The sequence below is a fragment of the Betta splendens genome, chromosome 10, assembly GCF_900634795.4.
Source record: "Betta splendens chromosome 10, fBetSpl5.4, whole genome shotgun sequence".
NCBI lineage: Eukaryota > Metazoa > Chordata > Actinopteri > Anabantiformes > Osphronemidae > Betta > Betta splendens.
The window spans coordinates 3,020,320-3,164,498 of record NC_040890.2 but is presented as its reverse complement, the minus strand read 5'-3'; the positions used below and the strand labels follow the sequence as shown (position 1 = coordinate 3,164,498).

The following is a 144,179-nucleotide window of genomic DNA, read 5'->3' as shown; positions in this document are numbered from 1 at the left end:
CTCTTTGCCAAAACACACCTCTCTGGAACAATCCAGACATCAAATAAAACAAAAATGCAATACACTTTCCAACTTGGCATATCAAAGAGATAACACATCTGAAGCATGTTTTCACAAGAGACAAGTTTACCTCTTTTGAAGAACTAGTGTCCCACTATGAAATCACTAGCGCCAATTTCTTAGAATACCAACAACTAAAGTCAATACTTAATGCAAAAAATAAGAATACTCCCATCCACATGCAACCACCACCAGTAATAGAGCGATTTATTGATATATCAGGGAAAAGGATAGTATAGGATTTATAATAGGATTTCCTTTTTTTTTTTTTTTTGTTCTGTCCAGCAGTTTAGCAAGCAGCATATAATACGCTGAATGCCATATTGTGATGGACAGCTTTGCTTTAACAAGAAGAGTATATATAGAATATATATACTCTTCCTGATTTATGGTTTATTTAATGGTTTATTTAGCTAATCCAAAATGTGTGTGATGTTGCTGTGTTGGTGGACAGGTTAGGTTTCTGCTTTAGGGTGTGTATGCGGGAGGGTGGGTGGGGGTAAGGGGTGCAAGCAGCTGCTGAAACCAAGCAAATCTGTTAAGTAAACAATCGGAGCAAAAAAAAAATAAAAAAAAATAAATAAGAAGCAGGGATGTACCTTAGGCTAACACATTCATAACTAAACAATTTTTGTACTGTGGTTTACCTTGGAGATTAATACTAATACCAATAATAGTGCTAAGGTATTTGCACATACTAATACAAACATATACATACAATATACATACATATGTGCATTATTATACATATCCCATACTACTTAATAAAAGTCATGACATACAACACCACAAATTCCATATTCACACATTATTGATATTGGTAGTGATAAGTATCAGTAATATTTACAGTTGGATTTGGAAAGTGTCCCACTACAAGGTGAGTAAGGCTGTAGCTTAACATTATTCACCCAAAGGGTGAGGCAGACATGGTGGTGCATGAACAATGCCACTTGTGGAAGCCAGGGTGATGTGAGGGGCTCGGCCACTACGCCCATCCAGCAAGTAGAGGAAGGAATCCCAGCAGCCAGGGAGCCCACACACCTTCAGTTCCAGGAGGGCAGGTGTTGCGACCCAAGCCGCCCACACAGAGCCCCCCAGGCAGAGCTGCAGCAGCCACAGAGACAGCACCCGAGGCCAGAGTGGGCCACCGGGGGTCAACGCTGTCCGCCCCATGAGAACCAGGGGCAAACACTCCCCCCGGCGGGAGGGTCGGCCTGAAAGAGTAGAGCCCGAGAACCCACGGTCCGTAGGGAGCCCGCCAGAAGATGCCCCCGCGCCCAGAGTGGGGCCCGCCCGCAGTCCACCACCCCCACACGAGCGGAGCGGGGCCTACCCCATCGGCCCGACCTCATCCCCTGGCGCCACAGCGGCCTGCAGCACAAGGCCAGCAATTGGTGGGGTCAGCAGAAAAGAGACCACCCAGGCAGACGATCATCTTACCCCGGGCGAAAAACCGGACCCCCCACACTTCAACCGCACCACACGCATACCAACTCACACAAACACAGACGCATACACCCACCCACATGTGCAACACACATCATCACATCAACACATACAAACACCATAGACTATCTCACAACAAACTAGTCAATCATACGTGAACCAATGCACTCTCAGATACATTCTCGCAGCCACACCATTCGCTTGATCACATTCGTGGGGAGGGTAGGTCTCCGGCCTGCCGTCCATGTGGCCCCAGGCAGGGACCGCAGCTCCTCCCGAGCCCCGACCAACCCCCCCAACCCGGGGGAGGCAGAGGGCAGCAGAAAAAGGTACCCCAGAACCCTGCAACCCAGCTTGGACGTGAGTGTGTGGAACTAAAGTGCAATGAAGGTGGGTGACACCTCCAGGAGCCAGGTTCCCGACTGGCTCTGCTACCTATCCCACCACCCCCCACAACCCCCAGCCAGGAAGGGAAAGCCGAGACCCAGGGACCGCAGTACTATTGCCCAGGCGCCACACGCAGCACAGCCAGAGCCATCCTCACCCTTCTTGCACACTTACCCATTCTCTCGCTCAAATATGCCCATGCTCGCCCCGTGTAGTGTGACACTCAAACCCACACACATACTCTGCGGTTGTGCATTGAGGGCCAGCCTCCGCCCAGGGCCCAATGAAGGTTCTAGCCTGAGTAGTCCACCAACCCCCCCTGCAACAGGCCCGAGCAGTTACCAGAGGGCGTCGGACCGCTAGGGCAGGCAGCGCCCCACCCGAGCAGGGGCAGCGCCCCAGGGGAGAGACACCCCTCCGGGCACAGGCAGGCACCCCAGAGGGAGTCCCCCGGACGCAGGTCACCCAGGTCTCCACCCCCAGGTCTGCCCCCGCACACCGGCAGGGAGGCCCGCCTCTGGCTCCCCGGAGACAGGCACACGCCAACCCTCAAAATGGTCCCACTCCGGCACAGGGCCGCCGGTCTCAGCAGCCACCACACCCCCGCCGCAAGGGACCCATGCGGCCAGCCCAGAGTCCACCAACCCGTTGTCCTGGTTCCTTAGGCAGGCAGGCACCCCCAACCACTAGTCACCCCACCACCACTGTGCCAGACATGACGCAGTACCCGAGTCCCACGCATCCTTACCTGGAAATGGAATCAATCAGAGTATAGTTTTGGTCATTGATTTGATGAAGCAGACAATGTGTCTAAGGTGGCCAAAATTGCTGCACAGGTGAGCATGACCAGAATGCATGTAGGAATCTATCTGCTGTGTTATCTGTAGAGTGAGGGCAAATATTTGAGTTTGTGAGACCCATTTGGAACATCCGTTGTCCTGTATAGTGAGTTCTATGAAGAATTTTGTATTGTATTAGTTGTAAATTTGTATTTTTTGTCATTCTGAATAAATTAGAACATATGTTATTCCAGAACGTGTAATTAGTGGTGATATTGAGATCAGCTTCCCATTTAGAGATCGGAAGGCTCACTGTCTGGTCTACATTGGAAATTAAGATATAGATTTTGGATACTGTCCTTTTCCCTGATATATCAATAAATCGCTCTATTACTGGTGGTGGTTGCATGTGGATGGCAGTATTCTTACTTTTTGCATTAAGTATTGACTTTAGTTGTTGGTATTCTAAGAAGTTGGCATTAGTGATTTCATAGTGAGACACTAGTTCTTCAAAAGAGGTAAACTTGTCTCTTGTGAAAACGTGTTTCAGATGTGTTATCCCTTTGATATGCCAAGTTGGAAAGTGTATTGCCTTTTTGTTTTGTATGATGTCTGGATTGTTCCAGAGAGGTGTGTTTTGGCAAAGAGTAAGCGAAGACCCATTAATTTTAAGAAACTCCCACCAGGCTTGCAGAGATGCTTTTATGCTAATGTTCTGGTAACAACTATGATGTTTGATTTTGGTGCTGATAAAGGGCAGATCTGCAACTTTAATATTTCCACAAAATGTTTGTTCAATGTCTATCCAAGAGGAGTCTGCTGGCATGGGTTTTATCCATTTGTGGACATGGTTCAGTCTATTGGCAAGAAAATAGTGGTGGAAGTTAGGTAGTTCTAGGCCGCCGCAGCGTCTGGATTTTTGAAGAGTTTTTAAACTAATTCGTGGTGGCTTGGTTTTCCACAAAAACTGTGAGATGTAGGAGTCTAATGTCTTAAACCACGCCTGGGCTGGCTGAGTTGGAATCATTGAGAATATGTAATTCATTTTTGGCAGGATCATAATTTTTATGGTGGCAATTCTTCACATAAGTGAAATGGGTAAGGACTGCCATCTTTTGAGGTTGGCTTCTATTTGTTTTAATAATGGATTGTAGTTTAGATCAATAAGCTCTGATCGCCTAGACGACAATTCAATGCCCAAGTATTTAATGTTCCCTGAATGGAGTGTAGTAGAGGAGATGTTAGTCACCTTAAGGTTAAGTGGTAGCACTATAGATTTGGTCCAGTTGATAGAGTATTCTGAAAGTCCTAAGAATTCATCTATGAGGCTGATAGTTGTAGGAAGAGACGTCTGTGGCTCCAGGAGAAACAGTAACACATCGTCAGCATATAAACTTATTTTATGATTTACTGATTTGGTCGATATTCCAGTAATTCCTTCATGCTGTCTTATTGCTACGGCTAGAGGTTCAATAAATATTGCAAATAGTGATGGGGAAAGTGGGCAGCCCTGTCTTGTCCCTCTATGCAGATTAAACCTTGGTGAGATCTGGTTGTTTGTTCTGACTGCAGCGTTTGCTGAGTTGTATAATATTTGGATCCAGTCTATGAATGTTTCCCCAATGCCGAATTTGTGCAGAGTGGCTAAAAGAAACTTCCAGTTTACTCTATCGAAAGCTTTTTCTGCATCTAAGGAGACAATGGCTGACTCTAGTTTATGGATAGTTTAATTAGTCTGTTCATATTGTTTGTTGACTGTCTACCTTTAATGAAGCCTGTTTGATCAGAGTGAATTATATATGGAGTGATTTTTTCTAATCTTCTAGCAAGTGCTTTACACACTATTTTTAGATCTACATTTATTAGTGAAATTGGTCTATAACTCGATGAGAGTGTAGGGTCTTTTCCTGGTTTTTGGAGCAGCCTTATGAAGGCAGAATTCATATTTGTGGGTAATGAATGTTGTTGTTCAATTTCAGCTACCATTTTGTAAAAGCTGGGTGCCAGCATGGACCAGAACTCTTTATAAAATTCAGTTGGGAATCCATCTGGTCCTGGAGCTTTTTTATTGGGCATCTCCTGCAGAGCTTCATGTAGTTCTGCCAAAGATAACAATGAGTCTAGAGTTGTGGATTGTTCTTCCTTTAGCTTTGGCAGTTCTAGTTTATTCAGAAACGTCTCTATGGCTGAGGTGGATGGATCTATTTGGGACGTATATAACTCTTGGTAAAAGTTTTTAAAGGTATCATTTATTTCATGGGGATCATGAGTAATATTGCCTTTCTTATTAGTTATTGAATGGATGATTTGTTTCCCTTTATTATTTTTTAATTGGTTAGCTAGAAATTTACCACATTTGTTAGCATGGTCAAAGTTCTCCCAGCGTAATTGGTCTATCTGAAACTGAGTTTTGCAATCAATTATATTATTTAATTTCAGCTTTAGATTCTTTAGGTCTTCTAGGACATCATTGGTTGGAGAGGCAGCATATTTAATCTCTAGAGATTTTATTTTTTGCTCTAATTCTAATTCAAGTAACATGTCCTTTTTTTTCTTGTGTGATGAACATGAAATAATTCTACCGCGCATAACTGCCTTCCCAGTCTCCCAAAGAACACAGGGTGAGATTTCCGGCGTATTGTTGATTTCTATAAAGGTTTTCCATTCTCTCCTGACATAACTGATGAAGTCTTGATCATTGAGTAATGATGTATTAAACCTCCAATTCCTGGTTGATGGTGTGGCTGTCTTAATCAACGAAATGGACATTGGTGCATGATCACTGATTGTGATAGAGTGAACATTGGTGTCAGAGACATCTTGTAAGACTGAGTTATTTACTAAAATATAATCTATACGGGAGTGAGAGTGGTGAACTGGTGAGAAAAAGGTATATTCCCTGGATGTAGGATGAAGAGAACGCCATGTGTCACAGAGACCGAAGTCATCCATGTACTGTTTTAAGGTCTGTACTGATTGCCAGTTCCTGTTGCTCACAGCTTTGCTTAGCCTGTCCAACTCTGGGTTAAATACTAAATTAAAGTCCCCTCCTACTATAAGTTTGGAACCAGAGTGAGCAGACAGTGATGTGAAGAAGCTGTGAAAGAAAGAGGGGTCGTCAGCATTAGGGCCATACACATTAGCTATGCAATATTCAATGTTTCCTATCAAGATATTAATGATTATTTATCTCCCTTCTGGATCTACAATGGTATCGTTATGCGTAAAGTTAATCTTTTTATTTATCAGGATGGCGAACCCTCTTTGTTTAGAATTGTAACTGGCTAAGTAAGCATGTGGGAACTCTGCTGATGCCAGAGTGTAATTTATAATTTTGGGAATATGAGTTTCCTGTAGTAAAACAATGTCTGCTTGTAGGGTTTTCAAATGGTTAAATATTTTAAATCGTTTCTCCTTCTTATTGATTCCACGTACATTCCAAGTGACAATCTTCAGTGGTGTCATATCTTACCTGACTGCTGTGGATCACTAGTCTTGTGTGTATGTAGTGTGACAGACTTTAGGTGTGTGGCTAAACTTAAGTACCTTTGTATTCTGAGTTGTGTGTTATCTATGTATGTGCACGTGTTTCCCCTGTGCAGTAGATGTTTGTGTGTGTATCTTAATTTCCAATGTAGACCAGACAGTGAGCCTTCCGATTTCTAAATGGGAAGCTGATCTCAATATCACCACTAATTACATGTTCTGGAATAATATATGTTCTAATTTATTAAGAATGACAGAAAATACAAATTTACAACTGATACAATACAAAATTCTTCATAGAACTCACTATACAGGACAAAGGATGTTCCAAATGGGTCTCACAAACTCAAATATTTGCCCTCACTGTACAGATAACACAGCAGATAGATTCCTACATGCATTCTGGTTATGTTCACCTGTGCAGCAATTTTGAGTATGTGAACACCTGTCAACCCAGTTAAGCTGTCCAATCCCAGCGGCCCCTGCACTTTGTCTTCTAGGAGATCTAAGTGGGCTTGATCTAGAGACAAACTCATCACACACACTTCTTTCTGCCCTCTGTGTCGCAAAGAAAATCATCCTTATGAACTGGAAAACTAAAAAAAATTAAGCATTACTCAGTACCTGACCTGCTTGATAGATTATACCACCTTAGACACATCGTCTGCTTATCAAATCAATGACGAAAACTATACTCCTGATTGATTCCATTTCCAGGTAAGGATGCGTGGGGCTCGGGTACTGCGTCATGTCTGGCACAGTGGGGGGGGTGACTGGTGGTTGGGGGTGCCTGCCTACCTAAGGAACCAGGACAATGGGACTGGTGGACTCTGGGCTGGCCGCATGGGTCCCCTGCGGCGGGGGTGTGGTGGCTGCTAAGACTGGCGGTCCTGTGCCGGAGTAGGGCCATTTTGAGGGTAGGCGTGTGCCTGTCTCCGGGGAGCGGAGGCAGGCCTCCCTGCCGGTGTGCGGGGGGCGGACCTGGGGGTGGAGACCTGGGTGACCTGCGTCCGGGGAACTCCCTCCGGGGGTGCCTGCCTGTGCCCGGAGGGGTGTCTCTCCCCTGGGGCGCTGCCCCTGCTCTGGTGGGGCGCTGCCTGCCCTAGCGGTCCGACGCCCTCTGGTGACTGCTCGGGCCTATTGCAGGGGGGTTGGCGGACTACTCAGGCTACAACCTTCATTGGGCCCTGGGCAGAGGTTGGCCCTCAATGCACAACCGAAGAGTATGTGTGTAGGTTTGAGTGTAGCACTACACGGGTCGAGCATGGGCATACTTGAGCGAGAGAATGGGTAAGTGTGAAAGAAGGGTGAGGATGGCTCTGGCTATGCTGCGTGTGGCGCCTGGGCAGTAGTACTGCGGTCCCTGGGTCTCGGCTTTCCCTTCCTGGCTGGGGGTTGTGGGGGGCGGTGGGGAAGGGGAGCAGAGCCAGTCAGGAACCTGGCTCTGCGGACTCTGGTGCTCTGCTTCCCAACTACATTTTTCCACATTCATCCACTTAGGTCTGCAAGGGTGTCCTGCTGATGGAGGGACTGGTACTACCGGGAAGTGGTTCTGTCCCTCCCAAGTGGGATGCTCTGCAGTTTTAATTGCATTAGCCATACACACTTGTCCAGGAATCTGGGGGCTCCTTCCGGGGGGCCAGTAGACGGAGCCTTCCCGTTGATGGCTCTGCCTGCTGGACCCCTCGGAGAATTGTCAATCTCCCAAAGTTCCTCATACTTAGCCACATACACATACATTTAGGGCCGGGGGTGGGCTCTTTCACTGGGGCCTGGGGCTGAGGCCAGTTGTGGCCTCGCCCAGTGGCCCTGGTGGAGAGATCACCACCCAGTTTTAACTGCAAAAAGACATTTAGGGTGAGGGGGTGCACTGTCCGGGGGACACATCGTCAGCCAGCGGTCGTGCTCCTGGAGGTGTCACCCACTTTCAGTGCACGTTAGTTCCACACACTCATGTCCAAGCTGGGTTGCAGGGTTCTGGGGTACCTTTTCTGCTGCCCTCTGCCTCCCCCGGGTTGGGGGGGTTGGGCGGGGCTTGGGAGGAGCTGCGGTCCCTGCCTGGGGCCACATGGACGGCAGGCCGGAGACCTACCCTCCCCACGAATGATCAAGCGAATGGTGTGGGTGCGAGAATGTATCTGAGAGTGCATTGGTTCACGTATGATTGACTAGTTTGTTGTGAGACAGTTTATGGTGTGTGTGTGTTGATGTGATGATGTGTGTGGCACATGTGGGTGGGTGTATGCGTCTGTGTTTGTGTGGGTTGGTATGCATGTGGTGCGGTTGGAGTGTGGGGGGTCTGTTTTTCCGCCCGGGGTACGATGATCGTCTGCCTGGGTGGTCTCTTTTCTGCTGACCCCACCAATTGCTGGCCTTGTGCTGCAGGCCAGTGTGGTGCCAGGGGATGAGGTCGGACCGATGGGGTTGGCCCCGCTCCGCTCGTGTAGGGGTGGTAGACTAGGGGCAGGCCCCACTCTGGGCGCGGGGGCATCTTCTGGCGAGCTCCCTACGGACCGTGGGTCCTCGGGGTCTACTCTTTCAGGCCGACCCTCCCGCCGGGGGGAGTGTTTGCCCCTGGTTCTCATGGGGCGAACAGCGTTGACCCACGGTGGCCCACTCTGACCTCGGGTGCTGTCTCTGTGGCTGCTGCAGCTCTGCCTGGGGGGCTCTGTGTGGGCGGCTTGGGTCGCAACACCTGCCCTCCTGGAACTGAAGGTGTGTGGGCTCCCTGGCTGCTAGGATTCTTTCCTCTGCTTGCTGGATGGGCGTAGTGGCCGAGCCCCTCACATCACCCTGGCTTCCACAAGTGGCATTGTTCATGCACCAATGTCTGCCTCACCCTTTAGGTGAATAATATCAAGCTACAGCCTTACTAACCTTGTAGTGGGACACTTTCTAAATCCAACTGTAAGTATTACTGATACTTATCACTACCAATATCAATAATGTGTGAATATGGAAATTGTGTTGTTGTATGTCATGACTTTGATTAATTTGTATGGGAAATGTATAACAATGCACATATGTATGTATATGATATGTATATGTTTGTATTAGTATGTGCACACACCTTAACACTATTATTGGTATTAGTATTAATCTCCAAGGTAAACCAGAGTACAACAGTTGTTTAGTTATGAATGTGTTAGCCTAAGGTACATCCCTGCTTCTTATTTATTTTGCTCCAATTGTTTACTTAACAGATATGCTTGGTTTCAGCAGCTGGTTGCTCCCCTTACCCCCCCAACCCCCCACCCTCCCGCATACACACCCTAAAGCAGAAACTTAACCTGTCCACCAACACAACAACATCACATATTTGGGATTAGCTAAATAAACCACGCCAACCACGCCGATTACGCCAATCGGAAGTCACTAAAACTAACATTGAGTCGGTGTGTTCGTTCGCCAAAACAATGTCGGACTCCGTAGTTTTCACTGGACCCCTCCCCAATGTGACCAGCGATGACATGTATAGCCGGCTGTCATCGCTCCACCGCTGGTTGTCTAGGTGGTGTCCTGCAAACGATGTGGGCTTTGTGGCTAATTGGAGCACTTTTTGGGGAAAACCTGGGCTGATTAGAAGAGACGGTGTCCATCCCACGTTGAATGGAGCCTCTCTGCTCTCTAGTAACATGGCCATGTTGCTTAGCCTCCCCACTCTGTGACAACTCAGAGCGGAGCCCAGGGCACAGAGTCGCAGTCTTACACGCCTCTCTGCACGTTCTCTACAGCCGCCACCCACTCTTAGTCTTAGTTATCGCATAGAGACTGTGTCTGCTTCTCGACCACCTAAACTATACAAGTCACACACAAATCAAAGAGGAGTGACTTACCAGAATTTAATAAACATCAAAACAGTTCTTCTTACAGAACAAAGTAACAGTAAGCTAATAAAGTGTGGTTTATTAAATATCAGATCTCTCTCAGCTAAATCCTTGTTAACAAATGACTTGATAAGTGACCATCACATAGATCTGTTCTGTCTCACTGAAACCTGGCTGTAGCAGGATGAATATTTTACTTTAAATGAGTCGACTCCAATGAGTCACATCAACTATCATGTTCCAAGATGTACAGGTAGAGGTGGAGGAGTAGCAGCAGTTTATAAATCAGATTTATTAATTACTCCTAAACCTAAACATAGTTATAACTCATTTGAGAGCCTCACTCTGAGCCTTTCTCACCCAGACTCTAAAACTCAGAAGCCATTTGTGTTTTGTATTGTTTACCGTCCTCCTGCTCCATATTCGGAGTTCTTAACTGAATTCTCTGAATTCTTATCTGACTTAGTTCTTAGAACAGATAAAGTCATTGTAGTGGGAGACTTTAACATTCATGTAGATGTTGACAGCAACTTTCTCAGCACTGCTTTTAACTCCTTAATAGACACTATTGGTTTTACACAGCAGGTAAATGAACCCACTCATCGTTTTAACCACACCCTAGATCTACTCCTGACATATGGGGTTGAAATTGATAATTTAATAGTTCTTCCCCAAAACCCTCTGTTATCTGACCATTTCTTATTAACTTTTGAATTTAGCACAACTGACCCTATAACAGCTGTAAAGAAATGTTACTATAGCAGATGTTTATCTGACAACGCTGTTGCCAGATTCAAGCAGATGACTCCATCATCTTTTGCCTCAATGTCTTGTAGATACACAGAGAACAGTCACCTTAATCCTTATGAACAGGTTGACTGTCTTGTAGATGATGCTGCAGCTTCTCTACGTACAATGTTAGACACAGTGGCTCCTCTGAAGAAGAAGACAGTAAATCAGAGGAGGTTAGCTCCGTGGTATAACTCAGACATCCGCAGCCTAAAGCAAAGGACTAGACAACTAGAAAGACAGTGGCGTTCCAACAAAATAAATGTAAACTGCATTGCATGGAAGGACAGTCTAATAAAATATAAAAAAGCACTTTGTGCTGCTAGAAAAACATATTATTCCTCCCTAATTGAGGAAAACAAAAACAACCCCAGGTTTCTTTTCAGCACTGTAGCCAGGCTGACAAAGAGTCATAGCTGTATTGAGTCTACTATCCCCTTAAATCTCAGCAGCAATGACTTTATGAACTACTTTACTAATAAAATTATCATCATTAGAAAAAACATTCAGCAGCGACTTCTTCCAAATGACAGAAAGCACTGTCTAGATCCATCAACTTTAAATATACCAAATCCTCTGTCTTACCTGGACAGCTTCCTCCCCATAACTCATATGGAGTTAACCTCAATAATTAACTCTTCCAAGTTGTCCACTTGTCTTTTAGATCCAATCCCAACCAGATTACTCAAAGAAGTTCTACCTTTAATCAGCTCATCCATATTAAATCAAATCAACCAATCTTTACAACTAGGCTATGTACCACAGGCTTTTAAGGTGGCTGTGGTCAAACCTCTATTGAAAAAATCAACCCTTGACCCTGGACAACTAGCCAACTATAGGCCCATTTCAAATTTACCCTTTATTTCCAAGATTCTGGAAAAAATCGTGGCTAAACAATTATCTGACCACCTTAGTGGGAATAACCTCTATGAAGATTTTCAGTCAGGATTTAGAAAACATCATAGCACAGAAACAGCTCTGGTTAGAGTCACTAATGATCTTCTATTAGCTTCGGACAATGGTCTAGTTTCTGTCCTTGTCCTGTTAGATCTTAGTGCTGCATTTGATACAATTGATCATAACATTCTATTACAGACACTAGAACATAGAATCGGGATTAATGGAACAGCATTGGGATGGTTTAAATCCTATTTGTTGAACAGATTCCAGTTTGTTCATGTTAATGATAAATTCTCCACACGCACAAGGATTAGCTATGGAGTTCCACAGGGTTCTGTGCTGGGTCCAATTCTGTTTAGCTTATACATGTCTCCTCTAGGTGAGATTATTAGAAAGCATTCTATTAATTTTCATTTTTACGCAGATGATACTCAGCTATACATGTCCTTGGAACCAAATGAAACAGATCAACTAGTCAAAATTCAGGGTTGTTTAAAAGACATCAAATCCTGGATGTCCCAAAACTTCCTTCAACTAAACTCAGATAAAACCGAGATTCTTATTGTTGGGCCTAAAAATCTGAGAGAGACGCTATTGAGTCAGATAGCCACCCTGGATGGCATAACATTAGCTTCAGATTCTACTGTGAGGAACCTTGGTGTCATGTTTGACCAGGATCTCTCTTTTACATCATACATTAAACAAATCTCCAGAACCGCCTACTTCCACCTTAGAAATATAGTTAAAATCAGAAGCATCCTCTCTCAGAGCGATGCAGAGAAACTGATCCATGCATTTGTTACCTCTAGGCTGGACTACTGTAACTCCTTACTCATAGGATGTCCTAACAGCTCCTTAAAAAGCCTACAGCTCATTCAAAATGCTGCAGCCAGAGTTCTGACAGGACTTAGAAAGAGAGATCACATTTCTCCTACATTAGCTTCTCTGCACTGGCTGCCTGTAAAATTTAGGATAGAATTTAAAATTCTCCTACTCACATACAAAGTACTCAATGATAAAGCTCCTTCTTATCTTAAAGACCTTATAGTTCCTTATGCTCCCAGCAGAACACTCAGAGCGCTGGGCTACTTGTGGTTCCTAGAGTGTTTAAATGTAGAACAGGAGGCAGAGCTTTTAGCTACCAAGCTCCTCTCCTCTGGAACCAGCTCCCTCTTCAGGTTTAAAGCTTATAGTTAGAGATGGTTCAGGTCACTGGCAATTATTGTTAGTCACAGGAACCATCTCTTAGTTAAGCTGCAATAGACATAGACTGCTGGGGGACTTAATTTATACACTGAGCTCCTCTGTTTCCTTCTACCTCCTCTGTCCCATAACCTCCCATCATTGTCCCATGTTTAACTAACCTTGTCTCTTTCTGTCCAGTAGTTGTGCTTCTCTCCTCTCTCCCCCCCCACCCCCACTCTTTCTCCCTCTCTGTCCTCACCTACAGGTATCATTGGACTCAAAGTTTGGTGTCTGTGATAGGCAGCTGCGGATCCAACCAATCCTGCCTGCATCCAGTCCCTGGTCCTACCATCCTGCCTGTGCTCTGTTGTTGCTTGTTGTTGCTTGTTGCTGTTGCTGTGCTTTTCTATCTCTCTATCCTCTCACCCCAACCGGTCGAGGCAGATGGCCGCCCACATCCAGTCTGGTTCTGCTGGAGGTTTCTTCCTCGTTAGAGAGGGAGTTTTTCCTCTCCACTGTTGCTGTCAAATTAAATGCTTGCTGTATGTGGGATTTGTTGGGTTTAGTTGTGTGAGGTTTTAAACCTTACTTTGTAAAGTGCCTTGAAATAACTTTGTTGTGATTTGGCGCTATATAAATAAAATTGAATTGAATTGAATTGAATTAAACCATCAAATAAACCATAAATCAAGAAGAGTATATATATTATACATATACTCCTCTTGTTAAAGCAAAGCTGTCCATCACAATATGGCATTCAGCATAAGATGTGCGGCTTGCTAAACTGCTGGACAGAACAAAAAAAAATGGCTTTCTCTGCCGCAGCCACTGCTCGGAGGGATCGTGGGAGCCCCGCAGCGACTGGGTCAAGCTTAGCAGAGAAATAGGCTACAGGGCGTGGACACCCTCCGTGATCCTGTATGGATCACGGAGGGTGTCGAGGCATCTGTTGTTTAATTCAGAAGTCATACAACCTGATATTTCATCCACTGTCTGGGTGAAGGGTCGCGTAGGGTCAGGCAGACCCAAAGTAGGAGCCGACTGAACAGCAAGTTTGAGGTCGGTGAACGCCTGTTCAGCCTCAGATGTCCACATGAGGCGGGCGGTGGATTCAGAAGATTTCTGCATCAGAGCTCTAAGCGGAGCCTTCAAGACGGCACAGTTAGAAATGAAATTCCTGCAATAAGAGCACATGCCTAAAAAGGACAAAAGCTGTTTGTATGTGCACGGTTTAGGCAGATTCTGAATAGCCTCAGCTCTTTGGATTTCCCTTCAGCGGTAATGACGTGACCTAGGAGGTAACCTCAGTCTGAACAAACTGTAATTTAGACAGACTTGCTTTGTGGCCTGCAGCCTGCAGGTGTTTCGTGTCTGCTGTGCAAGTTTCCTGATCCTCACTGCAGATCATCAGGTCATCAACGTACTGCAGTAGGGCGGTGCCGGGGACAAGACAACATCATCCAGGCTGTCTTTCTGATTTTCTTAACCGGGAAGAGTGGAGTCCTCACTGGAGAGTGGTCAGATGGGACGATGACTCCTGCTTTGAAAAAGACAGTTAAACACCGATGTTATTCCTTCAATAGCTTCTCTCTTTAGAGGGTATTGCTGCTTGCATGGTCTGTAGTCAGATTTCGGCGTGATGACCACTGGGTCACACCCTTTGATCGAACCTACATCATATTTGTGTGTGGCCCACAGGGAAGCCGGAACTTCCTGTAAGGCTGGATACTGCGTCAGAGCGTCCTCTGACGCGATGATGGTGTGGAGTGTGTGGAATGTTGAGGTACCAAGTGCACTGTGAAAAAGTTTCTTGTAAGCATGCAAGGTAGGTGAATACATAACATTCGGGTCGGAAGTCGTTTGCCAGTCTCCTCCCCGTTGACATCAGTCCACGAAAGGACCCAAGTCCTGCCATCTGTCTCCGTCATGCTTTGACAGAAGGACATGTGGATCTGTACATTAAGCATCAGCAAATCTCTTGTTCGTTAGTTAGAGAAATCGAAAGCGCAGACCTACTGTATGTTCATCCCAAAATAGAGAGGTTGAGGTCATTTTGTCAGCATGTGTGCGTAACCATGATTTTTCAAACTTCTCATCAGGACCAGTGGACACATGTGCTGTACAATACAGGTCAGATGCATCTCTAAAGGTCATATTTTGTGGGTAAACAATCTGTCAAGCCTGTGTGAGGGCCTCAGTTACAGCCCCTCCCTTCAGCAGTCACCGATAAGAGTAGAGCAGCGGCTCTGAGCTGAAATTAACACCAACAAAGGAAAAATTATTTACATTGTCTGTGGTTGTAACCTGCACTCCCTCCGGAGTGGAAATCAGTGAAATAACTAAACTACACGAGATCTCTTCCTAATAGATTAAATGCATAAGTTTGAAAGCAGAAATGAATGTTTGATTGTCTTGCCATCTGATGTTGTGCAAGACAGAGGAACAGTATGTTTTTCTTTCATTGTCTGGCCAGACGAACCTATAGTGTGCACAAATTGTCCATTCATTTTAGGTGGATTGGAAAACATGGAAAAATTTATTACCAAATTTGTTGCTCCTGAATCTACTAAAAATACCATACGTTCACCTTGAACCTTCAGAGCAAACTCAGGAAATTGTTTGAACCCATTTGACTGTAAAGTCATGCAGCAGTTGTCATTTAGCTTTCTGTTATTCTTTTCAAAATCACTCTGGGGGATGTTTTGAGCAGAAAGCAAGTCTTCATTGCAAGCAGGCAAGCATGAATTTGAATCAATTGAGTATGTATCAAGTGTGAGCGTGTGTGTGTGTGTGTCTGTGCGGTACCGTCTACGTCATCATGTGAACGGAAACCTTCGCTGGGCTCCTCCTCTAGTCAGTCTGAAGAGAGTGCCTGGGAGGGTGGAACCTGACGTAGCCGGGGGCAGTGCCTCTTCCAGTGCCCCATCTCGCTGCAGATGTGGCAAACGTTTCCTGGATCTCCAGATGCGTCTCCTGCGTCTCTGTTGGGCCAATTCCATCTGAAGTCTCTTCCTCTTCCTCGCCCGCGAAACCTGCCCGCTCCTGTGTTGTTGTTATGGCTTGCAGAGAACATCTCCAAGGATGGCAGATACAATTCGCTCTGTTGTTTTGCCTTCTTTGCCATCTTCTTCTGCTGGAGAGTCACAAGCATGGCGTGCATGTCTTGTGAGATCAGGCAGACACACTTCTTCTTTCCATCCCACGTATGACTACTTCACGGCGTCAAAACTTCAGGGAGTAAGCCTTTCGTCACCAGCTCACACAGGTGACTCTCGTATGTTGAACAGATGAGTCCCCCCACTCCTTCAGGGGGAGGGGGAGGTCCTTCGTGTGTCTTGTACACGGTGGTGAGGCGTTGAACAAAGTCATCAACTAAATCTTCTGGTTGTTGTTTGCATGTGGTGACTTTAATCATACAGACTTTATCAGGGAACGCAGTTTCGAGGTGGGCGACAGGCGTACTCACTGCACCAACAAATCCATAATTTAAGTTGTTTGTCCAATCTTTGTGTTTGAGAGTGAGTGTCACATCAGGCAATTGTCCAGTCAGCTTTTGATATTTACAAGGTGAAAGTCGCTTGGCCAGGATGCGACAAATCTGCAACTACCAGTGTATCTGTACTCCTGGCAGAAGGCCAGAGGGTTGGCACTGAATGTCTTTCCTGATACAGTGATGTCCAGAAGAGTGTGGGCAATGTCAGTACTAGTTCATGGCCTGTGCACTAACATGCTTCCTTTAGGGCCGGCAACTTCCACCATGGGCAAGCTGATTTCTGGAGCTACTGGTGTGTTGCTCCTCAGGGTACAAACACTGGTAGTTGCAGAGGCAGCATCGTAGTGGCGGTTGGTGCAGGGTCAGAGCTTGTGGCAGTGGATGATTTAGGGATGAAGCCAAAAGGTGAGTTGGCCCAGAACGCGTCTGCATCCATTCCAGGAGTTGCGCTGTTCTCCACATACTCTGACTGCTCTGATCCCGATGTTGCAGCTCCTCCAGGCTGTTGCTGTGGGGCAGGTTGTTGCTGTGGGGCAGGTTGTTGCTGTTGGTCAGGCAGTTGCTGTGGGGCAGGCGCTTGTTGTTGGTCAGGCGCTCCACCCTGCTCTGCCCTCCTGATGACGTAGAAGGAGTCCAGGTCAGGATCACCTTAATCGCGCTCAGCTCTGCAAAAGGATACAAAGCAGAAACAGTGGGAGCGCTCTGTTTCTCATTGTGTTGTGTGTGTGCATGTGTGTATGGTGGCGGTGTGCAAGCTTCCACAGAGTTGTTATCTTTTCTGCCAGCTACGTCACAACACCCATCCTTTCTCCCTCCTAACTCTTTTTGGCATTTCAGTCTTTCCCTGCGTTTTGATTCTTTAACCCAAATCTCGAGGCATCTGTTGTTTAATTCAATTTCCTCTAAGGATTTAACTTTGATTGTTTTACTTTTACGGAGCTGTTTCTCCTTTTCTTCTAATTTTTCTTTTAAAGCGCGTATGTCCTTCACACTGAGTGATCCACCTTCTTGAAACATACTGTTTTGTCCAGTCGTGAAGACATGACACGCACTCATCACCGTATTTATGTCTCATTAATTTTGTAATGCTGCTGTCCGGTGGTGGAGACTTAGATTGCCCCAAACCCATCTTTCAGAGTCCGGCGGTTTACATGCATTAGATTTTTTGTGTGTTCCAGCCGGAACCTTTCCAAATTTCTTTCTACGGACGTCTCAGTAAAAAAGGAATCGCTCAAATCTAGTGAGTTTTCATGGAAGTAATCCCTCACCGTCAGGCCCCTCGTATCTCGGGAAAACTTCCCTCTGCAACCGCGCTCCGTCTTTCAGAAGTGTGGTGGAAATTTTGCAATAAAGGCAGAGGAGAGAGAGTTGTCCTTTTGTGCGATTTATTGAAATAATAAAGAAAATAACAAGTAATGAGGAAAGCAAATAAAAAGCCAGCTGGGGAGATCAGAACATACACCACGGAGGTATAATGCAAAGATCACCCCGTTCTGAGGTTGTCTCTGCCTTTTAACCTCTCTCCCGGGACCTGGTGGAATCTTCCTATCACACTGTGGGTGAAGATGTTTACATTACACAGGGAATACACAAGGTCTACAGCCTTGGGTCTGGTGGGGCATCAGATAGAAAGGAGCCAGAGACCAGGGGTAAAAGGCAGACACAAGCCATAAACAATCGGTCAGTCAAACACAACATTAGATGTCAGCACTTAATGTGCGACAGAACCTTGAGAGGAAGATAGATTGTTTGTCTAATAATGTTCAGTTCTGGGTCTAATCAACAAGTACAGAATGCATGGTTATTATACAGAGTCAGAAATGAACACAAGAGCATTAAAGTACATTTTTTCCATTACAGAAGCCGTCTTTTTTTCCTTGCCCACTCCCGGTGTGGACTGCACTCAGATCTGCACACTGGTCTGTATCCTCAGTACAGACAAAGCCTTGGTTCCACAAGCCAACCCTTAGCAACCGTCGCCTCACCAGCCAGAGCAGACTTTGCCCTAATTCATTTTATCCGAATGGTACATTTTTTAAATTTAAATTTTTGTTCCTAATTATTATATTTTGGATGTTTCAGCCAAATAGATGGTTTAGACATATTATTATCTTTTGTCCTAATTATATTTTCTTTTTTTGTTTTTAGTCTAGTAGGGGATGTTTTAGAATTAATTGTTATTTACCTCATTTTCCCTAAACCAAATGATCAGAGCCAAGTAAACCCGAATACCTGAAACTAATTTCAAACCCGTTTTTCTTTTCCCCTTTTCAACAAGTCGCAACAAAATGGAATCTCTCTCACCAAGCTGAGTAGAGGTTGGATTTTGAGTTTATTGGATCTCTTCAGAGGCGATCCAGACGGGTGAGCAGTCCTCCCACTCAGAACAGCTGTAGAGGTTTAGAGGCTGAGCGAATCTATTCCTCAAAACCGCTGTCCCTGATCACACCATCCAGACGACCTGTCGCGGGATCCTGTTCGTGACGCCAATTTCTGTGGTGGAAATTTTGGAATAAAGGCAGATGAGAGAGTTGTCCTTTTGTGTGATTTATTGAAATAATGAAGAATATGACAAATAATGAGGAAAGCAAATGAAAAAGCTAGGTGGGGAGATCAGAACATACACCACGATATAATGCAAAGATCACACAATCCTTAATTTGCTTCTGCCTTTTAACCTCTCTGTCCGACTAGCGTGGAATGTCTGTCTAACCCAATGAAATTACATGCACCATCTCCTCCCTGTAGCCGTATGTGTGAAGATGTTTACATTTTCACACCTGCATCGCTGACGTCCAACTTTAGAGAGAAAGGAGCACCAAGTCTCAACAGACAAAGAGACACAACTCCCCGGGCTTGGGTTTGGGGGCTAGAGTTGAGAGTCTATCAGGCAGAGGCAACCATTGAACAATCTAGGTAAAATGTCACCAATGTTACCAATGTGAAATGGCACCAAGTCTCAACAGACAGAGAGACACAACTCCCCGGGCTTGGGTTTGGGGACTAGAGTTGAGAGTATATCAGGCAGAGGCAACCATTGAACAATCTAGGTGAAATGTCAAATACATACAGTAAGACAAACACAAGATATTAAATGCAAATCATAAGTCATAAATCATTTAATAACTGCATAGAAATAAGGAAGAAACTTTTTTTCCCATAACAGACTCCTTAGCAACAATGAAGATATTAAGGGAGGCACAGAGAGAGAGAGAGATTTCAGAACTACACTCTCGCAGGGCAACTGCACTTTTTCCTGTTTACTTCTCTTTTTGCAAGAATAAACCAACAGCAAGATAAGTTTGATTGACTCTTATTAATTTATCAGTTCCCAACATTTTTTGCCTCTACATACTACTTCGCAGACCTCGGTTCTCTCGCATGAAATTGATGTTGGCTCTCACACCCGAATTAAGCAGCATGCATATAGAGTGAATCCCACTAAATGTGGAGTCTTCTGACAGGAGGTTGCTTATCTATTGAATAATGGTTTGGCTGTTCCTAGTTTCAGTGCATGGAGTTCCCCCTGTCCCTGTACCGATTTCAGGAAGGTTAATGCGGTAGAAGGTAGACTCATATCTTCTACCTTGGATGGAGGACTGTGTCAACCGAGTTGGTTCAGCCAAGTTCGTGACCAAGCTTGACTTGCTGAAGGGTTACTGGCAGGTCCCCTTAACACCACGGGCTTCTGAAATCTTGGCTTTCGTCACACCCCACAGTTTCCTGCAGTACACGGTTATGCCATTTGGGTTGAGAAATGCTCCGGTCACCTTTAGGTGCCTGATGAATATTGTTCTTACTAATGTCCAGCACTGTGAAGTTTATTTAGATGACATTGTGGTTTATTCAGACACCTGGCCAGAACATATGGCAACCTTAGCGGTCATTTTTGAAAGACTGAGAGGGGCTTCGCCCATGCTAAATCTGGCCAAGTGTGATTTTGGTAGAGCCACGATAACCTACTTGGGAAGGAAGGTTGGACAGGGACAGGTGCGAGTGCTGTCAGCAAAAATCCAGGCCATACTGGATTATCCAGTGCCAATCTGCAGACGAGAACTGCGTCGTTTTCTTAAAATGGCCAGTTATTATTGGGGTTTCTGCAGAAATCTTGCAGATGTAGTGGCCCCCTTACCAGCCTCACCAGCATTATCAAACTTTTTCTCTGGACACAGTCATGCCAAACAGCATTTGATTTAGCTAAGGCTCTCCTCTGTAGCACACCGGTCCTGTCAGCCCCCGATTTCAGCCACCCTTTCAAGCTTGAGGTAGACGCGAGAGAGTAAGGTGGCGGTGCGGTGTTGTTGCAGGAGGATGCGCAGGGCGTAGATCACCCCATCTGTTACTTCTTGAAGAAGTTCAATAAGCATCAGACCCAATACAGCACTATAGAGAAGGAGGCTCTTGCCTTGCTTTCTGCCTTACACTACTTTGAGGTTTATCTCGGTTCCAGATCCCCCCCTGGATCGCTACAATAGGTACCGGACAGAACATCACAGTATACACTGATCCTCAATATGCATTCAACGTATGTCATAATTTCTATGCTCTGTAGAGAAATCTTGGTTTTCTCACTTCTACAGGGAAGCCCATTGCGCATAGAATGCTCATTATTAATCTGCAGAATGCACTACTGCTTCCCGCTTCTGTAGCAGTATGTAAATGCCAGGCATTTACCTAATGATCTAGTATCACGAGGTAATGCAGCCTCAGCAAAATCAGGTGCTATGTCTCCTGTCTCCCCTATTCTGCAAATGCCCTTTTTCCCTTAATAATGTCTCTGTGTTGCAAACCGGAGCTGATAGTGGGGAACAAACATTCTGGAAGAAAAAAGGTTGTGCTAAATTACCCTCAGGGGTCTGTGTGAACCAAGAAGGTTTTCCAGTACTACCAAAGTCAATTTTCCCGTTTTTGGCTAAATTGATTCATGGTCCTAACCATGTATCAAAAGGGGGATGTTAGATATTGTAAATTGATTATGGTATGCACCAGGCTTCTCAGCCTATGCTGAAGTTTTTTGTAAAAAATGTGTTATTTGTGCTACTGATAATGTTGGCAGAACTACAGAAATGGCAAGTTCAGCACACCCAAAACCTGACGGCCCATTTGAACATTTAATGATGGATTTTATTGAGTTGACTCCATGTACTGGTTACAAATATTGTCTAGTCACAATAGACATGTTTTCAATGTGGATTGACTGCTTCCCATGCAAAAACGCTTCTGCTGTCTCAGTAGCGAAGTCACTATTATGAGAAGTGATACCAAGGTGGGGGTTGCCTTAAAAGTTAAGCAGCGATATTCAGTCACATTTTGTAAATAATGTCATTCAGAGCTTGTCAGAGAGCCTCCAGATCAACCTGAAGGCACATTGTGCATACCATCCAGCTAGTGGTGGCGCAGTGGAGAGAGCAAATCAGAAGGGTTCAAGTTTTACCTTTAGCCTTAATGTTTATGAGGGGTCGCCCACATAGGACAACTGGACTCTCTCCTTATGAAATCCTCACTGGACGACCCATGCAAATGACCAATACACCTTTTCCTCAAAACAAGCTAACCTTCACAGGAGTAGATGATGAAATGATGAAATACTGTTATGGCCTTAACCAGACTCTCAAGCTCATTTTCCCTAAGGTTAAGGCAGCCCTCGCTGAGCCTGCAGTTGGTCAGGTACACAACATCCAGCCTGGGGATTGGATCGTGGTGAAGGACTTCAGACGGAAAAACACTGGCACCAGCTGCAGTGGAAGGGACCATGCCAAGTATTGCTGACCACCCCAACTGCAGTCTGGGTTGCTGAGAGACACACATGGATCCATGCATCCCACTGCAAAACCTTCCCCCATGATGCCTCAAACAAGACACCAACAGGGAGCTGAGAGGGTCGGCACCATTAGTGACCAGAATCAAGGAGACAGAGGGAGGACATGACCAACCCAGGTCACCCACGCAGGGTCAAGAGACCCCGGAAGAAGATGACCCTACAACTTCTTATACGGAGAAGTAATTAAGGCGAAAGAGACAACTGTACGAACAATCAAATTGGAAATCATGGGAATTTGACATAGATTCACTGTTATCTGATAATACCATATTTCAAACAGTTGGTACTCATACATTCAGTGGCATAAGACCAGATTGTATGGCTCTCACTCTAAAGGAGCTTTACAAGGACCACCTGCTAACTGGCATTCCATTTTTCAACTTGAAACAAGACACTGTCCCTGTTTAGATCCCCTCATTAGTCTAGTACAAGCCTTTGCCAAATATACGGCCATGAACAAGGACAAGAGACAATATTGCAAATATTCTCATCGCGTATGGTATGAGACACAGTCACATATATATGGACATTCTCAGGATCGAAGGGACACTTATTTATGCTGTGTGAATTGGTTTTGTTACAATATGCAACCTGCACAACTGCCTCTCAATGCTATTCAAGCTGACCCAGTTGAATCTCCAATCAAGGATACAAACATAACACACACTTTGTGTTTATGCTCAAATGGCACAGGATAATGATTTGTCAAAATGTGCAAACCCTGTAGCTGGACTTGCAAGCAGAACGATCAGAACTGCTTATGGAATGAAACATCAACCAAGATTGGGCCCAGTAAACATTACTTTTAAAGATGGACAAACACTATTAGTAAATGACTCTTCAGGCCCCTGCATATAAAGGAAAACCACCAATTGAAAACTTTTACTGGCTTTGTGGAACTCAGGGATACCTATTCTTGCCATCAGACTGGTTTGGTTATTTTGTAAACCTTACCATTGTTAATTTAGCTTTAATTCCAATAAAGTCCATTAACCACAATATCAACTATATTCAAAAAAGGGAAATGGCAAAACTTTTAAATCTTGAATCATATCATTGACACATTTTCCTGGGTGAAAAATGAGGTATTGGGCTTTTCCCGTTTTACGGTGTAACATTTTTAGCTGACCATATTGATAACATCACATATTCTGTGTCTGCATTTGCGAACGAAACAATCAAGCATTTTCATTTGTTAGCAGCTAATGATAAATGTCAAAAGATTAACATTACTCAAACATGAAATGGCCCTTGACTACCTTCAAGCTAAGTCTGGAGGTGTGTGTGTAACATTAAATTTAACTGGAGATGCTTGTGTAACTCTTATTCCAGATAATTCTGACAATATCACTAACATAATCACAGCATTAGAAAAAATTAAAGATGCTTTTGGCCCCACTGAATCAGCAGGGTTCAGTTTTCACAAATGGCTGGTAGATTATTTCGGTCCATGGGGTACAGGTATTGTGCAAATTCTACTTCCTGTTTTTGTGGTTTTTGGAATCCTACTCTGTTTTTGTACATGTGTGCGTACCATTTTGCATAAATGGATAGATGGAATTATTGGAAGAGAATACACCTCACTATATGTTAAAATACCAACCAATTTGGTAGAACCTGCTGAGAATTTCATATCTGACTGGGCACCAGGAAACCCTTAGAGTGAAAGTGATTTAAACATATAGATCACATTACTGAACATGATAATTGTGTTTTTAGATTTTTCATTATTCTTCAAATTTTTTTATTTATGTTTAATTTTCATTTCATTTTCATTTCATTTTTTTATTTTACAAATACTTCCAAGCTTTACTACTAGAAACTTAATCATGTTGACACTTTGTGTAAAAAAAAAAAGGGGGGGGGGGTGGAAATTTTCCATAAAGAAGCAGATGAGAGAGAGTTGTCCTTTTGTGCGATTTATTGAAATAATAAAGAAAATAAAAATAATGGGGAAAGCAAATAAAAAGCATGGATGTTGATCGTGCACATCAACAAACCAAAAACCAGCTGGGGAGATCAGTGCACACACCACGAAGGTGTGATGCAAAGAGCCCACGATCCTAAAGTTGCTTCTGCCTTTTAGCTTCTCTGTCCGACTAGGGTGGAATGTCTTTCTAACCCAATCAAATTACATGCACCATCTCCTCCCTGTCGCAGTGTGTGTGAAGATTTTTACTTTCTCACACCTGCATTGATGACGTCCAACTATCTGTGAGAAAGGAGCACCAAGTCTCAACAGACAGAGACACAACTCCCCGACCTTGGGTTTGGGAGCTAGAGTTGAGAGTCTATTAGGCAGAGACAACCATTGAACAATGTAGGTGAAATGTCAAATGCATACAGTATAACAAAACATAAGATATTAATTGCAGAACATAAGTCATAAATCATATATTAACTGCATAGAAGTAAGGAAGACACATAGAAATAAGGAAGAGACATTTTTTGCCATAACACTCCCCCCTTTTGATTACACATTAATCAAACCATAAATGAATAAAAATTGTCAACATCACATTCTGTAATAATAAAAGGCAAATGAAACAATAAGGGTATTAACTCATCAAGATTCAAAATACACCTTCACATAAAACGCAAGTAACTTAGGGACAAAAGGTTGGGAGCTGTTTTTGGTGGGTAGTTATACAAGAATAACCTCTGTATGAGCATGTGAAGAAAATAAGTCCATAATCATATTTGTATCAGATTATATTTTGTGATCAGATAGCCTAAGACCATTGTCAAAGTCATTACGTGAATTAGAGTTGGGGTTTTTGAACATAGTGCATTGTGTCATTTGATACAAGAGTGTTGCTGAGGTTGCATGCATGATGAGACCTCTAACCAGTGGGATAACTTTCGGATCTTTAATTGTAGATTTGGGTCTAGAATGAATAAGAGATTGAGGGATTTAACCAGAATGATGATGCGTTTTGTCTCATAACCTCTGTCATCTGTAAATGAAGGATACAAAGTAATTGTAGCAGTGACTAAAGTGATTGTGAGCAAATTAAACACCAAATCAACTTTAGGATATTTAAACTCAGTGTTGTTGTTGTTGTGAATTTTCTCATTCAAAAATAGTGTGTAAAAATACATAAAACATCATATGATCAAGGCAATAATATATGTAACATAAAATTAAGTTTAACAAAGCATGGTTACAATTGATGTCTGTAACAATCTGCTTCGTCCTGTTGAACAGTAGCGTTAGATTGTTTCCAACCTGTGTGTTGATGTATTGACAGTTCGTTGGGGTTCTTCAGGTTGTGATCAGCTGATCACAGAGACACTTGGGATTCGTTATCACCGCCAGGTTTCCTCCCAATGCCGTCTGAGTCACTGTCACTCCCGTGATGTGAAGAGTCTACACGTCGTCCAGCGTCGGCAACTCAAGGCTTTTCGTGTGTGTGTTTTCTCAGGAGCGTGTGTGTAGATGTATGGTCTGATAGTGTGATTCATCGGCGCAGCTTCCGGCGGCGCTTGGCTCACACCTTTAGCTGAATGGTCAACGCGGCCTCGCCTCAGTGCGTGTGTGAGCACAGCGAGGGTCGTCCTTCTCAATTCTTTATGTCAGTGGTGGTTTTCTCCGTGGGATGTGGATGGAGGGTCGTCTGTTGGATCCGGGACCTTCCTGGATAGAGTGGATCCAAGTCGCTCTTTCTGCGATCTTTACAGCTGTGTGGGTCGTCAGAAGGACCTGGAAGGGGCCTCGCCATCGTTTGGAGTCCCAGTGCTTCCTCCTGAACTCCTTAACGATCGCCCAGTCCCCTGGTTGGATGGTGTAGTGGTCCTGTCGCCTGTTTTCACCTGTTGGGAAATCTGAATTGTGGGGAAAAAGTGTTTGGGCGGCACGGCTGCCATCAGGCCCAAACCAGACTCCATGGCTACAGGTGGAACCATTCGTCACCCAGAGTCTGCGTTCCTGTGAGGTACAAAATGTTTAAAACACAGGGAGAGAGGAAGGAAAGGATAGAGAGAGTTGGAGAGAGAAATGAGGATCAGGAGAGGGAGGGGTTAATGGGCAGTGACCTTCGCAGCAGCGTCTGCAGCTGCATGTCGGCAGAAACAAAGTTGTCAATGATGTTGTGAGTGGGACAGTTCCAAACAGCATTAGCTGTAGGCAGCAAGACAGCGTCCAGCAAAGCAGAACCTAATCATGATGTGAAATAGGTTTGCAATCAGACTTCAAAAGCTTCCTATGCTTCCACAGAGAACCAACGTGTGACAAGCATCTGTAGTGGAGTCTGTAGATGGTAAAAGACTCTCCTTCTGCTGGTTTACTAGCTTCAGTCAATGTGATCAACTCTGCAGCCTGAGCAGAGTAGTGTCTTAGCAAAGCACTAGACTTCAAGACGGACTCTTGATAGTAATGTTCAGCATGTTGAGTAAGGTGATGTTGCATCTAAGCCATCGGGCTGTAGAAAGATGTAATCTATTCCAAAAGAATCAAAGTCACAGTATGAGGACAAAAGAACTGAAGTCGTACAACCTGATTTCTCATCCACTGTTTGAGTGAAAGGTCGCATAGGGTCAGATCAGGAAGACCCAAAGTAGGAGCCGACTGAAGAGCAAGCATGAGGTCAGTGAACGTTGTTCAGCCTCAGACGTCCACATGAGACAAGAAGTGGACGATGAAGACGTCTGCATCAGAACCCTGATGCAGGGGCCTCAGAGAAGGTAAAGTTAGGACTGAAGGTCCTACAATAAGAACAAAGACCTAGAAAAGATAAGCTGTTTATACGTGCACGGTTTAGGCAGGTCTCAAATTTCTTTAACTCTGTTGGGTGAGATGGATTTGCCATCAGCTGTAATTACAATGACCCAGAAAAATAAATTTTGTCTGAACAAACTGTAATTTAGACAGGCTCTCTTTTGTGGCCTGTAGCATCCAATGTTTCAGTATCTTAGTGGTGTCTGCAGTAACGACCATCTATGGCTTCCTTTAAGAGGGTGTTGTTGTTTACATGGTCTGTGGTCAGTCAACATTTACATGTGGGGGTTTGTAACAGGGTAAAAATACAGGTTTTGTGTCCTCAGTCCTTCAGTGGATACTTTGTACATGCTGTAGTAAGATGTGCCTTACATCTTAGAGGTACTGTGATTGTGATCCACTCTGTGTCGACATGGGAGTGAACTTTGAGATAGTTCATCACACTGACATTGTCCTGTAGATTTCTTAAAAACAAAGATTGCCACGACACTATGTCTATTGCCGCCTAACTAAGAGATGGTTCCTGTGACCAACAATCATTGCCAGTCCCCTAAACTATCTCTAACTATAAGCTTTACCAAAAAGGAAGATTTTAAGCCTGATCCTAAGAGTGGAGTATGTGTCAGCTTCTTGAAACTGCACAGGGAGCTCTGCCTCTCATTCTACATTTAAAGCTACCTGATCATACAGCTTTTCACTCTAAAGAATTTGGGACTTCCAGAAATGCTTCTGACCTGTCCTGTACAGCACATGTGTCTTCTGGTCCTGATGATAAATTTGAAGAATTATGATTTCACACACACACTGACAAACAGACCTTAACTTCCCTCTATCCTTGGGATAAACACAGGTCTGCGCTTGCGATTTCTTTTACTAACGAACAAAAAGCTTTTTGATGTTTATTCTACAGTTCCACACGTCTCTTGGTGAAACCATAATGGAGACAGATAGCAGGATGTGGGTCCTTTCATGGATAGATGTCAACGGGCTAGGCACAGTTTGGCCATAATAAACACCATGTTCTGGTGCTCATGGCACCAGGACACCCTATGGGGTGCCGAATGTAAAAGGAGCACCTACAGTATAACTTTTTTCTCACATTTAACTAAATGACACAACATGTTTTCTCACATTTAGTTAAATGTGCAAAAGTCTAAATGTAAATGTTAAATATAAATGTAAATGTTAAATGTTAAATGTAAATGTAAATGTAAATGTTAAATGTTAAATGTAAATGTTAAATGTAAATCTAAATGTTAAATGTTAAATCTAAATGTTAAATGATCGAACTGAATATTTAAGTGACTTGTTGGGTCAGTGAGCCGCCAAGCGTATTTGGTGAAATCAGATGACACTTATAATTTAAGTGTGGATTGATAACATGTGAGGTGTCATGCCAAAAATACACCAAAATATGTATTTTAAGTTCAATACACTATATCCAATATTCATTAAACTCAAAATCATTACTAACATCTACTCATCTGCTAGACTCTTTCATTTAAAACTTTACATTCAGTGCAATAATTATCTAATTGATTTAACCAAAAAACATGTTAATTATTTAACTGTATGAGCTAAATATCTCATTCACATAACGATTCCCATCAAAGAGTAAAGGACTTTTATTTTGTTCGTAAAATAAGCACAGCAGTACTAGCTCAGCCAAGGTAACTACTAGCTAACATGCGGAACTTAATTAGTTACGTATGCATACATATAAACCATTGTGGGAAATGTCCATGAACCATTCCGCATGGCAATCAAAATAACTATTGACCATCAACGGATCGTCCATCCACCGTCGCCATGAAGGCAGACCCGAAAATTAACGGTCTTAATAATACTGACTACAAGACAACAACAAGGAACAGGAAGTGACCTCACCACAGACAAAACCAAACTGAACAGAATCCAATGGCTGTTACATCCGTAACCAAGTTGCTTTCTTAGTTTTAAATGACAGATTAATTGTCCTATGTATTTAAACTTTTGAAGTCATTTAAAGTATACTATATACATATATATAAGATTAAACACCACAATAATACCTATTTACTGTAGTATATTGTATTGAAATTAAATCTCAGTATGTGCTGTCACATAATTGATTGTATTTCTACAAATTTGATTCCCCGAAATATTCTCACACGTGTGATTGTAGTCCTGCACCTATGATATCAGACATCATCTATGGTTAGGGTAAGACACGCTAGTGAGGTGCTCAGGGACAAACGCAAGCCAGTTTCAAACCCTATCTAGATCCAACAGTAAACAAGTCCTACTGTAAATAACTCATCCACACTCATACCTTATTTTCTGTTCTTTCTGTCTTGCTCCTCATTTTTCTCTTCCACACACCCTCGGTCCCCTGTCCAAACACAGCTAATTTGTACTGACATTTTATCGCTCACCAAATAATTTAACCTTTCAGACAGAGACAGAAAGGGTGGGGGGGAAGTAAAATGACACACATCATACGCACTAAAGGCGGTAACAGCGACTGACATTCACAAAAAACATCATGGTGCTGCCAACATACAGAGTGTGAGGTGACATGACCCAGTTTTGAGCCTCCGGTCAAACTCAAAACTCTAAACTCTCACTAGTCAGAGCCACCAGTGAAGGACTGTGAATATGTGTTCATCTGAAAGAATTACTGGGATACACAGTGATGAAATAAATTGATGGACATAATAGCTACCAACAGGAAGAAGTGTCATGAATTTGGACTTTTAGTCATTGTTTTGGCATTTCCGGCTTTATTTTATTAGTTTGTTATTTTGTTGCTAGTCCATTCCTGTTTAATTATACTGTCATGTGATTCCATCAGCTGCAATCACTTATAGTAGTAATTTTCTTGGTATATATACTCTAGTACTCACCCTTATTCCTTGCCAGATTGTTGCCTGTTCTGTACCTGATTCTACCAGTCAGTGAGCTTTCCAGCACTCAGCCAGTAAGTTATTGTTCGGGCCTGTTTCCCGACCTTGTTTTTGCCTTGCCCCTGCCTGTACCGTTGCTGATGTCTGGTTAGGACCATTTCCTGTCTTACTACATTTCTGCCTGCCGATTTGGCCTGGTCACTATTAAAGTTCATTTTCACTCAAGCCCTGTCTTTACAGCTGTGCATTTGTGTCCTTAACGTTGCTCATTTCTGACAAGAAGTCTAATCAGAAATTGTGTAAGGTCTAAAGTCTTTAAGGTCTATTTGAGTCCAGTTCACTTTTCTTAGGTCTCTGGTGTAGGACGAGTGGAATTTTATCGAATCAGTCTTTGTCAGTTAGATAGGTAATTAATCAGTGTGCATATATTGTTTCTGTTGGTGTTGGGGTGCAGGTACCAGTGTCAAATTTGAAAACAAAGCTTTTTAGGTTTACAAAAAAGGATTAAACTGATAAACACACACATACACACACACCTAACCTGGTTGTGATACACTCCAGCTTTTGTTTGAGGATTTCAACTTCTAGATCTGTCTTTTCAATCTGGCGATCCAAGTATAATATTTCCATGAGATTTAGTTTATACATCTCTTTAGAGCTAACTTTAGAGTTACGTGACATAGTTCCTCATTACTCTTACAGAATTGAACTCTTGCATTTACTGAACATCACTGAACTGTGTGCATCTGTGCAGCAGAATGTGACGAACCCTCCTCCTGCTGTTCTTCCACACTCTGGGGCAGAGGGGAGATAATAAAGTCAGTATACTTGGAGATCAAGTTACATCCTTTAGGCTACGTAACACAAACATCAGAAATCATGTTATGTGTATAAGCTGTATTAATATTACACTTTATAATATTACTTATCATAATTTAAGCTTTATTTAGTATGATACTTACAACATCCTGGGCCTCTGTTGTGACAGGAGGATCCATATATTACCATCAGAATCTGTTAAGACCAACAAAGAACCCAACCCACACTCTAAGAAATGGATATATAAAAAGTAGCCTATATCGCTGAAACAATCCCTCAACCCCCTCAACCCCTATCCTTCTCCAGCACCCAGGTGAGAACTGAGCTCAGGAAGATCAAGGCCAGGAAAGCAGCTGGACCAGACGGCATCAGCTCCAGACTCCTAAAGTCCTGCGCAGGCGAACTGTGTGGAGTTATGGAGCATGTCTTCAACCTGAGCCTCAAGCTGAGGGTGGTACCACAGCTCTGGAAGACCTCCTGCGTGGTACCAGTGCCCAAGACACCGCACGCCAAAGACCCCAGCAGCTTCAGACCAGTGGCTCTGACATCACACCTGATGAAGACACTGGAGAGACTGGTCCTGGGTCACCTCCGCACTGCGGTGGGAACCTACCTGGGCCCACTGCAGTTCACCTACCGACACGGCATAGGAGTAGACGACGTCGTCATCTTCCTCCTACATCGAGCTCTTTCCCACCTAGAGAAGCCCGGCAGCACTGTGATCCTCACTGTTCTTTGACTTCTCCAGTGCCTTCAACACCATCCAGCGGGTGCTTCTGAAACACAAACTGGAGGAGGCTGGTGTTGACCTTCATCTGACGGAGTGGATTATGGACTATCTCACAAACAGTCCTCAGCGATCATTGGACTGATCACCGATGATGACGATGCAGAGTACAGAGGACTCACTCAGGACTTTGTGGACTGGTGCCAGCGGAACCACCTCCTGATCAATACAGGGAAACGAAGGAGATGGTGGTGGATTTCCGCAGACAGCAGCCTGCTGTCTTCCCACCGATGCACATCCAGGGAAGGGACATTGAGAGAGTGGACTCTTACAAATACCCGGATATGCATCTGAACAGTAAACTGATTTTGACCCATAACACGGATGCACTGTACAGGAAGGGTCAAAGCAGTCTCTACCTCATGAGGGTACTGGAGACTTTTGGAGTGAGGGGGCCACTCCTGAAGACCTTCTATGACTCTGTGGTGGCATCAGCCATCCTGTACGGTGTGGTCTGCTGGAGCAGCAGCATCACATTGAGGGACAGGAAGAGACTGGACAGGATCATCAAGAAGTCCAGCTCTGTCCTGGGCTGCACTCTGGACATGGTGCAGGAGGTGGGTGAGAGAAGGGTCCTGACTAAACTGACATCCATCATGGACCAGGACTCTCACCCACTGGAGGATTCACTGTGTGCTCTGGAGAGCAGCTTCAGTAGCAGACTGATCCACCCTCGCTGTGTGAAGGAGAGATATCATAGATCCTTCCTACCTGCTGCTGTCAGACTGTATAATCAGAACTGAACCTGCTCTGCACAATATTTGTGCAAAATCTGTGAACAATCATGTATATTGTTACCTGTACAAATCTTATACCCATTACTGTGCAATAACCCTGCAATGACCTCATACTCACTCTAACTGTACTGTACTGCTTTGTACTGTGCCAACACAAACTGTTCTGTACCTGTATTCTAGCTTATCTGTACTGCTGTTGTGAGAAGTAATTTGCCTCACTGCGGGACTATTAAAGGTTTTCTTATTCTTATTCTTATAAAAAATCAAATATATAGGTAGGCCTCTTACATTTTACAGATGCACTTGTATCCTGGGGAGTGACTGGTTCTAAAGAACTCCCTCCAGGAATTCCTTCAGCCACTGGTTTTCCAGTGTTCATGCTGAGGGCCAGCTCCTGTGCATGCGTCAGTGGTGCAGGTCCTCCACCAGTTGTTCTAGCCTCTGCCTTCTTTCTGTTGGCTGAGTAGAAGTCAAATGATTTAACTGTGTGAAAACATTACAGCCATGTTGAAAATGCTGCTGCACTGCTATACTCTGCATGCTATTTAGTTATTTAATATGTATAATGTTGTAAAGTCAGGTAGTCTACACCCATGATATGATCATGCCTTATCTGTTTGAATTATGTTTTTATGTTTCGTTTTTAGTCACGTTCTTTTTATGCCTGTAGGATTGCACCTACATAGAAATTGAAATTCAATATGTTATATTATTACATGAGTTTTGGCTAACTTTTAAAAACCTAATTAGATTAATGTAATAATTGCTCTCCATAAAACGTATTGGATTATTTAATTATGATTACTTTACAAATCCCACATCAACCAAAACAGAGATTTTAAAAAAGGAAAGACATAACACTACACTTTTAATTCATACAAAAATCTGTATTTTATGCAATTACTGAAGTAACTCCTTAGATGAGTGAAAAATTACTTTAAAAGTCCTCACTTTACAAGTGAAATATAACAACAATACTAATATTATTTAGTAATTAGTTACACCGAACACGGTATGCTTAAAATGTAAACTTACGCATTAACTCGAGCAGCTACTTTCTTCTAAGCTAATTCTTTCTCTTTCGCTGCTGCAGCCGTGTTGCTTTTTCCACGGAATATAGGCTATTGATCAGGGCTTTGTATTGTCGCGGTGCATGTGCTTGATTCTGAGTCAATCAACTCAGAGTTGCTTAAACCGATTCTTATGAGCTGTTCTGAACCCGAAAACTCCAGGTTTGCAAACTCAGTGTAAGTCAACTCAGTTCAGTTTAAACTCAGAGTTTGTTAAACCTCCTTCTTGAAACGGGCCCCTGGACTGACCTAAAAAATACACACGCACAAACACTGATTAAAAACTATCTTGCCAGGAACTGCTCTTGTTGGAGAAAATATATTTTCATCTATTATTAATCTCATTTATCTTTGTTGTTTGTTGTTTAATCTCATTTATCTTTGTTGTTTATTGTGTATCATTTAACCCATATAATCATTTATTCATTTCATTTATATTCATCCATCCATCCATTTTCTGAACCGCTTATTCCCTAATGCAGGGTCACGGGGGTGCTGGAGCCTAACCCAGCTGGCTACGGGCGAGAGGCAGGGTACACCCTGGACGGGTCACCAGTCCATCGCAGGGCAACACAGAGACAGACAACTATTCACACACACACACTCACACCTACGGGCAATGGAGAGAAGCCGATCAACCTAATGCACGTCTTTGGATGGTGGGAGGAAGCCAGAGAACCCGGAGAGAACCCACACAAACACGGGAAGAACGTGCAAACTCCACACAGAAAGGCACCAGGGAATCGAACCCAGAACCTTCTTGCTGCGAGGCGACAGTGCTACCCACCGCACCACCGTGCCGCCCTTTTATATTCCTTTCATTTATATTTATTTATCTTTTTATGTATCATTTAACCTTTTTTACATTTTCCATTTATGGTTTGCATTTGCTGTGCCTTATAACCCCATTGACAGGTGCACAGACTTCTAACCACAGGTTTTCAAGTATTGTCATATACGAAGAACAATTTTGTCACATTTGCCATTTGCTCTGTGCTCCTACGCAGGCGTAGGGGTTCAAAACCACAAGAGGGGTTGGAGGAGTACTGCTATGCCTAATGTGTGTGTTTCTGCATGTTCAGCAATGATGTGATGATGTGATGATGTGATGATGAAGGCGTGTAGAAGCTTCAATAAAATGTTGTGCTTTGGGGCAGTTCGTTGGAGTTGGTTGGTCTCTGAGTGAAGCTCTTACAACGATAAGAGCTCAGGCGAGCTCCCCTTGGACAAGTAAAATCTCTGGTTGGCTCTCAGTGTGCTATATTGTTCTCGTCTCTGTGTGTATCAGTGCTGTTGTGGTATTTTCAGACCCAACAGCTCTTTTGCACATCCATCCATCCATCCATCCATCCATCCATCCATCCATCCATCCATCCATCCATCCATCCATCCATCCATCCATCCATCCATCAGTTCATCCATCCATCCATTTTCATCCGCATTATCTGAGGCTGGGTCGCGGGGGCAGCAGTCTGAGTAGAAAGTTCCAGACTTCCTTCTCCCTGGACACTTCCTCCAGCTCTTCCGGTCGGACCCCAAGGCGTTTCCAGGCCAGCCGAGAGACATAGTCTCTCCAGCGTGTCCTGGGTCTTCCTCGGGGCCTCCTACCATTGGGACATGCCCGGACCACCTCCCTAGGAAGGCGTCCAGGTGGCATCCGAATCAGATGCCCGAGCCACCTCAACTGGCTTCTCTTGATGTGGAGGAGCAGCAGCTCTACTCCGAGCTCCTCCTGGGTGACAGAGCTCCTCACCTTAGCTCTAAGGGAGCACCCAGCCACCCTACGGAGGAAGCTCATTTCAGCCGCTTGTATCCGTGACCTTGCCCTTTTGGTCATGACCCAAAGCTCATGACCATAGGTGAGGGTAGGAATGTAGATTAACCGGTAAATTGAGAGCTTTGTCTTTCGGCTCAGCTCACCACGATGAACCAATACACCGACGGCATTACTGCAGCTGCCGCACCGATCCATCTGTCAATCTCACGCTCCTTCTTTCCCTCACTCGTGAACAAGACCCCAAGTTACTTGAACTCCTTCACTATGGGCAGGAACTCTCCTCCAACCTGGAGAGAACAAACCACCTTTTTCCGGTCGAGAACCATGGCCTCAGATTTGGAGAAACTGATTCTGATCCCAGCAGCTTCACACTCTCCGATGAAGACAACAGGACAACATAATCTGCAAAAAGCAGAGATGCTGTCCTGTGGTCCCCAAACCAGATCCCCTCCAGCCCCTGGCTGTGCCTAGAAATTCTGTCCATAAAAATAATGAACAGAACCGGTGACAAAGGGCAGCCCTGCCAAAGTCCAACATGCACAGGGAACAGGTCTGACTTACTGCTGCTACAAAGTCTATCATCGACCTCCGACCTAGGTTGTCCTGGTGCTCATCAACAAATCTCTTCTGTTCGTTAGTGAAAGAAATCGCAAGCACAGACCTATGTTCATCCCAAAATAGAGAGGTTGAGGTCAGTTTGTCCGCATGTGTGCGTAACCATGATTTTTCAAACTTCTCATAAGGACCAGTGGACACATGTGCTGTACAAGACAGGTCAGATGCATCTCTAAAGTTTGTATTTTGTGGGGAAACAAGCTGTTGAGCAGCTTGTATGAGGGCCTCAGTTACAGCCCCTCCCTTCAGCAGCCACTGATAAGAGTAGAGCAGCGGCTCTGAGCTGAAATTAACACCAACAAAGGAAAAAATATTTACATTGTCTGTGGTTGTAACCTGCACTCCCTCTGGAGTGGAAATCAGTGAAATACCTAAACTACACATGAGATCTCTTCCTAATAGATTAACTGGGCATGAGTTTGAAAGCAACAATGAATGTTTGAGTTGTGCAAGACAGAGGAACAGTAAGTTTTTCTTTTATTGTCTGTTACGTACAGTAATTATTATTACTTCTCTCTAATAGTCGTCTTCCCTTTAATAGTCATTAATAGTCTGTTTCAGTCGGTTTCAGTCTGTTTCAGTCTTCCTATAGGCTGGTTTTGTTTTTCTACAGTCTGGTTTTGAATTTCTACAGTCTGGTTTTGTTTTTCTACAGTCTGGCCAGACAAACCTATAGTGTGCACAAATCTTTTTTAGAAACATGGAGGATTTTATTACTGAATTAGTTGCAAATTGAAATTGTTTAAACCCATCAGACTGCAAACTCATGCAGCAGTTGTCATTAAGCGGTTTGTCATCATTTTAAAATCACTCTGTGGGATTTTTTTGAGCAAAAAGCGATTCTTCATTGCAATAAGCAGATAAGCATGAACATGAATTTGAGCGTGTATCAGCTGTAAGCATGTTTCTTCATTGCATGCTTGGTAATGTGTGTGTGTGTTTGCGGTACTGTCTTCCACGTCACGTGAAAAGGAACCGTCACCTTCCTCCTTCCCCAACTATCAGTCTGATGTGAGCGCCAGTGGGTGAAGCCTGATGTAGATGGGACAGTTGTTTCTCGATGACAGACCTTTCCTGTATCTTTGGATGCAGGTCTTTTGGGCCAATCACGTCTGAAGCCTCTCCTCTTGTTTCAACCAGTGTCTGTGTCAGAGCACGTCTTCTCACATGGAGCTCACTCTGCTGTTTTTCTGTCCTTGTTTTCCTTTGCTGATTGTCATAAGCAGGTGTCTGTGTCAGACACACACGCTTGTAGGACAGTTTTACAGCCTCTGAAGCTTCAGAGACAGTCCTTTCATGCTGATGCAGGGCTTGTAGTAGCTGGTTCATCTGATGAGCCCAGAACGTGATGGCTGCAGACGTTGTGTGAGTCGATGAGGCCTCCATGTTGTGGTCTGTGTCCTCCAGATGCTGTGGTATCAGAGATTCCACCTCGGCTTCTGGTTGTTGGTCAGGCGTTTCTTCTCTTTCGGTTCTTCTGCTGATGGTGGGAAAGGAGTCCAGATCTCGATTTACCTTCATCGCGCTCAGTTCTGCATTAGGATAGAGAGCAGAAACAATGGGAGCATTTGCTCTTGACATGATATGTGTGTGTGTGGTGTGTGGTGTGCAAGCTTCCACAGAGTTGTTATTTTTTCTGCCAGCTACGTCACCACTCTCATCCTTTCTCCCTCCTTACTCTTTTTTGGCATTTCAGTCTTTCCCTGCATTCTGATTCTTTAACCCAAATCTCAAGGCATCTGTTGTTCAATTCAATTTCCTCTGAAGTTTTAACTTTGATCATTTTACTTTTACGGAGCTGTTTCTCCTTTTTTTCAAATTTTTTTTAAAAACGCGTATGTCCTTCACACTGAGTGAACCACCTTCTTGAAACCCATAATGTTTTGTCCAGTCGTGAAGACATGACACGCACTTATCACCATATTTACTGTACGTCTCATTACTTTTGTAGTGCTGCTGTCTGGTGGTGGAGACTTAGATTGCCCCGAACCCATCTTTCAGAGTCCCGGCGGTTTCCTGCCTTAGATTTTTATGTGTACCAGCCGGAACCTTTTCGAAAATTACTCTTCTACGGACGTCTCCGTAGAAAGGGAACCGCTCAGATCAGCGAAAGTGATCCCTCACCGCCAGGTCCTTCTAAGACCCGGGTCCCTCGTATCTCGAGAAAACTTCCCCCTGCAAATGCGCTCCGTCTTTCAGAAGCCGTCTTTTTTCTTGTCCACTCCCGTTGTGGACTCAGATCTGCACACTGGTCTTTATCCTTGGTACAGACAAAAAGCTCGATTCCACGAGCCAACCCTTAGCAACCACCGTCTCAGCCACCAGGGCAGACTTTGACCTAAATAATTTTACCCAAATATTGAATTTTATCATTTTAATTCTATCAGAAGGGAAGGGACACAGAGAATGCACAAGGGTTACGGCCTTGGGTCTGGTGAGGCATCAGATAGAAAGGAGCCAGAGACCAGGGGTGAAAGGAAGACACAGACCATAAACAATCGGTCAGACACAAACACAACATTAGATGTCAGCACCTAATGTGTGACAAAACCTTGAGAGGGAGATAGATTGTTTGTCTAAGAATGTTCAGTTCTAAGTCTAATCAAAAAGTACAGAATGCATGGTTGCTATAAAGAGTCAGAAATTAACACAAGAAGCATAAAAGTACAATTTTTCCATTACAGCGACCCTCTGTTTCACCGGGGAAAACTCCAACACAAGGGGGCTAAGCTGGGGAGCTATGAGCAAGCCCACACCAGCCCTACGCCTCTCACCGCAGGCAACTCTGGAGTAGAAGAGGGTCCAGCCCCTCTCAAGGAGTTGGGTTCCAGAGCCCAGGCTATGTGTGGAGGTGAGCCTGACTATTTCTAGCCAGTACCGCTCGACCTCCTGCTCAAGCTCAGGCTCCTTCCCCCCCAGTGACGTGACATACCATGTCCCTGTAGCCAGATTGGTTATCCAGGGATTCCAGGGCTCCCGCCTTCGACTGCTGCCCAATCCACTTTGCACCGGCCCCCTACGGTTCCTCCTGCGAATGTTGGGTCCACCTGAGGACGTTCCCACGTCCCTCCTTTGGGCTGTGTCTGGCCCGGGCCACCAGGCGCTCGCATAGGTGCCCCAACCCCGGGCCTGGCTCCAGGGTGGGGCACCGGCTGCGCCATACTGGGCGACGCCTCGGTCCTTGTTCATCTGCTTTTCATAGAGGGTTTGTGAACCGCTCTTAGTCTGGCCCGTCGCCCAGGACCTGTTTGCCTTGGGAGACCCTACCAGGGGCATTTAGCCCCCGACACACAAACTCCTCCACCACAATAAGGCGGCGGTTCAAGGAGCTTTTGCACATTATTTTACAATTTGTTATTGCACAAGAATGTCTTATTGCTGCTGCTGTTTATTGTTTCTACCCCCAGTACCTCAACTCACTACCTCATTGCTAGAGATTGGACGTTTGATTCTTTTAACTGACTCGGCTCTTAACTCTCAATTCAATTCAATTCAATTTTATTTATATAGCGCCAAATCACAACAAAGTTGTCTCAAGGCACTTTACAAAGTAAGGTTTAAGACCTCACACAACTAAACCCAACAAATTCCACATACAGCAAGCATTTAGTTTGAAAGCAACAGTGAAGAGCAAAAACTCCCTCTCTAACGAGGAAGAAACCTCCAGCAGAACCAGGCTGTGGGCGGCCATCTGCCTCGACTGGTTGGGGTGTGGGGATAGAGAGAGAGAAAAGCACAGCAAAAACAACAAGCAACAACAAGCAACAACAGAGCACAGGTAGGACGGTTGGACCAAGGACTGGATACAGGCAGGATGGTTGGATCCGCAGCTGCCCATCACAGACACCAAACTTTGAGTCCAATGATACCTGTAGGTGAGGACAGAGTGGAGGAGAGAGAGAGAGAGAGAGAGAGAGAGAGAGAGAGAGAGAGAGACAGAGAGAGACAGAGAGAGAGAGAGAGAGAGAGAGAGAGAGAGAGAGAGAAGCACAACTACTGGAGAGAAAGAGACAAGGTTAGTTGAACATAGAACAATGATGGGAGGTTATTGGACAGAAGAGGTAGAAGGAAACAGAGGAGCTTAGTGTATAAAGTAAGTCCCCCAGCAGTCTATGTCTTTTGCAGCTTAACTAAGAGATGGTTCCTGTGACTAACAATCATTGCCAGTGACCTGAACCATCTCTAACTATAAGCTTTATCAAAAAGGAAGGTTTTAAGCCTAATCTTAAAGGTGGAGAGTGTGTCAGCTTCTCGAACCTGAAGAGGGAGCTGGTTCCAGAGGAGAGGAGCTTGGTAGCTAAATGCTCTGCCTCCCGTTCTGTATTTAAAGACTCTAGGAACCACAGGAAGCCCAGCCCTCTGAGAACGAAGCGTTCTGCTAGGAGCATAAGGAACTATGAGGTCTTTAAGATAAGAAGGAGCTTTATCATTGAGTACTTTGTAGGTGAGTAGGAGAATTTTAAATTCTATTCTACATTTTACAGGCAGCCAGTGCAGAGAAGCTAATGTAGGAGAAATGTGATCTCTCCTTCTAAGTCCTGTCAGAACTCTGGCTGCAGCATTTTGAATAAGCTGTAGGATTTTTAAGGAGCTGTTAGGACATCCTATGAGTAAGGAGTTACAGTAGTCCAGCCTAGAGGTAAGAAATGCATGAATCCGTTTCTCTGCATCGCTCTAAAAGAGGATGCTTCTGATTTTAGCTATATTTCTAAGATGGAAATAGGCGGTTCTGAAGGTTTGTTTAATGTATGATGTAAAAGAGAGATCCTGGTCAAAGATGACACCAAGGTTCCTCACAGTAGAATCTGAAGCTAATGTTATGCCATTCAGGGTGGCTATCTGACTCAATAGTGTCTCTCTCAGATTAGAGACTTAGATTGCCCCGAACCCATCTTTCAGAGTCCCGGCGGTTTCCTGCCTTAGATTTTTATGTGTACCAGCCGGAACCTTTTCGAAAATTACTCTTCTACGGACGTCTCCGTAGAAAGGGAACCGCTCAGATCAGCGAAAGTGATCCCTCACCGCCAGGTCCTTCTAAGACCCGGGTCCCTCGTATCTCGAGAAAACTTCCCCCTGCAAATGCGCTCCGTCTTTCAGAAGCCGTCTTTTTTCTTGTCCACTCCCGTTGTGGACTCAGATCTGCACACTGGTCTTTATCCTTGGTACAGACAAAAAGCTCGATTCCACGAGCCAACCCTTAGCAACCACCGTCTCGGCCACCAGGGCAGACTTTGACCTAAATAATTTTACCCAAATATTGAATTTTATCATTTTAATTCTATCAGAAGGGAAGGGACACAGAGAATGCACAAGGGTTACAGCCTTGGGTCTGGTGAGGCATCAGATAGAAAGGAGCCAGAGACCAGGGGTGAAAGGAAGACACAGACCATAAACAATCGGTCAGACACAAACACAACATTAGATGTCAGCACCTAATGTGTGACAAAACCTTGAGAGGGAGATAGATTGTTTGTCTAAGAATGTTCAGTTCTAAGTCTAATCAAAAAGTACAGAATGCATGGTTGCTATAAAGAGTCAGAAATTAACACAAGAAGCATAAAAGTACAATTTTTCCATTACAGCGACCCTCTGTTTCACCGGGGAAAACTCCAACACAAGGGGGCTAAGCTGGGGAGCTATGAGCAAGCCCACACCAGCCCTACGCCTCTCACCGCAGGCAACTCTGGAGTAGAAGAGGGTCCAGCCCCTCTCAAGGAGTTGGGTTCCAGAGCCCAGGCTATGTGTGGAGGTGAGCCTGACTATTTCTAGCCAGTACTGCTCGACCTCCTGCTCAAGCTCAGGCTCCTTCCCCCCCAGTGACGTGACATACCATGTCCCTGTAGCCAGATTGGTTATCCAGGGATTCCAGGGCTCCCGCCTTCGACTGCTGCCCAATCCACTTTGCACCGGCCCCCTACGGTTCCTCCTGCGAATGTTGGGTCCACCTGAGGACGTTCCCACGTCCCTCCTTTGGGCTGTGTCTGGCCCGGGCCACCAGGCGCTCGCATAGGTGCCCCAACCCCGGGCCTGGCTCCAGGGTGGGGCACCGGCTGCGCCATACTGGGCGACGCCTCGGTCCTTGTTCATCTGCTTTTCATAGAGGGTTTGTGAACCGCTCTTAGTCTGGCCCGTCGCCCAGGACCTGTTTGCCTTGGGAGACCCTACCAGGGGCATTTAGCCCCCGACACACAAACTCCTCCACCACAATAAGGCGGCGGTTCAAGGAGCTTTTGCACATTATTTTACAATTTGTTATTGCACAAGAATGTCTTATTGCTGCTGCTGTTTATTGTTTCTACCCCCAGTACCTCAACTCACTACCTCATTGCTAGAGATTGGACGTTTGATTCTTTTAACTGACTCGGCTCTTAACTCTCAATTCAATTCAATTCAATTTTATTTATATAGCGCCAAATCACAACAAAGTTGTCTCAAGGCACTTTACAAAGTAAGGTTTAAGACCTCACACAACTAAACCCAACAAATTCCACATACAGCAAGCATTTAGTTTGAAAGCAACAGTGAAGAGCAAAAACTCCCTCTCTAACGAGGAAGAAACCTCCAGCAGAACCAGGCTGTGGGCGGCCATCTGCCTCGACTGGTTGGGGTGTGGGGATAGAGAGAGAGAAAAGCACAGCAAAAACAACAAGCAACAACAAGCAACAACAGAGCACAGGTAGGACGGTTGGACCAAGGACTGGATACAGGCAGGATGGTTGGATCCGCAGCTGCCCATCACAGACACCAAACTTTGAGTCCAATGATACCTGTAGGTGAGGACAGAGTGGAGGAGAGAGAGAGAGAGAGAGAGAGAGAGAGAGAGAGACAGAGAGAGACAGAGAGAGAGAGAGAGAGAGAGAGAGAGAGAGAGAGAGAGAGAGAGAAGCACAACTACTGGAGAGAAAGAGACAAGGTTAGTTGAACATAGAACAATGATGGGAGGTTATTGGACAGAAGAGGTAGAAGGAAACAGAGGAGCTTAGTGTATAAAGTAAGTCCCCCAGCAGTCTATGTCTTTTGCAGCTTAACTAAGAGATGGTTCCTGTGACTAACAATCATTGCCAGTGACCTGAACCATCTCTAACTATAAGCTTTATCAAAAAGGAAGGTTTTAAGCCTAATCTTAAAGGTGGAGAGTGTGTCAGCTTCTCGAACCTGAAGAGGGAGCTGGTTCCAGAGGAGAGGAGCTTGGTAGCTAAATGCTCTGCCTCCCGTTCTGTATTTAAAGACTCTAGGAACCACAGGAAGCCCAGCCCTCTGAGAACGAAGCGTTCTGCTAGGAGCATAAGGAACTATGAGGTCTTTAAGATAAGAAGGAGCTTTATCATTGAGTACTTTGTAGGTGAGTAGGAGAATTTTAAATTCTATTCTACATTTTACAGGCAGCCAGTGCAGAGAAGCTAATGTAGGAGAAATGTGATCTCTCCTTCTAAGTCCTGTCAGAACTCTGGCTGCAGCATTTTGAATAAGCTGTAGGATTTTTAAGGAGCTGTTAGGACATCCTATGAGTAAGGAGTTACAGTAGTCCAGCCTAGAGGTAAGAAATGCATGAATCCGTTTCTCTGCATCGCTCTAAAAGAGGATGCTTCTGATTTTAGCTATATTTCTAAGATGGAAATAGGCGGTTCTGAAGGTTTGTTTAATGTATGATGTAAAAGAGAGATCCTGGTCAAAGATGACACCAAGGTTCCTCACAGTAGAATCTGAAGCTAATGTTATGCCATTCAGGGTGGCTATCTGACTCAATAGTGTCTCTCTCAGATTTTAAGGCCCAACAATAAGAACTTCAGTTTCATCGGAAACTGAAGGAATTTAGGTTAAGGAAGTTTTGGGACATCCAGGATTTGATGTCTTTTAAACAAGTCTGAATTTTGACTAGTTGATCTGTTTCCTTTTGTTCCAAGGACAGGAATTAATAGAATGCTTTCTAATAATCTCACCTAGAGGAGACATGCATAGGCTAAACAAAATTGGACCAAGCACAGAACCCTGTGGTACTCCATAGCTAATCTTTGTGCATGTGGAGAATAATCAGTAAGGTGAACGAATCATTTCGAGTCATTCAATAATTTCGTTCATCACAGCAGGCAGCGCTGTGGGCGTTGTAATAATAATTGCTTTTCTCAAACACTATATACTGAAGACGACATGGTTTGCTTCAGCGGACAAATTATAATCACAAAATTACACAAACAATTCAAGTCATGTGAAAACCTCGCTACAGAGCCTACGTGGCGTGACAAATGAACGATCCAAATGAACGAGTCCCAAAAGAACTGTAGTACTTAGTGCTCGCCACAGAGCCTGAGCTGTAAACGATGAACAATGAATGAGAACGATGACCTAAACCGTGCAGCCCAAGCTGCGGTGACGGCTGGTAGTGAACTAGTAAAAGGAAAACTTATTTTGACAATTAGTGAGACTTTTAAAGCAAAAATGAACACTATATTAAAATACTAAAATAAATAATTATATAAAATAAAATATTTACCTGGTGCATTACTGCGTTTATCTTGTCCAAAATGTGACATTATTATTATTATTATTATTCTATACAGAACCACAAATTCAACAAGTTAATATATTGTTCGAAAGTATTGATTTACTGTACAAACACACTACATTATATACACAATAAAACGACACACATCTACAACAATCAAAGACCACTAATTAATTATGATTCCATGAGTTTTTTAAGTTAAACCCTTTTTAAGATGAGAGGTATTCGAAACTCAGTCAGTTACTATGGCAATTTACTCTGTGAACCTAACCTGGTTGGAAGCAGGATTTGTTTGGGAAACCCAGAGTTTCTTTTGGTCCCCGCCCCTTTTTAAAAAGAACAGTGTTTAAATAGGCCTACCTCGTTTAATCTTTCAGTACTGTCATGTATTTAATGTTCCGACCTTGCTAGAGATTTCACAGGGACTCAACTTTGAAGTTTAAATCAACAGCATATGAATTTATGTACATGAATGAAATAGTACAATCATAGGATAATCATAAGAGAGGTGGTGGCCGAATTCACTCACTGGTTCTTCTGCAGAAAGAACTGAGAGGTCGAGAAAGGTCAGCTGGGTGTCTGCAGCAGACACTTTGCATAGCACTCTAAAAACCCATCTCCCAAGGCCCACTTTTAAAGCTCAATGTTCACGCAGCCAGTAAGAGCCTACGTATCCATCGAAAGTCCATGTTTTCTCAGCGCCAGCAGTTTATTTGTTTTTGTGAGCAACCTGACACTGACCGTGGAGTCAGGTCAACTTGACATTAGTTGCAACTCAAAACAAACCTAATTTCCCCCAGTCACTAAGGACAGACATAACCTCATAACAGGATCAAAATTTACTACAGTATATTCATAGATTGCACCTGTTTCCTTCATACCAAAATGGCATGTTCATTTTCAGAGGATCCTGTAGATCGGGAGGCTATATTAATTCGCAGGGCATTGAATTGCAGGTATGTGGTATTTAATTCATTTCAGTAAGGCTAATCTGAAAAATTATGATCAGTTAATAACATATTGCTGTGACCTCTGGAATTAAATGTGCAGGTACACTCACTACTCTTTAAATGATCAAAGACTACATCACCATACTGTAACTGACAGGTATCATTTCTTGCACCACAAAGATCATACAGTATGTGATGCTGCACGTGGAGGCCAAGTGGCCCAGCTCTGTTTATGACTCATGAATATATCGTGCGTCAACCCTAAGTAACAGGCTGCACTGTGGTAAGTCCATGTATGCCCTATACAATTATTTCAATGCATGCACTACACACTCGCAGGAGCACTTCTATGCAGCACTAAAGTAACTTTCTTGTAGGAGAGATTGATGGCTTTCTGCTGGGAGATAGGGGTTACCCATGCCAGCCCACACTACACTGACCCCTTACCCAGAACCTGAAGCCCAGGGACCCCAGCAACGCTTTAAAAGGTTCATGCACATGCTTTTTTCATCCTACACAATGCTAAAGAATTGGACCTTGATGTCTCAGTAAGGTGTCTGTAACCTTTCATGCCAAAAACCTCTGTAGATCGCCCACACGACCTGTCTGAAAATAAGTGTTTTAAGCTCTCGTCTACAACGCTCTGTTTTAGGGGTGTGTCGCTGTGGTGGAAATTTTCCATAAAGAAGTAGATGAGAGAGAGTTGTCCTTTTGTGCGATTTATTGAAATAATAAAGAAAATAAAAATAATGGGGAAAGCAAAAAAAAAGCATGGATGTTGATCGTGCACATCAACAAACCAAAAACCAGCTGGGGAGATCAGTGCACACACCACGAAGGTGTGATGCAAAGAGCCCACGCTCCTCAACTTGCTTCTGCCTTTTAACCCCTTTCTCTGGCTCTGGTGGAATGTCTCTCTGCAACAATGGAATTGTTTGTGCCACTTTATCTCGCTGTGAGTGAGAATGTTTGCTTTCTCACTTCTGCATCGTCATGTCTTGTTATCCAAAGGAAGGAACACCGAGCTTCCAAGACAAGATGCATTCGCTTTAACAGCCTTGGGTCTGGTGGGAAGTCAGATAGGATGGAGCCAGAGTCCGGGTGTAAAAGACAAACATATATCATAAATTATTAGTCAGTCAAATGGAACATCAGATGTTTAGACTTGATGTACGTCAGGGCACAAGAGATTAGTTGTTTGTGTAAGAATGTTCAGTATTGAACCTAACCAGCACATGACGAGTGTGTTGGATAAGAAACAGCACTAAGGTAAAATTTTTCCATTACAGTCGCAAGCGAAGTTGATCGCCACACCCCTTTGAGCATGCGCATAGCCGTGATCCGCCGCGGGAATCAAAAGTCACAGTCACTGAGTCCACTGTAACAGCGAAACTGGCTACCTCCTCGTAGTAGAGTTCAAAAATACGTTAGATTCAAAATCTGACTCTGAAGTCGATTGTGAGGCTGTTGAAGTGGTTACACTTCGACTGGTACGTCTAACTGGCAATTTCACATTTAATTTAATTTATTGATTTATATAATGCGCAACTTGATTAGCTGCTAACGCTAATACTAATGGTTGCAAATAAGCAGCCTGAACAGCGGAGGAAAACACAGAAGCCACCATTAAAAACTTTCTCAAACAACAGATGAAGCTTCCAGCTGATGTGGTGGACAACATGGCGTTTCATCGTGCTCATCGGCTTGAAGGAAGACGACCGGACGGCCAGCGCCCACGACCCATCGTTGCCAAGTTTCATGACTTTAAGCAGAAGGAACTGGTTAAGAGACAGCTGAAGGGAACCGACTACAGCGTCAACGATCAGTTTCCCAAGGAGATCCTCGACCGCTGCCGCCTACTGTTTCCCATCCGTAAAAAGTTCATGGCGGAAAGCTGCAGGGCTGTCATCAGCGTCAACAAAATGTACGTCAACAGCTCTACCGGGACCGGAAGGCAACTCCGTGGCTGTACTAGCAGGTGGTATGTAACAAAAATGGTTTAATATAAAAGGTTTGTTAAAAGAAAATAATAGATGCAAAGGTAACTGTGAAAAAAAGTTTTCGAGTTTGAATATTGGATGTAAAGTTATAACACTTTACATCCAATATTCAAACTCGTTCTCTCTTGCAGATGTTTCAGTTAAATGATAATTGTACATAATATTGTAATTGACATTTTAATGTTGATCACTCCACAGATTGTAAAGTGTTCATCAAGCTTATCACTTTCCTTCCACTTTCCTTTACTCTTTTTCCATCACCTACTTTTACTCCACACTGTGTACATACTTCTCTTCTCTATTCTTCTCTCACGTAGTCAGCCAGCTATGTAGCCCTCCAGCAGCCACACACAAACATCTACTGCACAGGCAAAACATACTAAAAGAAACTCATATTCCCAAAACTAGAGATTACACTTTGGCATCAACAGAGTTCCCACATGCTTATTTAGCCAGTTAGGGCTCTTTGTTAGGGCTAGTCAAAGAGGGGTCGCCATCCTGATAAATAAAAAGATTAACTTTATTCATTATAATACTATTGTAGATCCAGAAGGAAGATATATAATTATTGATATCCTAATAGGAAACATTGAATATTGCATAGCTAGTGTGTATGGTCCTTATAGAAGGAGGGGACTTTAGTATTTAACCCAGAATTGGACAGGCAAAGGAAAGCTGTGAGCAACAGGAACTGCAATCAGTACAGACCTCAAAACAGTACATGGATGATTTTGGTCTCTGTGACACATGGCGTTCTCTTCATCCTAGAGATGACTGTATCTACAAGATGTCTCTAACACCAATATTCACTCTATCACGATGGTGATCATGCACCATCGTCCATGCCCATTTCTTTGATTAAGACAGTTACACCATCAACCAGGAATTGGAGGTTTAATACATCATTACTCAATGATCAAGACTTCATCAGCTATATGAGGAAAGAATGAGCAAACTTTATAGAAACAATACACCAGGAACCTCACCTTGTGTTTTCTAGGAGATGTGGTGGAAATTTTCCATAAAGAAGCAGATGAGAGAGTTGTCCTTTTGTGCGATTTATTAAAATAATAAAGAAAATAAAAATAATGGGGAAAGCAAATAAAAAGCAAGGATGTTGATTGTGCACATCAACAAACCAAAAACCAGCTGGGGAGATCAGTGCACACATCACGAAGGTGTGATGCAAAGAGCCCACGATCCTCAAGTTGCTTCTGCCTTTTATCTTCTCTGTCCGACTAGGGTGGGATGTCTTTCTAACCCAATCAAATTACATGCACCATCTCCTCCCTGTCTCACACCTGCATTGCTGACGTCCAACTATCTGTGAGAAAGGAGCACCAAGTCTCAACAGACAGAGACACAAATCCCTGACCTTGGGTTTGGGAGCTAGAGTTGAGAGTCTATCAGGCAGAGACAACCATTGAACAATCTAGGTGAAATGTCAAATGCATACAGTAAGACAAAACAGAACATAAGTCATAAATCATATAATAACTGCATAGAAATAAGCAAGAAACTATATTTACCATAACACTCCCCCCTTTTGATTACACATTAATCAAACACTAAAAGAATAAAAATTGTCAACATCACATTCTGTAATAATAAAAGACCCTTGCAAATGAAACAATAAGGGTATTAACTCATCAAGATTCAAAATACACCTTCACATAAAATGCAAGTAACTTAGGGAAAAAAGGTTGGGAGCTGTTTTTGGTAGGTAGTTATACAAGAATAACCTCTGTATTGGCATGTGAAGAAAATAAGCCCATAATCATATTTGTATCAGATTATATTTTGTGATCAGATAGCCTAAGACCATCGTCAAAGTCATTACGTGAATTAGAGTTGGGGTTTCTGAACGTAGTGCATTGTGTCATTTCATACGAGAGTGTTGCTGAGGTCGCACGCATGATGAGACCTCTAACCAGTGGGATAACGCAAAAACCGTGGAAAAGGCCGTGGAACGCATTTGCCACTGTACCATTAGAATCAGTGTTATTCAGGATGTAAGTACAACATGCGTCTCCAAACATAACACAAACGCCTCTTTTCTCTGCTAACAACGTGTCTATGGCCATTCAATTGTAATGTAATAAAGACAATTAATGTATGATAGCCATAGGTTTCCGATGGTGTTCTGTTTCATTTAATTTTAAGATAGATTTCATGCTTTTGGATCTTTAATTGTACATTTGCGTCTAGAGCGAATAGGAGATTCAGGGATTTAACCAGAATGACGATGCATTTGCTGCTTGTGTTGTCTTATAACCTCTATCATCTGTCGATGAAGGATAAAAGTTAATTGTAGCAGTAAATAAAGTGATTGTGAGCAAATTAAACACCAAATCAACTTTAGGATATTAAACTCTGAATTATGTGAAATTTTCTGTTTCAAAAGTAGTGTGTAAAGTTACATAGAAACATCATATGATAAAGGCAATAATCCAAGTCACTTAAAATTAAGTTTAACACAACAAGGTTACAATTGATGTTTTGTAACAATCTGCTTCTTCCTGTTGAACAGTAGCGTTAGATTGTTTCCAACCTTTGTGTTGATGTATTGACAGTTCGTTGGGGTTCTTCAGGTTGTGATCAGCTGATCACAGAGACACTTGGGATTTGTTATCACCGCAAGGTTTCCTCCCAATGTCGTCTGAGTCACTGTCACTCCCGTGATGTGAAGAGTCTACACGTCGTCCAGCGTCGGCAACTCAAGGCTGCTCGTGTGTGTGTTTTCTCAGGAGCGTGTGTGTAGATGTATGGTCTGATAGTGTGATTCACCGGCGCAGCTTCAGGCGGCGCTTGGCTCACACCTTTAGCTGAATGGTCAACGCAGCCTCGCCTCAGTGTGTGTGTGAGCACAGCGAGGGTCGTCCTTCTCAGTTCTTTTCGTTAGTGGTGGTTTTCTCCGTGTAGATGTAGATGGAGGGTCGTCTGTCGGATCCGGGACCTTCCTGCAGTGGCTGGAGTGGATCCAAGTCACTCTTTCTGTGATCTTCACAGCCGTGTGGGTCGTCAGAAGGACCTGGAAGGGGCCTCGCCACCGTTTGGAGTCCCAGTGCTTCCTCCAGAACTCCTTAACAATCACCCAGTCTCCTGGTTGGATGGTGTAATGGTCCTGTCGTCTGTTTTCACCTGTTGGGAAATCTGAATTTCGGGGAAAAAGTGTTTGAGCGGTACGGCTGCCATCAGGCCCAAACCAGACTCTACAGGTGGAACCATTCGTCTGTCAGAGTCTGCGTTCCTGTGAGGTAGAAAATGTTTAAAGCACAGGGAGATAAGGAAGGAGAGGATAGAGAGAGTTGGAGAGACAACAAGTATCAGGAGAGGGAGGGGTTGTCGGGCAGTGACCCTCGCAGCAGCGTCTGCAGCTGCATGTCCGCAGAAACAAAGTTGTCACTGATGGTGTGTGTGGGACAGTTAAAAACAGCATTAGCTGTAGGAAGCAGAACAGCATCCAGCAAAGCAGCAACCTAACCATGATGTAAGATAGATTTGCAATCAGACTTCAAAAGCTTCCTATGCTTCCACAGAGCACCTGTGGAGTCTGTGTAGATGGTAAAAGATTCTCGTTCTGCCGGTTTACTAGCTTCAGTCAATGCAGTCAACTCTGCAGCCTGAGCAGAGTAGTGTCTTAGCAAAGCACTAGACTTTTATATTTTTTTATATTATAGCCTCTTGATAGTAATGTTCAGCATGTTGAGCAAGGTGGTGTTGCATCTAAGCCATCGGGCTGTAGAAAGATGTGATCTATTCCAAAAGAATCAAAGACACAGTATGAGGACAAAAGAACAGAAGTTGTACAACCTGATTTCTCGTCCACTGTTTGAGTGAAAGGTCGCGTAGGGTCAGATCAGGGAGACCCAAAGTGAACAACTGTTCAGCCTCAGATGTCCAAATGAGGCGGGCGGTTGATGCAGAAGACGTCTGCATCAGAGCACTAAGCAGAGCCTCCAAGACGGCGCAGTTGGGAATGAAATTCCTGCAATAAGAGCACATGCCTAAAAAGGACATAAGCTGTTTGTACAGTATGTGCACGGTTTAGGCAGGTTCTGAATAGCTTCAGCTCTTTTAGGTGAAATGGATTTCCCTTCAGCGGTAATGATGTGACCTAGGAAGGTAACTTCAGTCTGAACAAACTGTAATTTAGACAGACTTGCTTTGTGGCATGGAGCCTGCAGGTGTTTCAGCAGCTTGATCGTGTCTGCTGTGCAAGTTTCCTGATCCTCACTGCAGATCATCAAGTCGTCAACATACTGCAGCAGGGCGGTGCCTGGGGACAAGACAAGATCATCCAGGCTGTCTTTCAGTGCCATATTGTAGATTGTAGGGCTTTCTGAATACCCCTGACACAGTCTGGTAAAGGTGTATGACTTTCCGTTAAATTCAAAAGCGAACCAGAATTGACTGTTGTTGACTGAAAAAATTTTTTTGCCTTGGGCGGAACGTGAGAAAGAATGGTGTAGGGGTTCGGTACCGTAGGCGCGCGTGGTTGGACCGCCGCATTTACTGCTTGCAGATCCTGGACAAACCTCCATTCTGTTGGCTGTCCTTTGTCTCTGATTTTCTTAACCGGGAGGAGTGGAGTCCTCACTGGAGAGTTGTCACATGGGACGACGACTCCTGCTTTCAACAGAGAGTTAAACACTGGTGTTATTTCTTCAATTGCTTCTCTCTTTAAAGGGTATTGCTGTTTGCATGGTCTGTAGTCAGATTTTGGCGTGATGACCACTGGGTCACACCCTTTGATCAAACCTACATCATATTTGTGTGTGGCCCACAGGGAAGCCGGAACTTCCTGTAAGGCTGGATATTGCGTCAGAGTGTCCTCCAACAAAAACACGTGGTGTGGAGTGTGTGTGGAATGTTGAGGTACCAAGTGCACTGTACGCTGCGCATGAAAGTTAGACTGAAAAAAGTTTTCTAAAAGTATGCAAAGTAGGTGAATACGTCACATGGGGTCAGAAGTAGTTCACCAGTTTCTACCCCGTTGAAATCTGTTCATGAAAGGACCCACGTCCTGCGTCTGTCTCCATCATGGTTTCACAGAGGGACGTGGGAACTGTAGAATAAAAATCAAACATCTTTTTGTTCGTTAGTAAAAGAAATCGCAAGCGCAGACCTGTGTTCATCCCAAATGAGGGAAGTTGAGGTCAGTTTGTCAGTGTGTGTGTGAAATCATAACTCTTCAAACCTCTTGTCACGGATCGGCAGGGAGAGGACTCAAATGCACAGCGCCAGGACACGACGTAGTCGGTGAAAGAATGAGGGTTTATTCCCAAAATCAAAGTCACGAAACAGTCCGGGTAATACACAGGCCAATATCAAAGAAAAAGGGTACAGCTCTTAGAATCCAAATCGGCAGACTTAGATAGATCATAAAACAGGTAGTGGTCAATAACAAAACGATGACTTACAGGGTCGGTAAGGAGCTGCGGGAACGTGAGAGTCAGGAATCAGTAAACAACGATCTGGCAGAGAATCGATGTGACAGGTGGTGGTTAAATACACGGAGCCGATCACTGATACCAAACAGGTGAGTGTAATGAGGACCGGGAGTGAAGCGGGAACGGCTGTGGTGTGATGAGAAACGGAAATGCTTACAAAATAAAACCGGAAACTGGGATCAAAAACAGAAGAGTCCTTTCAAAATAAAACCAGGAACGAAAACCTGACAGTACCCCTCCCTCTAGGGCGTCTTCCACGGCGCCCACGGAAGCCCCCCCCCCGAACCAGGGCGGGCGGAGGGTGGACACAGGAGGAGGGACTGAATCCCTCCCCTTCCAGGCAGACAAGCAGGGTGGGTGGAGGGAGGACCGGAGGAGGGTCAAAACAAGAGTCCACAGAACCAAAACCGAAAGTCCATGACAGGGAGAACAGAGTCCAGGAGTTCCTCACGAGGGTGGTGGCAGGAGAGTCCACCACGACGGCTGGCGAGGTCCGGGAGAGCAGGGCTGAGCCCAGCCCCCTCCCCGACGGAGATGCTCCGGGGGTCCCAGGGTCGCGGCGGACGACGACGGCAGAGGCTTCGCCATCGTCGTGGCAGGCGGGGACTCACCCCAGGCGAACGGCCGTGGCGGTGGCGGAGTCGAGGCGGACGGCGCCGAAGGAGGCAGCGCCATCCAATCAGCAGGCGAAGCCGAGGGCGAGGCCACCAGTCCGGCAGCCGAGACCAGGACGAGGCAGGAACCGATGCAGGTGCGGCCGGAGCCGAGCCGCCAGGAACCGATGCAGGTGCGGCCGGAGCCGAGCCGCCAGGAACCGATGCCGGTGCGGCCGGAGCCGGGCCGCCAGGAACCGATGCCGGTGCGGCCGGAGCCGAGCCGCCAGGAACAGATGCAGGTGCGGCCGGAGCCGGGCCGCCAGGAACAGATGCAGGTGCGGCCGGAGCCGAGCCGCCAGGAACCGATGCAGGTGCGGCCGGAGCCGAGCCGCCAGGAACAGATGCAGGTGCGGCCGGGGCCGAGCCGCCAGGGACCGATGCCGGTGCAGCGGGAGCTGCGACGGGAACGACCCCCTCCTGGAGGTCCGCCGGGACTGCGACGGGCGCGACCCCCTCCTGGAGGTCCGCCGGGACTGCGACGGGCGCGACCCCCTCCTGGAGGTCCGCCGGGACTGCGACGGGCGCGACCCCCTCCTGGAGGTCCGCCGGGACTGCGACGGGCGCGACCCCCTCCTGGAGGTCCGCCGGGACTGCGACGGGCGCGACCCCCTCCTGGAGGTCCGCCGGGACTGCGGCTGGCGCGACCCCCTCCTGGAGGTCCGCCGGGACTGCGACGGGCGCGACCCCCTCCTGGAGGTCCGCCGGGACTGCGACGGGCGCGACCCCCTCCTGGAGGTCCGCCGGGACTGCGACGGGCGCGACCCCCTCCTGGAGGTCCGCCGGGACTGCGACGGGCGCGACCCCCTCCTGGAGGTCCGCCGGGACTGCGGCTGGCGCGACCCCCTCCTGGAGGTCCGCCGGGACTGCGGCTGGCGCGACCCCCTCCTGGAGGTCCGCCGGGACTGCCGCTGGCGCGACCTTCTCCTGGAGGTGCGCGGGAACTGCAGCTGGCGCGACCTCCTCCTGGAGGTGCGCGGGAACTGCAGCTGGCGCGACCTCCTCCTGGAGGTGCGCGGGGACTGCAGCTGGCGCGACCTCCTCCTGGAGGTGCGCGGGAACTGCAGCTGGCGCGACCTCCTCCTGGAGGTGCGCGGGAACTGCAGCTGGCGCGACCTCCTCCTGGAGGTGCGCAGGGGCTGCAGCTGGCGCGACCTCCTCCTGGAGGTGCGCAGGGGCTGCAGCTGGCGCAACCTCCTCCTGGGGGTGCGCAGGGGCTGCAGCTGGCGCAACCTCCTCCTGGGGGTGCGCAGGGGCTGCAGCTGGCGCAACCTCCTCCTGGGGGTGCGCAGGGGCTGCGGCTCCGAGGGTGACAGGAGCTGGAACGGCCGCAACATGGCCGACAGGGACAGGGGCTGGAACGGCCGCAACATGGCCAACAGGAACGGCATCTACTTGGCCGACAGGGACAGGAACTAGAACGGCCGCAACATGGCCGACAGGAATGGCATCTACTTGGCCGACAGGGACAGGAACCGGGACTAGAACGGCCGCAACATGGCCGACAGGAACGGCCGCAACATGGCCGACAGGGACAGGAACGGCGTCTACTTGGCCGACAGGGACAGGAACAGGAACTAGAACGGCCTCAACATGGCCGACAGGAACGGCCGCGACATGGCCGACAGGAACTGGAACGGCATCTACTCTGGAGCTGGCATGGCTACTTGCCGCTGCCAAGCTCGACGGAGCAGACGTCGGGCCTGATCGGGTGTGCATAGCACCTGTACGACAGGTGGTGCCCCCTGGTTGGGACACGACCTGCGCGTGACTGAACTGAACTGGGACAGGAACGTGACTGGACTGAACTGGAACCTGGACAGGAACGTGACTGGACTGTACTGGAACCTGGACAAAAACGTGACTCGACTGTACTGGAACCTGGACAAAAACGTGACTCGACTGTACTGGAACCTGGACAAAAACGTGACTCGACTGTACTGCAACCTGGACAGGACTCGACTGTACTGGAACCTGGACAGGACTCGACTGAACTGGGGCCGGAACAGGACTCGACTGAACTGGGGCCGGAACAGGACTCGACTGAACTGGGGCCGGAACAGGACTCGACTGATCTGGGGCCGGAACAGGACTCGACTGAACTGGGCTCGACTGAACTGGGCTCGACTGAACTGGGCTCGACTGAACTGGGCTCGACTGGACTGGGCTCGACTGAACTGGGCTCGACTGAACTGGGCTCGACTGGACTGGAGACTGAACTGGGCTCGACTGGACTGGAGACTGAACTGGGCTCGACTGGACTGGAGACTGAACTGGGCTCGACTGAACTGGGCTCGACTGAACTGGGCTCGACTGGACTGGGCTCGACTGGACTGGGCTCGACTGGACTGGGCTCGACTGGACTAGAGACTGGCCTGGAGACTGAACAGCGCGCGGCTGGCCTGGAGACTGAACAGCGCGCGGCTGGACTGGAGACTGAACAGCGCGCGGCTGGACTGGAGACTGAACAGAACGTGACTGGGCGGAGACCTGAGCATGGCAAGGCTGAGCTGGAACCTGAACGAGGGGCGACTGAACTACGACTGGAGTCTGAACAGGACATGGCTGCACTAGGGCTGGAGACTGAGCGTGGCTTGACTGACCTGACTGAGAGGTGGGACATGAAGCGGCTGCTGGCTGCAGGCCCGGGAGTTGCAGGACCTCTCGCAGGACAGGTTCCCTCAGGACGAGAGCGGCTGCTTCCTCGAACAGTTGTTCTCTCGTGCCCTGGTCTGCTGCCGAATCGGCGGTGTTCATGAGGTGGGCGAAGAGAAACGCAACTGGAGGAGAGCAGAGGAGGTGGACCCGTCGGGCGACGCTGTCTGAGATGCCTGCTATCAGAGGGACACAGTCAGTCGGAGAATCGAGGGGATCCCCCGCGGGAGGGGAGAGCTGCTCGGGCACTGCGACCGAGGTCTCTGGGCCCTGAACCTCAGACCCGTGCCCTCGCCGACGTCGTCTGGGGCGCCTGCGGCTGACCGTCGCCTGAGGCGCTGAGAGCGGCAGGGGCTGGGTCTCTGTAGTGGGGTCCGTGTGGTGAACCAAACCGGCGGCGTCTAGAGCTTGGGTTGTAGCCGCAGGCGCGGCGACAGGAACGGGAACCGCCGGAGCGGCGACAGGAACGGGAACCGCCGGAGCGGCGACAGGAACGGAAACCGCCGGAGCGGCGTCAGGAACGGGAACCGCCGGAGCGGCGTCAGGAACGGGAACCGTCGGAGCGGCGACAGAGGCGCGGCCAGGCGATACGCGCAGAGCGCGTGTCAAGTCCCTCCGCGTTAGTCGGAGCCCCTCGAAATACGCTTGCACCCCGGGGTACTCACGCCACCAGTATTCGTCCTCCAGTATCTCGATGGCTAGTTCTACCACGGAGAGCCGAACCTGGGGGCTGGGTGCTTCTGCATATTTCCTGGCTAAGCCCTGGAGATCGCCACGGATGTCCTCCGGTAGACTTAGGAAAACGAAATCCATTGCTCCGGTGAGCGACTTGTACACGGAGCCAAACAGAGAGGGAAAAAAGAAGAGACGGCGGCGACTGACCGGGGTGAAGGCTGGGCGCTGGCTGGGTCCAAGTCTGGCCAGATCGTTCTGTCACGGATCGGCAGGGAGAGGACTCAAATGCACAGCGCCAGGACACGACGTAGTCGGTGAAAGAATGAGGGTTTATTCCCAAAATCAAAGTCACGAAACAGTCCGGGTAATACACAGGCCAATATCAAAGAAAAAGGGTACAGCTCTTAGAATCCAAATCGGCAGACTTAGATAGATCATAAAACAGGTAGTGGTCAATAACAAAACGATGACTTACAGGGTCGGTAAGGAGCTGCGGGAACGTGAGAGTCAGGAATCAGTAAACAACGATCTGGCAGAGAATCGATGTGACAGGTGGTGGTTAAATACACGGAGCCGATCACTGATACCAAACAGGTGAGTGTAATGAGGACCGGGAGTGAAGCGGGAACGGCTGTGGTGTGATGAGAAACGGAAATGCTTACAAAATAAAACCGGAAACTGGGATCAAAAACAGAAGAGTCCTTTCAAAATAAAACCAGGAACGAAAACCTGACACCTCTCATCAGGACCAGAAGACACATGTGCTGTACTGGACAGGTCAGATGCGTCTCTGGAGGTCATATCACATGGGGAAACAGGCTGTGATGCAGCCTGTATGAGGGCCTCAGTTACAGCCCCCCCTCAGCAGCCAATGATAAGAGCACAGCTGAGCTGAAGTTAAGACTAACAGAAGAGGGATTATTTAGAATGTCTGTAGATGTAACCTGCACTCCGTCTGGAGTGGAAATCAATCAAATACCTAAACTACACGAGATCTCTTCCTAGGAATTTAACTGGGCCTAAGTTTGAAAGCAAAAATGAATGTTAAGGTGTGTTGCTGTCAGATGTTGCACAAGACAGTGAAACAGTAAGTTTTTCTTTAATAGTCTGGTACGTACATTAATTATTATTACTTCTCTCTAATAGTCGTCTTCCCTTTAATTGTCATTAATAGTCTGTTTCAGCCGGTTTCAGTCTTCCTATAGTCTAGTTTTGTTTTTTTTGTTTTTTTCTACAGTCTGTTTTGTTTTCCTATAGTCTGGCCAGACAAACCTATAGTGTGCACAAATAATTTTAGAAACATGGAGGATTTTATTACTGAATTTGTTGCAAATTGAAATTGTTTAAACCCATCAGACTGTAAAGTCATGCAGCAGTTATCATTTAGCTGTTTGTCATCATTTTAAAATCAATCTGTGGGATTTTTTTGAGCAAAAAGCGATTCTTCATTGCAATAAGCAGATAAGCATGAACATGAATTTGAGCGTGTATCAGCTGTAAGCGTGTTTCTTCATTGCGTGTATGAATGTGTGTGTGTGTTTGCGGTACCGTTTTCTACCTCACGTGAAAAGGAACTGTCACCTTCCTCCTTCCCTAACCATCAGTCTGATGTGAGCGCCAGTGGGTGAAGCCTGACGTAGATGGGACAGTTGTTCCTCGATGACAGACCTTTCCTGGATCCTCAGATGCAGCTCTTTTGGGCCTATCACGTCTAAAGCCTCTCCTGTTGTTTCAGCCAGTGTCTGTGTCTGTGAGCACATCTTCTCCTTGTTTTCCTTTGCTGATTGTCATAAGCAGATGTCTGTGTTAGACACACACGCTTGTATGACAGTTTTACGGCCTCTGACGCTTCAGACACAGTCGTTTCATGCTGGTGCAGGGCTTGTAGTAGCTGGTGAGTCTGATAAGCCCAGAACGTAATGGCTGCAGACGTTGTGAGAGTTGGTGAGGCCTCCATGCAGTTGTCTGTGTCCTCCAGCTGCTGGTTGTTGGTCAGGCACTTCTTCTCCTTCGGTTCTTCTGCTGATGGTGGGAAAGGAGTCCAGATCCGGATTTACCCTCATCGCGCTCAGTTCTGCATTAGAATAGAGAGCAGAAACAATGGGAGCATTTGCTCTTGACATGATATGTGTGTGTGTGTGGTGTGTGGTGTGGCAGAGTGCAAACAATTCTTCCCCAGAGTTGTTATCTCCTTTTTATTCTGTTACTCTCATCTCTCTTTGTTTTCTTTTAGGGGTTTAGTTTTGATAGTTTTGCTTTTTCAAATCTGATCTTTTGTATCTAATTTTTCTTTTAAGATGCATATGTCTTTTACACAAGTGATTCTTCTTTTATAGAAGAATCACTTGTATCACTCATAACCAGTTTCCCACTCAGGGAAACATGAAACGCACTAAAAACCATATTTACTTTTTACTTTTAATTACTTTTACTTTTGTAATGCTGCAGTCTGGTGGTGGAGACTTAGAATGCCCCGAACCTATCTTTTAGAGTCCCAGCGGTTTCGTGCCTTAGACTTTTTTGTGTTCCGACCGGAACCTTTTTTTAAAAATTTCTCTTCCACAGACGTCTCCGTAGAAAGGGAACCGCTCAGATCAGCGACAGAGTTCTCGGAAGTGTTCCCTCACCGTCAGGCCCCTCTAAGACCCGGGTCCCTCGTATCTCAAAAAACACTTCCCTCTGCAAACGCGCTCCGTATTTCAGAAGCCGTCTTTTATTTCTTGTCAACTCCCTTTGGACTGCGCTCAGATCTGCACACTGGTCTGCATCCTCAGTACAGACAAAAAAAGCTCGGTTCCACGAGCCAACCCTTAGCAACCAACGTCTCGGCCACCAGGGCAGACTTTGACCTAATTATTTTACCCGAATATTAAATTTTAAAATTATAATTTTTTCCCTAATATTATATTTTGGATGTTTTCAGCCAAATAGTCGTTTTAGAAATATTATCATCTCTAGTCCTAATTATGTTTTCTTTTGTTGTTGTATGTTTTAGTCTAGTAGGGGATGTTTTAGAATTAATTGTTATTTGCCTTACTTTCCCTAAACCAAATGATTAGAGCCAAGTAAACCCGAATACCTGAAACCAAATTCAAACCCGTTTTTTTTTTTTTTTTCTTCATTAAGTCGCAACAAAACGGAATCTCTCTCACCGAGCAGAGGTTGGATTTTGTGTTTGTTGGATCTCGTCAGAGGCGATCCAGACGGGTGAGCAGTCCTCCCACTCAGAACAGCTGTAGAGGTTTGGAGGTTGAGCGACCCTAGTCCTCAGGACTATCGTCCCTGGTCACACCATCCAGACGACCCGCAGCGGGATCCTGTTCGTAGACGCCAATTTCTGTGGTGGAAATTTTCCATAAAGAAGCAGATGACAGAGTTGTCCTTTTGTGCGATTTATTGAAATAATAAAGAAAGAAAAGAAAAAAAAAGAAAAGTAATGGGGAGAGCAAAGAAAAAGCATGGAGATTGATTGTGCACATCAACAAACCAAAAACCAGCTGGGGAGATCAGTGCACACATCACAAAGGTGTGATGCAAAGAGCCCACGATCCTCAAGTTGCTTCTGCCTTTTAGCTTCTCTGTCCGACTAGGGTGGAATGTCTTCCTAACCCAATCAAATTACATGCACCATCTCCTCCCTGTCGCAGTGTAAAAAAATAAAAGCTTGGAAAACAAGTCGTTCTAGAACCGGAGAACCTGTTAATGTGTCTGGACACGCCGGTAACACAGCACGTGGTTGTTTGGGTTGGCCGTCATGGCAAAGTAGTCAGGACCACAGCTCCCAGTAAGTCCAGTAAATTCGTATTGTAACGAGAAACTCTCACCCCACTACCACACATGCTGTAAGGTTTGCTCTGACGGTACGCACGTTAGACACCAGACGCGCGGTGTAAGAAAGTGAGACTCCTATTTTGAAACACAGTACAACGACGACAGGAAGTCAGTGCTCAAGGACAACATAATTTTACTTTCCAGACTACATCGGCTGAAATCAAGTCGTTTTCTAGTTATATTGTCCAGAAAATAAAGTACAAAGAACATCCGCTTCCTCGTTTCTCTTGATATAAGCGAAAAACAAAATTTAATCACAGCGCCGTGTTAAAAATGAATAAACGAGCTGGAAACAGTGTTTTTTCAAAACTAGACCCGAAATTAGATTTGAGGCCGTTAACCGTTTTCTCGTTTTAAGGAAAAAAAAACTGCTTTTCCCAGCTTTTATTCTGAGGGAGAAATCAAACAGTTGGAACATACACAGCCTGCTTTCCCGTTTCTCGTTTAAAAAGGAACAAACGGCATTTATTCAAAGCAGCGTGTTAAAAACAAATAAACAAGTGGGAAACGGTGTTTTCAAAACCAGACAAATGAATGGATTTAAAGCGGTTTCCCGTTTTCTCATTTTGGGGAAAAACGACTCGACTGTGGCATTGGAGTATTTTGCCAGAATGAGTTTCGCCAAGAAAGGACACTTGGTTTCCAAACCGCGACCTAAACATCCCCTCAAACTCCACGTTTGGGGAATGATTTCTAGGTGGGGACCAGGACCGATGATTATTTTAGAGGGGATTATGGATAGACAGTTTTTCGAGGAGTCAATAATCAAACGCACAGTGGGCCATATATTAGAAAGTATTTTGGAACACAGCATCGTTTTTTTCCAGGACAATGACCTCAAACATGTCGCTGCAAGAGCCTGTCTAGAGGCGGAAGGAATCAACTGGGTGCGCACACCGGCAGAGTCCCCTGATCTGAATCCCATAGAGCTAGTATGGCATCTGCTGAAAGACTTTATTAAGTTAAACATTTAAACCAGTAAGACATAGTCAATGTGTCTTTTAAACGGAAGCTCCAACATTTTACTTTACCACAATATCTGCAGAAAAACTAACTTTTATTACACAGGCAACACAGTGGATTTGGAACTCGCTCTGCACCGTAAACACTGCGTCTAATGTTGGTTCAGTCGATAAAGCAAACTTCACATCCCTTCCCCCTACTCCGTATTGGCACAAAGACATTAACATAGTGTCACCACTCGGTCAATAGATGTAAAATACTTTAGCTTTGAGACAAAGAAAAAGCTCCATGGGAGATCAGGCAGCATAATCAGCTTCACCTACGCAGGACGCCAAAAACTTTCACTTTACTTTTTTTATTCATAATAAAATCGCTGTACGTGGGAGCGGGCACTCGGTCTGTCTAAGCATACAGTACAGCTGCTTATTTCGGTTTTGAACTGTCATAACTAGGAAATACTAATATACTAAATACTATAATCATCTGCTAAATAATACAGGCAGCCAGCCCTATTAGTCATTTGTTATTATCTTGTAGGCCGAAATATAAAAATAAGATAACAATGCTGATTGTTCAGTAATTACAACTTCTGCTTCCACCGAGATTCGAACCCGGAACAAAAAACGGACACATCAAGGCTGTTAAACACTACACAAACCATTAAACCACAAAGACATCGATTTGTAATTCTACCTATATAACATGAGTATAGGAAAGCATCATAGGGGCCAGTGTGGGGGCTGTTTGCCAACTATAGGCCAAAAATACGTAACCCCCCCCCAACGCAGTAAAAACAAGGTGATCATCACACAAGAAAAAAAAGGACATGCTACTTGAATTAGAATTAGAGCAAAAATATAAAATCTCTAGCGATTAAATATGCTGCCTCGCCAACCAATGATGTCCTAGAAGACCTAAGAAATCTAAAGCTGAAATTCCATCCATCTATCCATTTTCATCCACTTCTCCGGGGCCGGGTCGCGGGGGCAGCAGTCTGAGCAGAGAGTTCCAGACTTCCCTCTCCCTGGACACTTCCTCCAACTTTTCCAGTGGGACCCCAAGACGTTCACAGGCCAGCCGAGAGACGTAGTCTCTCCAGCGTGTCCTGGGTCTTCCTCGGGGCCTCCTACCGGTGGGACATGCCCGGATTACCTTCCCAGAGAGGCGTCCAGGAGGCATCCGAACCGAACTCAGATTTGGAGGAACTGATTATCATCCCAGCCGCTTCACACTCAGCTGCAAACCGCACCAGCGCACACTGAAGGTCCTGGCCCGATGAAGTCAACAGGACGACATCATCTGCAAAAAGCAGAGATGCTATCCTGCGGTCCCCAAACCAGACCCTCTCCGGCCCCTGGCTGCGCCTAGAAATTCTGTCCATAAAAATAATGAACAGAACCGGTGACAAAGGGCAGCCCGGCCGAAGTTAGGGCTGCCCTGAACAGCCAACCTGCACCGGGAACAGGTCTGATTTACTGCTGGCAATGCAAACCAAGCTCCTGCTCCGGTTGTACAGAGACCAAACAGCCCTTAGCAAAGAGCCCTGGACTCTATATTTCAAGAGCACCCCCCACAGGATGTCACGGGGGATGCGGTCGAATGCCTTTTCCAGATCCACAAAACACATGTAGACTGGTTGGACAAACTCCCACAAACCCTCAAGCACCCTGCTGAGGATATAAAGCTTGTCCAGCGTTCCACGACCAGGCCAAAAACCACATTGTTCGTCCTGCTCCTGTATCCGAGGTTTGACTATCGGACGAATTCTCCTCTCCAGTACCCTGGCATACACTCTCCTGTCCCCCTTTTTATGAAGAGGGACAACCACCCCGGTTGTCCAGTCCAGAGGAACTGTCCCCCTCGTCCACGCGATGTTGCAGAGGCGTGTCACCCAAGACAGCCCCACAACATCCAGAGACTTGAGGTCGGACGGATCTCATCGACCCCCGCTGCCCTGCCTCCTTACCAACAACCTCGGTGACTTCAGCCTGGGTGATGGGCGAGTTCGCCTCTGAGTCACCTGCCTCTGCTTCCTCAGCAGAAGGCATGTCAAAGGGGTTGAGGAGATCCTCAAAGTACTCCTTCCACCATCCAATAACAATTAAATTATATAATTGATCGCAAAACTCATTTTCAGATAGATCAGGTGCGCCGTGAGAATTTTTAGCCAATCAATTAAAAAATAATAAAGAAAAACAAATCATCCATTTAATAACTAATAAGAAAGGGAACATTACTCATGATCACCATGAAATAAATGATACCTTTAAAAAACTTTTACCAAGTGTTGTATACGTCCCAAATAGATCCATCCACCTCAGCCATAGAGGCGTTTCTGAATAAACTAGAACTGCCAAAGGTAAAGGAAGAACAAGTCACGACTCATTGCTGTCTTTGGCAGAACTACATGAAGCTCTGCAAGAGATGCCAAATATAAAAGCTCCAGGGCCAGATGGATTCCCAACTGAATTTTATAAGGTGTTCTGGTCCATTCTGGCACCCAGCTTTTACAAATTGGTAGTTGAAGTTAACCCTCATGCTGCAGTCCAAAAAGACTCCCTTTCGCCGCCTTGATGGCCTTTTTTGATAAAATCAACAAAATCATCATCCATCAATATTTTTTGGGTTTTTTTTTGTAAATCACTTAAACAACTTAAGACCTGCCCAAAACTACCAAGAATTTTATTTTCTTCAGAATTTTACCCCTTCAAGTGCCGGTTTTTCTATGTGAAGTACTGCTTTTTTTTAATCAAAAAACACAAAAACAAGTTTATTTTCCATAAACAAAATAGTAGGAGGATAGGGTTTTGGTTTGGATTAGAGTTTTGGATATGCCAAAGTAGAAAAAAAATTGGTTTGATTGCATTAGTATTTTTTTATATACTTTTTGCCAGTTATATTATGGCAGAATTTGACTACCAGGGGCCCCAAAATGAATTTGTTTGTGTGTGTGGTCAATCATTTTTAAAAGAACAAATGATTCCAATGCAACAAGTGTCTTCATTTTGTTTGGGATTAAGATTGGCTACAAATATAATAAAACAATGGTTTAAAAAAACACCTTAAAAGGTCAAGATGATGATCTAACATCAAGGGAGCTGAATCCCACCCCGTGACTAATGGGTATATAAGGTGATGTTGTGACCAAAAATCCTCTGTCTGTCTTGTCTTCTGTCACTTTTCTGTGGAATAAATGCTTTGTCGACCCTGGATCTTACTGCTCTGGACTTAGTCATTTTTTGAGACCCTGCGGCTGGGACTTGGAATAATTTTGGGATCTGTCTGCTGGGACTTAGAATAATTTTGGGATCTGGCTTTGAACTTTAGGAGTTTTAACTATTCACCTTGTTGGAACGACCGTTTAGCGGATGGAGACACAGTAGGAGTAAGGCAGAGATGGTGCAAAGACGTGCTTTAATTTTCACCCAGTGAACAACATAAGACTAATTCAACCAAACAAAAATAACACAAAATTAAATTAAAAGTACAAGTGGGTCATAGCCCCTGTGCAGCAGCCTTCCTGCAACAGCCTCCCCTCGCTTGGTACTGAGGAGCCCGTCCTTTTATATTGTGCCTGCCCGGTCCACACTCCTCCACTGGCTGCATAGGGAAACTCTAAACTCCAACACTCATACACAAATGAAATAAATCACAAATACATAAACATAATACAAACAAACAATAATCAATAATCTGTGCAGTTGCACTCCTCCTATTCCACCAAACAATAATATACCGCCATATAAGACGCACCAGCATATAAGACGCACCCAATTTTAAAGGAGGAAAATCTAGAAAAAAAAGATTCTGAACCAAATACTGTAGTAAAATATTTTATATCAACTGTATAAAAGTTAACAGCAGTTTAAGAACAATTGGATGCCAAACATGTAACATGAACAGTCAGTAAAGTCAGTAAACAGTGAAAGTGAAAGTTAAAGAACTCACGGTTCAGATCGTTCCATGGATCAGGAGTCACAGGTCGGATCTTTTTCGGATCAGTAAAAAAAAAAAACAAGACAAACATACCGGTACGTTTTGTCTTTGCCCCCACTCATCACTGTAAAGTCCACCATTGCCCCCCACTCGTCATCACCATCACTGTTCCGCTCCGCGGATCTTTGCATTCGCCGTATAAGACGCACCAACTTTTCCCCTTCAGTTTTGGGGAAAAAAAGTGCATCTTATACGTCAAAAAATACGGTAACTCCAAATGAAATACCGAACCCACTACAAACTCCCCGACTCCCATTAATCAGTAGCTGAGGCCAGAGCCTTCAAAATGGCGCCTGGTTGTGAGGTCACTCTCTTTAACAACCAACTGGAGCACATGAGGTGAGTCCATCAATGTCCATCTGAGTTATTTAAACCTGTAAAATAAAGTACTTTAAATACTTTAAACTATAGTTATGGGTTGTATTCTTTTCAATATTCCAACAATTAAATACTTAACAAATTGATGCACTGAGGAGTTCCATTAGTAATGGAGACCACCTCCATTACATTTCCTCCCTCCTCTCCTGGAGTACAGAACACCTCAGTTTTCTGGAATCCTTGATAAACAGTAAGCCACCACATTGGCTCTCCCCAATCTGTACTGCACCGTGAAGTTGGAAGGTTGCAGAGCCAGGTACCATCCTGCAATCCTCATGTTGGCGTCCCTCATACGATGCAACCACTGTAGAGCACGATGATCAGTCTCCAGGAAGAAATGTCGTCCAAGCAGGTAGTATCTGAGTGTCTCAATGGCCCACTTCATTGCCAAACACTCCTTTTCCACTGTAGAGTACCTTGTCTCTCTGTCCAAAAGTTTGCTGCTCAGAACGGCTACCGGTCTCCTTCCTTCCTCTGATTCCTGTAACAACACAACCCCCAGACCAACCCCGGAAGCATCTGTTTGCAGAATAAAAGGTTTGTCGAAATCCAGGCTGTGCAAAACAGAGTTAGTGCAGATTGAATCCTTCAGCTCTTTAAATGCTTTGTCACAGTCCTCCGTCCATCTCATTTTGCAGGGTGCTGAGCCTTTGGTGAGGTTTGGTAACACAATGCAAAGGTCAGAAAAGTGAGGAATAAACTTCCTATACCACCCTACCAAACCGAAAAAACTTTTTACCTTCTTTTTGGTGGTCGTAATTGGAAAGGAGTGGATGGCCTAAACTTTTTCAACTTGAGGTTTTATCTTACTACAGCCAATCACGTATCCCAAGTACTCCACTTCCCTCCTGGCAACTGCACACTTGAGAGGGTTAATTGTCAGACTAGCTAGGTAGCTCTTCTGTCTCACTCGGGCATCCTTTTTAAGGCGGATCTTATGCTCTACCATGTCAGTGAAACATGGCGTCTCCTTGAAAAGTTCTGGATCCTACAGAGGAGCAACCTCTTCCTGCTGAGAGACAGGTAAGTGAGAGAGGTCAACTGCATTTAACCCACCTTCCTTAGCTGGAAAAAACTTTTCTGTCACCTCCTCATCATTGACAGCATGAACCAGGAAATGCTGGTGTGCAGGCTCCTGGCGGACCTGAAATTCTTTTAGAAAATTTATATGGAAAATCTGACGTTTTCTTCAGTCGTTCTGGCATCAACAGTTCGTATGTGACCTTACCCACTCGTCGAATGATGTCATAAGGTCCATGCCACTTAGTCAACAGCTTACTGTCTGAGGTTGGAAGCAGCAGTAGCACCTTCTGCCCTTGTTTGAAGACTCTTTCCCTGGCTTTTTGATCGTACCAGTTCTTTTGGTTGTGTTGTGCTGCTCTCATGGTCTCCGGGGCTAAGGCCGCCATTTTCTCCAGTTTCTCTCTCATCTTCACCACATATGCCACAACATTTTCTCCTGTAGATGCTGGGTTTTCCCAGTAATCCTTCAGGAGATCCAATGGCCCCCTCGCCTGGCGTCCATACAGCAGTTCAAAGGGTGAGAAACCTGTTGATGCCTGTGGTACCTCCCGATAAGCAAACAGCAAGTACGGCAGCCATTGGTCCCAATCTGCTCCCGTTTCTGAAACAAACTTGCGGAGCATATTTTTTAATGTCTGGTTATACCTTTCCAAAAGCCCATCTGTTTCAGGGTGATAGGCTGCGGTCTTAATTCCCTTCACTCCCAACAGCTGGTAAACCTGTTGCAATAATTTTGAAATAAAGTTAGTACCGCAATCTGTCAGAATTTCTTTAGGTTTTCCCACTCTGGAAAACAGTTGCACCAGGCAATTAGCAACATTTCTGGCTTTTACTGTCCTTGCATAATCATACATTACCAAGATGTACCGGTTTCCTGAAGCGCTTCTCTCCAGTGGCCCCACGACATCCATGCCTAATCTCTCAAAAGGTGTTTCAATAACTGGCAACGGCTGAAGATGTGCACGCATGACCTTCCTCCCTGAGGTGAGCTGGCATTTTTCACAGGAATTACAGTACTGCAAAATCTGACTATACATTCCCAGCCACACAAATCGAATGGAAATCCTCCTCAGTGTCTTCTGAAATGCCATGTGTCCTGCCCAGGGTACAGAGTGTCCGATGTCCATCACCTTGTGTCTAAATTGCTGTGGTAATGCTAATGCCTCCACATTTCCCTCTGTTGGTACAGAATCCCACGTTTTATGACATAGATGGCTTTGTCCAAACAACACAAATCTGGCTGTGCCTCTAAACTTTTCTTTCCTCCTTTGAGCTCTAGACTTTGTTGGTTTAGTTGGACTGGTTTCCCAATCTTCCCCAAAGAAATGCAGTTCACTGAAAACCTCTCTTGCACTCTGAGCTCTGGTTGTAACCATATTCCACGATTTAGTTTCAGTTCTACTAGTGACAGCTTCCACCATTGAGGTCTCTTCCTGATGTTTCCTTCAGACTTCAAAAGCAGCTGAGTGTGTTTTTGTCGCATCTGCTTGCTGTACCAAATCCAGAATGGTGGGCACATCACTTCCAATAATGACTGGGTATGGCAACTTCGGAGCTAAAGCTACTGGTAACAGAAAAGTTTGTCTCCCACCGTCAACCGTTTTGGACGCCTGTTGTTTGTTGTTATTACCTCTGGTAAATTGCCTGCTGCTGAAATCATCTCTGCTCAGACCAGAGCCACGCTCGGCCCCAGTGAGCTTACTTCTTTGGGCAAAGGCGTTGTTTCAGGTAAAGTTACTATGTCTGGACCCTCTTCTGGCCGCCAGAAAAACATCCGCCAGTTCCGCAGCTCTCTTAGCAGTCTCTGGATTATGCTCGCGGATCCAAACTTCAAGCTCTGGGTGAACCATCCTCAGGAAGTGTTCCAAGATTAATGTCTCCGCCATCTGCTTTACAGTTGATTTCTCTGGTTCGATCCACTTTGAAAACAGGTCTTTTAGCCGCGCATACAGCTCCTGTGGCGTCTCAGATGGTCGGATTAAGTATCTGCTGAAATTTCATATTTTGCCAAAATAGCTGCTTTAACTTCAAAATCTTCAGAGTCTGTAATGTCCATTAACACATAAGCGCTGCGTGCTTTACCTGTAAAAAGAGGGATTATGCAAAAAGCCCACTCATCTTTCGGCCAATGGCAGACTTGAGCCCTTCTTTCAAATGCAGTTAAAAAAATATCATCATTTGGCGTGAGGGGGAGTAGTTTAGGTTCTCTATAATGCAATAAGGCTTCCCTTTGCGCTCTGAAATAACAGTCTCTTCGGCTTTTCACCTCCATTACACACCTCTCTAGGAAGTTACTAATTTTCCGGAACCTTACTACTGTGCATTTAGTTCATTTTTCTTCTTTTTAGGATTCATCATTTAATCTCTGGGATTTATATATTTGGAATTTTATCATCTCAATAAAGGATAATTTACACCTATTGGATTTATAAAAATCTCAGTCAGATTGGAATACAAAATTTAAAGGCTTTAGTGTCAGACACAACATTTTGGCGAGCCAGCCAGGAGTGTCTAAGGCGGCGGACTGGGGGAGAGACGGTGAAGCTCAGGGGCCCCAATCCACCATTAAGGTGAGCTAAATTTTCTTTTATTTATCTAATTTATGAGTCAACCTGTCTACTCCTTCCAGCCCAAGGCCAACAGATAGTGTGGGCCTTTCCGAAAAAACCTAGAAATAAAATAAAACATTAAAACATATTTTTTAGAGAACAAGGAGTGGCGTACTCCAGGATCAATAGGCATTTAAAGGTGTTTGTCTGTGTTTTTGTGTGCAACTAACAATTTGTTTTGTCTGTCCGTATGCGTTTTAACTAACTAGTGTCCTTATCTACTGTATGTGTGTGTAACTAAGTGTGCCCGGGTGTGAATGGGAGTGTATGAGGCCCATTGCTATGTTAAAGACGCTAAGGTAATTTGTCATATAAGAAAGTAAAAGGTGAGGGTATGGACAATAATGATGGATAAGTTTGAAAAGTGCTTGTTTAATGTTGTGATTGCCATTTGGTTATTACAATAAAAAATAGTAACAAGCATATAAAAGGGTGGTGTGAAGTAATCCAGGGTACATTACTGTAAATAATAATAATAAAAACAACAATAAGTATAATAACTATACTATCACTAATAATAATAAGAAGAATTGTAATAATAATAGTAACTATAGTATATAGGATATAATATATATAAATAATATTAATGGTATATTTATAGTAGGTAATAAAAGTATTAATAGTAATATGTAACTAAAGTAAAAGTAAAATAGTATAATATATATAGTATAATAATAGTAACAATAATAATTGGGTACACTGAAGAACACCATAGATTTTGCTGACCATATTTGTCTTTAAAAAGTGACACAAATAGCTTAAAATTAAGAACAAAACAGCACCACTAGTGTAAAGTAGTTAGAAAAGCCACAAGTCTACCAAATAAGCAAACTGAAGAAAAGTCTGAAAACATTTGATTACGGTCACGGGTCTGGGGTGTTGTGCTATCGCTCTGAGAAGGGCAATGGGAGCCGTCAGTAGTAAACAACGAGAAACTTTACTCCAGTGGAGCTGATAATGCTGAAACATCCCACAAAGAAACGTAAAATCCAGCAGTGCATGAACAGATGGAACAGGATGACATTGGGGAGTGCAAAGTGGCCCGTCCAAGGCATCTCTGATCCAGTGTACAGTGGAAAAGGCTTTGCGCAAAAGTGATAAAGAAAATGGTAAGTAACATCAAAAGAAAAAGAATGATGAACAAACAGATGTTTTACAATATTTTAGAATAGAAGGAGCTCTTAAGGAGATGATAGCTCAGAGCTCTGTCAAAATAAAACCAACAGCACTTGAAGTGGAGAAACAGCCACCACCTTATGTCCAAATGAAGGGGAGTGGACAGCTTCCCGTTATGACTGATTGGGAGATAGGAGGCAAATTTAGAGGAACTGTTACCCTAAAACTAAAACGAGACAGAGATAGACGTAGATGACAGACCACATAACATAACTCAGCACACTACACAGACACTGCTGACCAGGAGCAACGAGAAGGAACAGTCATTCAGCATGACAAAACATCTAGAATTGTCTCAGAAGGGTGAAGAAGGCGACTTGTCCCACCACTATACAGATTTGAATGGAGATAAACAGACAGCTGAACTGCAAAGCAGGTGCAGGAAAGGGAGCCAGCACCAGAGAGGCGAGCTCAACCTTGAATAGCAGCCAAACGATAGATGTGAGCTGCAGCTGCCGCATGCACAGGGAAGATACAGCAACAGAATAGAAGGAGATATATTTAATTGCTGTGAGAAAAACCAAGGACTCAGAAGAGCATATGGGAGTAGCCACTCCTATCCTCCCACATGTGGGAAAGGAGACGCAGGAGAGTGTTATAGAAGAGACCGAGACCTGCTGCTGGCCCCCAGATCTGCCTGAAGATTAAAACGAGGCTCAGAGAAAAGCAGCACAACTTCAGCAAGAAATAAGAAAGTGTGAACGAGCAATAATGGAAAAGGATGCCTTGCTGGAAGAATTCAAGGCCAAAATAAGTGGCGTAGATCAAAAGCCAACATGGAATGGGATTATCAAACAACAAGAAAATTAAAGAAACTCACTCCATGAGCCCACAAGATGCTTGAAGTGTCTTGAAGAGCTGCAACGTTTAGTGGCTCAAGAAGAAATGGATAATAAACAAAGAAGAAAAACAAAAGGACTTATCAGAGTTGAGATGGATGGTAAGTTCCAAGCTATCCCTGAAAAGGAACTGAAATCTATGAGACTGCGATGCAGAACACTTTCAAACTATTACAGAGACACAGATGAATCAGAGCCTGGGTCTGACAGTGAAGAGCCTGACAACTATATGGCAACACTGCTCAGTAAGGGACCTCACCAGTCAAAGAGGTATGTGCCATGGAACTTTATTTATTTCTAGAAGAAAACACAGTCAAGAACAGGAAAGGTTTTCTCAAACAATGACTGTGATGCTACATCATTTGGACTGTACCAACCAGGAAGTTTCCTGCAAAGATGGATCCCTCTAAGCTGGAGAAAGAGACTCTACAAGATGGAGAGAGTCCCACACAGTTCCTACATGACTTCCAGAGAAAGTGGAAGAATGAGACTGGAAGGGAATGGAATACAAATGAAACCACAAAAACCCTCTTCAAATTATTGGTAAAGAAAGCCATGCCAGAGGAGGTCAGAAAGAAACTGGACAATGTTGTTGGACTGATGAGGATGGAATGGCCGATGTACTCTGAACACTTGTGCACTATGTGGAAACATACAGAGCTGAAAAACAAAGCATGGAAGAACAAAACAAGATGCTGGCTGGAAAACTCACACAGCTTCAAATAGGAGAGCTGACAAAGCAGAAGAGAGACAGAGAAAAGGCTAAACTGCATGCACCAGTGACCACAACAGCAGTGGAGCCTAAGTGTGAAACAGCACAGGAATCAAAGCCTGACACTAAGAACGATGCAAGATTGTTGCAGGCCCCAGTTATTCCTGCTACACCAGCAGCACAGCCAGTATCACAAGTTTTTCCACCTGCACAGCATCCATCCTATCAACCAGCAGGGGCTGCACAGGTGCAGCAAACCCCTCCAATACATGTGCATCTAAATCAAGGCTACCCAACACAGGGCAGAGGCAGAATGAACCTAAGAGGAGGGTCCAATCAGAGAAGAAAATGGAGGAGAGGGCCCCCACTGATGCAGTATCAGACCCTACAACAATACTAAACATGCCAACAGTACCAAACTCCACAACCGCTTGCAGGCCCACCTGGGCAAACGAGAGCAGCGCAAGGAGAGTTCTGGGGATGTGGGCAACCAGCTCACATGAAGAGAAACTGTCCGACTAATCCATGGATGGGCCCTGCAGCACAGTGGCCATAGGGAGGCCCAGAGAAGCCTAAGGGGGAAGTCATTACACCTGTCATCACTCAGCAACCGCAGCATGAACCAACCATTGAAATAACAATACAGAATACTAAACATTGTTTCATGGTGGACACAGGGGCGACTTATTCATGCATAGGAAAAGAAGGAGCTGGACTTCCCCTGTCATCATCAAAGATACAAACTGTTGGCTTCAACACAAGTGATACCATTAACTGAACCTATTCCAATAAAGGTTGCTGGAAAAACAATCTATGCGGCCCTTCTCTATTCCACAGAAATGCCAATCAATCTGCTGCGTAGAGACATATTATGCTCCTTAAAAGCAAGAATAATGCCCCCCCGATGGGGTTGCCTTTGACATACCAGACGATAAACTGAACACCATGATGACACTGATAAAACCGTCTGGAGATGAAGACTGGGAAGCAAAAATCAGAGAGGCACTAGTTTACTGGCTGAAACTAACATCACCTGACTCACACCTGAAACAAGAATGGGAAGAATGGAAGGCCTTTGTTTGTAACCCACTACTATGAAAAGGCAAAAGAACCAACTCTATTCCTCCACTGCACTATGCTGTATGATAACAACCAGAGCCAAGAGGAGTATGGGAAGTGCTGGGATGAACTTATAAATAACACCACTAAAGCAATCCAATATGATGACATCATCGCAGGCCCTCAGGGAGCAGCAGCCATGGTCAAGCTTCCTGAGAGACTGCAAGGATGGTTTCAGGTTTCTGGTTCAGGACCACACATTACACTACTCATAGCAGAAGGACATGAATCACATGAGTTAGGACCAATGATAAGAGAGGCCCAACAAGTCAAACAATGGATCCCCACTGTTTGTGAGTTTATCCAACACTCCCCAGATCAATGCTTTAAAAAATTATTAGTAGACAAGCTGATGAGGTGATAGCAGAAAAAGTACAATTAGAATATGAAACCCAAACAATCATGACACTAACAGATGAACATGAAGAATTATTAGAACAGGTTTCCTCACATGTGTGGTCAGCCAGCAAAACAGACGTAGGATTAGTTAAATTAGCCTTACCTCTCCAATTTACAGTTAAAGCAGGAATGAGATTACCATACCAAAAACAATATCTACTTAAAAAAGAAGGAATAGAGCCTATAATACAGGGACTAGTAGATGCTGGAGTACTGATTAGGACTAGAAGCATGTGTAACACTCCAATCTTTCCAATAAAAAAAGCCAAACACCATTGATTATAGATTAGTGCATGATTTAAGAGCAATAAATGCAGTAGTATAGGAAGAAACCCCATTTGTCCCAGACCCCCACACACTGCTGTCCAACATCCCGCCGGGAACTAAGTGGTACACCGTGATTGATCCTCTGCTCAGCATTTTTCAGTGTGCCTGTACATCCTAATTCTCAATTCTTATTTGCCTTCACCTACTGTACCAGGGTCAGCAGTACACACATCAATGGCTGCCACAGGGCTTTGTGCATTCTCCCTCTATTTTTAACAGAGTGTTAGCAGAAGATCTTTAACATTTAGGCATTCAATCCACCACATTAATGTATGTAGATGACACTCTGATCTGCTCAGAAAACAAAGATCAGTGTGAAAAGGATTCAGTTGCAGTGTTGAATGCACCGGCAGCTGGAGGTCATAAGGTCAGCAAGAGCAAGTTGCAGTTCTGTCAACAGGCAATTGTAAAAGCAGACTGTGGGACAAATGTTGTCCTTCTTGGGCATGGCTGGATACAGCAGACACTGGATCTGTGATTATGCCATAAAAGCAGCTCCTTTATGAAATATGATACGTGCAGCTGGACAAAATAACCGTTCAGCACCTCTGGTGTGGACAGAGGAAGCTGAAGGAGCCTTTCAATTTCTAAAAAGAAACCTGCAGACTGCCCAGCATTAGCTAATCCTAATTATAAGAAATCATTTCATCTTTATGTGGCTGAGAGACAGGGCTATACGTGTGCTTTTTTAATGCAGATGGCACACCTGTTGTGCATGGAGAAGCAGTGGCACAATTGATTCAGGCCATGCAGCTACCAAAAGAGTTAGCTATCGTGAAATGTCCAACACATCAAAGAAATGGCACCTTCATATCTAGAGGAAATAACTTAGCAGATGAAGCTGCAAGAGAAGCAACAAAAAGTGTAATACAATCTCCAGTTTTGAATGATGAAGATGCTATACCCATAACCAACTTAGCATCCCTAATACAAGCTCAGAAGAGGCTCTGCAGATTTATGTGATTTATGCAGATTTATGGAGGAGTGGTCATATTGTGTTGCCTTTGTCACTCCTACCTTTTGCTATAAGGAAAATGCACGAGCCAGATCATTGTTCACGAGGCTAAGTGTTAAAGAAATTACAAGCTGTGTGGTGGTCACCTTATATGGCACCAATAGTAGATAGAGAACTGGCTTTGTCCCCAAAGTGTCCAAAATATAATGTGAGAAAAACCTTCACCCACCCAATAGCTCACATACCAGTTCCTGAAGGCCCTTTCAGACATCTGATGATGGATTATGTCGACATGATAGACAGAGTGAGAGGTAAGAGGTACCTGTTTGTGGTGGTCTGTCGATTCAGCAGGTTCTTGTGTGTCTTTCCTAGGTTTGCTATGCCAGATACTATATCTTGGATGCATTACCACTGGCATTAATGTATATGCGCTCACAAACTAACCGACTGACTCATCTAACACCTCAGGAAATTCTTACTGGCCAACCAATGCCTGTCCCACACTATTGTGGTCCGATAGAGGGACCAACACTGCACCAGCTTGAAAAAGAACTGGGGGATTATTTAAGGGGTTTGACTAAAATCCACAGACTTATCTTTCAACAGGTGAAAGAGGCCAACGGTACGGTACCGGAGAGAACAGAATACCACCAAATTGGTTTTGGTCCCTGGAAACATAGTGGTGCCCCGTAAATTAAATCATTATTAATTCAATTAATAATTAATAAATCAATAATAGTTAAGTGTGTCACTTACCAAACTATAGACCTTTGTCATATAGTTATATATTTAAGCTAATAACCAAGATTTGTGAATCTAAATTACAAACATAATTGGTATCTCCACTCGCATATCCCCAAAATAATTGGTGCAAACCTGTGTGAGGTTAATCAAACTAAGCCTTTTTGAGACCAGGTGAAGTTACTAATTCAATTGGCAATACCACCACCCACATTGCCCCAACATAATGGTGCCCCATGCGAGGCCGACAAAGATTATTCACGGTGCTGTAAATCTGTACAAATAATCTGCTGGTGGATGCAAGAATCCATAACTGTGTGTGGCAGAAACCAAGGTGCCCTTTGCTTTAACACTAGTTACTGAGAACTGCAGTAGGAACAGTGTGCCTAGAAGCTTAGCTTCCACTTAGCATTAAGAGGCCAAGTGTAGCTTTAGCACAGGCTGCTATACCACCAGTGGTACTAGTGTTAGCCTAGCTACTAGCTTAGCTATTAGCTCAGGGTTAGCTGCCATCAGCGTTACCAAGCTGTGCTCTGTTAGCTTAGTGGTAGCTTAGCAACAAGCTACCACATGTCAGCTAGTGTGTGTGCGTGTTAGCATGCTACCATTAGCATAGCTGCTGTGAGTTGGAGTATCTTACCATTAACTGCTAAGTGATACCATTGTGTTGTGCTTACCTTAGCATTAACTGCTGCTAACCACAACCCCAGAGATTGAGAATAGGCTATGCCAAGCCTTCACTGAAACCAAAGTAAGTAGGCTTAGTGTATTTTCAGTTAGCAACCCCTGCTAGCTTATTGTGTGTTAATGGGAGCCAAGCTCGGTTTTCTGCAAGACAAACCCAGACAAGCCTCCACCGCTAACACATAATAAACATTCAAGTAAGCCACAGGTTGAAGTGTCACCTGTGCACCACTACTTTAGCTGTAGTTGTGAGTCACATTGCTCCTCAGAACCAAAATGGGCAACGTGAATCTTTGGAGATCCGGTGCTGAACATTCCCCCAAGCAAGGAGACTTTCAAGGAGTTGTTGCAAAGATCTTAGAAGTGTCAGTAACAGAACTAGAAGACCTCAATAGTTATACCATTGCTGAATGTGAAGCTGAATTGCAGAGGTGTTTATCTTACATAGCCAAACCCTCAATAAAAGCTCACCTGGCCCAAAAGGTAATTGGTGAATTGGCTCTACTGTGCCACCGCAAGGCGCAGCTGAAGGCTGCCGAGTATGAAAAGAAGCTCTTCATTGTGTGCAGTGGCTACAAAGCTGACCAGGAGACCATTTTAAACCTCGAGCAGAGTATCTGGGTCACAAAACAAGAGCTGGAGCAACTCAGGGAAGACAAGGAGAGATTGCAGCAGGACCATGACGCCCTACAATCTAGTCTCCTAGTGGCCCGTCAGGAAGCTGAGAAAGCCAGGAGAAAGAGCCAGAGTGATCAGGTAGACATGGCAGCCAGTCCAGGGAGACAAGAGCTGACCAAGTCAGGCTTAGGTGGTGAGAGTAGGTTTCTTTACAGCCAAACAAACCGATCACATGCAAAGCTGCAGATGATCCAAGCAAACGCAGTGGTTCTTGCCCAGAGGCTAGAGACCCCCCAGCCACCTCCTTACGAGCACCAGCTCAGTCCAGCCACTTGTGTAGCCAGTGAGATAGCAAAGGTTTTCAGACCACTACAGTGGCTAAGTACAGGGACACTAGTACTCCAGTGCACAGGAAAGCATCCAGAGCAAACTTGATTTACTCCCCCCCCCATGCACTGACGACAGGGAAGCCCCCACTCTGGGGAGGGAAACCCAACCTGAGAGCCAGAGTGACAGTGGCAGGTTAAGCCCCCTGTTGGAGGGGAAAGCACCTCGTCTCAAACGCAGGAAGCAGCCTCGGGTTCACCCACGTTACAGCGACCAGTGGGACGACACAAGCTCAAGTGACTCTGATAGTGCTTATCCTTCCCAAAACTTAATTTTGCGCCTACGCCAGCTTGAATCCCTAGCCAAGGACATTGAGTGCTTTGATAGCCATGATTCCACCACAGACCAAGCCTGCGTCAAGCACATCCACATACCAAAAGGGGGAAGCAGTCCCAGCTCCCAAAGGCGAGGGTAGACTAGTTCAAGCCACAACATGATATGTATAAAGAGAACTAGTCCGCATCCATTGTAGGTCCCAAAATCTTATCAGTAACCTGGTAGAAATAGCTGGATCTCTGGATGGGGAGTACTCCACATACTCACGTCAGTACTCCCCGCGGCGATGGAGGAGGAACTTAGACGTCAGCCATACTGATTGGACCAAACAATAGGACGGGCGTGACCAAAAACACTGTTATAAAAAGCCGCCGTGACCGAAGACTCGTCCCTTGTTCTCTTCGACCCTCTCCCTTCTCTTCTTGCCTTCGAGATCACTGCAGACCTTTCTTCTCTCCGTCCACCTAGAGCTTCTCTCTGCACCGGCACGCCTGGAGCCTCCACCGCAGCCAGCAGCTGAACTAACAGAAACGTCGTCACAGAGAACGGGCCTGATCACCCATCTACTTCCAGCCACCTGGTTAGGAAACCGCCAGCTTAACCGCCTCACCCGCCGCCGCATCAGCTGATCACGACGCGATCACCACTACGCATACCAGGATTAAGCAGTAAGGCAGAGGCATTCTTCTAAATCTGAGCAGAGTAGAATTCTTAGGGGATCAGTAATTGTTTTATTGTTGTTTTTTTCTTTTCCGGAACACGCGATCTGATCACTGTATTTCCGCGATCACGTTACTGTAAGGCTGTTAGAGATCTGCGTGAATCTAAAAGGTGCACGTTGAAGTGCTGTAATTTGTGATTGTGCTAGCTTAAGTGCTTTATTGTGGTACTGTGCGGTGCTCTGTTTCTGCTGCGACCACGCCAAGTGCAGGTTTCAACCACTGCACGCTTCCGCGATCATGTGACTATATCACCGAATATAGCCCCACGTGTTTGTGACCGCAAGCCTTATTCACGCTAGTCCCACTTCACGCTCCCTTACACGCTCCTTTCCCCGTGAGCGCTAGACACGTGCGCTCCATTCAAAGGGCTCACTGGCACACACACGCAGCTGTGCCACCTCACCACGCCCCTAAAGGGGGCACGCTCTCCTTCTTTCTTTCTCCTCTCTCTCTCTCTCTCTCTCTCTCTCTCTGTCTCTCTCTCTCTCTCTCTCTCTCTCTCTCACACACAGAGACACACACACACACACACACACACACCTCTTATCTCAGGTAACGCGCATACACATACAGTACGTCCAGACGAACACACCATAAGATTAAGTTGTGATTTGCTGAGTTATTCAAGATAGTGTTGACATTAGAGTTAATATTAATTGTTTAATGAAGCGTTCATAATTTAATTGGTCGTTGTCTGTGATAATTTGTATATGGTTTTACAGCACTAGTGAATTGAGTCGGCTATGGTACGGAGTTCACCCTTCAACTAACTTGAATACAATTGAGACTGTATTGGCTATTCCAAATTGGTTTGGAATAGTACCACCTGGTCTTTTTGAGACCAGGTGGCATGCTGAAGGGGATGCGGACAGCACCCCACGAAGTAGAATACCAGCTTTACTTCCTTGTAAGGGGGAAAGACGCTCAGAAGACGCAAACCTCACAAAGGGAAATACCAGACCATGCTCATAGTAATACTGACTTTAAAAATACAACATCCACAGTTAAAAGTCCTGGAACAGCATGTGAAGGGTTCTCAGTCGAAGATGCTGCTTCCCTTGCTCCTGACCACTCTGACGTACCTCTACACACACCAGCATGGTGTGCAGCATCTCTTCTCTCTCTGTTCTTCTTGTGCTAACCCTTTTAGGCTTAGCAAAGGGGGAGCTACTACTGCTACATGACAATGCGTCTGAGCTACTCACCACTGAAAAAGGCCAACACCCACTAGCGTGCGCTGGCCATGGTTACACTAGCTGTTCATAAAGGCATAATAGAACCACGGAGTAACCACCACTACACATATGTAAAATCTAATGCATATGAGTTTACACTGACCACTAGTTTTTCAGAAACATATTAGCTGGGAAATCCACGCACTGATGACTGCAGAGGAGAAGGGATGATAACCATACAGGTAACATGCACGAAAACTATATGTCAGGAAGCAGATGCAGGTGAGCCCATGACAGTGTCAGAAGCTTTTCAATTATTCCAATTAATACATGGGAGAGAAAAACGTTCTTTAGAAAAATTAAAAACGTCCAAATGGGATACTAATCTATTTGAACAGTGGCTAAAATATTCGGCTGAAGCAATGTTCAACGCAAAAGGAGGAAAAAAGCAAGACTGTATTGCTTGCTATAATGCAAACAAGATACCCCAAATTAAACCACTGCCAGGAAGTGAAATAGGAAGCTGTCCTGATTTGTCAGTATGTTTTGCACACTGTGCATTACACATGGCAGGAGATTTGCAGCAATGGAGCGATGTACTAGCAGTTTGCCCATCTAGATATACTCAAGAGTTTGACATAACAACCATAGTACTTCCAATTGGAAGAAAACCTGATTCCATGGCCTTTCCTATCAATATAGTACGGGGGGAGGAATTGGAGCAGATAACAGGCAGAAGAACACCAGAGATGAACGACGCGTCAGGATTGGTGAAATGCCGCAAGGAAATAGGGTACCCAGGAACAGCATCAAGTAATGTGATAGCCACCATCAAAATGTGCACCACCAGCCCAAAAGCTTGCATGAAATGCGCCCAAGTAGTTTCAAACGGAGCACATGTAATATTGACCATTGACCATTATCAGAAGATATAGTATCTGGCATACTGTGGTGGAAATTTTCCATAAAGAAGCAGATGAGAGAGTTGTCCTTTTGTGCGATTTATTGAAATAATAAAGAAAATAAAAATAATAGGGAAAGCAAATAAAAAGCATGGATGTTGATCGTGCACATCAACAAGCCAAAAACCAGCTGGGGAGATCAGTGCACACACCACGAAGGCGTGATGCAAAGAGCCCACGATCCTCAAGTTGCTTCTGCCTTTTAACCTTTCTCCCGGGACCTGGTGGAATCTCCTTATCACACTGTGGGTGAAAATGTTTATATTACACAGGGAATACCCAAGGTTACAGCCTCGGGTTTGGTGAGGCATCAGATAGAAAGGAGTCAGAGCCCAGGGGTAAAAGGCAGACACAGGCCATAAACAATCGGTCACCTTGAGAGGGAGATAGATTGTCTGTCTGAGAATGTTCAGTTCTGGGTCTAATCAACAAGTACAAAATGCATGGTCACTATACAGAGTCAGAAATGAACACAAAAAACATTAAAGTACAATTTTTCCATTACATTTCCCCCCTTTTGATTACACATTAATCAAACATTAAAAGAATAAAAATTTTCAATCGTGGCATTCATTTTGTAGTAATGAAGGATTCTCTAAAAATTATTCGTTAAATGTATATATAACCATGATTTTTCAAAATTCTCATCAGGACCAGTGGACACATGTGCTGTACAAGACAGGTCAGATGCGTCTCTAAAGGTCGTGTTTTGTGGGGAAACAAGCTGTCGAGCAGCCTGTATGAGGGCCTCAGTTACAGCCTCTCCCTTCAGTAGCCACTGATAAGAGTAGAGCAGCGGCTCTGAGCTGAAATTAACACAAACAAAAAAAAAATTATTTACATTGTCCGTGGTTGTGACCTGCACTCCCTCCGGAGTGGAAATCAGTGAAATACCTGAACTACACATAGGAGATGTAGGAGATCTCTTCCTAATAGATTAACTGGGCATAAGTTTGAAAGCAAAAATGAATGTTTGAGTGTCTGAGTGGCTCCTCCTCTAGTCAGTCTGAAGAGAGTGCCCGGGAGGGTGGAACCTGACGTAGCCGGGGGCAGTACTTCTTCCAGTGTCCCATCTCGCCGCAGATGTGGGCGTTTCCTGGATCTCCAGATGCGCCTCCTGCGTCTCTGTTGGGCCAATTCCGTCTGAAGTCTCTTCCTCTTCCTCGCCCGCGAACCCTGTGTGCTCCTCTGTTGTTGTTATGGCTTGCAGAGAACATCTCCAAGGATGGCAGATACAGTTCGCTCTGTTGTTTTTCCTTCTTCGCCATCTTCTTCTGCTGGAGAGTGTCATAAGCATGGCGTGCGTATCTTGTGAGATCAGACAGACGCGCTTCTTCTTTCCATCCGATGTATGACTGCTTCACGGCGTCAAAAACTTCAAGGAGTAAGCCTTTCATCACCAGTTCACACAGGTGACTCTCGTATGTTGAACAGATGAGTCCTCCCACTCCTTCAGGGGGAGGATGAACTCCTCCGTGAGTGTTGTATGCAGTGGTGAGGCAGTGAACAAAGTCATCAACTGATTTCTCTGGTTGTTGTTTGCATGTAGTGACTTTAATCATACAGACTCTGTCGGGGAACGCAGTTTCGAGGTGGGCAACAAGCGTCCTCAGGGCGGTATCGAATCCATCATTTAGGTTGTTTGTCCAGTCTTTGTGTTTGAGAGCAAGTGTCACATCAGGCAATTGTCTAGCCAGCTTTTGGTATTCACAAGGTGCAAGACGTTTGGCCAGGATGCGACGAATCTCAGCTCCAGTGGGTCTGTACTCCTGGCAGAAGGCCAGAAGGTTGGCACCGAATGTCTTTCCCGATACAGTGATGTTTGGAAGAGTGTGAGCAAAGTCAGCTATGTCAGCGCTAGTCCATGGTCTGCGCACTAACATGCTTCCTTCAGGGCCGGCCACTTCCACCATGGGCAAGCTGATTTCTGGAGCTACTGGTGTGTTGCTCCTCAGGGTACGAACGCTGGTAGTTGCAGAGGCAGCACTCGTAGTGGCAGTTGGTGCATGGGCACAGTTTGTGGCAGTGGATGATGTAGGAATGAAGGCAATAGGCGAGTTGGCCCAGAACGCCTGTGCCTCCATTCCAGGAGCTGGTGTGGCATTTTGGCTGTCCTTCACATACTCTGACTGCTCTGCACCCAATGTTGCAGCTCCTGATGACAGAGGTTGGCCAGGCTGTAGGTGTGGGCCAGGCTGCTGCAGTGGTGCAGGCTGTTGGTGTGGGGCAGGCTGTTGATGTGATGCAGGCAGTTGCTGTTGGTCAGGCTGTTGTCGTTGATCAGGCTGTTGCTGTTGGTCAGGCTGTTGCTGTTGGTCAGGCTGTTGCTGTTGGTCAGGCTGTCCACCCTGCCAGGCCCTCCTGCTGACGTAGAAGGAGTCCAGGTCGGGATTCACCTTCACCGCGCTCAGCTCTGAAAAATGATACAAAGCAGAAACAGTGGGAGCGCTCTGTTTTTCATCATGGTGTGTGTGTGTATGTGTGTATAGTGGCAGTGTGCAAGCTTCCACAGAGTTGTTATCTTTTCTGCCAGCTACGTCACCACTAAAGGTAAAAGTTGCAAAACAAGCTAATAACACTCAAGCATCCTTTCCTTTCATTAAACGTCCTGCTAATTTACACTGTTATCTAAGTGTTTTCTCCGCTAGCGTAGCTCCTAGCTTAGTTTCCTGCTATGGCTTCCCCCTTTTCCTCTCCCTCTTGCTCTGTTAGGTGCTTGGTATGTCTTATGTTTAGCTTATCCTCTGCCTCCTTTAGTGATGGTTATGGTATCTGTAATAGGTGTACGCTAGTTGCAGGGTTGGAGGCGAGATTGTTAGACTTAGAAAACACTTTAGAAAACAGGCCAGCTAGCCACGTCCCTTTAGCCAAACAGATTTTCCCCACTCAGCGACACACCCGCTGAGAAACCCACTCTGGTCACTGGTGACTCCATAGTCCGAAACGTGAAGTTAGAGAATCCAGCGGTCATAGTTAAGTGTTTGCCTGGTGCCAGATCAGGGGACATTGAGTCTTATCTTAAGCTCCTGTCTAAGCATAAACGTAAGTACGTTAAGATCGTAATACACGCAGGAGCTAATGACGCCCGATTACGCCAATCGGAAGTCACTAAAACTAACATTGAGTCGGTGTGTTCATTCGCCAAAACAATGTCGGACTCCGTAGTTTTCTCTGGACCCCTCCCCAATGTGACCAGCGATGACATGTATAGCCGGCTGTCATCGCTTAGCCTCCCCACTCCGTGACAACTCAGAGTGGAGCCCAGGACGCAGAGTCACAGTCTTACACGCCTCTCTGCATGTTCTCTACAGCCGCCACCCACTCCTAGTCTTAGTTATCGCATAGAGACTGTGTCTGCTTCTCGACCACCTAAACTATACAAGTCACAAACAAATCAAAGAGGAGTGACTTACCAGAATTTAATAAACATCAAAACAGTTCCTCTTACGGAACAAAGTAACAGTAAGCTAATAAAGTGTGGTTTATTAAATATCAGATCTCTCTCATCTAAATCCTTTTTAATAAATGACTTGATAAGTGACCATCACATAAATCTGTTCTGTCTCACTGAAACCTGGCTGCAGCAGGATGAATATGTTACTTTAAATGAGTCGACTCCAATGAGTCACATCAACTATCATGTTCCAAGAAGTACAGGTAGAGGTGGAGGAGTAGCAGCAATTTATAAATCAGATTTATTAATTACACCTAAACCTAAACATAGTTATAACTCATTTGAGAGCCTCACTCTGAGCCTTTCTCACCCAGACTCTAAAACTCAGAAGCCATTTGTGTTTTGTATTGTTTACCGTCCTCCTGCTCCATATTCGGAGTTCTTAACTGAATTCTCTAAATTCTTATCTGACTTAGTTCTTAGAACAGATAAAGTCATTGTAGTGGGAGACTTTAACATTCATGTAGATGTTGACAGCAACTGTCTCAGCGCTGCTTTTAACTCCTTAATAGACATTATTGGTTTTACACAGCAGGTAAATGAACCCACTCATCGTTTTAACCACACCCTCGATCTTGTCCTGACATATGGGGTTGAAATTGATAATTTAATAGTTCTTCCCCAAAACCCTCTGTTATCCGACCATTTCTTATTAACTTTTAAATTTAGCACAATTGACCCTACAATAGCTGGAAAGAAATGTTACTATAGCAGATGTTTATCTGACAACGCTGTTGCCAGATTCAAGCAGATGATTCCATCATCTTTTGCCTCAATGTCTTTTAGATACACAGAGAACAGTCCCCTTAATCCTTATGAACAGGTTGACTGTCTTGTAGATGATGCTGCAGCTTCTCTACGTACAATGTTAGACACAGTGGCTCCTCTGAAGAAGAAGACAGTGAATCACAGGAGGTTAGCTCCGTGGTATAACTCAGAGATCCGCAGCCTAAAGCAAAGGACTAGACAACTAGAAAGACAGTGGCGTTCCAATAAAATAAATGTAAACTGCATTGCATGGAAGGACAGTCTAATGAAATATAAAAAAGCACTTTGTGCTGCTAGAAAAACATACTATTCCTCCCTAATTGAGGAAAACAAAAACAACCCCAGGTTTCTTTTCAGCACTGTAGCCAGGCTGACAAAGAGTCATAGCAGTATTGAGTCTACTATCCCCTTAAATCTCGCAGCAATGACTTTATGAACTACTTTACTAATAAAATTATCATCATTAGAAAAAACATTCAGCAGCGACTTCTTCCAAATGACAGAAAGCACTGTCTAGATCCATCAACTTTAAATTTATTAAATCCTCTGTCTTACCTAGACAGCTTCTTCCCCATAAATCATATGGAGTTAACCTAAATAATCAACTCTTCCAAGTCGTCCACTTGTCTTTTAGATCCAATCCCAACCAGATTACTGAAGAAGTTCTACCTTTAATCAGCTCGTCCATATTAAATCAAATCAATCAATCTTTACAACTAGGCTATGTACCACAGGCTTTTAAGGTGGCTGTGGTCAAACCTCTATTGAAAAAACTAACCCTTGACCCTGGACAACTAGCCAACTATAGGCCCATTTCAAATTTACCCTTTATTTCCAAGATTCTGGAAAAAATCGTGGCTAAACAATTATCTGACCACCTGAGTGGGAATAACCTGTACAAAGATTTTCAGTCAGGATTTAGAAAACATCATAGCACAGAACCAGCGCTGGTTAGAGTCACTAATGATCTTCTATTAGCTTCGGACAATGGTCTAGTTTCTGTCCTTGTCCTGTTAGATCTTAGTGCTGCATGTGATACAATTGATCATAACATTCTATTACAGACACTAGAACATAGAATCGGGATTAATGGAACAGCATTGGGATGGTTTAAATCCTATTTGTTGAACAGATTCCAGTTTGTTCATGTTAATGATGAATTCTCCACATGCACAAGGATTAGCTATGGAGTACCACAGGGTTCTGTGCTGGGTCCAATTCTGTTTAGCCTATACATGTCTCCTCTAGGTGAGATTATTAGAAAGCATTCTATTAATTTTCATTTTCACGCAGATGATACTCAGCTATATATGTCTTTGAAACCAAATGAAACAGATCAACTAGTCAAAATACAGGGTTGTTTAAAAGACATCAAATCCTGGATGTCCCAAAACTTCCTTCAACTAAACTCAGATAAAACCGAGATTCTTATTGTTGGGCGTAAAAATCTGAGAGAGACACTATTGAGTCAGATAGCCACCCTGGATGGCATAACATTAGCTTCAGATTCTACTGTGAGGAACCTTGGTGTCATCTTTGACCAGGATCTCTCTTTTACATCATACATTACATACATTAAACAAATCTCCAGAACCGCCTACTTCCATCTTAGAAATATAGTTAAAATCAGAAGCATCCTCTCTCAGAGCGATGCAGAGAAACTGATCCATGCATTTGTTACCTCTAGGCTGGACTACTGTAACTCCTTGCTCATACAGTAGGATGTCCTAACAGCTCCTTAAAAAGCCTACAGCTTATTCAAAATGCTGCAGCCAGAGTTCTGACAGGACTTAGAAAGAGAGATCACATTTCTCCTACATTAGCTTCTCTGCACTGGCTGCCTGTAAAATGTAGGATAGAATTTAAAATTCTCCTACTCACCTACAAAGTACTCAATGATAAAGCTCCTTCTTATCTTAAAGACCTTATAGTTCCTTATGCTCCCAGCAGAACACTTCATTCTTAGAGCGCTGGGCTACTTGTGGTTCCTAGAGTGTTTAAATGTAGAATAGGGGGCAGAGCTTTTAGCTACCAAGCTCCTCTCCTCTGGAACAAGCTCCCTCTTCAGGTTCGAGAAGCTGACACACTCGCTACCTTTAAGATTAGGCTTAAAACCTTCCTTTTTGATAAAGCTTATAGTTAGAGATGGTTCAGGTCACTGGCAATTATTGTTAGTCACAGGAACCATCTCTTAGTTAAGCTGCAATAGACATAGACTGCTGGGGGACTTAATTTATACACTGAGCTCCTCTGTTTCCTTCTACCTCCTCTGTCCAATAACCTCCCATCATTGTCCCATGTTTAACTAACCTTGTCTCTTTCTCTCCAGTAGTTGTGCTTCTCTCCCTCCCCCCTTGGTCCCTGGTCCAACCATCCTGCCTGTGCTCTGTTGTTGCTTGTTGTTGCTTGTTGCTGTTGCTGTGCTTTTCTCTCTCTCTATCCTCTCAACTCAACCGGTCGAGGCAGATGGCCGCCCACATCCAATCTGGTTCTGCTGGAGGTTTCTTCCTCGTTAGAGAGGGAGTTTTTCCTCTTCACTGTTGCTGTCAAATTAAATGCTTGCTGTATGTGGGATTTGTTGGGTTTAGTTGTGTGAGGTTTTAAACCTTACTTTGTAAAGTGCCTTGAAATAACTTTGTTGTGATTTGGCGGTATATAAATAAAATTGAATTGAATTGAACTGAATAACCTGCGGATTAAGAAAGACTACTGTAGACATGGACACAAACCAATGTGTGATGTATTGAAAATGAACTAAGTGATAAGTTTCTGTATGATGAGGCTGTGAAGAATAAAGGTACAAATGGTTAAGAGTAGAGCATGAGAGATCATATAAAAAATAATTCTGAAATAAGTAATTGAACAAATCCAAAAGGTACAAATTAAAATAATTCTAATATTATTCAATAATGCTGAATAATGTCTATAAACATAAACAAACATAATAAACATACTATTATAAATTAATACAACTAGTAGAGACAGGAAGAGTACACTACCTGTGTATCGTGTTCTGCCTCCAGCATTGTTCTGTTATTGTTGCTGTGTGGTAAAACTACGCCGCCTAGTGGTGTTTTGGAAGAACCATCACGCGACCAGGTTGAAGAAACCATACGGTCGTCATAGGAGTCGAAGATCGGGTGTGTCTTCGGTCACTACTTGGCAACGGCGCAACGAGCCACAAAATCTGTAAGCCGATAGGAGTGGTTTCTTTGCAACGTGTTTGTGTGTCCGTAATAATATGAGAGTGAGCTAATGAAACGCTACACGTCAGAGCCTCATGTTGGCTATTAGCTTAAACGGTTACGTGTAGCATACGAAAAAAATGCTGATTTGTGTGTATTATGCTAGTCCACACATGGAAGCTTGGCCAAGGGCAGAAGATGTCATCAAAATGTAGTAGCATTCTGACGAGAACGATTAGAGAAAGGACTAATTAGGTCTGTAAAGACTGAAAAGTCAGGAAGGTTTCTTGGTTATTTTAGAAGTACTGGGCATTTAGAACCCAGTACTACACCTAAAGTGTTAGGCACGTAGGCTTGAGACATAAAGGTGTAAAGCTGCTCTGAGAGAGAACAATGTCGGAAAATTCTATATAAAAAAACAAGGTAACTGGTACTTAGAAAAACTCCTTAGAATGTTAAACCTAAAGTTCTGTGTAGCTTTATGAGCCAAAGATGTGTATTCTTGGTTTTTCACTTAGCATAGTTGAAGACTAGATGGTAGTAACCTGAGCACATCTACATATTATGCATGTTTACTTATAATAGATACACTTCTCCACACAAATATATAAATATATATGTATATAGACAACACCACTATGCTGTAAACAAATCCTGGTTTTGTACTGGAGTGTTTTTTTGTGTTTTTTTAGTTTTGTGTTGATATGTTACCTTGGAAATTCGTAGAGTTATATACACACTTTATTCTCACCCTCCGCGTGTGGTCTCATCCACTTTCCAAGCTTGGGTCCTCTACCAGAAGCCAGGGAGCTTGAGGGTTCTGCGCAGTATCCTTGCTGTTCCTAGGACTGCACTTTTCTGGACTGAGATGTCAGATGTTTTTCCAGGGATCTGTTGTAGCCACTTCTCCAGTTTGGGGGTCACTGCCCCCAGTGCTCCGATCACCACAGGCACCACTGTGGCCTTCACCTTCCAAGCCTTCTCCAGTTCTTCTCTGAGCCCTTGGTATTTCTTTAGTTTCTCATGTTCCTTTTTCCTGATGTTGCCATCGCTTGGTATTGCCACATCCACCACTACGGCTTTCCTCTGCTCTTTGTCCTCCACCACAATGTCTGGTTGGTTCGCCATTACCATTCTGTCTGTCTGTATCTGGAAGTCCCACAGGATCTTGGCTCGCTCGTTCTCTACCACCTTGGAAGGTGTTTCCCACTTTGACCTTGGGTTTTCCAGTCCATACTCTGCGCAGATGTTCCTGTATACTATGTCAGCCACTTGGTTATGGCGTTCCATGTATGCTTTCCCTGCCAGCATCTTACACCCTGCAGTTATGTGCTGGACCGTCTCAGGGGCCTCTTTGCACAGTCTACACCTTGGGTCTTGTGTGGTGTGGTAGATCTGGGCCTCTATGGCTCTGGTGCTCAGGGTCTGCTCCTATGCAGCCAGGATGAGTGCCTCTGTGCTGTCCTTCAGCCCAGCCCTTTCAAGCCATTGGTAGGATTTGTTGAAATCAGCCACTTCGGTTATGTTCCGGTGGTACATCCTGTGCAAGGGCTTGTCCTCCCATGATGGTCCCTCATCCAGCATCTCATCCTCTGTTCTCCACTGCCTGAGACATTCACTCAGCATGTCATCTGTCTTCGCCTTATCCTTGATGTACTTATGGATCTTGGATTTTTCATCCTGGATAGTGGCTCTCACGCTCACTAGTCCTCGGCCTCCTTCTTTGCGGCTAGCGTACAGTCTCAGGGTGCTGGATTTGGGGTGGAACCCTCCATGCATGGTGAGGAGCTTTCGTGTCTTAACATCTGTGGTCTGTATCTCTTCCTTTGGCCACCTTATTATTCCCGCAGGGTATCTGATCACTGGCAGGGCGTAGCTGTTTATTGCCTGGGATTTGTTCTTGCCATTGAGCTGGCTTCTTAGGACTTGCCTTACTCGTTGGAGGTATTTGCCGGCTGTTGCCGCATTCCTTGTTGCCTGTTCAAGGTTGCCATTCACCTGTGGTATTCCAAGGTACTTGTAACTGTCCTCAATGTCTGCTATTGTTCCTTCTGGGAGTGAGACCCCTTCTGTGTGGATAACCTTGCCTCTCTTTGTCACCATCCTCCCACATTTCTTGAGTACGAATGACATCCCAATGTCCGAGCTGTAGATCCTGGTGGTGTGGATCAGTGAGTCGATGTCTCGCTCATTCTTGGCGTACAGCTTGATGTCATCCATGTAGAGGAGGTGACTTATAGTGGCTCCGTTCCGGAGTCGGTATCTATAGCCAGTCTTGTTTATTATTTGGCTGAGGGGGTTCAGACCTATGCAGAACAGCAGTGGGGACAGTGTATCTCCTTGGTATATGCCGCATTTGATGGATACTTGGGCAAGTGGCTTCCCGTTGGCTTCAAGGGTGGTTCTCCACAACCTCATCGAGTTTGCAATGAAGGCCCTTAGAGTCCTATTGATGTTGTACAGCTCCAAGCATTCAATGATCCATGTGTGTGGCATTGAGTCATAGGCTTTCTTGTAGTCGATCCAGGCTGTGCACAGGTTGGTGTGTCGTATTCTGCAGTCTTAGGCGACTGTTCTGTCTACCAGGAGTTGGTGTTTGGCTCCTCTGGTATCCTTACCAATGCCCTTCTGTGCTTCGCTCATGTATTGACCCATGTGCCCACTTGTCTTAGCTGCGATGATGCCTGACATGAGCTTCCATGTTGTGGAGAGGCAGGTTATTGGCCGGTAGTTGGGTGGGACTGTACCCTTTTTTGAGGGATCCTTCATTATCAGGATTGTTCGCCCTTCGGTTAGCCATGCAGGGTGAGTCCCATCCCCTAGCAGCTGGTTCATTTGTGCTGCCAGGCGGTCATGGGTTGCAGTGAGCTTCTTTAGCCTGTAGGCGTGGATCATGTCAGGTCCAGTTTTTCATACCTGAGATTCTTTGTTGGATGTCTGCCACTGTGTGTGATAGTCACTGGGTTCTGTTCAGGGAGGTTGCTGTGGTCTTCCCTCAGATCCACCAGCCACTCCGCATGTTGTGTGACGCCTCCCTCTCCCATATACCTTTCCAGTACTGTTCAGTTTCCAGCCTTGGTGGGTCTGCTCTGCTGTTATTACCCTGCCATTTAGAGTACACTTTTGCAGGTTGTGTTGCAAACAGCTGGTTTATTCGTCTGGCTTCGTTGTCTCTGGTGTATCTCTTTAGGCGGCTGGCCAAGCCAAGGCTTGTAGCCTTTGCTTGGCAGTTTCGAGTGCTTCAGGTATGGTCATCTGTCTGTACCTCTTGGGCATCGGTCTTTTCATTGCACCTCTCTTGGCTCACTTCCCTCCGAGCTGCCTTGATTTTTGCCTCGTTTCCATGGTGGGTATCATTTCTCACGGCTCCCATGATTGCTCTTATATCCAAGCACCTCTAGGATCACTGATGCTGATGCGTATATCAGCTCATTGGTTTCTGTGATTGGGATCACTCTCAATGCTGCATTCACATCTTCCATGAGACTTTCTGATGGTACTTCACTTTCATAGCTGTTGTAGTTGGCTTCGGGGTTGCCTGTTCAATCTCGCCATGATCTTATCTTTCAGGTCAGTCGCTGACCTCAGCGTGTCTGTGCTCATTGGGGCTTCGTACCCAATTTCCGGTTGGGGAGATGGTGAAACCTCCCCTCTGACCTTGCGTCCTGGCTCCCCCTTGTCGTAGCATTTGTGTTGTACCTCGTCAATCTCAAGTTGTGATAGCAGTTGCCGTTGTGGATGTTGGAACACTGAGCTACTAGTAGCTTCGCTGTCAGTCTTGAATGTGGGTTTCTCCGTTTCCATTCGCCGCCCCTCTGACTAGGGTTACTTCAATTCAATTCAATTCAATTTTATTTATATAGCGCCAAATCACAACAAAGTTATTTCAAGGCACTTTACAAAGTAAGGTTTAAAACTTCACACAACTAAACCCAACAAATCCCACATACAGCAAGCATTTAATTTGACAGCAACAGTGGAGAGGAAAAACTCCCTCTCTAACGAGGAAGAAACCTCCAGCAGAACCAGACTGGATGTGGGCTGCCATCTGCCTCGACCGGTTGGGGTGAGAGGATAGAGAGATAGAAAAGCACAGCAACAGCAACAAGCAACAACAAGCAACAACAGAGCACAGGCAGGATGGTAGGACCAGGGACTGGATGCAGGCAGGATGGTTGGATCCGCAGCTGCCCATCACAGACATCAAACTTTGAGTCCAATGATACCTGTGGGTGAGGACAGAGAGGGAGAAAGAGTGGGGGTGGGGGGGAGAGAGGAGAGAAGCACAACTACTGGACAGAAAGAGACAAGGTTAGTTAAACATGGGACAATGATGGGAGGTTATGGGACAGAGGAGGTAGAAGGAAACAGAGGAGCTCAGTGTATAAATTAAGTCCCCCAGCAGTCTATGTCTATTGCAGCTTAACTAAGAGATGGTTCCTGTGACTAACAATAATTGCCAGTGACCTGAACCATCTCTAACTATAAGCTTTATCAAAAAGGAAGGTTTTAAGCCTAATCTTAAAGGTGGAGAGTGTGTCAGCTTCTCGAACCTGAAGAGGGAGCTGGTTCCAGAGGAGAGGAGCTTGGTAGCTAAAAGCTCTGCCCCCTGTTCTACATTTAAACACTCTAGGAACCGCAAGTAGCCCAGCGCTCTGAGAACGAAGTGTTCTGCTGGGAGCATAAGGAACTATAAGGTCTTTAAGATAAGAAGGAGCTTTATCATTGAGTACTTTGTATGTGAGTAGGAGAATTTTAAATTCTATCCTACATTTTACAGGCAGCCAGTGCAGAGAAGCTAATGTAGGAGAAATGTGATCTCTCTTTCTAAGTCCTGTCAGAACTCTGGCTGCAGCATTTTGAATGAGCTGTAGGCTTTTTTAAGGAGCTGTTAGGACATCCTATGAGTAAGGAGTTACAGTAGTCCAGCCTAGAGGTAACAAATGCATGGATCAGTTTCTCTGCATCACTCTGAGAGAGGATGCTTCTGATTTTAACTATATTTCTAAGGTGGAAGTAGGCGGTTCTGGAGATTTGTTTAATGTATGATGTAAAAGAGAGATCCTGGTCAAACATGACACCAAGGTTCCTCACAGTAGAATCTGAAGCTAATGTTATGCCATCCAGGGTGGCTATCTGACTCAATAGTGTCTCTCTCAGATTTTTAGGCCCAACAATAAGAATCTCGGTTTTATCTGAGTTTAGTTGAAGGAAGTTTTGGGACATCCAGGATTTGATGTCTTTTAAACAACCCTGAATTTTGACTAGTTGATCTGTTTCATTTGGTTCCAAGGACATGTATAGCTGAGTATCATCTGCGTAAAAATGAAAATTAATAGAATGCTTTCTAATAATCTCACCTAGAGGAGACATGTATAAGCTAAACAGAATTGGACCCAGCACAGAACCCTGTGGAACTCCATAGCTAATCCTTGTGCGTGTGGAGAATTTATCATTAACATGAACAAACTGGAATCTGTTCAACAAATAGGATTTAAACCATCCCAATGCTGTTCCATTAATCCTGATTCTATGTTCTAGTGTCTGTAATAGAATGTGATGATCAATTGTATCAAATGCAGCACTAAGATCTAACAGGACAAGGACAGAAACTAGACCATTGTCCGAAGCTAATAGAAGATCATTAGTGACTCTAACCAGAGCTGTTTCTGTGCTATGATGTTTTCTAAATCCTGACTGAAAATCTTCATACAGGTTATTCCCACTAAGGTGGTCAGATAATTGTTTAGCCACGATTTTTTCCAGAATCTTGGAAATAAAGGGTAAATTTGAAATGGGCCTATAGTTGGCTAGTTGTCCAGGGTCAAGGGTTGGTTTTTTCAATAGAGGTTTGACCACAGCCACCTTAAAAGCCTGTGGTACATAGCCTAGTTGTAAAGATTCGTTGATTTTATTTAATATGGATGAGCTGATTAAAGGTAGAACTTCTTTGAGTAATCTGGTTGGGATTGGATCTAAAAGACAAGTGGACGACTTGGAATAGTTAATTATTGAGGTTAACTCCATATGAGTTATGGGGGAGAAGCTGTCTAGGTAAGACAGAGGATTTAATAAATTTAAAGTTGATGGATCTAGACAGTGCTTTCTGTCATTTGGAAGAAGTCGCTGCTGAATGTTTTTTCTAATGATGATAATTTTATTAGTAAAGTAGTTCATAAAGTCATTGCTGCTGAGATTTAAGGGGATAGTAGACTCAATACAGCTATGACTCTTTGTCAGCCTGGCTACAGTGCTGAAAAGAAACCTGGGGTTGTTTTTGTTTTCCTCAATTAGGGAGGAATAATATGTTTTTCTAGCAGCACAAAGTGCTTTTTTATATTTCATTAGACTGTCCTTCCATGCAATGCAGTTTACATTTATTTTGTTGGAACGCCACTGTCTTTCTAGTTGTCTAGTCCTTTGCTTTAGACTGCAGATGTCTGAGTTATACCACGGAGCTAACCTCCTCTGATTCGCTGTCTTCTTCTTCAGAGGAGCCACTGTGTCTAACATTGTACGTAGAGAAGCTGCAGCATCATCTACAAGACAGTCAACCTGTTCATAAGGATTAAGGTGACTGTTCTCTGTGTATCTGCAAGACATTGAGGCAAAAGATGATGGAATCATCTGCTTGAATCTGGCAACAGCATTGTCAGATAAACATCTGCTATAGTAACATTTCTTTCCAGCTGTTATAGGGTCAGTTGTGCTAAATTCAAAAGTTAATAAGAAATGGTCAGATAACAGAGGGTTTTGGGGAAGAACTATTAAATTATCAATTTCAACTCCATATGTCAGGACAAGATCTAGGGTGTGGTTAAAACGATGAGTGGGTTCATTTACCTGCTGTGTAAAACCAATAGTGTCTATTAAGGAGTTAAAAGCAGTGCTGAGACAGTTGCTGTCAACATCTACATGAATGTTAAAGTCTCCCACTACAATGACTTTATCTGTGCTAAGAACTAAGTCAGATAACAATTCAGAGAATTCAGTTAAGAACTCAGAATATGGAGCAGGAGGACGGTAAACAATACAAAACACAACTGGTTTCTGAGTTTTAGAGTCTGGGTGAGAAAGGCTCAGAGTGAGGCTCTCAAATGAGTTATAACTATGTTTAGGTTTAGGAGTAATTAATAAATCTGATTTATAAATTGCTGCTACTCCTCTACCTCTACCTGTACTTCTTGGAACATGATAGTTGATGTGACTCATTGGAGTCGACTCATTTAAAGTAACATATTCATCCTGCTCCAGCCAGGTTTCAGTGAGACAGAACAGATCTATGTGATGGTCACTTATCAAGTCATTTATTAAAAAGGATTTAGATGAGAGAGATCTGATATTTAATAAACCACACTTTATTAGCTTACTATTACTTTGTTCCGTAAGAGGAACTGTTTTGATGTTTATTAAATTCTGGTAAGTCACTCCTCTTTGATTTGTTTGTGACTTGTATAGTTTAGGTGGTCGAGAAGCAGACACAGTCTCTATGCGATAACTAAGACTAAGAGTGGGTCGCGGCTGTAGAGAACATGCAGAGAGGCGTGTAAGACTGCGACTCTGCGTCCTGGGCTCCACTCTGAGTTGTCAAGCAGTGGGGGGACTAAACAACATGGCCATGTTACTAGAGAGCAGAGAGGCTCCGTTCAACGTGGGATGGACGCCGTCTCTTCTAATCACCCCAGGTTTTTCTACTTGAGTAGTAGCATTCCAACAGTTCTCTGTTCTCGCATCTTAGCCATTTCTTTCTTGTTCCAGTAGCCCACTCGCCAAGGTGCTCTGTTTCCCCAACACCTGACGCAGACCTTGTCAGAGTCTGAGCCGGTATCTCATGTGGCTCATCATTATGAGTAGGCTTGAAGGGTCTTGCTCACTGGATGCTTATTTTCCCTAACGGTGATTCGAACCGGGGACCACCCGTATACAAGTCCTGCGACTTTATCGATTGAGCTAAATATATATATAACCGATTGTTTAAGCAAACAATCGGTGCAAAATAAATAAGTAGGAATGTACCTTAGGCTGACACAGAAAGCCTACGAGTCAATGCCACACTCATGGATCACTGAATGCTTGGAGCTGTACAACATCAACAGAACTCTAAGGGCCTTCATTGCAAACTCGATAAGGTTGTGGAGAACCACCCTTGAAGCCAACGGGAAGCCACTTGCCCAAGTATCCATCAAATGCGGCATATACCAAGGAGATACACTGTCCCCACTGCTGTTCTGCATAGGTCTGAACCCCCTCAGCCAAATAATAAACAAGACTGGCTATAGATACCGACTCCGGAACGGAGCCACCATAAGTCACCTCCTCTACATGGATGACATCAAGCTGTATGCCAAGAGTGAGCGAGACATCGAGTCGCTGATCCACACCACCATGATCTAAAACTCGGACATTGGGATGTCATTCGGGCTTGAGAAATGCGGGAGGATGGTGACAAAGAGAGACAAGGTAATTCACACAGAAGGGGTCTCACTCCCAGAAGGAACAATAGCAGACATTGAGGACAATTACAAGTACCTTGGAATACCACAGGAGAACGTCAACCTTGATTAGGCAACAAGGAATGCGGCAACAGCCAAATACCTCCAACGAGTAAACAGCTACACCCTGCCAGTGATCAGATACCCTGCGGGAATATTAAGGTGGCCAAAGGAAGAGATACAGACCACAGATGTTAAGACACGAAAGCTCCTCACCATGCATGGAGGGGCTTCCACCCCAAATCCAGCACCCTGAGACTATACGCTAGCCGCAAGGAAGAAGGCCGAGGACTAGTGAGTGTGAAAACCACTATCCGGGATGAAACATCCAAGATCCATAAATACATCAAGGTATCAAGGCCCCGACAGATGACGTGCTGAGTGAATGTCTCAGGCAGTGGAGAACAGAGGATGAGATGCTGGACGAGGGACCATCATGGGAGGACAAGCCCTTACATGGGATGTACCACCGGAACATAACTGAAGTGGCTGATCTCAACAAATCCTACCAATGGCTTGAAAGGGCCAGGCTGAAGGACAGCACAGAGGCACTCATCCTGGCCGCACAGGAGCAGGCCCTGAGCACCAGAGCCATAGAGGACCAGATCTACCACACCAGACAAGATCCAAGGTGTAGACTGTTCAAAGAGGCCCCTGACCAGCACATAACAATAAGCCGTAGTGGTGGATGTGGCAATACCAAGCGATGGCAACATCAGGAAAAAGGAACATGAGAAACTAGAGAAATACCAAGGGCTCAGAGAAGAACTGGAGAAGGCTTGGAAGGTTAAGGCCACAGTGGTGCCTGTGGTGATCGGAGCACTGGGGGCAGGGACCCCCAAACTGGAGGAGTGGCTACAACAGAGACCTGGAAAAACATCCGACATCTCAGTCCAGAAAAGTGCAGTCCTAGGAACAGCAAGGATACTGCGCAGAACCCTCAAGCTCCCTGGCCTCTGGTAGAGGACCCGAGCTTGGAAAGTGGATTAGACCACCCACGTAGGGTGAGAAGGGAGTTTTTTTTATACATAGAGAGAGAGAGAGAGAGAGAGAGAGAGAGAGAGAGAGAGAGAGAGAGGGAGTACACAAACCTCATGAGTGTCTTTGTCACGGCGATCAAGGCAGCAGATCCACGAGACAGATCTTAGATACTGAAGGTGTTTAATAGTTTCGTGGTTAGGCAGGCAAAGATCGGTACACAGTGCTGGCAGCAAGGTACAGGTGAGGATCAGGCAGTTGGCGATCAGAGACAGGCTTACAGCGGTACACGGTCAGAGGCAAGGCAGGAGACAAAGTCAGGATAACAATGGTCATACACGGTGCAAGGTAATACGAAATTGCTGGAATGCTGGCTGAGACAATGCAGACAATCTGGCAACTGGACAGGACATGTGCTGGTGCTTAAATGCGGGAAAGTAATTGCTGATACAGATGGAGCGGTTCATTTTCGCTGATTTCAGTCGACTGTCAGTCACCTTTCTGACGCTGATCACACACTTATCACACCCTCATCAGCCGACTGTCAGCAGCCCTCCTCCTTGGTCTGTTTGGGGAAGGTGTTAAAAATGTTAATGAGGCCACCCCCATTTTAGCACCAAAGACGCAATTCCAGGGTAAAACCAAAAGGTGGAGCTTTAGTATCTGACCTGTAGAGTTAGGTTCAAACAGCAAGTATAGGCACAGTTCTGAGAACAGGACATAGATCTGATAACGTCAGTTCTACACTGTTTGCTAGGGCAGACAGACAAACAGACAGACAGACAATTGTCTGTCTAAACAGTCAACTAAAAAGTTGAGAAAACTCGAAAAGTTGACTTCATTTCAGAATTGAATGTTGCACTAACTTTTCTTTAATCATAGACAAGCATCGGCAGCTCACGCTGCCACAGCTGCCAAACTACCTTCTGGAGGTTTATCAGTTACTGGCTGTATTAGGTTGAATTGGACTTCACAAAAGTACCTAATGAAATTATTAAATTGTCATTCTATATATTATTCTTATTCACTTGAATGTAGTGTGTGTCAGTCTGCCTGCTTCAGGAGCTGTTTTAAATTAAAAAAAGAACATTTCAATGTTCTAATCAAGCTTAGATGAACATAACAATAGAGAGCCTCTTTTCAGACAGAACGGCCAATCCACAGCACTAGTTAGACTGGTTTCACACCACCCCTTTCTCCCCAAAGCACCAGGGTCCTGCAGTGCTGTTACCTGATGTAACCGGATACATTTGTGAACTACCTTATCCATCCATCACTTATAAGAGCCTAGTGGTTAAAGCACACAACTTCTCAACCACAGTTTTTAAATAAACAGTTTTTGTTAGTTGGTGGTTTAAAATAAGAAACTTTTATATCCTAAAGCCAAAGACTTAACACTTTCTTTTTAACAAGTTTTATTTACAGATTTTATAAACGTCCAGATTATATCTATTTCTTATATACTCCTCTTGTAAAAGCAAACCTGTCTATCACAATACGGCATTCAGCCTAATACATGCTGCTTGTTAAACTGCTGGACAGACCAAAAAAAAAAAGAAGAGGCGGGTTGGAGCAGATGGCAGAATTGTCAGGAAGTCTGACAGGAAAGGTGTACAAGACAGTGGTGAGACCAGCTCTGCTTTATGTGTTAGAGACGGTAGCAGTGAGAAAGCGACAAGAAGCTAAGATGGAGGCAGCAGAGATGAAGATGTTGAGGTTCTTCATAGGAGTGATGAGGTTGGACAGAATCAGGAATGTGTTCATCAGAGGGACAGCTCACGTTCCCTGTATTAGCAACAAAGTCAGAGAGGCCAAACTGAGATGGTTTGGACATGTGCAGAGGAGGGGTAGTGTTCCCTTGGCAGAAAAACAGACCTAAAGCCTGATGTTTCCACCCCCATGCTTCACAGTGGGTATGGTGTTCTTTGGATGCAATTCAGCTTTCTTTCTCCTCCAAAGCCCAACGAGTTGAATTTTTGCCAAAAATTTCTATTTTGGTCTCATCTGACCACATGACATTCTCCTAGTCCTCCTCTGGATCATCCACATGGTCACAGGAAAACCTCAGATGGGCCCGGACATGTACTGGCTTAAGCAGGGAGACACATCTGGCACTGCAGGATTTGAGTCCCTGTCGGCGTGGTGTGTTACTGATCCCAGCTCTCTGCAGGTCGTTCACTAGGTCTCCCCGTGTGGTTTTGGAATTTTTGCCTACCGTTTTTGTGTTCATTTTGATCTTTGTGGAGCCCCACATTGAAAGAGATTATCAGTGGTCAGTGGTCTTTCTTCACACCAAGTTACGTTGCGTATTGCAGATTTAGTCTTCCCAGCCTCTTGCAGGTGGACAATTTTGTTTCTGATGTACTTTGACAGCTCTTTCGTCTAGACCACAGGTGCCATTAATACATGTAACAAGTGGGGGACAGAGAAGTCTCTTAAAAAAGAAGTGACAGATCTGTGAGAGAAATCTTGCTTGGTTGTTGGTGACCAAATACTTATTTTCTACCATAATTTAAATAAATTCTTTAAAATCCAGACAAGGTGATTTTATGGATTTATTTTTCTTATCATGTCTCTCATAGTTGAGGTATACATATAAGGACTTTAGCAAGCACTAAAGTTGATCAAACGAGGCCACACAGTTAGATGGGCTTTTTTTCTTAAAAATATACAGTACTTGCATCCTTTATACTGTACCTGACTCATTTCAGTGTATATGTCGTTATTATCAGTCATGTAATTGGTTCATGTACTGTATTGTTTACTATTCACATACTGTGTTAAGGAGAAATAGGAACAGTTTTCATTTTTCAGTTTTTTCTGAAGTGTACAATTTCTTTCATGGAAAACCTGACAACTGTTTCCATCATCTGCCTCTTTCTGTCAATCATTCATTTTAGCTTTGTCAAATGTCAGTGAGTGCAGGCCGCAGGCTATTACTGGCATTCACCACCAACTTGAACACACACACACACACACACACACACACACACACACACACACACACACACACACACACACACACACACACACACACACACACACAAACACAAATACATAAACACACACAGCTACTGTACATTTCTAAACCCATGTGGACAAATGCTGTGGCACCTCCAGGAGTGTGGAGATGGTTTACTTTCTGATTGATACTGACAGTCTAATACAAATTTGACATTATTTGATGCATTACCTTACCTCCTTGTCACTCTCTCACACATATAATTCAAAATATAAATTATTGGTAGGAGAACACAAAAACAAAACAACTGGTAGACCCATAAATGCTTCAGGAATAATGAAAAAAATTAATGATGTCAGAGATTATATACCCCACTTTCGATCAACTCTGTTTTTGACAGCTCTAGGTCAAAGGTCACTTGATCTTTTTACTCTTGATCTTTAGCCCCGAGTGTCAAAGGTCACTTGATCTTTTCACTGTTGATCTTTAACCCCAGGGGTCAGAGTGCACTTGATCTTTAACCCCAGAGTCAGAGGTCCGCCGAACTTTAATCCACCGTGTTAAAGGGCGATGTGATCATCAGAACGCTGTTATGTATGCAGATATTTTATATATATGAGCCACCGGTGCTTTCTGTGTATCCTCCTTTAGGCTGTGCTCTCTGTATCACTGGGGTCTCGCATTCCTCTGCGTGTGTATTTGAGTTCACAGGCCTGCGGTGGCCTGGTATCCTTCTACAGTCCTCCTTCCCCTGTCTGGATTTATGTGTCAAGTCGGCCCTGTGTTGTTTTAGAAATAGCAGATTTTGAAACAATTGCATTTGTGGTATTAGAGTGCGCTGCTGGTGTACAACAACAACATCTGCAACTTGCAAAGCACATACCCTTGCATCGTTGATAGTCCTCCACGTTGTTGGGCAGAGGAGTCCTCTTGGTCTGCAGTCATATGGCATTTTTGGCACACACACACACACACACACACACACACACACACACACACACACACACACACACACACACACACACACACACACTGGTCTGCGTCTGCCTTTTACCCCCGCGGTCTCTGGCTCTTTCCTATATGATCCCTCAACAGACTCAAAGTCATAAACCTGATTAGGCGTCAAGTGGGCCTGTGTTGTTTTAGAAAGAGCAGATTTTGAAACACTTGCATATGCAGTATTAGAGTGTGCTGCTGGTGTACAACAGCAACATCTGCAACATGTATGCAATGCAACACACACACACACGCGCTGTAATAGGGGGAATCATTCAACTCGACTCAACAAACAACCTCTCACCCCCCTTAAGGTTCTGTCGCACATTAAGCGCCTGCATTTAATGTTGTGTTTGACTGACCAATTGTTTATGGTCCGTGTCTGCCTTTTACCCCCGGTCTCTGGCTCTTTCCTTATATGATCGTTCAACAGACTCAAAGTCATAAACCAGACTAGGCATCAAGTGGGCCTGCGTTGTTTTAGAAAGAACAGATTTTGAAACAGGGATCTTGCATATGTAGTATTAGAGTGCGCTGCTGGTGTACAACGACAACATCTGCAGCATGTATGCAATGCAACACACACACACGAACATCACACACACACACACACACACACACACACACACACACACACACACACACACACACACACACACGCGCTGTAATAGGGGGGAAATCATTCAACTCAACTCAACAAACAAACACCCACCCCCCTTAAGGTTCTGTCGCACATTAAGCGCCGACATTTAATGTTGTGTTTGATCAGCCGATTATTTATGGTCAGCGTCTGCTTTTTACCCTATCTGATCCCACAACCCCTAAAGTCATAAAGTTAATGTATCACGTCTTTGAAACTCTGTGTCCCATCCCTTCTGATAGCATGGCACCCCCGCATGCAGGAGTGAGAGTGTAAACATCTTCACCCCCGGTGCAATAAGGCGATTCCACCAGGCGCCGGGAGAACGGTTAAAAAACACAGCGTTATAATACCGATCGAAGCATGATTATACAAAAATACCGCTTTAACCCGTTACACCGCAGGAGTGTTCGGGGGGAGCCCTCCTTGGAAATATTATGTTGTAACACTATGTTGATTTGTTATGCGAAACAAGAGGTGTGAGGGCGTCCCCAGGGGTCATTCAAGAGTCACACACTAGGCAACACAACAGGCTAATCTGTAACATAATATAATGACGATGATACGAATTACCGTTTTAACATCGCAGGATTATCCTGAGGAATCCTCAATATAAAAAGTGCAGAGGTGTTAACGAGGGATAGGGCCTTAGCAGGAGGGGGGTCGGGGTGTTGTAAAACCATTTGATCAGTTTCTGGGTGACTTTTATAGAGAAACCTGGTATAAATGTAGGCAGAGTTGAAGTGTCAGAATCAACCCGAACCCAGGCCTTCACGCTAGATCTTCGTCGGACGTTGAAGTAGCGGTATGATTCGAGGTAAAGCTCTGGCGACTCTCATTTCTTTGACTCTCCTGAAAATATGCGCTAACAAATTTCGTCCGCGTTAGCTCCTGCATCTCACGCCGCCCGCGGGGCTGTCTGCCAGAGAGCGCTAGACTCCGTAAGTATGACTTCTTTTGCAAAATCAACCATTATTAGACTGTAGAACGCATTGAAACAGTTTTCTTTTTATGGTAGATCGCCTTGCGCTACAGCGTCGCCAGAGCCGGCAATTCCAACTGCAGTATAGGCACCAGGCGGCTCAACAAGCATTCAACGCCTTCCCGACCGGAGAGGCCCTTAGATTCGTCGGTCAGTTATTACATAATATGAGTCGATCAACATTTGAGCGTGCTGACCATAACGGCTGTTTTATTTTTTCTGAAAAAAGACGCTGAGATCCATCAGCCGCCACGGACCGATCACAGTCTCGACGGTGAGTACGGATATTGTGAAGCATAATTATATAGTTTTTATCCCGCCGACTCTGTTGAAATAAACTCTCCTTTTTTATTCACACAGTATCAGACGACGCGCTTCTGGAGGTGTCACCAGACCCCGGAGAGATATTTACTGCCGGCGAGTGCGTCGTCAATGCGCCGCCACCCACCCCGGAGCCGCCGCAGCAGCCACAACAACAACAACAACAACAACAGCGAGAACCGCGGAGCCCCGAAGAGGAGTGTCTAATCGGTGAGCTGGAAGACGTGCTGTCCAGACAGCCGAGCGTGGAGCCTTCAACTTCTGAGAGCGGAGGAGGCGGTTCCGAGGATCGAGGCTGCTCTTCAATAGGGCCGTTGTGCACAGATTTGAGAGCGTCGTCTGGAATGTTATTGAGAGGAGTCTGATGATGAATGATTTGCTCCGCACGCTGATGTGAAAACTGTGCTGGAATGTCACTCATTTGAATATTAAACAACAAGATGGCTGATGAAAACTCTGATCTCAATGATTTACAAGCCGAATTAGAGGATGTGTTAACTTTGTTATCCAATGGCCAAAGAGGGTTTCGGGGTGTGAACATAACAACCGAGCATTTTGATCGGTTGGATGAATTGGTCAATGATTTGGTGACAAGAGTCGGAAGTGTGTCTCCGGTCTACTCCCCGAATCGCGACTATGACTTTCCTAGCGGGGGTGATGAGTATGTTTCTGATTTTGATCGATTAGAACAGTCTGTAAACCTCTTCATTGAAAGACTGCAAAATCCCTGCCAGAGAAATAATGAACTCCCGTCAGAGGAGGGCGCACCCAAGTGCGGAGACAATGACGTTGCTATGGAAGGAGCTCCTCCGAGCAGAGACGGCAACCCGGAAGCATCCCCCGACGGACCCCCGACGCATGATGCAGCGCAGAGGGGAAGCGGGGCGTCCGATGAAACCAGGATTGTAACCAGAAACAGTTTCAATAACTTTGAAATAAGACGACTGCTTAATATCGGGCAGACGGACGAGGTTGATTACGGACACTTTTACGGGACTGTTATGGGGAATGTTGCCGAGATGGTGCAGCAGGCTTTAAATCAGACTCAGCAAGGCGACGTTATCCAGCTCGAGCTCAGGGGGGACATGCTGCGATCACAAGCGGCCGCTGTTGTGTCAGTCGCGGACGGCGTGGATTTTTCCCAATTTCAGGACCTGCTGGACGGCGCTGTTCAGTCCAATATGGAAGTGTTGACGGACGGCAGCTTGGAGCTGGTGATTCAGGTGGTGCGCAACCCCCGAGGGGGTGGTAAAAGGCTGTTGGCAAAGACCCTAGACTGCGAAATTGTTCAAAAGAAGCAGAGGTTCATGTACATTGTCAACAATCGGAATAATGAGCTCTGTTTTGCCATCAACCTGGCGCATCTGCTCTATCCAGGAATCACAGACGCCGAGGCTGAAAGGAGGGGGAGCGAACTTTAGCAACGGGCCGGTTTAACCGCGCAGACGCCGGTGTGTTTCACGGACGTGGAGAAGTTTGAAGAGCTTGTTCAGCGTCGGGATGTAATCTTTTACAGAACAGATTTGAAGCGCCTCAACACGTTTCACACTGCAAAGCAGCGGCCTGGTAAACCTTTATACATGTTTCTTTTCGAGAATCATTATTACGGTCTAAAGAACGCCTGCGCTTTCATAGGAACGAAATATTTGTGCAGTCATTGCTACAACGGTTATGATGGGTTGCTGAATCATAAATGCAAGGGGCGTTGTAACGTGTGTCTTGATGCTGCGTGCGCGGCCACGCGGCCTGCAGCCGGCGGGGGCGTAGTGTGTGAATACTGCAACCGCTGGTGTGCCTCGGCCTTTTGTCTTGCAAAACACAGGGAGAAGGTGTGGCGCCCCGTGGCTCAGAAGCACGCGAGCATTTGTGACATGCACAAGAAATGTCACCGCTGCGGGCTCTTGTATTACGTCTCATTGATTAAAATACCAAAGCCGCATGAATGTCCGGACGTTAAATGCTGCATCTGTGGCGGGGTCAAATATGCAGGGATGACCGAGCCTCACCGGTGCTACATACAAAGTCTACCGACTCCTGAAACCACCACAGACGTTATTCCACATAAGAAGTTGTTGTTCTATGACTTTGAGACGTATCCTGATGAGAATGGCACGCACGTGCCCTTTTACGTCTGCGTGATGAGGGGCAATAATAGCAGCCCGTGGGGTTGTTACGGGCCCGACTGCGCCGTAAAGCTTCTCAGGCGCTACAGGGCTAAAAAGTACAAAGATTCCGTGTTTTGGGCTCACAATTCGAAAGGTTTTGACGGGCATATTCTTTTGAGCGCCATGGTGTCACTGGGGATTAGCCCTCACGTTGTAATGCAGGGGTCTAAACTGGTATTGTTCACAAAGCCTCATTATAATCTCAAATTTGTAGATTCCATGAGCTTTCTACCTTTCCCTTTGGCCTCCCTGCCAAAAGCTCTGGGCTTTGAGGATGCTGAAAAGGGGCACTTCCCTCACAAGTTCAGCTCTAAGGAGAATCTGAATTATGTCGGCCCATACCCAGCTCCTGAATATTACGGTTGTCAGCAAATGACTCCAAAGAAACGCGAGGATTTCATGGCGTGGTACACCCTAGTCTCCGGCGGGACGTTTAATTTTAAAGCGGAGGCAAAGCGCTACTGCCAAAATGACACAGAGATTCTCATGAAAGCGTGCTTTGCATTTAGAGAGTGTTTTGTGGACGAGACGGCTCTAGACCCCTTCAAGCGAGCAACCATCGCCTCCGCGTGTATGTTTGTTTTCAGAACATGTTTTCTTAAAGAAAACACTCTCGGCATTCCCTGTCCGTACGACTTCAAGTATAGCTGCAAGCGCTTCTCAAACGACTGTGTGCAGTGGTTAGAATGGGTGATGTTCAGAGACGGAGTGTTTATCCAGCATGCTCTAAACGGAGGTGAACAGAGCTTTGGACGCTTGCGGGTGGACAGCTATTTTGAGTCAGGCGGGGTGAAGGTCGCGTATGAGTTTCTGGGCTGCTTCTACCACGGCTGCTTGGAGTGTTTCACAGGCAGCCGCGTTCACGCCTTAATGGGGAAAACTTTTGAAAGAATGCACGTTGAGACGCAGGAGAGATTGACAGAGTTGAGGTCAGAGTACGGGCTCCGTGTGATTACCATGAAGGAGCACAACTGGGATCTGCTGAAAAAGTCGCACCAGGATGTGAAAGCGTTCCTAAAAGCATACAAGGCCCCTGAGCCTCTAGCCCCACGCGATGCTCTGTACAGGGGGCGCACATGCCCCGTGTCGTTGAGATACTTGGCGGGAGAAGATGAGGTTGTGAGATACGTTGATTTTACATCCCTGTATCCTTACATCAACTACACGTGTCCTTATCCTCTGGGACACCCGGAGATCATATTCAGAGATTTCCAGCCTCTGGAATCTTATTTCGGGCTCATTAAGGCGACCTTGTATCCTCCCCGCGGCCTGTTTTTCCCTTCGCTTCCTTACAGATCCGGCAAAGGGCGCCTAGTGTTTACTCTATGCAGAAGTTGTGCTGAGCTGAACCGTCAGGACGGCCCCTGTGACCACAGCGACGCGAAGCGTGCTCTCACAGGAGTCTGGCCCTCCCCCGAGATTCTGAAAGCGCTGGAGGTCATAGAAGTGTGGCATTTCAAAGAGCAGAGTACCTCTCTCTTTAAAGAATACATCTCAACCTTTTCTCAAGGGGAAGCAGGAAGCCAGCGGCTATCCCGCAGATGCTACGGATGCGGAGAGCAGGCAAAAATACGTCGATGACTATGCCAAAAATCAGGGGATCGTCCTGGATCCGGTAAATATTGTGTTAAACCCGGCTAAAAGACAAGTAGCAAAATTATGCCTAAACAGTTTCTGGGGGAAGCTGAGTCAGAGGTGTAATTTGGTTCAGACGGAAATAGTGGAAAGGCCCGAGTATTTTTTCAGGCTGCTGTTTTCAGGAGACAGGGAGGTAAAGTATTTTACTTTTCTAAACGACAGGGTGGCGTTGATTCAACATTGCAGCAGCGAGCGGGTCGTAGCTCGTCCCAATCGGTCAGACAACGTATTTGTCGCCGCTTTGACCACCTGTTACGCCCAGCTGAAATTGTACAGCTGCCTGGAGTGGCTTGAGAGACGCGTTCTGTATTATGACACCGATAGCGTAATCTACTGCTCAAAACCCGGCGAAGCCGAGCTCCCGCTGGGTAATTACCTGGGCGATTTGACGGATGAGCTAAAGTCTGACTCTATTAAAGAATTTGTCTCCGCAGGACCTAGGCTAAGGGTATCAGACGCGAGGAGGCAAAGTGACGGTTAAAGTCAAGGGCATCACACAGACGACAGAGTGTTGTAAGAGCATCAATTTTGACTCTGTTAAAAACCTGGTGGAGAACTATATTGAAACGGGCGAGAGCGGGATCCTGACGGCTCCTCAATACAACATTGCCCGCGACAAAAAGACCTTTGATTTAAAAAACGTCTCGGTCGACAAGAAAGTGTGAGAGAGAGAGTGGTGTTTGACAAGCCGACTGCTTCCCGGAGGGTCCAGTGTCCCTTTTGGTTATTAGGGCCATGCAGGAGGTGGGGGAGGGATTTGTCCCGGGCCTGAAAGCCCCGTTCTCATGCCTTATAGCGGGCCCTAGTGGCGCCGGTAAAACGTTTTTTGTGAAAAGTTTTTTGGAGAATTGTAAACATGTAACCGATAATGTGCCTGATAACATTGTGTGGATGTATACGTCTTTTCAACCCATGTACGAGGAGTTGCGGAGGATGAATAAAGGAGTAAAATTTGTGGAAGGACTGCCTGATTCTTTCAACGACAAGACGCTGTTTCCGCGAGGGCAGAGTCATTTAATCATTTTGGACAATGTGTTGTTTCAAGCTCTGGAGCACTCTGAAGTGGTTAAAATCTTTACCCAATACAGACATCATCGAAACATGTCCGTCATGTTTTTAACTCAAAATGTTTTTCAAAAGGGTAAACACGGGCGAACGCTGAGTCTAAACAGCACGCACATTATTTTATTTAAAAATCCCCGCGATAAACTGCAAACGGTGACGCTGGCTCAGCAGATATTTCCGGGGCAGAAGGCGTATTTTATGGAAAGTTTTGAAGACGCCACCAGGCAGCCGCAAGGGTATTTACTGGTTGACCTGACGGCCGGCTGCTCAGACGAGTTCAGGCTGAGGACGGGTGTGCTGCCCCACGAGCGCGCCTGCGTCTATCTACCCTCAAGAAAACGTCATGTCTGAGTGCATCAGGCAAAATTTACCGCTCCTGAAAGTACTGGTTTCCAGCCCCCCGAGGCAGCGCCGCGCGCTATTGGCCGCCTGCTCGCCTGATCTGGTTAAAACCATCTGCGAGCTAGCGTTTAACCTCCTCAAAGGCAACATCGCGCTGTCCAGCAATCAGTACAACAAGCTGAAGCGACAGCGACGCAGCCTCCGAATCCTGGCCGATAAACGCACCGCTTTAGCAAAAAAGAGAGCGCTTATTCAATAAGCTGGGTTTCTGTTTCCGCTGCTCACGGCCGTGCTACCGATCCTGAGTCAGTTGGTGAGCGGCCTGATACCGACCCCTCGCTAAGCGGTTTCACGGGCCCCCGCTAGATGGCCTCCAGAAAATGTATCTGGTCTCCCAGCAACAGCTGAACCGGCTTCACGACGCCGGAGGGTGCGGCGGTGACATCAGAGACAGGGCAGAGGGCGACTTGGACGAGCAAATGAGAGTCGTTTTAGAGCAGAAAAATTTAGCCCCCGACGAAAAGATTAAAAAATACACTCTCCTGTTACATCGCTACCTTAATTTGGAAAAGCAAAAGAGGGCCGCCTCCCGTCTACTACTAGACGGGAGGCGGCCCTCTACTAGACTACTATGCCGCGCAAAACACTCCAGTCATTTGCAGTGACGGGCATTGTTACAGTGTCGGGGGAAAAAACATCTCCGACTTTGAGCTGGTAAAGACGCAACTCCCCCGTGGGGTAGCAAAACACATAGCCGATAGAGCCCGACGCTAGCTTAAGCTCGCCCTTGAGAGACGCGGGAAGCGCTCTCTGCACTCTGCACAACCGCAACTTTGTTTTCTTAGGAGCTCCGCGCTGAAACCGATTCTCCACCGCAACCCCAACGTTCACGCTGCTGATGATGTTGTCGGAATCCTCGGCCGCCGGAGAATCTGACATTTTTCTGTTTTTCTCCCACACACGACAGTCTCTGGTCACTACAAAAACCCCCATTGCAACGTCTTTATAAAGCCGCACGCTCGAGGAGGCGGCTGATAGAGGACGTGCCACACAACAGCTGTGTTCTGATGATCACATCGCCCTTTAACACGGTGGATTAAAGTTCGGCGGACCTTTGACTCTGGGGTTAGATCTGGGGTTGAAGATCAGGTGCACTCTGACCCCTGGGGTTAAAGATCAACGGTGAAAAGATCAAGTGGCCTTTGACACTCAGGGTTAAAGATCAACGGTGAAAAGATCAAGTGACCTTTGACACTCGGGGCTAAAGATCAACGGTGAAAAGATCAAGTGACCTTTGACCTAGAGCTGTCAAAAACACTACTGCATTTTAAAAGTTTTTCTCAGCACACTCTGAACATCACTGTACAGTACCTTGATCTTGGCAATGAACCTGGTGCTGAACCCAAAGTTCTCCATGATCTTCTAGAGGAAGTGCTGCCCAACACAATCAAAAGCCTTTTCCTGGTCCAGTGAAAAATGGAGATGTCCAAAACATTCCGAATCAGGTAGACATTGTCGGTTACACAGCAAGTCTTGTCCCAATGGTTATACTTACTTTTTTTAATCATAGATAAGCATCAGCAGCTCATGCTGCTACAGCTGCCAAACTGCCTTCTGGAGGTTTATCAGTTACTTGGTGTATTAGGTTGAATTGGACTTTACTAATGTACCTAATGAAATTCTCATTCTATATATTCAGCCATATTCACTTTGATGTAGTGTGTCAGTCTGCCTGCTTCAGGAGCTGTTTTAAATTAATAAAAATAAGTTTTGAATGTTCTAATCAAGCTTAGATGAACAGAAGCATCAGAATCATGCAGTGCTGTTACCTGATGTGATGTAAGCAGATACATATGTGAACTACTTAAACAAAAGATTCTTTAGAGGTCCATCACTTCAAAGAGCCTAGTGGTTAAAGCACACAACTTCCCACCCACAGTTTTTTAAACAAACTGATTTTGTTAGTTGGTGGTTTAATATAGGAATCTTTTATATCCTGAAGCCATAAACTTAATGCTTTCTTAAGTTTTATTTACGGATTTCATAAACATCCAGTTTATTTGACCATTTTCTAAACCAGGGTCATTGGGTCGGGTTGGGTCATTGCAACTACATTCTCAAGGAGCTTCTACATTATATGTCCTTCATGGAGGACGTGGTCTTCACACCTTCTCACAGTCTGATTCTTCTTGCCTTGTCAACAGAAAATGGGGTGCGCAGATCTCTGTATTTTGTGTCACTTGGATTTGTGTGGTAAACAAAACACACCAGAGGCAAGTTCACACCAGGAGTCTCTAGCAGCTGAGATACTGTGCCTTAACCCTTAAGCTGTTGGTCCTCTGAGGGTGACCTACTGTATGGACAGACACTAAATTCATACAGCATAGTGTTAACAAAGCCTTGATTTGAGCAGAACCTTTCAAGTCATGGATCCATGAAGAATTTTCTTGTTAAGCAGTTTACAAATATATCTGGTTTTCATGGCTCAGGTGAAGTTGTGTGAAAGGTGAGTCATGTCAACTCTTTCAGTCTGGAGCAGAAACAAGCTTCTACAGTTTGTGTCCTTCTTGGGGGAGGATTCATCACATCTAATCACTTTTGTGTCTTTTGTTCACGTAACAAGACAGTTCTTTGCAAGTTCTAAGTGAAGCCAAACTGGAGGATAATATGGAACTTCCCTCAGACTGAGTAAGCTTTTGGTCTTTGTCAGTTGTCAATTATTCCTGGCCGGTTGAAAAAACTTGCAAGTAAATTTAGTGCTAATCGTTTCAGTACAGTAATACATAGTATAATTAGAACAAATAAAATATCAATGTGGATGTTGGCTGAATGTTTGATTAAAGGGCATTGTATTCAAAACTACTGTAATTTCCTACTTACTTAAACATAAATAACTTTAAGTTCAGTTATAAACTACATTTAAGACTGTCACAGACTTACACGCATAGTGTCACAGTCTCTGGCCCTGTTCCTTGTTTTATTTTGGTTCCAGTTGCCATTTCCGGTTTTATTTTGGTGGCACTCCCGGTTTCTGTTTCTGTTCCTGCTTTGCTTCCTGTTTACCCGATGTCACAGCTGTTCCCTGTCAGTACCGGTCCTCATTATCCACACCTGCACTATATCAGTAATCAAGTCACTTTGTATTTAACCACCACCTGTGTCTTTAGTTCTCCGTCAGATCGTTGTTTGTGTGTTGAGCAATTGTGTGCGCCTTGGGGAGTTAAACAGCGCGCTCCGCACCACACCCGCCTCCACGCCATCCGCTCGGATTACGCCAGCCCCGGTCGCACCGCCGATGGTTTCGGTTCCCTCCTCCCAGCCCCGTCGGACCGTCATGTCTGCACCTACCTGCCCAGCTCCACGTTTACTCCGCTGGGAGGACTTCCTGCACTCATGCGGTCCCCCGTCCTCGTGTTCTGTTCAGTCTCCAGCCCAGCCGAGTTATGTTCAGTCTCCAGCCCAGCCGTGTTCTGTTCAGTCTCCAGCCCAGCCGTGTTCTGTTCAGTCTCCAGCCCAGCCGTGTTCGGCTCAGGTCTCAGCCCAGTCGTGTTCTGCTCAGGTCTCAGCCCAGTCGTGTTCTGCTCAGGTCTCAGCCCAGTCGTGTTCTGCTCAGGTCTCAGTCCAGCCGTGTTCTGCTCAGGTCTCAGCCCAGTCGTGTTCTGCTCAGGTCTCAGCCCAGTCGTGTTCTGCTCAGGTCTCAGTCCAGCCGTGTTCTGCTCAGGTCTCAGCCCAGCCGTGTTCTGCTCAGGTCTCAGTCCAGTCGTGTTCTGCTCAGGTCTCAGCCCAGTCGTGTTCTGCTCAGGTCTCAGCCCAGTCGTGTTCTGCTCAGGTTCATTTCAGCCGGGCTCTGCTCGGTGTCCAGCTCCAGTTCAGTCATGCTCCATTCAGACTCCAGCCCCAGTTCTGTCATGCTCCGTTCAGGCTCCAGCTCAGCCTTGTCGCATCCAGAGTCCAGCTCAGTCGAGTCACGTTCCAGCTCAGTCGAGTCACGTCCCAGCCCAGTCGAGTCACGTTCCAGCCCGGTCGAGTCACGTTCCAGCCCAGTCGAGTCTTGTTCCAGCCCAGTCGAGTCTTGTTTCAGCCCAGTCGAGTCTTGTTTCAACCCAGTCGAGTCTTGTTTCAGCCCAGTCGAGTCTTGTTTCAACCCAGTTGAGTCACGTTCAGGTTCCAGTCCAGTCGAGTTACGCTCAGGTTCAGGTTCCAGCCCAGTCGAGCTACGCTCAGGTTCCGGTTCCAGTCCAGTCGAGCTACGCTCAGGTTCTGGTTCCAGTCCAGTCGAGTCTTGTTCCAGCCCAGTCCAGTCTTGTTCCAGCCCAGTCGAGTCTTGTTCCAGCCCAGTCGAGTCACATTCATGTGAGGAGCCAGGGAGCAGCGCCGCCGGCTCCAGTGAGAAGCCAGGGAGCAGCGTCGCCGGCTCCAGTGAGGAGCCAGAGAGCAGCGCCGCCGGCTCCAGTGAGGAGCCAGGGAGCAGCGCCGCCGGCTCCAGTGAGGAGCCAGGGAGCAGCGTCGCCGGCTCCAGTGAGGAGCCAGAGAGCAGCGCCGCCGGCTCCAGTGAGGAGCCAGAGAGCAGCGCCGCCGGCTCCAGTGAGGAGCCAGAGAGCAGCGCCGCCGGCTCCAGTGAGGAGCCAGAGAGCAGCACTGCCGGCTCCGGTAAGGACGCCGTTCCTGTTCCTGTCGGCCAAGTAGAGGCCGTTCCTGTTCCTGTCGGCCAAGTAGAGGCCGTTCCTGTTCCTGTCGGCCAAGTAGAGGCCGTTCCTGTTCCTGTCGGCCAAGTAGAGGCCGTTCCAGTTCCTGTTCTTGTCGGCCAAGTAGAGGCCGTTCCAGTTCCAGTTCCTGTCGACCAAGTTGAGGTCGTTCCTGCTCCTGTTCCTGTCTGCCAAGTAGCGGCCGTTCCAGTCCCTGTTCCTGTCGGCCAAGTAGCGGCCGTTCCAGTCCCTGTTCCTGTCGGCCAAGTAGCGGCCGTTCCAGTCCCTGTTCCTGTCGGCCAAGTAGCGGCCGTTCCAGTCCCTGTTCCTGTCGGTCCCGTAGTTCCTGTCGGCCCCGTAGCGGCCGTTCCAGTCCCTGTTCCTGTCGGCCCCGTAGCGGCCATTCCAGTCCCTGTTCCTGTCGGCCCCGTAGCGGCCGTTCCAGTCCCTGTTCCTGTCGGCCCCGTAGCGGCCGTTCCAGTCCCTGTTCCTGTCGGTCCCGTAGCGGCCGTTCCCGTCCCTGTTCCTGTTGGTCCCGTAGCGGCCGTTCCAGTCCCTGTTCCTGTCAGTCTCGGAGTTGCTGCCGCGGTTCCCGGCGACCTCCAGGAGGAGGTCGCGCCAGCTGGAGTTGCGGCCGCGGTTCCCGCCGACCTCCAGGAGGAGGTCGCATCTGTCATAGTTCCCGCCGACCTCCAGGAGGAGATCGCTCCCGCATCGGTTCCTGGCGGCTCCGGCCGCACCTGCATCGGTTCCTGGCGGCTCGGCTCCGGCCGCACCTGTATCGGTTCCTGGCGGCTCGGCTCGGGCCGCACCTGCATCGGTTCCTGGCGGTTCGGCTCCGGCCGCACCTGCATCGGTTCATGTTCACTTTGTATTTAACCACCACCTGTGTCCTTAGTTCTCCGTCAGATCGTTGTTTGTGTGTTCCCGTCATAGTCCGGTTCGTAGATCTAGCCTTGCTGTGTTTCATGTATCCTATGTTTGACCGCTGATTTTGATCCTGCCTTATCCCTGCCTGTTCTGTCTGCCTTGGTGTTCAACTATTGCCTGTTATCGACCTTGCCTGCCTGACCACGATCCGACGCCCGACGACTTGGTATTGTAATCCTGCTTTCGTGTATGAACCTTGCCTGTCCCTGACGCTGTCCCTGCCTGAGCCTGTTTGAACCCTGTCTGATCTCTCGTGTATGACTCTGCTTGAATTGACCTCGTAATCTGGAATAAACCATCCTTTACCACCGTCAAGCTGTGTTACGCTGTGCACGTGGGTCCTCATCCGTGCGTTCGTGACACATAGTCCTTGCTTGTGTCAGCCTTCTGCCTTATTCTGTTCCACTTTCTGTTTGACTGTTCGCATTAGTGCCGCTTTACTTCGGGTCTCATAGCCACCACCTGCAATCTATCAGCAATTACTTTCCCGCATTTAAGCACCAGCACACGTCCTGTCCAGTTGCCAGATTGTCTGCGTTGTCTCAGCCAGCATTCCAGCAATTTCGTATTACCTTGCACCATGTATGACCATTGTTATCCTGACTTTGTCTCCTGCCTTGCCTCTGACCGTGTACCGCTGTAAGCCTGTCTCTGATCGCCAACTGCCCGATCCTCACCTCTACCTTGCTGCCAGCACTGTGTACCGATCTTTGCCTGCCTAACCACGAAACTATTAAACACCTTCAGTATCTAAGATCTGTCTCGTGGATCTGCTGCCTTGATCGCCGTGACAAAGACACTCATGAGGTTTGTGTACTCCCTCTCTCTCTCTCTCTCTCTCTCTCTCTCTCTCTCTCTCTCTCTCTCTCTCTCTCTCTCTCTCTCTCTCTCTCTATGTATAAAAAAAAAAACTCCCTTCTCACCCTACGCGGGTGGTCTAATCCACTTTCCAAGCTCAGGTCCTCTACCAGAGGCCAGGGAGCTTGAGGATTCTGCGCAGTATCCTTGCTGTTCCTAGGACTGCACTTTTCTGGACTGAGATGTCGAATGTTTTTCCAGGGATCTGTTGTAGCCACTCCTCCAGTTTGGGGGTCACTGCCCCCAGTGCTCCGATCACCACAGGCACCACTGTGGCCTTAACCTTCCAAGCTCCCTCCAGTTCTTCTCTGAGCCCTTGCTTTCTCTAGTTTCTCATGTTCCTTTTTCCTGATGTTGCCATCACTTTTTTATATTGCCACATCCACCACTAAGGCTTTCCTCTGCTCTTTGTCCACCACCACAATGTCTGGTTGGTTTGCCATTACCATTCTGTCTGTATGTGGAAGTCCCACAGGATCTTGGCTTGCTTGTTCCCTACCACCTTGGGAGGTGTTTCCCACTTTGACCTTGGGGTTTCCAGTCCATACTCTGCGCAGATGTTCCTGTATACTATGCCAGCCACTTGGTTATGGCGTTCCATGTATGCTTTCCCTGCCAGCATCTTACACCCTGTAGTTATGTGCTGGACCGTCTCAGGGGCCTCTTTGCACAGTCTACACCTTGGGTCTTGTCTGGTGTGGTAGATCCTCTATGGCTCTGGTGCTCAGGGCCTGCTCCTGTGCGGCCAGGAAGAGTGCCTCTGCGCTGTCCTTCAGCCCGGCCCTTTTAAGCCATTGGTAGGATTTGTTGAGATCAACCACTTCAGTTATGTTCCGGTGGTACATCCCATCTAAGGGCTTGTCCTCCCATGATGGTCCCTCTTCCAGCCTCTCATCCTCTGTTCTCCACTGCCTGAGACATTCACTTGACTTGCCTTACTTGTTGGAGGTATTTGGCTGTTGTCGCATTCCTTGTTGCATCTTCAAGGTTGCCGTTCGCCTGTTGTATTCCAAGGTACTTGTAACTGTCCTCAATGTCTGCTATTGTACCTTCTGGGAGTGAGACCCCTTCTGTGTGGATAACCTTGCCTCTCTTTGTCACCATCCTCCCACATTTCTCGAGTCCGAAAGTCATCCCAATGTCCGAGCTGTAGATCCTGGTGGTGTGGAGTCGATGTCTCGCTCATTCTTGGCATACAGCTTAATGTCATCCATGTAGAGGAGGTGACTTATAGTGGCCCCGTTTCGGAGTCGGTATCCATAGCCAGTCTCGTTTATTATTTGGCTGAGAGGGTTCAGACCTATGCAGAACAGCAGTGGGGACAGTGCATCTCCTTGGTATATGCCACATTTGATGGATACTTGGGCAAGTGGCTTCCCATTGGCTTCAAGGGTTGTTCTCCACAACCTCATCGAGTTTGCAATGAAGGCCCTCAGATTTTTGTTGATGTTGTACAGCTTCAAGCATTCAGTGATCCATGTGTGTGGCATTGAGTCGTAGGCTTTCTTGTAGTCGATCCAGGCTGTGCACAGGTTGGTGTGTCGCATTCTGCAGTCTTGGGCAAGTGTTCTGTCTACCAGGAGTTGGTGTTTGGCTCCTCTGGTATCCTTACCAATGCCCTTCTGTGCTTCGCTCATGTATTGACCCATGTGCCCACTTATCTTAGCTGCGATGTTGCCTGACATGAGCTTCCAGCTTGTGTGTGCAGAGGCAGGTTATTGGCCGGTAGTTGGATGGGACTGTACCCTTTGAGAGATCCTTCATTATCAGGATCGTACTCGCTTTGGTTAGCCAATTAGGGTGAGTCCCATCCCTTAGCAGCTGGTTCATTTTTGCTGCCAGGCGCTCATGGATTGCAGTGAGCTTCTTTAGCCAGTAGGCGTGGATCATGTCAGGGCCAGGTGCTGTCCAGTTTTTCATACCTGAGACTCTATGTTGGATGTCTGCCACTGTGATAGTCACAGGATTCTGTTCAGGGAGGTTCCTGTGGTCTTCCCTCAGATCCACCAGCCACTGTGCATCACTGTTGTGTGATGCCTCCCTTTCCCATATACCCTTCCAGTACTGTTCAGTTTCCAGCCTTGGTGGGTCTGCTCTGTTGTTATTACCCTGCCATTGAGAGTACACTTTCGCAGGTTGTGTTGCGAACAGCCGGTTTATTTGTCTGGCTTCGTTATCTCTGGTGTATCTCTTTAGGCGGCTGGCCAAGGCTTGTAGCCTTTGCTTGGCAGTTTCGAGTGCTTCAGGTATGGTCATCTGGCTGTACCTCTTAGGCATTGGTCTTTTCATTGCACCTCTCTGGGCCTCTGTCATTTGGCTCACTTCCCTCCGAGCTGCCTTGATTTTTGCCTCCAACCTTCGTTTCCATGGTGGGTATTGTTTCTCATGGCTCCCATGGTTGCTCTTATAGCCAAGCATCTCTAGGATCACTGATGCTGAAGCGTATATCAGCTCATTGGTTTCTGTGATTGTTGTGGTAGGGATCGCTCTCAATGCTGCATTCACATCTTCCATGAGACTTTCTGATGGTACTTCACTTAGCCACTTCACTTAGTGGGGTTCGGGGTTGCCTGTTCAATCTCGCCATGATCTTATCTTTCAGGTCAGTCGCTGCCTTGCTCAGCGTATCTGTGCTTATTGGGGCTTCGTACCCAATTTCCAGTTGGGGAGATGGTGAAACCTCCCCTCTGACCTGGCATCCTGGCTCCCCCTTGCCGTAGCATTTGTGTTGTATCTCGTCAATCTCAAGTTGTGATAGCAGTTGCCGTTTGTGGATGTTGGAACACTGAGCTACTAGTTGCTTTGCCGTCAGCCTTGAATGTGGGTTTCTCCATTCCCATTCACCGCACATTCTTTGCATGTAACCCCTCTGACTAGGGTTACTTGAGTAGTAGCATTCCAACAGAGCCTTGTTCTCGCAGCTCAGCCATTTCTTTCTTGTTCCAGTAGCCCACTTCTCGCCAAGGTGCTCTGGTTCACCAACACCTGACGCCATGAAGACCTTGTTAGACCGGGCGACGTCTGAGCCGGTATCTCATGTGGTTCATTGTCTCTCATGATATGATATGATATGAGGTAGGCGGTAGCTTGAAGGGTCTTGCCCAAGGACCCACACTGGATGCCTATTCGCCCTAACGGGGATTCGAACCGGGAACCCCCCGCATGTAAGTCCTGTGACTTTACCGATTGAGCTATCCAGCGAGCATATCCAGCGAGCAATGCCTCAGGACCAGTCAGGACCAGACCAGTCTATCCAGGGTGTACCCCACCTCTCCCAGCTGGATAGGTTCCAGCATAGGAATAAGTGGTAGAAAATAGATGGATAAGCCTCAGTTGACATATAGTTCAATTCAATTCAATTTTATTTATATAGCGCCAAATCACAACTAAGTTATTTCAAGGCACTTTACAAAGTAAGGTTTAAAACCTCACACAACTAAACCCAACAAATCCCACATACAGCAAGCATTTAATTTGACAGCAACAGTGGAGAGGAAAAACTCCCTCTCTAACGAGGAAGAAACCTCCAGCAGAACCAGACTGGATGTGGGCGGCCATCTGCCTCGACCGGTTGGGGTGAGAGGATAGAGAGATAGAAAAGCACAGCAACAAGCAACAACAAGCAACAACAGAGCACAGGCAGGATGGTAGGACCAGGGACTGGATGCAGGCAGGATGGTTGGATCCGCAGCTGCCCATCACAGACACCAAACTTTGAGTCCAATGATACCTGTGGGTGAGGACAGAGAGGGAGAAAGAGTGGGGGTGGGGGGGGGGGGAGAGGAGAGAAGCACAACTACTGGACAGAAAGAGACAAGGTTAGTTAAACATGGGACAATGATAGGAGGTTATGGGACAGAGGAGGTAGAAGGAAACAGAGGAGCTCAGTGTATAAATTAAGTCCCCCAGCAGTCTATGTCTATTGCAGCTTAACTAAGAGATGGTTCCTGTGACTAACAATAATTGCCAGTGACCTGAACCATCTCTAACTATAAGCTTTATCAAAAAGGAAGGTTTTAAGCCTAATCTTAAAGGTGGAGAGTGTGTCAGCTTCTCGAACCTGAAGAGGGAGCTGGTTCCAGAGGAGAGGAGCTTGGTAGCTAAAAGCTCTGCCCCCTGTTCTACATTTAAACACTCTAGGAACCGCAAGTAGCCCAGCGCTCTGAGAACGAAGTGTTCTGCTGGGAGCATAAGGAACTATAAGGTCTTTAAGATAAGAAGGAGCTTTATCATTGAGTACTTTGTATGTGAGTAGGAGAATTTTAAATTCTATCCTACATTTTACAGGCAGCCAGTGCAGAGAAGCTAATGTAGGAGAAATGTGATCTCTCTTTCTAAGTCCTGTCAGAACTCTGGCTGCAGCATTTTGAATGAGCTGTAGGTTTTTTAAGGAGCTGTTAGGACATCCTATGAGTAAGGAGTTACAGTAGTCCAGCCTAGAGGTAACAAATGCATGGATCAGTTTCTCTGCATCGCTCTGAGAGAGGATGCTTCTGATTTTAACTATATTTCTAAGGTGGAAGTAGGCGGTTCTGGAGATTTGTTTAATGTATGATGTAAAAGAGAGATCCTGGTCAAACATGACACCAAGGTTCCTCACAGTAGAATCTGAAGCTAATGTTATGCCATCCAGGGTGGCTATCTGACTCAATAGTGTCTCTCTCAGATTTTTAGGCCCAACAATAAGAATCTCGGTTTTATCTGAGTTTAGTTGAAGGAAGTTTTGGGACATCCAGGATTTGATGTCTTTTAAACAACCCTGAATTTTGACTAGTTGATCTGTTTCATTTGGTTCCAAGGACATGTATAGCTGAGTATCATCTGCGTAAAAATGAAAATTAATAGAATGCTTTCTAATAATCTCACCTAGAGGAGACATGTATAAGCTAAACAGAATTGGACCCAGCACAGAACCCTGTGGAACTCCATAGCTAATCCTTGTGCGTGTGGAGAATTTATCATTAACATGAACAAACTGGAATCTGTTCAACAAATAGGATTTAAACCATCCCAATGCTGTTCCATTAATCCAGATTCTATGTTCTAGTGTCTGTAATAGAATGTGATGATCAATTGTATCAAATGCAGCACTAAGATCTAACAGGACAAGGACAGAAACTAGACCATTGTCCGAAGCTAATAGAAGATCATTAGTGACTCTAACCAGAGCTGTTTCTGTGCTATGATGTTTTCTAAATCCTGACTGAAAATCTTCATACAGGTTATTCCCACTAAGGTGGTCAGATAATTGTTTAGCCACGATTTTTTCCAGAATCTTGGAAATAAAGGGTAAATTTGAAATGGGCCTATAGTTGGCTAGTTGTCCAGGGTCAAGGGTTGTTTTTTTCAATAGAGGTTTGACCACAGCCACCTTAAAAGCCTGTGGTACATAGCCTAGTTGTAAAGATTGGTTGATTTGATTTAATATGGATGAGCTGATTAAAGGTAGAACTTCTTTGAGTAATCTGGTTGGGATTGGATCTAAAAGACAAGTGGACGACTTGGAAGAGTTGATTATTGAGGTTAACTCCATATGAGTTATGGGGGAGAAGCTGTCTAGGTAAGACAGAGGATTTAATAAATTTAAAGTTAATGGATCTAGACAGTGCTTTCTGTCATTTGGAAGAAGTCGCTGCTGAATGTTTTTTCTAATGATAATAATTTTATTAGTAAAGTAGTTCATAAAGTCATTGCTGCTGAGATTTAAGGGGATAGTAGACTCAATACAGCTATGACTCTTTGTCAGCCTGGCTACAGTGCTGAAAAGAAACCTGGGGTTGTTTTTGTTTTCCTCAATTAGGGAGGAATAATATGTTTTTCTAGCAGCACAAAGTGCTTTTTTATATTTCATTAGACTGTCCTTCCATGCAATGCAGTTTACATTTATTTTGTTGGAACGCCACTGTCTTTCTAGTTGTCTAGTCCTTTGCTTTAGACTGCGGATGTCTGAGTTATACCACGGAGCTAACCTCCTCTGATTCACTGTCTTCTTCTTCAGAGGAGCCACTGTGTCTAACATTGTACGTAGAGAAGCTGCAGCATCATCTACAAGACAGTCAACCTGTTCATAAGGATTAAGGTGACTGTTCTCTGTGTATCTGCAAGACATTGAGGCAAAAGATGATGGAATCATCTGCTTGAATCTGGCAACAGCATTGTCAGATAAACATCTGCTATAGTAACATTTCTTTCCAGCTGTTATAGGGTCAGTTGTGCTAAATTCAAAAGTTAATAAGAAATGGTCAGATAACAGAGGGTTTTGGGGAAGAACTATTAAATTATTAATTTCAACTCCATATGTCAGGACAAGATCTAGAGTGTGGTTAAAACGATGAGTGGGTTGATTTACCTGCTGTGTAAAACCAATAGTGTCTATTAAGGAGTTAAAAGCAGTGCTGAGACAGTTGCTGTCAACATCTACATGAATGTTAAAGTCTCCCACTACAATGACTTTATCTGTGCTAAGAACTAAGTCAGATAAGAATTCAGAGAATTCAGTTAAGAACTCTGAATATGGAGCAGGAGGACGGTAAACAATACAAAACACAACTGGTTTCTGAGTTTTAGAGTCTGGGTGAGAAAGGCTCAGAGTGAGGCTCTCAAATGAGTTATAACTATGTTTAGGTTTAGGAGTAATTAATAAATCTGATTTATAAACTGCTGCTACTCCTCCACCTCTACCTGTACTTCTTGGAACATGATAGTTGATGTGACTCATTGGAGTCGACTCATTTAAAGTAACATATTCATCCTGCTGCAGCCAGGTTTCAGTGAGACAGAACAGATATATGTGATGGTCACTTATCAAGTCATTTATTAAAAAGGATTTAGATGAGAGAGATCTGATATTTAATAAACCACACTTCATTAGCTTACTATTACTTTGTTCCGTAAGAGGAACTGTTTTGATGTTTATTAAATTCTGGTAAGTCACTCCTCTTTGATTTGTTTGTGACTTGTATAGTTTAGGTGGTCGAGAAGCAGACACAGTCTCTATGCGATAACTAAGACTAAGAGTGGGTCGCGGCTGTAGAGAACATGCAGAGAGGCGTGTAAGACTGCGACTCTGCGTCCTGGGCTCCACTCTGAGTTGTCACGGAGTGGGGGGACTAAGCAACATGGCCATGTTACTAGAGAGCAGAGAGGCTCCGTTCAACGTGGGATGGACGCCGTCTCTTCTAATCAGCCCAGGTTTTCTCCAAAAAGTGCTCCAATTAGCCACAAAGCCCACATCGTTTGCAGGACACCACCTAGACAACCAGCGGTGGAGCGATGACAGCCGGCTATACATGTCATCGCTGGTCACATTGGGGAGGGGTCCAGAGAAAACTACGGAGTCCGACATTGTTTTGGCGAACGAACACACCGACTCAATGTTAGTTTTAGTGACTTCCGATTGGCGTAACCGGGCGTCATTAGCTCCTGCGTGTATTACGATCTTAGCGTACTTATCCTTAGACAGGAGCTTAAGATAAGACTCAATGTCGCCCGCTCTGGCCCCAGGCAAACACCTAACTATGACCGCTGGATTCTCTAACTTCACGTTTCGGACTATGGAGTCACCAATGATCAGAGTGGGTTTCTCAGCGGGTGTGTCGCTGAGTGGGGAAAATCTGTTTGAAACGTGAAGCGGTTGGTGGTGCACCGTGGGTGCCTGCCTAAAGCTACGTTTCTTACGAGCCGTGACCCAGTCGTTGCCCAGCTGCCTGGGACCTGCCGGGGGACTGGTAGCAGCTAAGCTAGGAGGCTCCGCACCGGCTAAAGGGACCTGGCTAGCTGGCCTGTTTTCTAAAGTGCGAAGCCGAGACTCTAAGTCTAACAACCTCGCATCCAACCCTGCAACTAGCGTACACCTATTACAGATACCATTACCATCACTAAAGGAGGCGGAGGATAAGCTAAACATAAGACACACCGAGCACCGAACAGAGCGAGAGGGAGAGGAAAAGGGGGAAGCCATAGCAGGAAAGTAAGCTAGGAGCTACGCTAGCGGAGAAAACACTTAGATAACAGTGTAAATTAGCAGGACGTTTAATGAAAGGAAAAGATGCTTGAGTGTTACAAGCTTGTTTTGAAACTTTTAGCAGTCGCTATCGGATATAAAACGATAATATTTAGAAAAGAGCGGAGAGTAACGCTGTACACACACAGCGGCAGCAAACCTCAGTAACCGGAAGTGACGCGATACGCTTACCGTCAGTCAGCCGTCAGTCAGTTGGCATCAGTCAACATAAAGACAATCTGGCCATATAGTCTTCTCATTTATGCCGGAGCTGATCTGCCACTAGGGAAGTTACATATTATTTTAGATGGCCTAGCATGACGAGCCACGGCCCCAGTGGAATCTCGACCTCTCCTTCAGTTCTGACTGGTCCTGAGGCATTTAAACCTGCAAGGTCAGTAAATGCTATGCATATACTTGATTCAGTTAAGTTTCAATAATAGGGCGTTTCAACACATTCATCAGAACTTGCAGAGCCTTGATAATGAAAATGTTTGAATAAACTATAATCTCAGTGACTCCCCAGCCTTTCAATGTGTAAAACCAATGTCTGGATGTAATGTTTTATTCTCTGGAGGCATTTGCTTTAGGATAGAAGGAATGTTTCAATGGAAACCTGAGGAGACATGGAGCAGCTACTGCTCTGCCCATCTTCACACTACAATAATAAAACATCTGTGTAAATAGTCAATGAAATGGTTTCCCATGTCAAGTCAGTTATATACAAACTAAACTGTTGGATTAGCAAAAACAAAAGCAGCAGCACATCTTAGTTTTTATTACAAAAACTAACTTGTTGAACGTCAACATGCTCTTCGATAACATAATTAAATTGCCACTGCTGGCAACTCCTGTACTCCCCCTCACTGGATCAAATTCACTGGAGCAGTTAATGGTAGATGTACACCATTTCTCCTGGAGAGCTGGGAAGCAAATTACAGTTCTCCAATTGTCCAGACCAGGGGTGTCCAGCTGCTGTCGAGGGTCCCAACTCTCCCTGCCCTCATACTGATCACCTTGACCAGGTGTGTTAAGTCAAACAATAGCTCACTGACCCAGCTGATCAAGTGATCAGCAGGACAGAGGCCCTGCAAATCTCAGACTGGACACCCTACGATCTAGTGGTTGCTGCCATCACCTCAGATGAGGGGGAAACAAATTCCTCATCTAATGTTGTGCAGGTTCAGTTGGCTTATGATAGTGATGCAGTAAAAGATTTGCTTGATGTGTACAGCAAAGGGTGACGCATTACTCACAAATCAAGGTTTTACATTCTTAAATCACTTCATTAGTTTAGAATGGATATCTGATCCTACGTTCCTTGTACTGGAAGTTTACATCATCATTTAGTTTTGCTGCACAAGTCAATTTATCATTTCACCTGACATTTCAATCACTTCTCTGCTTGAAAATCATGTACTTACTGCACTTCCTCAATAAGTTGAAAAGGGCTCAAACAGAAAAAAACTAAATGTAGACATGTATTATGTATAAGTATTACTAATAAGAGGAAATTTGCTCGGACGTACTGTACAATGTTATATCATACAGAAGAGTAGCGCAGGATATGCTTTCACTAGTGGCAACTAGTACAAACAAGACGACCATTCAAATATAAAGAGCATGAACTAAAGAGGACGATACATGGATTCTGGACAAAAAGACTTTTACTACCTTAGAATGTAAATCAACAACTTTGTAAAAAATAAACAAGACAGGTTTTGGACAATTAAATTACAGACAGGATCAGGATCACGGGTCAAGATGATCCGTACAGCAACATTTAAGTATTTGCTAGAGTATTGTACTGCCAAAACCCTAGTAGTAGAATACTTTATACTATATACACAGTAGAATAATATATTGTGGTAGAGAATGACTAAGATTCGGCTCAAGACTGATACCCTCCTCAACCCTAAGTCCTCCACTATCATTAAACAACCAAGTGCAAAAATCTACTGTTGGCCTTCCTTCTTCTCTCCCTCTGTCGGGTTTGAGCTGCTGCCACTGTCCCGCTCTGCTGCCATCTGCAGGATGGAAAAAGCCAGTTAAAGAGTTCATCTACAAGACATTGTCTGGATTGGATGCAAAACACTAGTATGCTCATTTTATTCAGAAAAGGCTTCTTTGAAGATACCTTCTTGTAGGCCATTTCAAAGAGTTTGAGGGACGCCTGCTGCAGGTTAGTGGCCGCTTGTTTGATGTTCTCCCCTGTCTCAGAATCTTTGTTGGCCAAAAGACTTTGGACTTTTGAGATCTCCTCCTTCAGCTTGGTGCACTGTGTGGCGGGACACAAACCAGTAATGTCTCAACATGTCTAGACCCTCAATGTCTTTGTGACAGGAATTGATTTTTTCCCCTCCAGTTGTATAATCATATAGCCCAAGAGTCACTTATTGAATAAACAAAATTGTGTTGTTTTACCTCATCAGCTGGAAGCTGATCCTTGAACTCCTCCATTTTAGATTCTGTGTCATGGATTATACCTTCAGCCATGTTGACAGCCTCCACACGATCCTATACACAAATGTTATTGCTTTTACAGTCCAGTTCCTTTTCAGATTCAAATTAATAGAGAATAATTAAGAATTTAGATGTAATATTAGTCATTAATAAACTACTCAGGAGCAATAATTCATATCACTGCAGGATTAAAGTGACAAGATTAGAATTGTAATTATCAATCATTTATTAGTGGATAAAATAATGAATCCACTGTTCGCAGGCTTTACCTTTCTCCTCCTGTCTTCTTCTGCATACTTCTCAGCATTCTTGATCATGTTTTCAATGTCATCTTTACTGAGCCCTCCTGATGACTGGATCACAACTTGGAGGGGAAGCAAGAGTGGTAAAAGCATATTAGCTCGTCCAGAAAAGATGAGGAGAATATAACACTTCTCACATATAAATGTCATGTTAGAATTTCACTTAGAGGCTGAAGGGAGAAGTTTAATAGTAATCTACTTATGGTAAACTAACATTCACAAAAAAGATAAATTGTAAATCATCCATGTTAGCCTAAGGTCTACATATTGTCGGCACTTACTCTGCTGTTCGCGGCCTGTGCCTTTGTCTTTGGCAGAGACATGGACTATGCCATTGGCGTCAATGTCAAAGGTGACCTCAACTTGAGGAACGCCACGGGGAGCAGGGGGGATTCCCACCAGAGTGAACTGACCCAACACTTTGTTGTCGGCTGCCATCTCTCTTTCACCCTGACAGACCTTGATCTCCACCTGCGTTTGTCCGTCAGCTGCTGTTGAGAAGACCTAAGGGGTTGAAGAATGGAATTAGATCAAAACAGCCATATAGGCCATACAAGTCCGGCAGGGTCTTTAGGGCACACACCTGGCTCTTCTTGGTCGGAATCGTAGTGTTCCTGTTGATTAGTTTGGTGAAAACTCCACCCAGAGTCTCGATACCAAGTGACAGCGGTGTTACGTCCAACAGCAGCACGTCTGTGACATCACCAGCCAACACACCGCCCTGAATGGCTGCTCCTATGGCAACTGCTTCATCGGGATTGACTGACTTGCTCGGAGCTCGACCAAAGAGGTCCTGAACCGTTTGTTGAACCTGCAGAAACACACAGCATTTTGATTTTTGTTGTTTGAGCTATACATAAGTCACAAGAACAACTGAAAGCACATTATGGTTGAAACTAAAAAATGTCATTAGAGCTAGAAATTCATCTATACTCTAGGTCCAACTTGGATCTTCTACAATCTAGACTCTACTTCATGCAATATTACTTCAGGCCACCAGATGTCACAACTCCACACGACAGACCGGAATGGCATACGCAACCTTTAATGGTGTATGACAGTAAATAAATATGATTCCATTGTTTTTTTTAAAAACTTGTAAGTAAAATATCTACTACAGATGCAGTACCACTTGTTGAATTATTACATATTTACTTTATTACATAGAATTTCAGGGAAATAAGATTTGGAATTTGTTGGGTAACCCTGGGCATCTATGTTGCGATCATACCTTTGGCATGCGAGTCATGCCTCCAACAAGGAGCACTTCCCCTATGTCTGCCTTGGACACCTCTGCATCCTGCATTGCTTTCTGACAGGGAGCCACAGTGCGGCGGATCAAGTCGGCCACAATGCCCTCAAACTGAGCACGAGTTAGCTTCATGTTAAGATGCTTGGGCCCAGAGGCATCCATGGTCAGGTAGGGTAGATTAATGTCAGTCTGTGGGAGACAAGGTAAATAATGTGATTTCCTTTGGTTTCATCACTTAATCCATCTTCCTAGGTCCTGTGCCTGTCACTACAGGGAGCGGTTTTTATTATCTTTTACCTGCAGTGAAGAGGACAGCTCACACTTTGCCTTCTCAGCAGCTTCTCTGACTCTCTGCAGAGCCATGTTGTCTTTTGTCAGATCCACACCAGACTGCAAGAAAACGGCACACTTCAAAACCTAGCTCTGAAGTACACAAAGGAAAATCTCCATAGAGATATTGACCTACCTCTCTCTTGAACTCCTTGACAATGTGTTGGAGGAGATGCTGATCAAAGTCTTCTCCTCCCAGGAATGTGTCACCATTGGTGGACTTTACCTCAAAAACACCTTTCTGGATCTCCAGGACTGAGATATCAAATGTACCTCCACCAAGATCATACACAGCAATACTAGGAAGCAGCAGGGAGTATTTTGTTCATTATCAAGAACAATCAATTATTTAAAAGAAACTGGAAGTAGTGTCTGTTCTGTCCTACTCACATTTTATCTTGTGTTTTGTCTAGTCCATAGGCAAGCGCTGCAGCTGTTGGCTCGTTGATTACACGCAGAACATTCAGGCCAGAGATCTGACCAGCGTCTTTGGTGGCCTAATAATCAAAGATATTCATTACAAACTTATCTTATCAAATCTTCTGTTTAATGACATTTGTTTAGTCCTTATGTGACTTTGCGAGTGTCACTACAAGGTTTACCTGTCTCTGAGAATCGTTGAAGTAGGCCGGTACAGTGATAACAGCATTCTTAACTTTGGTTCCCAGGAAGTTCTCTGCAGCACATATTGAATTATGACTGATAAATGTTCAGTTTCAGAACATGTCCACAATGTCAAATACAAATTACTGATAAGTGAATACCAGCAGTCTCCTTCATCTTCATAAGAACAAAAGCTCCAGCCTGGCTGGGGGAATACATCTTTCCATGGGCCTCTACCCAGGCATCACCGTTAGATGCACGTACAATCTTGTAGGGCACATTCTTCCTGTTCATTAAAAGAAAACTTCTGTTATGAGGTATTTGATGTTAAAGTTTTTTTTAACTTTCCACTTAAAATAAAATAATCTCAAATGATATGAACATAGATGGCTGAAAATCACTCACAGGTCTTTCTGGACCTCTGCGTCATCATAACGACGTCCAATTAGTCTCTTGGTGGCATACAATGTGTTCTGAGGGTTGGTTACGGCCTGGCGTTTAGCAGGCATGCCCACTAGGCGCTCACCATCTGCTGTAAAAGCAACGACGGAGGGCGTTGTTCTGGCTCCCTCTGCATTCTCTAACACCTACGAGTCAAACACAAGTGACTGTTGCTTTTCTGTTGATGTTGACAATTATGTCTCAAACTGAAATAAATACCTGCAGGCAAGTTTTGTTTAAGTTTGATTTGAAACACTAAGCTTTCATAAAAGAAAAACATGTTATTTTTATGTTGTTGGGCAATGCATTCATGGAAAAAAAATACAACCACATCAATGCCCACTACATGCTACCTGATCTGATATTTAACATCTTTCAGTCTGACATTATACAACTACATAACAGTATTTCAGCAAAATTATCTAATTTCTCAATTAACAAAATCTTTCACTTTTACAGTTAACATACAGGACTCCAACGCGTGACAAAGATGGGAACAGTGCTCATCCTTACCTTAGCGTGTTTTCCTTCCATTACTGCAACACATGAATTGGTAGTTCCGAGGTCAATGCCAATGACGACACCCTTGATGGCTTCGGACCTGCATAAAACGACACACAGACATGTCTATTTCATCTTAACAAAATGGTTAGGTTAATGTTTAGTTTCTGTCACCATTCCCCACTACATTTTTAATAGGATCCTTAATGTGTGTGTAGATACTTACGCATAGTCTCTCCTGGACAGACCTCTGACAACACCAGGTTGGAAGCCACTCCAACATGCCTAAAATACACCACACGTTTGTTAAACTGTTGTTTAACTGTAAAAACAACAATGAAATAAGACCCGGAAGTGTGAATACATTTGTTCAATCATATTTAAATTCATGCATTCACCAAAACTATTACTGTTGTTAAACTTTAACGAGGCACAACAAATTATAATTATGCAGTATATGAATTATTGTGACTGTATATTAACAATTCATTGTGATAAAATGTCTAAAAATAAGTAACAAAATATTATGATCGATTATCACTATGAACATAGGTAGCTTAGAGTTTTAAAGCTTAAATCGGGTTAAACTTGTGGTGTCGTCTGATGGAGGGTGGAATAAGACACTGAAGGTCACAGTGAGTGACTGATGTGCTACAGTCTTGCAATGGCTGAAAAGCCTTTTGACAAACATATTTAAGTGGGTGAAAGACCAATACCAATTTAATTAACATACTATAATGCTTGGTTGACACAAACAGAATTAATACCACGTCATATGCAAACTGGCACGTTAGTTAGGCGACTAAATACTCCAACGTGTAAAATGACAATAATAGAACTTAAAAAAGTTAATGTTTAGTGTAAAACACCACATTTGTATGTTAATCTTGTTCAGTTAAGTAACACATGGTGCCAAAATCTGCACTACATATCTAAAAGCCACGATTCAGCTAGCCCCCAGCTAAATCTGCTAGCATGACAAGATAGCAGGATTTTAAGTCTCTCTGGATTAGTAGCAGTGCCGCTTGTTAAAATTGCATCCACTCACTTACGCGTGTTTGAAAATCACTCACCTTTTTAACCAAATAAGACACATTCCTCGGACAATTACTTGTCTGGAGAGACCTTGAAACAGTTCTGGCGACGCTCAACATTTTGACAGCTCGGCTGACGTTTAGCTAAACTAAAACTTGTGCACGGTGATAAATGAAGAACAAAAACTATAACCGGTGGAAATTCTCACGAATTTCAGTGTTAGGGCTTCGTTAAGCGTCCAGATAGTGTGCTCAGGACAAGCACAATTCAATTGCGAAGCTTATTCTGGAACTATCCAACACATGTTGCACCAGTTGCCGCCGAAGGACCCCGACATCGGCTCATTACCTGATGCCTGAATAAAATATATTATTTAAAAATCGTTTCAAGTCTTTGCAAAATTATCTCAATTAATAGATTACTGATGTGGGATGAAGAACATAAGAAAGAATTTAATTATTAACATTGTACACCACTTGACCTATGTCTTTTCTCTTTTTATGGACATGCAGGCATTACGACATAGCGAATATGTGAAGGTCATGATGCAACAAAACCCAAAGCTAAAAAAAATACATGATACCACGAGTGATCTTCCCTGTGGATTGGACAACTGAATCAGTCATTTATGTATTCTCCCTGCATTTGTACCACTACCCACTTTGTAATTATTGTTTCTTTTCGTTTGTTTTTTATGTGTGTTTATTTATGTTACACTGTCCATCGTGTCACGGTTAAATGTTCCCTGATCACTGTAAACTGTATCCGCCATGTTTGGTAAAAGTACATTTGTCAGATGTTCAACTAAACTAAATAAAACTCATGATGGAACGAGGTCTTTTAGAGTATTACATCAGGGATGCACATACCTGCACCACAAATGTATCTTGTTGTGTCAGAAAATTGTATAATTTGTGTACTAGTGATGGGTCCGGCAACACCGATGCGTCGGCGCATGCGTCAAGCTCATACAGCGAAACCCCGTGTCGCTGCGCGTTTCGGGTTGGGAAAGTTACGTGACGGATACAGTTCCTGTATCAGTCACTGTCTGACGTGCGAAACTGAGTTTATAAGGAAGCGCATGTGTCGGGCTGCATTTGCCAAAAGGAATCCCTGAGCGTTTGCCGTTGATCGTCAGATTCCTCTATAATTATGTAGCAGTTAAGTTTTAACCTCAAGTTAAAAGAAAGGTTTCCGCCGTGTGGGACCATTTTGATCTCATATCGGAAAATAAGATAAAATCTCTTTTATTTTTTCTTGTTTTATCCTGTTCAAGTTTCCACTTGATCTATCAGAATTCAGATTAAATTAATTAATTAATTAATTAATTAATAATCTAAAGTTGTGCCGATCTTTGCAAGTATTCTAAACAGTGATTTATTACAGTTTATTGTGGCTGTTTAGATATGCTCCATCATTGGACTTCCTGTCTCAGAGCCTGCTTTACTTGCGGGAGAATAACAGCCACTCAACCTGCCTCACAATAACTGAACTCATTGTGAGCCATGACTGCCCTAATGTGCATCGCATCATCTTTGTGAGGCAGATTCTGTGGCAAAGTGTGTGTGATCAGATGATCCGTCACGCAACATCAAGGTGTTACTGTATGTACAAAGCAGATGAGTGCCTGCAGAGGATCTTTTTATTTTCCACCACCTACCTTCTGTATTGGTTTAGTAGTCATCATACCTTGCATTGAACATCTTATGTGCAGATGACAGATGAATCAGAAACAACAGTGCATCTTGGAACACTGTGGGTTTACCTCTTGTAATGCAGTCCCAAATCATAGCTCTGCATGCTGTTGTTCTTCTAGGGTGTGGAAGGGATTTTGGCCAAAAGAGGACATTTGTGTCAATGATGACTGTCTCTCAGCCTCATATAGGTCATAGGACTGCATTACAAGAGGTGAACCCACAGTGTTCCAGGATGCACTGTTGTTTCTGATTCATCTGTCATCCTGATCTGAGGAAAACAGTAGCAACTGTAGCTTTATTAGCACCTTGTTTTCAAATAATTAAGCCATTGTTTTATATGTTTCTATGCTGATAGATAATATTACATATTACATGTTCTATAAAGTTCAGCCTTGAAGATGTTGAAGATTTTGTGAGTTGGCAGATTTAAACTTGGTAAATAAACATTGGTTAAAAAACATATGGGCAGTTCTAATTACATATGTTTTGTGGAAAAAAAGGACTGCTGCTTTACTATCATAAGAACATGCATGTAAGATGTTCAATGCAAGGTAGATAGATAGATAGAATACCTTTATTGTCCTGCGATGGGGAAACTACAAAGGCTGGCAGGCCAGGCTGGTAGGCAAACTGCAGCGGATCCATTGCTGAGCTCACCATGCAGCGCAGTTGATGTAGAACCAGTCTCTCAGGTATGATGACTACTAAACCAATACCGAAGGTAGGTGGTGGGAAATAAAAAGATCCATCTGCTCTGTACATACAGTAACACCTTGTTGCGTGATGGATCATCTGATCACACACTTTGCCACAGAATCTGCCTCACAAAGATGATGCGATGCAAATTAGGGTAGTCGTGGCTCACAATGAGTTCAGTTATTGTGAGGCAGGTTGAGTGGCTGTTATTCTCCCGCAGGTAAAGCAGGCTCTGAGACAAGAAGTACAATGATGGAGCATGTCTAAAGAGCCACAATAAACTGTAATAAATCACTGTTTAGAATACTTGCAAAGATCGGCACAACATTAGAGAGTCTTCCTGGGCATAAGAGCATCAACCGGCCAAGCAGGAGGACACGATTTCAGTCTCACCATAAACTGAAAATCACCGGAACAACGCCGATGCGCTAAATTCTTCCTCATAAGGTGTCGACAAGGTCGTGATGTCGCTGCAGTCCAATGAAGCTGGATGCCCCGAAAACTTAGCTTTGTTGGCAGGTGATTCTGTAAGTGACCCGACGGTGGCGAGCTGACTGACCTGTCATTCGTTTAGCAAACGCCCTGAGTCGTAACGTAATCGACAGTTGTCATCACTTGGTTAAATAGCTTGGTTAAATAAATGATTTAAATAAATGATTGTTAAGTAGATTATTGTTAACAATGGGGGTCTCATTGTGTGTCAAAACACGACCGCAATCCTTCAAGAGTTACAAATATTTGCCGATGTTACGCTTCAAATGTTCTTGGGCGTTTTATTGTGACAGTCCGGCGACTGGCCCCGCCCCCGGTTTCCCTTTTTCTTATTTCGTTTTGAAAGTGGTGCAACCAGCTGCTGAAACCAAGCAAATTTGTTAAGTAGACAATCGGAGCAAAATAAATAAGAAGCAGGGATGTACCTTAGGCTAACACATTCATAACTAAACAACTGTTGTACTGTGGTTTACCTTGGAGATTAATACTAATACCAATAATAGTGTTAAGGTATGTGCACATTCTCATACAAACATATACATAACATATACATACACATGTGCATTGTTATACATATCCCATACTACTTAAAAGTCATGACATAGAACACCACAATTTCCACATTCACACATTATTGATATTGGTAGTGATAAGTATCAGTAATACTTACAGTTGGATTTGGAAAGTGTCCCACTACAAGGTTAGTAAGGCTGTAGCTTATAATTATTCACCCAAAGGGTGAGGCAGACGTTGGTGCATGAACAATGCCACTTGTGGAAACCAGGGTGATGTGAGGGGCTCGGCCACTACGCCCATCCAACAAGCAGAGGAAAGAATCCTAGCAGCTAGGGAGCCCACACACCTTCAATTCCAGGAGGGCAGGTGTTGCAAGCCGCCCACACAGAGCCCCCCAGGCAGAGCTGCAGCAGCCACAGAGACAGCACCCAAGGTCAGAGTGGGCCACCGTGGGTCAACGCTGTCCGCCCCATGAGAACCAGGGGCAAACATTCCCCCCGGTGAGAGGGTCGGCCTGAAAGAGTGGAGCCCGAGGACCCACGGTCCGTAGGGAGCCTGCCAGGAGATGCCCCCGCGCCCAGAGTGGGGCCCACCCCCAGTCCACCACCCCTACACGAGCGGAGCGGGGCCTACCCCATCGGCCCGGCCTTATCCCCTGGCACCACACCGGCCTGCAGCCCAAGGCCAGCAATTAGTGGGGGTCAGCAGAAAAGAGACCACCCAGGCAGACGATCAACGTACCCCGGGTGGAAAACCGGACCCCCCACACTCCAACCGCACCACACGCATACAAACTCACACAAACACAGACGCATACACCCACCCACACGTACAACACACATCATCACATCAACACACACACACCATAAACTTTCTCACAACAAACTAGTCATCATACTAGTGAACCAATGCACTCTCAGACACATTCTCGCACCCACACCATTTGCTTGGTCACATTCGTGGGTAGGGTAGGTCTCTGGCCTACCGTCCATGTGGCCCCAGGCAGGGACCGCAGCTCCTCCTGAGCCCTGCCAAACTCCCTCAACTCGGGGGAAACAGAGGAAAAGGCACCCCAGAATCCTGCAACCCAGCTTGGACGTGAGTGTGTGGGATTAAAGTGCACTGAAGGTGGGTGACACATCCAGGAGCACGGCCGCTGGCTGACGGTGTATCCCCCGGACAGTGCCCCCCCTCACCCTAAATGTCTTTTTGCAGTTAAAACTGGGTGCTGATAATCTATGATTCATATCTTAATGGAACACTGGCTAATATGGATTAATAAAGTAAGATACATTTGGTTATTGTGTGACTCTTCATCATCACCTTAATATGTGAACAGTAAGAATAAGCTTCAGTAAAGTCAATACAATTAAGTATTACAGCAACAACTGATCTGAAACATATTAACATAATAAATACATTATTTCTTTCAATAAATCACATGTATTTGTTGTTTCAAATAAATATGTGACTCTGCTGTATGAAACATTTAATAAACATGTTCAGATAGAAAGTTCTACAAATAGTCGCTGCCAAAGAAAGGTCGGCATAAATTAATACAATTAACAGACGTGGTACATCTCCCATTACGTCTATAATCACGTGTAGCTTTCATATTGACCTCTAGGGGGCAACGTCACTTTGTTGAAAGCTGCAAAATATTCCACGAAAAAAACAGAAACCGGAAATTTTGACAAGATGGCGGAGTCTCAAAATAGTGGCGGTGCTGCATATCTGTTAAAAACAGACATCGACGTCCAGAAATTATCTGAGCTGTTAGATCGAGGGTGGAAAACATTTGAGGAGGTCGACAGTACAAACGAGCCACTGGGCTCTAACAGTATTCAGGTCAGGGTAAAACGCGGGATCAGTATGTTGGAAGTAGCCTCCAGAATGGCGGCTCAGCTCGAGCTGTTCAGTCGTAACGAGGATCTAGAGGAGGTCGCTACAGCCGACCTGAAGTATCTGCTGCTACCAGCTCTGCTGGGAGCTCTGACCATGAAACAAACCAGCCGAGAAAAACGATTGGAGTTTGTCCAGACATCCCGAGCTTACTTCATGGACTTTTTGAGGAGATGTAAAGAGTATAACGTATCAGAGTTTGAGCTGCCAAAGTCGACTAATGAAGGCTCCAGTCCCGATGAATCAGACGGTGTTCTCTCTGCAGCCAAGGTGGGTTTAACAGCAAATAGTCCTACAAAATAAATATGGTACTTCCTATTACAAATATGTTCTGGCTCTCAGAAGTAAATGTTAGATTTTTTAATTAATTTAACCAAGAGAGGCTCATATGAAACACCATCACATGCTTATTGTCATGACACGAGTGTTTCAGTGCTGAATAAATAGATTCTTGTCTATACATCGTTCTATGTTAAATCGTGACATCATTTAATCATAGCGACCTGAAGTAAACGAGAGACAGTTTAAGATAGTAGATTTGCGTCCCATTAAAATGACCAGAGAAAATATGATGAATGTACAGTGCTTACTGACAAATAAAGAGAAGACAGACAAGCAGCTGAAAAAACAAAACAGACAGTCCCCAAAAAACGTGCCGCTTTTTCAGACTTAGTGTGGATCCATATAATTTTTTCATGTCTTTCATATTTTTCACGTTATTAATCTTTTTTCAATAAATGTTTCCCGTTGAAATGAAGGGAAAACCATTTTCAAATAATCTTCAGCTTTGTCTTCTTGAAGCTTTAACTACTTCAGCATAATTTAAGCTACAGGCACCGTTTAAACTTTAAAACAATTCAACTATTAATCTTCCGTTCAGCTTTTCTTTAATATCTTTAATAGCTGTTGATCTATAGAAGTTTAATTATTGGGTGTTTTTTGGTATATTTTGAGCTTTTCCACTAGTGTGTATTGCGTGAGCTAGAGTGCGAAGGCTCGTTTTTTTAAGCCAGAACCTCTGTCTTTAACTCCGTCACTACAGCCACAGTTTTCACTCTATGAACATAATTCTTTCACTTGTCTATAGTCATACTTGTCTTCTTTCTAATGATGTGGAAATGATGTGGATCTGGATATCCTCCCATAGACTCTAATTCATTAGTTTAAGAGACTTTTTTAGAGAAACACAGAAGTATAACCTTTTGAAATTGCGTCTTTTGCCATAATGTTTAGTCTTCAAACAACAAAAACTCACAGCAGTTGACCATTAAAGCCTTGGCATTCATAAAGTGGAGTTATTTTTGTGACAAGTATTATGGTATTGCTGTAAGAAGCCTGTTTAGCAGGGGTGCAACTCTGCTTTACAGAGCAGAATGAAACTGATTTTCCTGATTTTCTCGCCTTTCGCTCAATGACAACGGCGCAGCTGCAGCTTTGACTGACAGGTCACACTAGCAGCTCTATGCATATTACTGATGAGTTCATTACACTGTTTGATTATTTATTAATAATCAGACACTTCCTCTGAATCCTTTCAAAATAAAAGACCCATTCCTGATCTTTAGCTAAAAATGCAATATTTCTGCTTTCAACTGGTTTATTATGACTAGTTATTAGACTAATATAGTGTTTAGCAATTACCTGCACGGGCTTCTTCCATATCCTTTCAAAATAAAAGCACCAATTCAGATCTTTAGCTAAAATTAGCAATATTTCTGCGTTCAACTAGTTTATTATGACTAGGTAATGAGACTATTTTACATTTTAACAATAATTTCATACGCTTCTTACGTTTCCTTTCAAAATAAAACTTTTATGCCTCTGAGTGGGTAATGACTGCTAATTAATAAGACTGTTTTACAGTTTAGCAATTGTCCACACACCTTTTCCAAATACTTTCAAATAATAAAAGTTTTGGTTTTGCCTGGTTAAATATGGCTACTTAATGAGACTACTCTATAGTTTAGTAATTACCTGCACATTTCATCTATATCCTAATAATTATAGCAATTTTTCTGCTTTCAGGTTTATTTGAATTTTTCATGAGTAGTTAATGAGTCTATTATCCAATTTAGCAATTACCCACACCTGTATTTTCAGCAGTTCTTCAATTTCAGCAAATCTATTTCAGCTCTCCTCAATTTGAAATTCAACTGCTTCACCTTCTTCTGCAAACATTCAACACTGTTTAAAAAAACTTGTTCTCTTCCAATACATTCATCTGTGCTTTACATGCTTCAGCTATTTTCAGCTGTCTTAAATGTTTCAGCTAATTTCAGCAATTCTCCAGGAATACATTCAGCATGGCAGCAATCACTGTGCATTTTCCTATCTAGTTTCTTCAGTTCAGCTCGTGGTTTGTAAATCCTAGTGACACAGGAGAACCCAAGAATGAAACACTAAAGAAGTGCTGCTTTGTTAAAAGTTACTTTGTTACTTAATCGGTTCTGCCACGAGTGTCAGCTAGCTGCGCAATCATCCCGCTACATAGTGATGAACGGCACCACCACAGAACAGCGCAACTGAAATGGTGCAGACACTAAATGTAACAGCATCGTTAAAATATGACGACATGGTTTTTAGTCGTTGTTACTGTTCCATCCTGGAAGAGTCCAGGAGGAGGCGTTTACATGTTTTCCCACAGTCAGGTTGACTGGAGCTGCTGCAAATCCATACATTGGAACAAAACTCCATTCTTGCTTTGTTTATTTATATTTTGTGTATTTTGGATATTATTCAAATGCTGGATTTTGTTTTGTTTGAGATTTAAGGGATTTTCTAATAAGCAAAACATCAGATAATAATTTTTATTTATTTTTTATTCAATTAATCCTAATAATCAAATTAATTAATATTAATTTGAACTGTGAAGCATTGAAATCTGTTTGTGACACTTAGAGCGTGCGCTTAACTGGAACATATGCCTCTTGTTTCAGCCTGTCACCTGCCCATCAGACCTGGTTGTCATGGCTGTGCAGAGACAAAGTAAGATCCAGTGTTACCGTCAGAAGAAGGAGCTAGAAGCCAAACTGTCAAATATAAAGAGAGACATTGACAGCGGACAGGCAGATGATGAGGTCAACAGAGATTTTTACCTCCTGAACATCCGGAGATGGATCACAGTGTGTCTGGAGGAAATTGAGAGTATTGATCAAGAGATGGAGATTCTCAAGAAAATAGGTGTTCTGAAGCAGAGTGAAACCAGAGCACCAGCTCATCCACCCAGGCCTCCTATGAAACCCTTCATCCTTACGAAGGCCGCTGTACAAGTGAGTCTCCACTTTTGCCTTATTTGTCAGTCTTTCATAAATCAGTCATGGTTAAGTTTGCACTGTAGTTGCCTACAATGAGGCACTTGTTTGTTTCATAGACTCAGGTGTTCGGAGCTGGTTACCCAAGCCTTCCCACCATGACAGTGGATGACTGGTATGAACAGCACAAGAAGCATGGCGCCCTGCCTGACCAGGGGATACCAAGGAGGGTTGCTGTGGAGGAGGACACTGACGCAAAGGACAGAGAAGAAGAGGAAAAAGAAAGAAAGGCTGAGATGGATGATGAGGACTCTTTGCTAAAAGCCAGAAACTGGGACGACTGGAAAGACACCCATCACAGGGGTTACGGAAACCGCCATAACATGGGCTAGCTGCTGATAGTGTTTATTTTCCCTTTAATAATTCTAGGCTGTAGATGCTTCTCTGTGTTATGCTTCTTTAAATCTGTGTATATGAGAAGGAAACACACCACAGCATCACCTAACAAACGTTTGTGTGGCTGGTTTATGTGCAGGTACACACTACAGCTGATTCCCAGTCATATACAGCACAGTGGTCTTCTGCAGTGCAATATTTCCATAGAGTATAGAAAAATACTGGATTTTTCTGGCTGGATTGCTTGAAGTCTAGCTGCAATGCCAAATTTTTCCTCTGTCACAGTCACTGAAAAATAAAGAAACATCAACACATCACATGTGCTCCATCAAATTAACATTTGTTTTTTAAGGCAGAAATCACAGGAAATAAATTCACAACATTCATTCCTTTGGACAAACCCATACAGCCTTCTGTTCAGATACATGTTTTCACAAAACTCATGATGGAATAAAAAAACTATTTGGACGAACAGTAAGAAATAAAGAAACAAAAGCAGTATATGAAAACTGTGTCATGAGTCCTGAAATGAACAGTACAAGCAGTATGTAATGGTCTCGTATATGTTTAGTTGGTGTTGTTGTTGTAGTACAGAATTATTTGCCTTTGAATGCAGGTCACTTCAAGTAACTAAAGTTAAGCTAAGACATTTTAATGTGATTAAATGTTTCATTTAAAGACTGCAATTTTTTGTTTTAGGTGCATTTCCACAGTAATGTTTCTGGTCCTTTTCCCTCACCACTAAAGTCCTGGCACCTCTCCTGCTGTTAAACGTCTTATGATTTGTGTTTTTACATTAGGGCCCAAATCTTGGGAAGATGAACCAAGTCATTATTTATTGTTATAACAATGCTTTCTGCTTCAGTCTGCACAAAATCAACCTGGGGCCCGTTTCAAGAAGGAGGCTTAACAAACTCTGAGTTTAAACTAAACTCTGAGTTGATTTACTCTGAGTTTGCAAACCTGGAGTTTTTGGTTTGAGAACAGCTGAAAAGAGTTGGTTTAAGCAACTCCGAGTTGACTGACTCAGAGTTAAGCGCGTGCACCGCGACGATACAAAGCCCTGATAAATGGAGTGAAGATATTACGAGTCACCATGGCAACAGGACAACAAAAGACATCCAAAAATGGATATGACCTCAAGCATATAGCGACTACGAGCCTATATTCGGTAGAAAAAGCAACACGGCTGCAGCGGCGAAAGAGAAAGAATTAGCTTAGAAGAAAATAGCTGCTCGAGTCAATGCGTAAGTTTACATTTTAATCATACAGTGTTCGATGTAACTAATTATTAAATAATTTTAGTATTGTTGTCATATTTCACTCGTAAAGTAAGGACTTTTAAAGTAATTGTTCACTCATCTAAGAGGTTTCTTCAGTAATTGGATAAATACCGATGTTTGTATGAATTAAAAGTGCAGTGTTATGTCTATGCATTTTTTTTTTAAATTCCTGTTGTGGTTGATGTGGGATTTGTGAAGTAATGATAATTCAATAATCCAATACGTTTAATGGAGAGCAATTATTACATTAATCTAATTAGGTTTTTAAAAGTTACCCAAAACACATAATAATATAAGAATTTAATTTCAGTTTTTATGTAGGCGCAATCCTGCAGGCATAAAATAACATGTCTAAAAATGAAATATAAAAACATAATTCAAACAGGTATAAGGAACCATCATATCATGTGTGTAGACTACCTGACTTTACAACATTTGACATATTAAATAAGTAAATAGCATGCAGAGTATAGCAGTGTAGCAGCATTGTCAACATGGCTGTAATGTTTTCACACAGTTAAATCTTTTGACTTCTACTCAGCAAACAGAAAGAAGGCAGAGGCGAGAACTGGTGGAGGACCTGCACCACCACCACTGACTTATGCAGAAGGAGAAGGCCCTCAGCCTGAACACTGGAAAGCAGGGGCTGAAGGAATTCCTGGAGGGAGTTCATCAGAACCAGTCACTCCCCAGCATACAAGTGCATTTGTAAAATGTAAGAGGCCAACCTATATATTTTATTTTTTACATAGGCTACTTTTGATATATCAATTTCTTAGACTCTGGGTTGGGTTCTTTGTTGGTCTTAACAGATTCTGATGGTAATATGTGAATCTTCCTGTCACAACAGAAGCCCAGGATGTTGTAAGTATCCTACTAAATAAAGCTTAAATTATGATAAGCAGTATTATAAAGTGTAATATTAATACAGTTTATACACATCACATGATTTCTGATGTTTGTGTTGCGTAGCCTAAAGGATGTAACTTTATCTCCAAGTATACTGACTTTATTATCTCCCCTCTGCCCCAGAGTGTGGAAGAACAGCAGGAGGAGGGTCCGTCACATTCTGCTGCAAAGATGCACACAGTTCAGTGATGTTCAGTAAATGAAATAAGAGTAATGAGGAACTATGTCTATGTGTAACTCTAAATCTTCTGTATTTTAAGTTACCGGTTATTGAGTTGTATAAACTAAATCTCAAGGAAATGTTATACTTGTACCACAAGATTGAAAAGACAGATCTAGAAATTGAAATTCCCAAACACAAGCTGGAGGTGAGTGTATAGTTAAAGGTGAATTGTATTAATTATTGGAAGAATCATAAAATCCAACAAATGCCTTTGTATTTGTAGGAAATGAACAAAAAAACAAATAAATTATGATTTGCATCTATTCAGTTTCTTTTATTGGTGGTGGTTGTGATGGTTGATTAAGACATTAAAGCAAATCACATCTCTGACTGTCCATCCACTCTGCAGATTACCATGATGAAAGGAATCTTCCTCAGGGTCTTGTATTTGTAGGACAGGGTGTTGCTCCTCTCTAATAATTGCAATAATGTGGAGAACAACACATGCCACAATAATATCACAGGCCTCTCAGGTGTTACCCTGAGATGACGTAGGCACTGAAGAAGTGCTTTTAACAGGCTTCTGGTCATTTCCACCTGGGCTCTTGTTCTGCAGTGCCACATTAAAGCGCAGCTGGGGGCCTGCTTCAGGTTCTGGGTGAGGGGTCAGTAGTGTGGACTGGCATGGGTGACCCCTATCTCCAGCAGAAAGTCGTCAATCTCTCCTAGAAGAAAGTTCACATTACATTAGTGCTGCATAGAAGTGCTCCTGTGAGTGTGTAGTGCATGCTTTGAAATAAGTGTATAGGACATACATGTACTTACCACAGTTCAGCCTGTTATTTACAGTTGACTCATATTCATAAGTTCACTTTTATGATATGTGCAGCATCACATATGATCTTGGTGATGTAAACAATGTAATGTCAGTGACTATTAGAAAGAGTAGTCAGTGTACCTGCACATTTATCAGTTTATTTCAGATCACAGCAAGATATTATTAACTGATCATTTTTCAGATTAGCCTCAATGAAACGAATTAAATACCACATACCTGCAATCCTGTGAAACTCCTCTTTATTTGCTTTAAGGAGTTTGTGTCAAGGAAAGCCACTGTATGTAGAATAGTTCGACCTCAAAAAAAAAAAAAACGTAACCCAACACAAAGAATCTGTTCGGATGTAAAAGCACGGCCACGATGGGTGATGTGTTTGACGTATGGGTGAATAAGATTATTAATATATGTATGGAGTCTCGAGAAAAACGGTACCGCTAAAATAAATATGCACGGCGATATGACAGAAAATTAACTCGTAGCGTCAAAATCCTCTCGCGGCGTAAATTCAATGCCGTGTGAATTAATACAGCGTCCTCATCTACAGGAACCTCTAGAAACGGACATTTTGGTTTCTTGACTGTTTATAAAGCATCCCTGCAGTATTAACACGACCTCACCCACAGAAGCCTGTGAGCCAAGGCCATAGTGGCGTCATAGTGAACAGAGGTTAGTCCAGTGATCTGTAGATAGGAAGCACACCATTTAACCAATCATGCATCAAAAACTAAGCCTGGCTGAGCTTTAAGAACTGTTCCACAGTCATTTACACACAAAACAAAGGTCTGATTATTTATTAAATATATTCAATAGATTATTATAAATTTTATGTAGGCCTCTAGTTCCTGTCTTTTTTTAAAGGAAAACTTCACTGATCTTCAATGGGGGTTGACCCAAATGTAGTATTTAAGAATGACAGGAAACTCAGATTCCTTCATATTTTCTATGCAGAGAAATTATCATTTGTTCTTCTGCCAAAGTCCCCTGTGACATGTCAGCGACTTGATTTCCATTTGCCCACAGACCATAGCTAGCGCTTCCTGTTCTTTTTCTATTCCTACCCCAGCAGCAGTTGGGCTGAGAGGGTGCGGAGCTAAAGAAAAAGGTAGGTCCAATCACTGTAGCTCTGGTGATTCATCAGAGTGCAATTCATTCTGGGTGTGTTGAATAAGACCATTTTTAGCCACAACTCATATTACTTCCGTTTTCCCTGTTTTTATCTGGACATAGACCATCAATGTTAAATGTTGTTGCACATTTTTGCTGATAAGATTTAAAATCTTTATAACAACTTGCTTTTCAGCAGTGAAGTAATGCTTTACACCTACCTGGATGGGTGGATGGGTGGTAAAGATCAAAGATGATCACTTCACCTCCAAACAAACTGACTTACTGACTGAGAGTCATCCCTAACAGTCTGTCCTGGCATTTCTCAGTCATTCTTTTTTTTATTTTTATTTTTTTTATTTAGCTAATCCCAAATATGTGATGTTCCTGTGTTGGTGGACAGGTTAAGTTTCTGCTTTAGGGTGTTTATGCGGGAGGGGGGGTAAGGGGTGCAACCAGCTGCTGAAACCAAGCAGATCTGTTAAGTAAACAATTGGAGCAAAATAAATAAGAAGCAGGGATGTACCTTAGGCTAACACATTCATAACTAAACAACTGTTGTACTGTGGTTTACCTTGGATTAATACTTATACCAATAACAGTGTTAAGGTGTGTGCACATACTCATACAAACATATACATATCATATACATAAACATGTGCATTGTTATACATATCCCATACAACTTAATAAAAGTCATGACATACAACATCACAATTTCCATATTCACACATTATCGATATTGGTAGTGATAAGTATCAGTAATACTTACAGTTGGATTTGGAAAGGGTCCCACTACAAGGTTATTAAGGCTGTAGCTTGATATTATTCACCCAAAGGGTGAGGCAGACGTTGGTGCATAAACAATGCCACTTGTGGAAGCCAGGGTGATGTGAGGGGCTCAGCCACTACGCTTATCCAACAAGCAGAGGAAAGAATCCTAGCAGCCAGGGAGCCCACACACCTTCAGTTCCAAGAGGGCAGGTGTTTGCCACCCAAGCCGCCCAGACAGAGTCCCCCAGGCAGAGCTGCAGCAGCCACAGAGACAGCACCCGAGGCCAGACTGGGCCACCAGGGGTCAACGCTGTCCGCCCCATGAGAACCAGGGGCAAACACTCCCCCCGGTGGGAGGGTCGGCCTTAAAGAGTGGAGCCCGAGGTCCCACGGTCCGTAGAGAGCCC

General features: G+C 44.7%; 3 protein-coding genes and 1 long non-coding RNA gene across 5 annotated transcripts; 2 read left to right on the top strand and 2 right to left on the bottom strand.

Annotated features, from left to right (window-relative positions):
- Positions 1–77,307: 77,307 nt before the first annotated feature.
- On the top strand, positions 77,308–103,319 carry LOC121202552 (uncharacterized). The gene is made up of 5 exons (XR_005898262.2): positions 77,308–78,170; positions 102,725–102,777; positions 102,855–102,968; positions 103,048–103,092; positions 103,179–103,319. It is a non-coding gene; the product is annotated as an uncharacterized LOC121202552 (long non-coding RNA).
- On the bottom strand, positions 80,385–91,061 carry LOC129604721 (uncharacterized). Of its 2 annotated transcripts, XM_055512342.1 has the most exons (4): positions 88,520–91,061; positions 87,583–87,770; positions 86,894–87,365; positions 80,385–82,774 (listed from the first exon to the last, which is right to left on the bottom strand). In XM_055512342.1, exons 3-4 carry the CDS (start codon positions 86,955–86,957, stop codon positions 81,363–81,365), a joined length of 1,476 nt encoding a protein of 491 aa, XP_055368317.1. In that variant the 5' UTR covers positions 86,958–87,365; positions 87,583–87,770; positions 88,520–91,061; the 3' UTR covers positions 80,385–81,362. The 2 variants fall into 2 exon arrangements, with proteins under 2 accessions (XP_055368317.1, XP_055368318.1); XM_055512343.1 differs by lacking the exons at positions 87,583–87,770; positions 88,520–91,061 and having other exon boundaries at positions 86,894–87,574.
- A 21,154-nt stretch (positions 103,320–124,473) lies between the features above and the next one.
- Positions 124,474–130,082, bottom strand: hspa9 (heat shock protein 9). The gene is made up of 16 exons (XM_029165285.3): positions 129,790–130,082; positions 128,943–129,001; positions 128,729–128,816; positions 128,180–128,361; positions 127,936–128,060; positions 127,774–127,847; positions 127,562–127,668; positions 127,308–127,470; positions 127,139–127,231; positions 126,821–127,030; positions 126,173–126,400; positions 125,871–126,093; positions 125,557–125,651; positions 125,249–125,341; positions 124,962–125,102; positions 124,474–124,851 (listed from the first exon to the last, which is right to left on the bottom strand). The coding sequence occupies exons 1-16, from the start codon at positions 129,868–129,870 to the stop codon at positions 124,780–124,782; spliced, it is 2,034 nt and encodes a 677-aa protein (XP_029021118.1). The 5' UTR covers positions 129,871–130,082; the 3' UTR covers positions 124,474–124,779.
- A 4,733-nt stretch (positions 130,083–134,815) lies between these two features.
- igbp1 (immunoglobulin (CD79A) binding protein 1) lies at positions 134,816–139,461 on the top strand. Its single transcript, XM_029165811.2, has 3 exons — positions 134,816–135,324; positions 137,991–138,323; positions 138,425–139,461. Exons 1-3 carry the CDS (start codon positions 134,851–134,853, stop codon positions 138,695–138,697), a joined length of 1,080 nt encoding a protein of 359 aa, XP_029021644.1. The 5' UTR covers positions 134,816–134,850; the 3' UTR covers positions 138,698–139,461.
- Positions 139,462–144,179: the final 4,718 nt, after the last annotated feature.

Bases quoted from the DNA above. Each gene is read 5' to 3' on its own strand.
- LOC129604721 (XM_055512342.1), bottom strand. From the start codon at position 86,957: ATGGTTGGACCAGGGACCAAGGGGGGAGGGAGAGAAGCACAACTACTG. The intron at 82,775-86,893 runs GTTAGTTAAACA...ATCATTTTTCAG, and splicing joins ACTGGAGAGAAAGAGACAAG to AGCTGAGCGCGGTGAAGGTG.
- hspa9 (XM_029165285.3), bottom strand. From the start codon at position 129,870: ATGTTGAGCGTCGCCAGAACTGTTTCAAGGTCTCTCCAGACAAGTAAT. The intron at 127,471-127,561 runs GTGAGTAGGACA...GCTGCTTCCTAG, and splicing joins GACAAAACACAAGATAAAAT to TATTGCTGTGTATGATCTTG. The intron at 126,094-126,172 runs GTGTGTGCCCTA...TCAACCCCTTAG, and splicing joins TTCCGACCAAGAAGAGCCAG to GTCTTCTCAACAGCAGCTGA.
- igbp1 (XM_029165811.2), top strand. From the start codon at position 134,851: ATGGCGGAGTCTCAAAATAGTGGCGGTGCTGCATATCTGTTAAAAACA. The intron at 135,325-137,990 runs GTGGGTTTAACA...CTCTTGTTTCAG, and splicing joins GTGTTCTCTCTGCAGCCAAG to CCTGTCACCTGCCCATCAGA. The intron at 138,324-138,424 runs GTGAGTCTCCAC...TTTGTTTCATAG, and splicing joins TTACGAAGGCCGCTGTACAA to ACTCAGGTGTTCGGAGCTGG.